Here is a 144179-nt window from a genome sequence, read left to right on the forward strand (position 1 = left end):
TCACATTTTAATTATAATATACCCAATAACCATCACCAATTAAAAATATGCACTCACTGGCATAGTGTATAGTTGCAGTGATTATATCCACCAAGCATATACTATTTGTGGATCAGAAAGGGATGTAAACAGTAAATCACTAACCACTATAAAGGGGCAATAGTCTTACCTGGGACCCTCCTTTTTACCATAGCCTTAAGCCAATCTGATATTTTAGCAATCTAGCTATCAATGCCACTTCTGAAAGTGTTCAAGTAGTTATTCACGTCACACACGTGACTGAACTGTAGCTTCACATTACATGTATTTAACAATCACATATCAAATAAACGAGGAAAATGTCAATTTCAAATTCAAGACCGATATTTATATACCGTATTTGCTCGATTATAAGACGAGGTTTTTTCCAGAGCAAATGCTCGTCTTATAATCGGGGTCGTCTTATAAATCAGACCTCAAATAGGTCTGACTATGAGAAGACTAAGATCCAGATCCCCCGCAGCTGCAGGGGACCTGGATCCTCCTGTCTCCCCCCTCCCCACTTACCGGTACTTCCGAGTCCCCGGTGTGTAGCTGAGGCAGCGTGTAGATGTCTACGCGATTCGCACCGGTGCGGGGAACTCTGATCTCTGACAGTTGGGGAAGGTCTGCGCGATAGACGCAGACAACCCCCGCTGCTAGCCACGCCTCCTTCCGGCTGCAGCGTAAGTGCGTGGGATCTACACGCTGCCCTGGCTACATGACAGGGAATTCAGAAGCACCGGTAAGTTGGGGGGGGGGTTTGAGTGTTAAATGGGGGGCATAAGGCATTTCTGGAGGCAGTGCTCTGTGAAATGCCTTTTAACCCCCTTAATGCCACTCTGCCTCCAGAAATGCCTTTTTAACCCTCTATACGCCACTCTGCCTCTTGAATGCCTTAAACCTCCCTATATGCCACTCTTCCCCATAATATGCCTTTTAACCCTCTAAATGCCAGAGTGGCATATAGGGGTATAAGGCATTTCTGGAGGCAGAGTGGCACATAGGGGGTCAAAAGGCATATCATGGGGCACAGTGGCATATAGGGTTAAAAGGCATATCATGGGGCACAGTGGCATTTAGAGGGTTAAAAGGCATATCATGGGGCACAGTGGCATATAGGGGTATAAGGCATTTCTGGGGCAGATGTGCATAACTGAGGGGCAGGTTGGAAAATAGAAGGAAATAAAACCAAAATATTTTTCTCAGTCATAGCTTTTATTAAAAAAAAGTTTAGATGAATTAACATTTACTGGTAAAACTTTTTTCCTATAGGGTCGTCTTATATTCAGGCTTTTTCTTTTTTTTCTAAATTAATATTCAAAATGGGGGGTCGTCTTATAATCAGGGTCGTCTTATAATCGAGCAAATATGGTAATTAATCTGTTAGATGTTTTGCTCCTTCAACTCTGCTGCTGAATAACTATGCCCCTACATGCACTGTCACCACTACCATCACTAATTCTCTCATGGAAGTCTGCGGATCCTGCAGACTTCTAGCCTCCTGGAAATGCCCCACCGAACGGGGGAACAGCCCATTTACTGGTAAAACTTTTTTCCTATAGGGTCGTCTTATATTCAGGCTTTTTCTTTTTTCCTAAATTAATATTCAAAATCAGGGTCGTCTTATAATCGAGCAAATACGGTAATTAATCTGTTAGATGTTTTGGTATGGTTGCAGTATAAATATTACCAGTTTATTAAAGATTACATCAAAAGCACCAGGTTATGCCACCTTCATATGTGGTTGTGACATTCAGGATAACAATATTGACAAGTGAAGTGCTATAAACTTAGTGAAACACACCTGCACATAGAAGCATATTCACAAGGACAATCTTGTGATAGCCTTGGAGCCGGTGTTGACAAGTACAGTGGGCATGAACCAAAAGTCATGACAAGTGCAGCAAAAACAGACAGGTAGAGAGCAGATTTGGAAAATTATTTATTGTTTTATAAAGGTCTATCATATTTCTTTAGCACTGTATAATGGGTAAACAGGACATAACAAGTAGTTTACAACCTAACCATTTGACTTACAGAAACAAAAGGTAAGGAGGACCCTGCTCAAACAAGTTTACAATCTAGAGGAAAGTATCAGTATGCCCTTAAAGCTGTGCACCCATATTTTGAAGCACTTGCAGATTTCTAGTTATAAGTAAGTGTGTGTGTGCACGAGGCAAAGGATTGCTGCATGAGGGTGACAGATCAGATACATAAAATCATGTAGAGCAGGCACAGCACACTATCATTAACCTAATTTCTATAATTACTCCCTTACAATAAAAATGAAGTTTTGAACTTTTACGCCATTATATTACCTTGGAATTTTCTACAACTTCTCCTCAATATTACCATGCTCATACATGGAGGGACATTCCCACAAAATCAAATGAATCAGAGAGAACCTCCAGACATAGTTAGAGTCACATGCAGGGTTTCTGTGTCCAGTGTAAATTGTGCCTTTCCGCTGTCTGCATTCACTGGCTGGGGAAGATGTAATCCCAATTTGCTGTGTAGAGGGTAAACAAACGATTAACTACTTTTGAAGCAAAGTAACTTTTTTCTGTATATATATATATATATGTGTGTGTGTATATATACACACACACACACACAGAGTCGTGGCAAAAAGGTTTGAGAATGACACAAGTATTGATCTTCACAATGTTTGCTGCTTCAGTGTTTAGATATTTCTGTCAGATGCTACTATAGTATACTGAAGTGTAATTACAAGCATTTCATAAGTGTCAAAGGCTTTTATTGACAATGACATTAAGTTTATGCAAAGAGTTAATATTTGCAGTATTGACCCTTCTTTTTCAAGACCTCTGCAATCCACCGTGGCATGCTGTCAATTTAACTTCTGGGCCACATCCTAAATGATAGCAACCCATTCTTGCATAATCAATGCTTGGAGTTTGTCAGTATTTGTGGGTTTTTGTTTGTCCACCCACCTCTTGAGGATTGAACACAAGTTCTCAAAGGGATTAAGGTCCAGGGAGTTTCCTGGCCACGGAAACAATATTTCGATGTTTTGTTCCCCAAGTCACTTTTGCCTTTATGGCATCATGCTGGAAAAGGCATTGTTCCTCACCAAACTATTCTTGGATGGTTGGGAGTTCTTTATTCTTGGCTATGTTCTTACGCACAATTGTGAGTGAGCCCACTGAGAAGCTGAGAAGCAAACCCACACATGAATGGACCTCAGGATGCCTTACTGTTGTCATGACACAGGACTGATGGTAGAGCTCACCTTGTCTTCTCCAGATAAGCTTTTTTCCAGATGCCCCAAAGAAATCGGAAAGGGCACCAATGGCACCCTGATCCCTCAGCTGGACTTTTTTGGGTGCCCTGACGCATTCTTCACAACAATTGAACCTCTCTCCTTGAAGTTCTTGGTGATCTGATAAATGGTTGATTTAGTTGCAGTCTTCCTAGTGGCAATATCCTTGCCTGTGAAGCCCTTTTTGTGCAAAGCAATGATGACAGCACGTGTTTCATTGCAGGCAACCATGGTTAACAGAGGAAGAACAATGATTTCAAGTACCATCCTCCTTTCAAAGCTTCCAGTCTGTTATTCTAACTCAATCAGCATAACAGAGTGATCTCCAGCCTTGTCCATGCCAACACGCTCACCTCTGTTAAGAATAGAATCACTGACATGATGTCAGCTGGTCCTTTTGGGGCAGGGCTGAAATGCAGTAGAAATGTTTTTTTGGGATTAAGTTAATTTTCATTGCAAAGCGGGACTTTGCAATTGATTGCAATTCATCTGATCACCCTTCATAACTTTCTGGAGTATATGCAAATTGCCATCATCTAAACTGAGGCAGCAAACTTTGTGAAGACCAATACTTGTGTAATTCTCAAAATTTTTGGTCACGACTGTACACAGATACTGTTCAAAACTTTGGTGTCACTTAGAAATGTCCTTGTTTTTGGAATAGTGCAGATTTGGTCCATTAAAATAACATCAAATGGTAGTGTAGACATTGTTAATGTTGTAAATGACTATTGTAGCTGGAGATGGCTGAACAGTATATATTTGTGGGCATACAGAGCCCATTTATCAGCAACCAAGTTTATAAATGTAAAAGTCTAATTGTTCATTAGAGAAACATATTCCAATTATTTTAGCACAGATAGCTGTCTTCATGGAAAACAAGGACATTTCTAAGAGACCTTAAACGTTTGCAATTTTTGTATGTCAACTTGCATTGGGTTTGGTGTGCAAATTAAAATAATTAAATTTGCCTTCTACATAGATCTTTAAAAGGGACACCCTAGCAAGTATTTACTTTAACCCTGGGGGTTTTCATAACCAAAAGGACCAAAATATTTTTTTGACTATATTTGGTGAAACCTGCACAAAATCATACACAATTTTGAAGTAGGGCCGTACTTAAATATATATATAATATACAATTATTATCAGTGATGACAGATTAAAATAGAGATAAAAAAATCTAATTTTTGCAATCTTACACATATATATATATATATATATATACACACACACACACACACACACACACACACATTACACATTACTTCCTTAAGAAGTTTTTTTATTTCCTTATTTTTTTTAGACTGTTCCCAGTAAAGTATACCTTAAGATTCCTTTAGGGAATTTTCATACATTTTGTATGACATCACCAGGCTCTCAATATATATATATTTTCACTTATATCACTTTTTTTTTTTTTTAAACAAACAAACAAACCAAAAAAACGGTTTATGCCGATTGCAATGTGATCAGGAAGCAGGGCTTCATATGACAGAGTCAGGGGCGGGCTGGGCCGGGGGGCAATTGCCCCCCAGGCCGCCCTAAATCCGGGCCGGTGGGCCGGACGGACGAGCATTCAATGCGGCTGCGGCCGCAAAGTTAAAAACTAAGCGGCCGCGAGCAGGATTGAATGCGGCCGTCATGCGTACCTGGCGGGGGGGGGGTGGTCCTCATCTGAGGGGTGCCGCTCATCTGAGGGGTGCCACCATGCCGGCACGCCTTCAGAAATGATGCGCGCGGCTGTGCGCCGGGACTTGATGTCAAATCCCGGCGCACAACACTGAAGCCACGCCCACCGTCTTCAGTGCACCGGAAGGACAGGAAGAAGAAGAAGAGGAGGAGGAGGAGGAGGAGGAAAAGTGAGAGTGAAAGAAGAAAAGGTAGGAGAGAGTGGATTAGTAAGTGTGTGAGAGTGATGGGTGTTATGCTGAATGTAAGTGTGTGAGAGTGATGGGTGTTATGCTGAATGTTTGTGAATGAGGGTTTCAGATAGCATGGATGTGTAAGTGTTGGGGGATAACTTGGCATAGGGAGTCCGTAATCACATTCCTTTCATGCCCAGATTCCAGCATGTAGTGGCTGCCTAGGCATGATAGGAGTGTGATTGCTGTTATAAATTATTTTTTGGTCCAACTTCGGTGTGTTAACACTTTTATTGGACAGAATAATTCAATGACAGTATTAATATATATATATATATATATATATATATATATATATATATATATATATATATATAATTGCAAACAGCAATCACACTCCTATCATGCTAAGTCAACCAGCACATGCTAGAACCTGGGCATGATAGGATTGTGATTGTTGTTATATATATGTGTGTATATATATATATATATATGTTAATATTGTTGTTGATTTTTTTGTCTAATTTTGGTGTTACTTTTAATAAAGTATTTTAAAGTTTTGGGTTTTTTTTTGTTTTTTTCAGTTTTGGCCAAGTGAATGCTGAATTTTTAGTTTCAGTCCAGAATTTTCATTTCGGTGCATCCCTACTATATACTATGCCAGTCACTAAAGTGGTAAGCCTACACCACATCAATGTTTGGCTTAGTATATAGTGATAGGGGTTGTCAGTGTCTGGCTCAAGGTATAGGCACACATTGACGGTGGTACCGCGTAATCCCTAAGTATATAATGATAACAGTTATGCTGTACCCCTGTCAATGTTTGCCTAACCATAGAAACTATGCAGTTTTAAAGTGTGTGTATGTGTGGGGGGGTGCCACATACAGGGTCTGCCACAGGTGCCAAATGCTCTAGGTACGCCCCTGCATCATGCGGCAGTCAGACCCAACGGCCATGCCTCAGCTCCTCTTCCCACGTCTTAAAAGGGGTGTAATGAAGAGCTGAGGCATGCAGTGCGTGCACACCGGCTACTTTAATTTCATTAGGCGCTGGTGGAGTGACTGCCGCACGACGGCCGCTTTAAATGTCGCTCGCAGACGCTTTGATGGTGCAATGGGCCAGTTGACTAGACTTGCCCCCCAGGCCTTAGGCTGCCAGCCCTCCCCTGGACAGAGTGGATGGATTATTTGGAGGGGCTGGGGAAGACCCGGTTGTCATGGTCCATATTGGTACCAATGACAGTCAGTGGAAAATGGAAGGTCCTAAAGAATGATTTCAAGGAATTAGGAAGTAAACTGAAGAAAAGGACCTCCAAGGTAGTATTCTCAGAAATATTACCTGTGCCGCGCGCAACAGTAGAAAGGCAAAGTTAGATTAGGGAGGTTAATGCGTGGCTAAAGTCATGGTGTAGGAAGGAGGGTTTTGGATTTTTATAGCACTGGGCTGATTTTGCGCTTGGGTAAATCTTTATAGCTGTGATGGATTGCACCTAAATGGGAGAAGCTCTGCTGTGCTGGGGGACAGGATGGCTAGAAGGTTGGAGAGGATTTTAAAATAGTGGTTTGGGGGAGGGGCACAGAAAGGAGAGGGGCTTTACATCAGAACAAGTGGGGCAGAGATGGGCAAGATCAGAACAGAGGAGGTATGTAATAATAAAAATTTACATAAAATACAAGAGACTCATGATAATATTAAATGTATGATTACTAACGCAAGGAGACTAAATAACATGGGGGAACTAGAGGCAATAGCATACACTAAGCAATATGACATAATAGGCATAACGGAAACATGGTGGGATGAGACGCATGACTTAAAATGTTAACGTAGATAACTAAAATGGTTACACATTATTTGGGAAGGGAGGTGGAGTATGCTTGTATGTCAACAATGAGCTAAAGTCTAATATTAAGCAAGTAGAATGTGACTAGGGAAAGGTGGAAGCTTTATGGGTAGATTTCAGGTTGGGACAAAAAAAAGGAAATCAACTATGTAATAAACAGTAAAAAGTATTTTAAAATAACATAAAAAGTACTGATGTAAATAAAAGTGCTGATACAATTAAATTATATCATAAAAAGTCCTTAAAATACTTTTTATAGCTGCAGCTGATATGGATCCAGCTGGCTGCTAATTAAGAATAAATATTTCTTTTAATATACCTTCCATGTGGATAGTGGTTGTTTTTAGACACCACACACACATTGGTATCCTACCATTGGACTCTTCAAACCAGAAGGATATACGGATGTGACCAGATCATCACCAGAAATTATGGGCATCTTGACACTTATTTAAGTGTAAGTATATTTCCACTTGTTGCGTATCTAGCGCTGTATACATAACACACTATTGGATTCTTTTCTGGTTTGTTTCCTCGGTATATATTCCTGTATATGGACCCCAAGGCCATCTCTATGACGCACTGAACCCCATCAACACATTGTGAGTGGGAAATCTGCGATACGCAGGGCATAACACACTGTTTTACTCCTACACTATATATTTTTTTCTCTGTCTTATTTTTCATTGAATGGAACACACGAGCGCCCCCTAGTGGACTTTTTGCTGTAGTTGTAACAGCACCCAGTTAATTTTTTCCTGTTCTTTAGTTACAATTTCTTGGAGCGTGGAAAGATCGCTATTATTTCTATTAATTCTCTCTAATTTAGCAAATTTTATATGTAGTTCTGTCAATGTAGAGCCCCACCCGTTTCTTCTCTCTAGTGCCCATTTTTATCAATAATTGGTGCGCAATAGAGTTTTTAAACATGTTATTTTGACAGATCAGTTTGTTGGCTCCAGGTCTCATTTGAGACACAGTAGAAGGCCCATATTTCGTTTTAAGCCCCTAAAACTATATATTTTCAAACACTAGACAGCTCAGGCAACCAAGTTAGGGGCATATTGGCCTATCCCATGCAGCCCATTCCGTACCAGCGCCTTCCAAAATTAGTCTAACAAAAAAAAAAAAACATTTTTCACATCCACTATGCAGTTTCACTATGTTTATTTAGATACGTGAAAGAACAAAATAGGTCTTGATTTCTGTTCAGTAACACCCCCCAAGTACAGCAATACCCCACATGCAAAGATAACTCATGTTTTTCAGTGGAGTCAAAACTGGGACATGTGCATTTTAATTGTAAACTTTTTTAAAATATTTTTTTTTAAATCAAATTACTTGTAAGTGACAAGTTTAGGCCACTGATATTGATCAGGGAGACCGATCAATAATCAGTGACTTAAAATGTCACTGACAAGTGATGATGTAATAATTATGTATTTTTTATTAATAATTTGTTTTTTTTTTCTTTTCATTTTTACCATAGATGACCCCTCTCTCTTTCTAGGGCTGGGCCATCCAGGGGCTGCCATAATGATTAGATCCCTCCTATTGGCCAGGAGTGATCTGATCATTAGCCCTCAAATGAACTGCTGCAGCAACTAAACTCACAACAATTGACCTAGAAGCACCCTGGACTTTCAGGTCAGTGCTGTTATTTTTTATTTTTTTATTTTTTATCTCTTTTAATGCTGATGCTCCATTGGAGCACAGCATGGACTGATATTTAGTCCTCACAAGCTTGAGGGGACAAATATTAACCCCCCTGCAATGCCGCGATGGTGTCATACCGTGGCAGTAAAGGGGAGGGTGGGGAAGAACCCCTCCTCCCTGTCACCTGGGACACAATTTCAGGGATAAGTCTGTTTGATCACTCCTGTAGGAGTGATCAAAAGGCTTGTGGGGGCTCTTTTTGGTGTTGCAGCAGCAGAGCCCCGTACAAAACGGGTATTAACCCCTGAAATGCCGCTCTTATGGAGCGATCAGGGAGCAGGGGAATGTTGTGGCAATCAACAAACAACCCCTTTCCCTGAAGCTGCCTGCGGCAGCTGAAAACACGGTCATCGGTTTACCGGCAATTGCGTTTTGAGCCTACAGAATCCTTCCGTGGGAATGATCGAAGGCTCGGGGTGGTTGTGCTGGTCTGCCCAGTGTTATTAGCAAAAATCTGCTTGGTTTTCTTAAACATAGGTCATATCAAACGAACTCAATTGCATTCCACGAAGAAGTTAGTAGAAGTGTAGATCAAGGTGCTGCAGTGGATGTAATCTACTTGGATTTTGCCAAGGTGTTTTGACACGGTTCCACACAATAGATTAGTATTCAAAATGAAATAATTGGTCTAGATGCAAATTCTTGTTCTTGGCTAGAACATTGGCTTAGAGATAGAGAACAGAGAGTTGTTATAAATGGTAAATTTTCAAGCTGGTCAAAAGTGGTAAGTGGTATCCCTCAGGTTTCTGTTCTGGGACCAATTTTATTCAACATATTTATAAATGACCTGGCAATAGGCATTGAAAGTCATGTTTCCGTGTTTTCAGATGACACTAAACTCTGTAAAGTAATACAATGTGAGGGATTTGCATAGACTGGGGGACTAGACACACAAATTGCAGATGACATTTAATGTTGATTAATGCAAAGTTATTCACTTTGGGGTAAGGAATGCACAAGTAATTTACACCCTAAATGGTAGTGAATTCGAGATAACAAATGAGAAGGATTTGGGAATTGTTCTAGACAACAAACTAGGCAACAATGTGCAATGTCAGTCAGCAGTTGCTAAGGCCAGTAAGGTATTGTCCTGTATAAAAAGGGGCATCAATTTGGGGGATAAAAAATATAATTTTGCCTCTTTATAAATCAATGGTAATACCACACCTTGAATAAGCTGTGCAATTTTGGGCACCTATTCTAAAGAAGGATATTATAGCACTGGAAAAGGTGCGGAGGTGGGCTACAAAATTGAATAAAAGGAATGAAACACTTTAGTTATGAAGAAAGGTTAACTAATTTAAATCTGTTTAGTTTAGAAAAACGGTGCCTCTGAGGGGATATGATAGCATTACATAAGTATATTCAGGGCCAATACAAACACTGTCTGGAAAACTATTCATAAAGAGCACTATGCATAGGACACGAGGTCATGCAAAAACATAGTTCTCAGGGATATAATTTTGTAATTATGGGGAAACAGCTTGATCCAAGGAGAGATCTGACTGCCATAGTGGGGTCAAGAAGGAATTTTGTTCCCTAGTTGATTGCAAAATCGGAAAAAGCCACAAACCTGTGTTTTGCCTTCTTTTGGATCAACAGCAATTAACAGATAAGGGAAAGGCTGAACTTGATGGACCCATGTCTTTTTTCAGCCTATATAACTATGTATAACTTAGTTGTTTTCACAAAAAAAGGACGTTTCTAGCTATTCTATCATAATTGCAAAAGGGTTTTCTAATGATCAATTAGCTTTTAAAACCTACACTTGGATTAGCTATATTGGAACACAAGAGTGATGGTGGCTGATAAAGGGCCTCTGTACGCCTATTATTATTATTATCTTTTATTTATATAGCGCCAACAGTTTATGCAGCGCTTAATACAATACATAAATTCAAGGGATATGACAAGGCAAGAATTGACAGACTAAGACAAACTGATACATTCGATGGAGAGAGCCCTGCTCGCAAGCTTATAGCCTATGATGATATTCCATTATTCCCCATTATTCCATTATTCCCCAAAAAAAAAAATTGTGTGTATTTTTGTGTATTTTTTTGTGTGTATTTTTTATAGCGGTACAGTGGGCTTACCATGAGGTAAAGAGAGGAGCAATTATCCATTGTAATAACTTACTATTTGGGTGTGTGAAGATCAAGGAAGTTATTTTTGACTTGTAGTAGCACATCGGAAGATTTTGTACCAGGCAGGTTAATTCGAATCTGTGTTGAGATGATTAATATACATGTTAAAAAAACAAAACACTTTTTTGTTACTGTTAATACGCAGCATACACATAGCTGATTTTGGACAACCAGAAAACGAATATATTGCAGAGGTGGTTTGAATAATTTGGTTATATAGAGGCAGGATGCAACACCATACTAATCCACCCACCAATCATCATTTCTCATTTCCATCTAAATTGCTAAAGTGAGCATTCTCCAAATGTACCCCTTTATGCCTCTCCCTATTTGCATGTTCTTATGTTTTTCATATGGTTGCCTACAGCCCTTGCTCTCTCTACAGTGAAAAATAAGGTGTGGGTATCCTTTTCACTTATTTCCTCTGGTGTTTTATAAATAGGCAAGTCATTCATACATAAAGGAGGTTTGCAAAACACAGTTCTTTACCATCATATCCTCACAACAGGTCGTTGATGAGTTCTTCTGAGTAAAGCCTAAAAAGACATCTTCCGGACGCACACTTTGCTTGAAAATAATCTGATACCTGGGGATATTTTGAAGTGCTATTGTTAGTAGAACATCGTAAGGATCTGCATCTAGCTCTATACTGCTTTTGTGAGAAAGACTTACTCAGGTTGCTGTCTTGTGTCAAATTTGTCTTCAACCTCTGCCACTGTGGTGGACTCCCTTTCATTCCAGATTTCCTTCTTGTTCTGTATACCTGGATAAGATACAAAAAGAATGTGTGTCATGAAATGTGTTTGTGCAATGCAGGCCTTTGGAGTGGTGTAAACTGAACCACCATTGGACTCTGAAGCAGTGGAAATGCATACACTGGAGTGCTAAAACACATTTATACAGACATTTTAGAGAATTGCATGCTTTCAACTTAGTGGCGCCAGTTGGGGAAGGCCTTTACCTGTTCCAACATGACTGTGTCACTATGCACAAAGCAAGGCCCATAAAGACATGGTTTGAAGAACTTGCTGTGGGGCACAAAGCCCTGATGTTAGCTCCATTGAACACCTTTGGGATGAATTGGAATGCTGATTGTGAACCAGGCCTTCTCTTACAACATCACAGCAAGGGCTTGCATTTCTCTAAGCGACTTGCTTTCTGTAAGTGGCTACTTTGTGCACCACATAGTAACATAGTTTATAAGGTTGGAAAAAGACCAAAGTCCATCAAGTTCAACCTATATACATATTGTATCCCTACTGTGTTGATCCAGAGGAAGGCAAAAAACCCTTATGAAGCAGATGCCAATTGCCCCATACCAGGGGGAAAATTCCTTCCTGACTCCAAATATGGCAATCAGAATAAATCCCTGGATCAACGTTCTGTCCCTAATATCCATAACTTGTAATATTATTGCTTTCAAGAAACACGTCCAGGCGCCTTTTGAACTCTTTTATTGAGTTTACCATTACCACTTCCTCTGGCAGAGAGTTCCATAATCTCACTGCCCTTACTGTAAAGAACCCCCGTCTGTGCTGGTGTAGAAACCTTCTTTCCTCCAGCCGTAGAGGATGTCCCTTTGTTATAGATACAGTCCTGGGTATAAATAGGTCCTGGGAGTGATCTCTGTACTGCCCCCTTATATATTTATACATAGTTATTAAGTCCCCCCCCGGCTTTTTTCCAAACTAAATAACCCTAATTCTGATAATCTTTCTGGGTACTGTAGTCCTCCCATTCCCCTTATTACTCTGGTTGCCCGTCTTTGAACCCTCTCCAGCTCCACTATATCTTTCTTGTACACTGGTGCCCAGTACTGTACACAGTATTCCATGTGTGGTCTGACTAGTGACTTGTACAGTGGTAGAATTATTTCCTTGTCGTGGGCATCTATGCCCCTTTTGATGCACCCCATGATTTTATTTGCCTTAGCAACAGCTGCCTGACACTGGTCGCTACAGGTAAATTTACTGTTAACTAAAACTCCTAAATCCTTTTCCATGTCAGTCGTCCCCAGTGTTTTCCCATTTAATACATATTCCCAGCCTGGATTTTTCTTCCCCATGTGCTTCCTCACTGCCTTCCTGTTTTAGTAGCTTAAATGCCTTTTTTGCCATTTATTGCCCCTTTTACATTTTTATTTATCCACATTGGTTTTCTCTTGTTCCCGACTCTTTTATTCCCATACGGTATGTACCTTTCACAGTGAGAATTTAAGATATTCTTAAAAATCTTCCATTGAGTGTCTGTACTCTTGTTTTTGAGGACATTTTCCCAATTTACAGTGTTAAGGGCTTCTCTTAGTTGATCAAACTTTGCCTTCCTAAAGTTCATAGTTCTTGTGGCTCCTCTAAGAGTTCCCTTATTGAACGACAAGTTATAATGTATTATATTGTGATCACTATTTCCTAGATGCCCCCTGACCTGCACATTAGTTACTCTGTCAGGTCTGTTGGTTAATATTAAGTCCAGTAGGGCACCCCCTCTGGTTGGGTCCTGTACCATTTGGGACAAATAATTAACCTTACTTATAGTCAGAAACCGGTTTCCTTTATGAGATTCACAGGTCTCGGTTTCCCAGTTTATGTAGGGATAGTTAAAGTCCCCCATAATAACCACCTCATTGTGGTTATTACAAGAGGTGTAAGAGAAACCAAGGTAAGCTAGAAATTGCTTCAATCTTGTAAGGACACACATCCCTCCATAAAGTATGAACAAGCTTGGAGATCTCACTCAGTGCACATCATACCATGTGTATGCATGCTTGGAAAAGCAGTTCCTGGGTCCATATTGCTGAGGCAAGTGTGAGCAATTAGTTTTACCCACTTAATAGTCAAACAAGTCAAAACAAACTAAAGTAGCTCAGGGTGAGTAGGTTAAACACAGACACGGTCCAACAGTGTTTATCAGGGCTAATCTCAGTAGGTAAGCTCCTTTAACCCCTTCGTGACCTTTGCCGGTTCAGGACTGTCATGACAAGAAGGTCACTAAACGACCTTTGACGGTCCTGAACCGTCAAAAAATTAAATAAGCTTAGAAAGTGATCAAGGATCACTTTCTTCGCTTAAACGGCCTTGCTGCAATGCCTCGATGTCGAGGCATTCAGCAAGGCCGAGATCGGCATTGGGGGCCATGTCTGGCCCCTCCCCGGGGCGTCAACAGCGTATGTATGGCGGCGGACGCCCGTTTTAAAAGCGTTTAGGAGGCGACAACTTAAATGGTGTCGCTGGAATGCCTCGATCAGGAGGCATCCAGCGATACCAAACACTTACCTCTGGGTGGGCTGTGACCGCTCCGGAGAGCGGTCACAGCCGCAGCTGCCGGTGATCTTCGCCATCTGCAAGATGGCGGCGGCCCGGGAAATAAAACAATAAAGGTGAAAAGTTTGCTAGATGGTCTCCAGACCCTCTAGAGAACTGGCTCCACTTGCTGGTTGAATACAGGTACTGCATTCAACCATGCAAGTCAATGGAGCCCAGCTTTCTAATCACTATGTGATTAGTAAAATATTTAAAAAAAAATAATAAAAAATGGAAAAAAAAAAAATGTGCTAACATTTAAAAATAATTATGCAGTGATGTCACTAGATGAACCATCCAGTACCAGCAAAATGTGTAAAAAAAAATATAAAAAAAGTATTAAAAAAATAAAATTAAAAAATAAAGTTTATTATTTTGAGCAAGTGCTAAAATTTCTCAAAAATCTCAACAAAGAGTTAAAATAAAAGCACTTCAAATACCCAAGGGGTGTCTAATATGAAAAAAAAATGGCGGATGGGGTAAATTGGAGTGGCCTAGCTCAAAGATAGGGCATAGGTACAGACTGACCAAAATGGAGAAAAAAAGCGCACTTCCCAAATGTGGCATTTTAAATCTGAAACAACCTGACAAACCCATGCATGTCAGGTATCACTGCACTCAGGAGATGTTCCTGAACACACATTGGGGTGTTGTTTGACACGGACATATACCAGGACCTGTATATCTATAACTAAAGTACAATTTGTGTGGAAAAAAAATAAAAAAAATTACTATTACAAAGTTTGACAAAGTGTAGTTCTATAATTGGTGCATGGAAAGGGTTAAAATAACAGCATTTGGAATACCCTGGGGTGTCTAGTTTTCAAAAATATATGGTTTGAATGGGTTAAATTGAGTTAACCGGCTTCAAAGATGTTCCAAAGAGGAGATGAAGGCAGAATGACCAAATGACCACCTGAATTACGCATGCCCCAAAAGTAGCCTTTTACCAGCCAAACAATCTGACAAACCCATGCATGTGGGGTATCGCTGTACTCCGGAGATGTTCCTGAACACACATTGGGGTGTTGTTTGCCAGTGACATATACCAGAACCTGTATATCTATAACTAAAGTACAATTTGTGTGGGGAAAAAAATAAAAAAAAATTACTATTACAAAGTGTAGTTCTATAATTGGTGCATGGAAAGGGTTAAAATAACAGCATTTGGAATACCCTGGGGTGTCTAGTTTTCAAAAATATATGGTTTGAATGGGTTAAATTGAGTTAACCGGCTTCAAAGATGTTCCAAAGAGGAGATGGAGGCAGACTGACCAGATTTGTTAAAAAAGATTTGGAAATCATAAAACGCTGCTTGTACTTATTGCCCTATAACTTACAAAAAACATTGGGTATTTCTAAACTCAGGGCAAGTAGTAGAATCTATTTAGCTAGTTTTTTTACTTGCTTTTTTAGGTGAGTAAAAGATTTTTCAAATAAAAGTCATAAAATGGTTTTTTCTTTCAATTTTTCACCATGTTTTTTTAATTTTTTTTTATAGTAAATAAGATGATACGATCAAAATAATGGTATCTGAAGAAAGCCCATCTTGTCCTGAAAAAAACAATATATAACTTATGTGGGTTCACTAAATGGGTGAGGAGAAAATTACAGCTGAACACAAGCACCACAAAAGTGTCAAAACAGCCTCGGTCCCACAGGGTACAAAATGAAAAATGAGCCCGGTCCTTAAGGGGTTAAGCTGTTTGTGACTATCAGTGCAGACTGTACATTACGTACAGTGCTGGTACAGTACAAGAGACAGGACTTGTTCTCCTCCCACTGGACAACTAGGGATCTGTCTCCCTTCTTCCTAAAGCAAGGAGAGAAACCTGAAAAATGCTTGTACCGTAACTGGGGATTTTAAATAAATAAATACAAAAAGTGTGTGCTACAAACTGCAGCATCATGGGAACCAGTCAGAGCGCACTCCAGGTATGAGATTGCTGCTATGAATAACAATAGTAGCGATGGTCAGCAGCACCTAAGATTTACAGGTACACGGGCCGGGCTCCACCAAGACCCTTAATGATAAAAAAACAAACGAAGGCTCAGCATTTCAAATTGTGTGGTATTTTAATGTCCACGAGTGTGCAACATGAAAAGTCCATCAAAAATTGCTATGGAACAGCGCAGGAGAGTTAAATCAACTGGGGGTAAGCAAAAGGTGAGAAAGTAAAGATCTCAGGTATAAATAGGCAGTCCTGGCGAGAAAAGGAGGTCACCAAAGGGTGACAGTGACATCACATGCGTGCCGCCATGCGCAAGAACTGTTAGAGACTTAGTCACGTGGTTGCATGCATCAGTGCTGGCTGAGACATGGTCTGTCACGATGTTGGAGGAGAAATCAAGGTAGCGGGGAAGCAGAACGTGGACTTGCTACATCGGAGAAGATCTCCTCCTTGCCCCGGAAGTGGATGGACGATAGGGTCAGTGCAGGGAATCCCTGCAATGTCACAGGTAAATCCTAACAGAATTAGTCACGTGGACCTTCCATTCTGTTGCTGGGCAAAAATTGCAAAATAATTTAGGCCTCGCTAAATAAAAGGGCATCATCTATACAAAGTTGATACATAAAGACAATATTTTTGTTGTAGTTTAAATTTCTAATATTCTTTTGATCAACCTTTTGCCCTGCAAATTATGAATCTGAAAATATCCTGAGACATTTTTTAAAAAGGATTCTTCCTAAACAATAATATAAAAACAAACTCAAAAGTGCAGAGAGACTTTTAGAAAGGGTGTTAGGAGAAACAAGGTATAGCTACCATTCACTAATACCTACATCAATAATTTAAGGATTATAAATCTGCAAATAGCAAAATGGCTGCATACAAATTGTCCAAATGGCTTCCCTTACTATTAAAATTACAAACTCAGCATACTTAAAAGGTTTTAAAAAAAAAAACTTGCAGCTTTGAAATAAGGTATATCCTCTAATTATTCCCATGTAATTTTCAAGAGTACATAAAGGAGGTATTTGCAAAATTAGGACAGTACAATTAATACATGTGGTTAACTAGTTTACTAGCAATTTACATAGGAAAAACTTTAAGGCCCCCCTCCCCAATTATAAACTTCATGTGAGCTGCTGCCATTCTACCATGAGGTAGCGCACATAATGCACATTACTTAATCCCACTGGATACCTGTTACTGTGCACCCATTTTAGCACCCTGAATCTTTTAAATAAACATGCTACCTCAAACTTTGGATGTATGGCCTTGGGAGATTGGTACATCTTTGTCCTTTTGTTCATCTTTTAATATTCTTTAGTATGTAGATTTAGCTTTCTTGATTGTTTGCTATTGCCTTATTTATGGTGATAAAATGTATATCTTTGTTTGATAAGACTAGCCCTTTCTGTGTGTTGTCTCCCTGCAAAGGACTTTATAAATTACTTTATGCCCCTCTTAAAGAATCTACCATTCTCTGTCAAAACTGAAAATGACAGTAACAATGTGATGTGTGCATCGTACTCATGGCACATATACAATAATTATTCTGTGGCTTTCAATTTCTACCTTCTGGATGCAGCTTTCTTGCAGGTCCAATGTCTCCAGGGCCAGATATTCCAAATGAGAAGGAACTCTGAAAAGACACAAATAGTAAAAAAAAGAAACATATTAACTTCCTCCTTTTATAATACTATGTATTTCCAAAAAGTAATTTTTTGCAAAACACAGAGCATTCAGTGTGTCTCATCCAACAAAGACATCCAGGTCTAATGTATCCTTTACTTATGTTTTTGTAGATCATGCTTTATACACAGAATGGAAATGGCATGTAAGAATTCATACACACACATTAGATAAATGCAATGGTACCCAATATAAATCATGTTGGTTCCTGTGCAGAAACAAGAAGCAGTTTGTTTGAGAGTAGGGCTCAACTGTTGACATCCGCAGAAATGTTATTCTGAAGCATGCACTCAGCCAGAGGTTTAACACAGGTCCCAAGCATGGTCCACTGCAGATGTGTATGACTGTGCATTGTTTCAATCAATAACATGTTCCACGATACGCAACACACTATATGGACACAAGTATTGGGTCACCTGACCATTCCACCAACAGAGACTTTTATAGCATCACATTCTAAATGCATTGACATTAATATTGCATTGGTCCCCCTTTTCTGCTATAACAGCTTCCACTCTTCTAAGAAGGCTTTTCACAAGATTTTGTAGTGTTTCTGTGGGAATTTTGCCCTTTTATCATGAAGAAAATTTGTGTGGTTAGGCACTGATGTTGTATGAGAAGGCCTGGCTCACAATCTCTGTTCTAGTTCATCCCAAAGGTGTTCCGTGGCGTTGAGGTCAGGGCTCTGTGCGGGCCAATCAAGTTCTTTCACATCCAATTCATCCAACCAAATGTCCTTATGGACCTTGCTTTGTGCACTGGGGCACAGTCATGCTGGAATAGAAACGGGGCCTTCTGTTCCCACCAAGTTGGAAGCATAGAATTGTCCAAAATGCGCCCTTCAGCAAACCAAGTTAGCTTATCCATACAAATTATGTAATTTTTTCAGGATACATCCCTGTTTTCTCCTCCATCCACAGAATCTATCATTTAGTATGACATATATATATATATATACACACACACACACACACACACACACACACAAAAAAGTTCCTTTAATTAAGTAAATGAACCCTTTGGATCTGGTTTTCTGTGTTAATTGTTCATAGAATGTGATCTGATCTACATCCAAGGTGCAAAAATATAGACAAGCACAATGTGCTTAAGCTAATAGCACACAAACTATGATAATCTTTCATGTCGTTACCGAACACACCCATTAAACATTCACAGTGCTGGTGGAAAAAGTAAGTGAACCCTTGGATTTAATAAACTGGTTGATCCTCATGTGCCAACAATAACCTCAATCAAATGCTTCCATTAGCTATGGATCAGACCCGCACAGCCTTCAGTGCATTCTTCTAGACCATTCTTCTGTACAGAGCTGTTAAAGCTCAGGCATATTTTTAGGATGTCTGGTGTGAACAGTTCTTCTGATGTCCTTCCAGAGCATCTTTAGTGGGCTCTGACTGGGACGATCTAAAAGGAGTATTATCATCATACAAATTATGTTTTCTTGTTGGTATGCAGTGCCCTTTGAAGCCAAACAATTTAACTGTAGTTTCATTAGTCCACAAAGCATTGTGGAGTGTCAAACTACAGGCGCACAGCAATGTTTTTTTGGCTTCCATGTCCTGCCATGGACTCCTGCCTATTCCATGTTCTGCACATGACAGATTCATAAACAGAGATGTTAACCAGTTCCAGTGATTCTTTGAAGCCTTTAGTGGTTACTTAAAAAAATAAAATTAAACTGACGTAAATTCACGTGTCAGCTGGGTTCCTGCTTCCCTTGGGCGGTACAAAAGATGCTGCTTGTACAGTGTGTGCTAGAAATGCACAGGTAAGCAGCAGGGCCCTTGCAATCCTGAGACTGTGCTACGGCCCAGCCAGGGGCATAAAAGACGGCCCTGGCAGTCATGCGTCCGCGTTGGCCACTGGTGGGCCAGCTCGCCCCTGGCTGGGGCTATTTTCAAGAAGGTGCCTGGTGCTGCAGCTCCAACAGCCCCAACAGCCCCTACGTTAATTCAGCCCTGGGGGGGCCTAACTTCAATATCGCAGAGTATCAAAATGACTGCATAAAAGTAGTGTTTTACGAAAGTGTTTCTGAAAAGTAGACAACCCACGGTATTGCACCATGGTTATTTTGACATAGTTAGTGTATTCATTTTACTACCAATCTAAATTATGACTAAAAAATAAAAAATCTACTTGTCATGCTCCTTTGGATTTCTTGCCCAGGGTATTTCCACCTACATTCAAACAGGCCAATTTTAAAACAGGTGTACTAGATCGTTGATTATTTTTGTGTTGTATTTTCTTTTTTCAATTTTATTTATAGAATAATCGGCTGACCACAATAGTTTTTCACTCACCATACAGTCATTTGGGTCTTCTTTTGCGGTATTGGAGAGCAGTGAACACAGAGCCTCCATTGCCCAGGTGGATGAGGAATCACTTGGCAGCAGCTCCATTTTAATATATAGTTCTGAGGAGAAAGGATGAAGTAGAGAATATGGTTCTTTATGTATTTCAAATGTATGAAATCACAAACCTTTCATTCTCTTGAAGAGTACAAACAATATAATGCAGAGATCTTTCTTGTTAAGAAAATATAAAAAATTAGGTATTGCAATACACAGAAGCGGAAATGATCTCCATTCACTGGCCCAATAAATAGGAGGGTCTCTATGGTGCACTAAAAAAATACCCAGTTTTTGAAGGCATCCATTGTATCTGATAACACCACATCACTTGGCAGTGAATTACATACCTTTATTGGCCTTATTGTACAGAAGCCTTCATTTGTTGTGTATGCTCTTCCAATCTCAGAGAATGACTCTCTCATTTTACAAATGGTTCTTTGTAAATTTTTGTTAATAAACAGGTCACTGGAGAACTCTTTATATTGGCCCTGCTGTGCCCCGCAGGGCGTCCCTACCTTCTGGACCCTTCCCCACATGCTCCAGGTCCTGGCACCACCACGTGCTAGGCCACATCCCCGGCCTTGCATACTGCGGGGTGCAACCAGCAGGGGGGGCGTGTCCGGGCGTCTACTAAACAATCCTCATTGGTGGGGGCTGGGGAGGTGGTGCTATGGCCGTCTATGGTGGGAGGTGGAGCCTGCTGGTGTCGAGGGGCGGGTTTGGGTTTCGCAACCCATAAAACCCATGCACCTACTGTGTATTAAGCTCCTACGGATATACATTACCTAGTGTAGAACCCCATCTAGTGTTCGTTTTCTAGTACTACAGGCGCTTCTGGTTTTTCACTTCGACTTGTCTCCAAGATTATCTTGCTCTCGGCTTGCTTATTTGACTCTGCTTTTTGCCTGACCCTTTTGTTGTGCCTGCCACCCTGCCATTGGTCTCCAGCTCATCCGCACCAGGACCTGACAATATAGATGCAACTTTCTTAGTATTTCTTCCACTACCCTTATTAATTTTGCGGCCATCCTAGTTTAATAATTTTCTTTTTAAAGGACCAGTGCCCAGAATTATACCGCATATCCAAGGTGAGGTCTTACCATTGACTTGTAAAAAGACAAGATAATATCCTGCTCCTGTGAAGCAACATATTTTCACTAACCCCTTGATGACAATTGACGCTCCGGGCACCTCATGCACTAACATCCAGTTAGCGACAATTGACGTGCCAGGACTGTCATGGCTTTAAGCAGGTGCAGAAAGCAATCTACATTCGGTTTCTGCACTAGGGCTGCAACAACTAATCGATAAAAATCAATAATGAAATGATAATGAAAATCGTTGCCAACGAATTTCATTATTGATTAGCTGAATCGATTTCTATCGATTATAAAATGAGGGTTTTTTCAGAGCAAATGCTCTGAAAAATACCCCTCGTTTTATAATCTGTTTCAGTGTGACTCACAGCAGCAGTTCCTACTTACAGTCCCTTCCTGCAGTCACTGCAGGTTATAGTTAATGGGGTGTTTAGGGGCAGTTGTGGTTATTGGGGTCTTCAGGGTTAATTTAGGGGCAGTTGTGGTTGATGGGGTGTTTAGGGTTAATTTAGGGGCAGTTATAGTTGTGATGGAGTGTGTGACGGAACAGTCCATCACTGGGGCCCCTGGAGAGGACTGAAAGCAGGCCCTGCCACAGATTATTGACCCTGCCTCCCTGCCCTGGCGAGTGGGACTGTTGTCCTCGTCTGGGACCAAGAATAAACTGTTCATTCCTGCTGTACTCAATTCAAGGTAGTTGTGTCTACTTATTGGGTAAACATAGCAGGGTTCCAAGGTGTGCATGCTGACTGGTGCTGAAAGTGATTTGGGGGACAACAGGAGGATACATGTGGGTGATCTCTGGGAGTTACTACAGCTCTCTTGGTGAACCCATTGCAATAGTTAATGGGTCTTTGGGGTTAATTTAGGGGCAGTTGTGGTTGATGGGGTCTTTAGAGTTAATTTAGGGGCAGTTGTGGTTGATGGGGTCTTCAGGGTTAATTTAGGGTCAGTTATGGTTAATGGGGTCTTCTATTCAGGGTTAATTTAATGCTGAGGACTGAGGGTTAATTTAACAAGGTTAATTTAAGGTGCAGTTAGAGGTAAAGGGGGGCAAACTGAGGGTAATCTAAGTCCTGGGGGCAGTGAAGATTAACCCTGTATTTAATTTATAAAAGCATTGTGTCTGTGAACGAGTCTGCAAATCTATGAGTGCACTATGGCATATCAGGGGGGTTTACGGCATACCTGGGGAGGACAGAGTGACATATCTGGGGGTATAAGGCATATACGGTATAAGGCATATGTGGGGAGGAAGTAAAAGTCAGAAATTTTTTCTCAATTTTTCACAGTATTTTATACTTTTTTATAGTAAATGATATGATACAATCAAAATAACGACATCTAAAGAAAGCCCTTCTTGTCCTGAGGAAAGAAATGTATAACTTGTGTGGGTTCAGTAAACGGGAAAGAAGAAAATCACAGCTAAACACGAGCACTGCAGAAAAAAAATCAGCCATTGTCACTAAGGGTACAAAAATATCAGCCATTGTCACGAAGGGTGCAAAAAAAAAAATCAGTCATTGTCACGAAGGGTACAAAAATATCAGCCATTGTCACTAAGGGTACAAAAAAAAATCAGCCATTGTCACTAAGGGTACAAAAAAAATCAGCCATTGTCATGAAGGGGTTAATATATCCTTTTCAGGGGTACTTTTGAGATTTTTATTTTACTTTTTTTAGTGGACATTGTTGATATGGTTATCACATAATTCCGATGCTTGTTTATTTGCGCAACACTTTATATATTTTTAATTGAGATACGCGACCACTACTGAAGTAAGAGTCTCGCCATGCTATAACGCCCAAAATTGAAGAAAAGCCTGGTCATGATGTCTAGTTTCTAAATAAGGTTAAGCTAATTAATATATTTTCGGTATTTTCCTCTCCATTTGCTCCTGCTATATGCACATGTAAAACTAAAAAACAGAAAATCATAAAAAAGTCTTACATTTATGAATATGATTTCAAAAGAAAGCTTTATGTGTGCTGGAAAAAATATATAAATTTGTGTGGGTACACTAACGGAAAAAGAGGGTTATCAGTGTCGAACATAGTAAAACCACAAACATTTAAGCGGTACTTCATAAAAAAATAAAAATAAAAAAAAAAAGACTTGGTCCTTAAGGTATTAATAATATACAACACCCTTCCTACATATGTCTTTGCATGTACACATACTATGCACAACGACTACATATTACATTACCTTGAGCACAACAACGCGTTTGTAATCAACTGTCCAACTCTAAGTCCGCGGTACATTACTGAATACAAAACGCATTTCTATGGAAACGGCCTACCCATCTCTAAGGGGTCTCCATAGACCTGATTTACAAACAAATGGGATTGACCAATAGATCAATACAGACACCACGAACTCTATGAAAACAATACAAGAAAACAAAATAACCCAAACAGGAAAAAAACGCAGCAGGCTTTACCAAAGACACCTAAAAAAGGCTTTGGCACGTCAAGCTACTCACCGGAGACATGTCGTAAAAAGGATTTGTTATATACACAAGAGAAGCTATCACAATTTACAGTTTAACTGCTCCAGCGGCAGCAATCTGTTTTACGGACAGTACGCAGTGAAAACGATCGTAAGTGTATACTGATCTTATGTTTAGAATTTAGTTATTCTAAATTACCGTAATGTAGTGCGCTGGTCGGTTGTGTGGTACATGGGTAATTGTTTCAGTTCTTTGTTTATTTGCATGGTAGAGCCGTTTCTGGTGTGAAAACAGACACGTATAAAATCATGTAGTTATGCCTTATATATTGTCGGTTTATATAATCAGTTATAAAGACACGTATAATTTTTTTTTTAGTGCGTTGTTCATATATTTTCTGGTATTCATTCTACTAGTGTGTAAACATGCCGCCGTTTTTTTTTGTTGTGTTTTACTGTATTGTTAGAAAGGGGCAGTTTTATCCTTACCCCCATGAGGAAGAGTGACTTGAATATTTTTACACTTTGAACCGTAATTTCCCTCTTTCGTTATGTTTATCTACCTCTTTTTTTTGCGGGAAAACCAGGTCTTTCAAGTTGGAAACACACGCACGTGTATTACTACTGTGAAAACTTTATAAAACAACTAAGAAACAGGGTGTTCAAGTAGTTGGCCTAATTTTGGAAACACATGTTATGCTGTGATGCTGAAGTTTTTTTTCTTTTTTTAATCTGCTGGCCTCTTATTCAGACTAGCAATGACTACTTTTTTTTATATTTTCTAATATATAATTTCGTTTTAGCCATGCAACATGTGACTGGATATTGAATGAATGATGCTCCCCACAATAAAAATAACTGAATTTGACAGCAGATAGGCCATAAGGTTCTTATCTAGTATGCAGATTTTTTTTCTGACGTAAAGATTCAGAATAAGGAAAATTTAAGCATGCATGGGATAAACATCAAGCTAGGTGAGCCACAGATCATACATGTGAATCTGGATGAGTTTCCAGGGCAATTGCTAATAGGGGAGAGAGTTTAACTGGGAGAGTGAATGAAAACGAAAAGTGTTGTCCAATGTGTATAGAATAGTGATGTCCGGATCATGATAGTGATGTCCGGATCATGAACGAATCGTTCATTTGATCCGGTTCTTTTTAGTGATACGGATGAATCGGTTCACTAGACTGAACGATTCATTTGTAGCGGTTCAGTCTGTGAATCATGCAGCTGTAACCTGATCCTAGAGCTGTGAGTCATCTGCAGAGCACTCAGACACAGACTCTGGGGTCAGGTTACAGCTCATTAATTCACACAGGAACGATGACTCATAGAGTCGGAGAGTCGTTCAAAGAGTCGAATGATCCGAAGAGTCGAATGATTCGGATCTTACAAGGATCCGAATCTTACAGAGATTCGAATCATTCAGAGAATATTACTGATACCATACTTTTATAAATAAATACATTAATAATGTTCACACTGCCCCCAGGATTTAGATTCCCCTGAGTTTGCCCCCCTTTACCTATAACTGCACCTACAGTTAACTTTATTAAATTAATTAAATTAACCCTCAGTCATCAGCATAAAATTAACCCTTATACCTCATCAACCATAACTGCCCCTGAAATTAACCGTAAAGATCCCATTAACCATAATGGCCCCTGAAATTAACCCTAAAGACCCCATTAACCATAACGGCCAACCCTAAAGACCCCATTAACCATAACGGCCCCTGAAATTAACCCTAAATACTCCATTAACCATAACTGCCCCTAAATTAATTGCATGTACTCCAGATAAATTACCTAATAAATTGGTATGGTTGATGGGGTCTTTAGTGTTGCAGTTATGCTTAATGAGGTGTTTAGGGTTAATTTGGGGCAGTTATGCTTAATGGGGTCTTTAGTGTTAATTTAGGGGCAGTTATGCTTAATGAGGTGTTTAGGGTTAATTTGGGGGTAGTTATGCTTAATGGGATCTTTAGTGTTAATTTAGGGGCGGTTATGCTTAATGAGGTGTTTAGGGTTAATTTGGGGCAGTTATGCTTAATGGGGTCTTTAGTGTTAATTTAGGGGCAGTTATGCTTAATGAGGTGTTTAGGGTTAATTTGGGGGTAGTTATGCTTAATGGGATCTTTAGTGTTAATTTAGGGGCAGTTATGCTTAATGAGGTGTTTAGGGTTAATTTGGGGGTAGTTATGCTTAATGGGGTCTTTAGTGTTAATTTAGGGGCATTTATGCTTAATGAGGTGTTTAGGGTTAATTTGGGGGCAGTTATGCTTAATGGGGTCTTTAGTGTTAATTTGGGGGCAGTTATGCTTAATGGGGTGTTTAGGGTTAATTTGGGGGCAGTTATGCTTAATGGGGTCTTTAGTGTTAATTTGGGGGCAGTTATGCTTAATGGGGTGTTTAGGGTTAATTTGGGGGCAGTTATGGTTAATGGGGTGTTAAGAGTTAATTTTAGGGGCAGTCATGGTTGATGGGGTGTTAAGGGTTAATTTTAGGGGCAGTCATGGTTGATGGGGTGTTTAGGGTTAATTTAATGGTGAGGGTTAATTTAATTAATTTAATAAAGTTAGCTTAAGGCAGGGCTCGACAAATCCCAGGTCGCCATGGCGACAGAGAATTTTGTCCTGGCGCCTAGGTTTTGTCAGCCTCTTACATCCAGAAAAGATTGTGGATGTAAGAGGCTGAGTCACCACACGGGGGGCGCTGCTGCTGCTGTCTGCCCAGGAGTCTGGGCAGACAGCACATCCACTCAGAGCCCGCCCCCGAGCCTGAGATCACTCCCACGGAGTGAGCCTGTAGGCTGAAAACACGGTTGCTGCAAAACCAGCAATTGTGTTTTCAGCTGCCACAGGCAGCTTCAGGGAAGGGGGTTGTGTGTTGATTGGGTCCCCACACAAGTGTGGGGACCGGACCCAACACCCCCCAGCTGCCTGATCGCTCCATGAGAGCGACAGTGCAGCGTTAACCCCTTCAGTGCTGCGATTTAGGGGTTAATTCCCGTTTTGTACGGGCTCTGCTGCTGGTGGTCTGCCTGGAAGCCCAGGCAGACCAGCAACAGCAAAAACGAGCCCCCACAAGCCCTTTGATGATTCCTGTAGGCATGGAAGCCTACAGCAGTCATCAAAGACTCCCCTCCCTGCAATGGCTGGTTCTATAGACCAGCAATTGAGTCCCAGCTGCCAGAGGCAGCTTCAGGGACAGGGGGGAGGGTTCTTCGCTCTCCACATGAGTGTGGAGAGCAGCCCCAACACCCCCCTGCTGCCTGATAGCTCCATGAGAGCGACAGTGCAGCGTTAACCCCTTCAATGCCACAATTGTGTATGACACATTCGTGGCATTGCAGGGGTTAACATTTGTCTCCACAAGCTTGTGGGGACTAAATATCAATCAATGCTGTGCTCCAATGGAACATCAGCATCGAAAGAGTTAAAAAAAAAATTAAATAAAAAAATTAATAAAAAAAAAACAGCACTGACCTGAAAGTTCAGGGTGCTTCCAGGTCAAGCGCTGTGAGTTTAGTAAGTGGGCTGATGACGATCAGATCACTCCTGACCAAGTGTTAGTTTAAAAAAATCCTGGCTCCTAACTTTTTTACCTGGCGCCTAGATTCACAACAAATTTGTCAAGCCCTGGCTTAAGGTGCAGTTGCAGGTAAAGGGGAATGTAAATCCTGGGGGCAGTGATTATTAATGTATTATTTATAACAGTATGGTGATATTCTCTGAATGATTGGAATGCCAATGAAGGCAGAGAGTCGTTCAATGATCCGGATCTTACAGTGATCCGGATCACTGTAAGATTCGGATCCCTGTAAGATTCGACTCTTTGAACGACTCTCTGCCTTCATTGACATCACTGGAGGCAGGGGGGAGGATTCATAATGAAAGGGGCGGGGCCAATCCTTAGTGTGCCTGCACGGAGTTACTGGAAAACAGTAAGGCACACAGTACAGGCACACTGAGTGATCCGAAGATCCGGATCATGAATCGGATCATTTCAGTGAACGAATCGAAATGATTCGATTCACTTTAATGATCCGAACTTCCCATCACTAGTATAGAATAGTGGTGTTTACCCCCCTTTACCTCTAACTGCACCTACAGTTAACTTTATTAAATTAATTAAATTAACCCTCAGTCATCAGCATAAAATTAACCCTTATACCCCACCAACCATAACTGCCCCTGAAATTAACCGTAAAGATCCCATTGGCTCACTTGAGTTGCTTCTGCATTGAGATAGTCTCTTTTTCAAGTAGGCTATTTTAAGTAGGAGTTAAAAAGAAACAGGAGTTCCCTTGGAGGAGTACAGCTGGTGGAAAAAGCTTTATTTGGTTGCATTCAATTACTCAGTCATCTGTTTTGGGTGCTTTATTTTTGGTGTTTTTTTCTTCTGTGTGCTGCAGCTCAGTTAATCGAGGGGAGTGGTTACCTAGCTTCACCTGTGTGCGGTTATCTATATAAAGCCCCAAGTAACTCACAGAGCTTGCTCACTTGAGTTGCTTCTGCATTTAGTCTGTTTTTCAAGTAGGCTATTTTAAGTAGGAGTTAAAAAGAAAGAGGAGTTGGAAAGAGAAACAGGGGTTCCACAAGGTACTGTATTTATACTGCTTTATATTTTTACTTTTAACTGTTTATTTTGACGGGTGTTCTTGTTTAACTGTTATTTTGTAGGGTCTCATTTATTTTATTTTTTTTCTTATACTTGGTTATGAGTATGGTTATGGGAGTTAGCAAGATTGATGATCTGACTCAATGCACATCTTGTTTCATGTATGCATTCCTGGATGAATCTGTCCAGGGTCCATGCCTCTGTGGCAGGTGTGAGCAAGTGGCTTCTCTGGAAGCTCATATTAGAGATCTGGAGAAGCAAATTGCAACTTTGAGAGAGATAGACAATCTTGAAAGGAGTCTGCTGCTCACTGAGCAGAGTTTAGTGGGTGCAGGTAGTGAAGAGGGAGGAGATAAGGCAGCTGGGGAACAGGCATGTAGCTGGGTCACAGTTACACGTGGTGGTAGAGGGGGAGGAAAGAGGAAAGGTTTAGCTAGTCCTGACCTTGTGCAGCCTAACAGATTTGCCCGCTTGAGTGAAGATGTTGGGTGCATCAGCTCTGGAGTAGCTATACTGGAGGAAGCTGTTCCTTCTAACAGCCGAGGGAACAGCCCCTCTAGTATGAGTGGGGTTGAGAGCGTAGGAAAGGCTAGACAGGTTGTGGTGGTAGGGGACTATATTATTAAGAGAGTAGATAGGGTAATCTGCCGCTCTGATAAGCTCAACCGGACAGTTTGCTGTCTCCCGGGTGCTCGGGTCCGGCATGTTGCTGACAGAGTGGATGGATTATTGGGAGGGGCTGGGGAAGACCCGGGTGTCATGGTCCATATTGGTACCAATGACAAAGTCAGTGGAAAATGGAAGGTCCTAAAGAATGATTTCAGGGAATTAGGAGATAAATTGAAGAAAAGGACCTCCAAGGTAGTATTTTCAGAAATATTACCTGTGCCACGCGCAACAGTAGAAAGGCAGCGGGAGATCAGGGAGGTAAATGCGTGGCTAAAGTCATGGTGTAGGAAGGAGGGTTTTGGCTTTCTAGAGCACTGGGCTGATTTCGCGCTTGGGTACAATCTTTATAGCGGTGATGGATTGCACCTAAACGGAAGAGGGTCTGATGTGCTAGGGGAGAGGATGGCTAGAAGGCTGCAGGAGTTTTTAAACTAGTGGTGGGGGGGGGAGGGACACAGAGATCTTGAAAATGGAGATAGTGCAGAAAGGAGTGGGGCTTCAGATCAGAACAAGGGGGGTGGAGATGGGGGAGGGGCAAGATCAGAACAGAGGAGGTATGTATTAATAAAAAATTCTCATAAAATTCAAGAGACTCAGGGTAATATTAAATGTATGCTTGCTAATGCAAGGAGCCTAAATAACAAAATGGGAGAACTAGAGGCAATAGCATACACTAACCAATATGATATAATAGGCATAGCAGAAACATGGTGGGATGAGACCCATGACTGGGCAGTTAACTTAAAAGGTTATACATTATATAGGAAGGACAGAAAAAGCAGGAAGGGAGGAGGAGTATGCTTGTATGTTAGCAACTAGCTAAAGTCAAATATTAAGCATCTTGAAGGCGACAAGGGATTTGTGGAAGCTTTATGGGTAGATATCAACTTGGGGCAAAAAAAAGGAAAAGAACTACTGGTTGGGATATGTTATAAACCACCTAATGTTAATAATGATGAGGAAGAGCAGCTGTTAGAACAAATTGAGAAAGCTGCACATCTGGGTAACGCGTTAATTATTGGAGATTTCAATTACCCGGACATAAATTGGGATAGAGAGACTAGTAGTTCTGCAAGGGGATCCAGGTTTTTGAACCTGTTAAATGACACCTTCATGTCACAACTGGTACAAGCACCAACTAGAAAGGATACTTGTTTGGATCTGGTGATAACAAACAATGTTGATCTTGTGTCTAACATTCAAGTGGGGGAGCACTTGGGTAATAGTGATCACAATATGGCCTCTTTTGAAATAAACTCAAAAAAGAAATTGCCCATGGGGAATACTAAAACGTATAATTTTAAGAAGGCCAATTTCAATAAGATAAGAGCAGCTTTACAACTTATTGACTGGCAAAAACTCTTCAGGGATAAAAATACTGAGGAAAAATGGAGTATTTTCAAACAAATATTAGCAGGGTACACTTCTCAGTATGTACCACTAGGAAACAAATATAAAAGAAACAAATTGAAACCGATGTGGCTTAGTGGGGTCGTTAAGCAGGAAATTAAAAATAAGAAAATGGCTTTTACAGCATTTAAATCGGAGGCATCCTATATAAGATATAAGGAAGCCAATAAAGCATGCAAAAGTGATTAGATGGGCTAAACTAGAAAATGAGAGGGTGATTGCCAAAGAGAGCAAAACTAACCCCAAAAAATTCTTTAAGTACATAAATTCTAAAAAAAACGAAGAATGAAAACGTAGGTTCATTAATAACAGAGAGGGGAGTGTTGGTTAAGGAGGACCAGGAAAAAGCAGAAACTTTAAATAATTATATTTCCTCAGTATATGTTATGGAGGAACCTATGGCAATGGATATACATAGGGCCACTGAGAAAAAATTTCAGTCAAACTGTGAGTGGATGGCCCAGGACAAGGTGCTGCAGCAACTAAAGAAAATTAATGTTAACAAGGCTCCGGGGCCTGACGGTATTCACCCACGAGTACTTAAGGAGCTGTGTCAGGAAATAAGTGAACCTCTGTTTCTAATCTTTCGGGATTCTTTTCTTTCAGGAATTGTACCAGAGGATTGGAGGAAGGCATATGTGGTTCCTATTTTCAAAAAGGGTTCCAACTCTGTGCCCGGAAATTATAGACCTGTGAGCCTAACTTCCGTTGCTGGGAAAGTATTTGAAGGGCTGATAAGGGATAATATTCAAGAATTCCTTGGGAAGAATAGTATTATTAGCATAAATCAGCATGGTTTTATGAAACATAGGTCCTGGCAAACTAATTTAATTGCATTCTACGAAGAAGTGTCGATCAGGGTGTTGCAGTGGATGTAATCTAGTTGGATTTTGCCAAGGCGTTTGACACGGTTCCACACAATAGGTTAGTATTCAAACTGAAAGAAATTGGCCTAGATGCAAATTCTTGTTCTTGGGTAGAACATGGGCTTAGAGGTAGAGAACAGAGAGTTGTTATTAATGGTAAATTTTCAAGCTGGTCAAAAGTGGTAAGTGGTGTCCCTCAGGGTTCTGTTCTGGGACCAATTTTATTCAACATATTTATAAATGACCTGGCAGTAGGCATTGAAAGTCATGTTTCTGTGTTTGCAGATGACACAAAACTAGGTAAAGTTATACAGGGCGAGCAGGATATTACAGTGCTGCAGAGGGATCTAGATAGACTGGGGGACTGGGCACTCAAATGGCAGATGAAATTCAATGTAGATAAATGTAAAGTTATGCACTTCGGGGTAGCGAATGCACAAGCAACCTACACCCTAAACGGTAGTGAATTAGGGGTAATGACAAATGAGAAGGATTTGGGAATTGTTATAGACAACAAACTAGGCAACAATGTGCAGTGTCAGTCTGCGGTTGCTAAGGCCAGTAAGGTATTGTCGTGTATAAAAAGGGGCATCAAGTCGCGGAATAATGATATAATTTTGCCTCTGTATAAATCAATGGTAAGGCCGCACCTTGAGTATGCTGTGCAATTTTGGGCACCTTTTCTAAAGAAGGATATCATAGCACTAGAAAGAGTGCAGAGGCGGGCTACAAAATTAATAAAAGGAATGGAGCAATATAGTTATGAAGAAAGGTTAACTAATTTAAATCTGTTTAGTTTAGAAAAACGTCGCCTCAGAGGGGATATGATAACGTTATATAAATATATTCGGGGCCAATACAAACCATTGTGTGGAAATCTGTTCATGAACAGGACTATGCATAGGACACGTGGTCATGCATTTAGACTGGAAGAAAGGAGATTTAGACTAAAGCAGAGGAAAGGGTTTTTTACAGTAAGGACAATAAGGATGTGGAATTCTCTGCCTGCAGAGGTAGTTTTATCAGAGTCCGTACAGACGTTTAAACTGCAACTGGATGGATACCTGGAAAAACATAATGTTCGGGGATATAATCTTTAATTATGGGGAAACAGCTTATTGATCCAAGGAGAAATCTGACTGCCATTTTGGGGTCAAGAAGGAATTTTTTTCCCTGGTTAGTGCAAAATTGGAAAGCGCGAAGCTGGGGTTTTTTGCCTTCTTTTGGATCAACAGCAACAAATTAACAGATATAGGAAAGGCTGAACTTGATGGACGCATGTCTTTTTTCAGCCTATGTAACTATGTAATCATAACAGCCCCTGAAATTAACCCTAAAGACCCCATTAACCATAACTGCCCCTAAATTAATTGCATGTACTCCAGATAAATTACCTAATAGATTGGTATGGTTGATGGGGTCTTTAGTGTTAATTTGGGGGCAGTTATGCTTAATGGGGTATTTAGGGTTAATTTTAGGGGCAGACCTGGTTGATGGGGTGTTTAGGGTTAATTTAATGGTGAGGGTTAATTTAATTAATTTAATAAAGTTAGCTTAAGGTGCAGTTGCAGGTAAAGGGGAATGTAAATCCTGGGGGCAGTGATTATTAATGTATTTATTTATAACAGTATGATAATATTATCTGACTGATTCGAATCCCAATGAAGGCAGAGAGTCGTTCAAAGATCCGGATCTTACTGTGATCCGGATCACTGTAAGATTCGGATCCCTGTAAGATCCGAATCTTTGAACGACTCTCTGCCTTCATTGACATCACTGGAGGCAGGGGGGAGGATTCATAATGAAAGGGGCGGGGCCAATCGTTAGTGTGCCTGCACGGAGTTACTGGAAAACAGTAACTCCTGTGAGTCACACTGAGTGATCCGAAGATTCGGATCATGAATCGGATCATTTCAGTGAACGAATCGAAATGATCCGATTCACTTTAATGATCCGAACTTCCCATCACTAGTATAGAAAAGTAAGAGGAGGATCAATATCTCAATTATGGTATGAGGGCTGTACTGTTTTAGATAAAGACGCACCTCATAAAGAGATTGAGGTACAGCATATCCATCCTTCAGACAGACTAGAATAGGGCTGCAACAACTAATCAATAAAGTTGATAATAAAAATAAGGGCAGCAACAACAAATCGATAATGAAAATCATTGGCAACAAATTTCATGATCGATTTTTTTATTGAATATACAATGAGGAGTTTTTCAGAGCAAATGCTCTGAAAAATACCCCTCGTCTTGTAATCCGACCTCAAATAGAGGTCAGACTATAATAAGATCCAGATCCCCCACGGCGCTGCAGAGGACCTGTATCCTCCTGTCTGACAGCCGGCGGGGCTTCTACCATACCATACCATACCGGTGGAAGGTGCGGCCGCCAGCAGCGGAGGTTGTCTGCGCACAACGTTCGCCGTTTGCATGAGGCCTGGATCCTCTGTGGCAGCCTGTGGGCGTCTGTGCGATGTGTGCAGACAACCTCCCCTACTTCCGGGGCTTCTATGATGGAGCACCAGCGTCACATGACCTTCCGGTGCTCAGTCATAGCAGTTCCAGTGAAAGTGCCGGCCAGCAGCAGAGGTTGTCTATGCGAATTGTGCAGATGGTCTCTGGCTGCCCCTACTAGACACCTAGGAGTCTGGAGCACAGGGGTAAGTCTACATGGTTTACATGTGAATTCATATTTACTAGAAAAACTTTTTTAGATATTAAAACCTAGTTTCAGAAGTATTGTGTTTAGGTTCTTGTTCCTTTTTAAATATAGCTTTTATTATGTCAGTAAAATAAGGCGATTAGAGAAATACCATTTATGATAGAGATAAAAGTGTGTGCATACGTTAATGTAAATTTTAAATTATTTATTCTGCTGTTTTTCGTTAAATCATTTTAAATTAGGGCTGCAACTAACAATTATTTTAATAATCGATTAGTTGGCCGATTTATTTTTTCGATTAATCGGATAAAAAAATGCAATTTTTTTTAATTTAAAATAATGTAATAAAAAACGTACAATTTACACTTTCATCTCTTTATTGCAATGGCCTCTCTATTCACCTTATTTTACTGACATAATAATAAAAGCTACACGAACCCAAACACAGTGTTTCTCAAACTAGGTTTTAATAAAGTTATTAGTAAATATTAATTCATATGTTAACTATTTTTCATATTTAATAAAAAAGTTGAGAAAAAGCCTTGCTTAAATTTTTTTTATTTACCAAAACTGCCCCAGTTATGCAAATCAGACCCCCAGCTTGCCACTCTGCCCCTTATATGCCTTATACCTCTTATATGCCAGATTCCACTGTGCCCCCTGATATGCCACTGTGCCCCCTGATATGCCACTGTGCCCCCTGATATGCCACTGTGCCCCAATATGCCTTATACTCCTTATATGCCAGTGATATGCAACTGAGCCCCCTGATATACCTTTTACCCCCAGATGTTTTATGACCCCCTGATATGCCTAATATCGAAATGCCTTATACCCCCTATATGCCCTGAAATTCATTATACCCCCCATACACCACTATAACTCACCCATACACCGCTTTGGCTCCTCCCCATCCCATACACCACTTTGGCTCCTCCCCCTCACATACACCACTCTGGCTCCTCCCCCCTCACATACACCACTTTGGCTCCTCCCCCATGCACCAATCTGGCTCCTCCCCCTCCCATACACCACTCTGGCCCCTCCCATACACCACTCTGGCCCCGCCCATACTCCACTCTGGCTCCTCCCCCTCCCATACTCCACTCTGCCCACTCCCCCTCCCATACTCCACTCTGCCTCCTGTCAGCAATGGATCTTCACTAGACACCAGGGAGCCGGGTAGAGAGGCAGAGTGGTGTTATGGGAGGGGGAGGGGCCACAGTGGTGTATGGGAGGGTGGCTCCCATACACCCCTCTGACTCCTCCCCCCTCCCATACACCGCTCTGCCTCTCTACCCGGCTGATGATTCTCTGTCAGCCTGTGAGTGTCTGCATCGCAGAGACAGCCTCCGTTACTGCACTTCACTTACACTGTGGCTTCTATGAAGCTGCAGTGAAAGTCCTTGTCAGTAATGGAGCCGGGTAGAGAGGCAGAGTGACGTATGGGAGGGGAGAGAGAGACCGAAGTGAGAGACCGGCCGACAGTGAGGGGAATCCAGGTCTCCTGCAGCGTTGCGGGGGATCTGGATTCCGGTGTTATAATCCGATCTCTGAGGTCGGATTATATAAAGAGAGGAGTTTTTCAGAGCATTTGCTCTGAAAAAAACCTCTTTTTATAATCGATAAAAATCGATTCGATTAATCGATGATGAAATTCGTTGCCAACGATTTTCATAATCGATTATTATCGATTTTATCGATTAGTTGTTTCAGCCCTATTTTAAATAAATAAAAAAAATGCGCGTATTGTTTTTCATCAGATTAATCGAAAAAATAATGAGCCAACTAATCGATTATGGAAATAATTGTTAGTTGCAGCCCTAGACTAGAGTCAAACTTTATCATTATCTTTTATATAGCACCAACAATTTACGCAGCTCTTCTTACAACAGACACAGTCAAAGGGTGTGACAAAACTAGAACTACTAGATTGACAAGACAATACACTAGAAAGAGAGATAGTTTTAGATAGATTTAGTTTTAGGTAGAGTTGTGATATCCAAATAGAAATGGCAGACAATAGGTAATATTGGACATGGGAGAAGGAGAGCGATCTTGGAAAGAAAGATAGATTTGAGGATCACCTGCATATGAAATGCACGATACTCGAAGCCCATTGAGTTGATTACAATTGTAAGAGGTGAAGTGTCGAGAGAAGAGCAGTGGACTAGGGCTGCAACTAACGATTATTTTCATAATCGATTAGTTGGCCAAGTTATTTTTTCGATTAATCGGATAAAAAAAAAACAATATCTACAAGAACCCAAAACACATTATTTCTCAAATTAAGTTTTACCAAAATACCAAAAAAAGTTTTACTAATAAATATTAATTCATGTAAACTATTTTTAATATTTAATAAAAACTGATTGAGAAAAATGCCTCTTTTATTTTTCTTTTATTTGCCAACCAGCCCCGAGTTATGCACATCTCACCCCAGCTTGCCACTCTGCCCCAGAAATGCCTTATACCCTCCTATATGCCACCCTGATATGCCACCGTGACCCCTGATATACCACCGTGACCCCTGATATGCCTTATACACCCCTGATATAAGAAAAACTGACAGCGCTAAAATAGGTATACAAAAATATGCTTTAATACATATAGATCATACACAATACTATATAAATATATGGACGATGCAAACAATCAAGTATTACAGCAATCAAAAAATAAAACACTAATTAAAGAATGCACATAATTAATAAATCCCGAAAAAATTCTACCTGCCCCACCAGGGGTTAATATATCAACAGAAGAAACACAGGGCAAATAAGCATAAAGATAGGACTCCAGGCTAAGCTTGGAGTATTATCTTTATTTTTAAGCTTATTTGCCCCGTTTTTCTTCTGTTGCTATATTAACCCCTGGTAGGGCAAGTGGAAGTGAAGTAGCGGAGGTTGCGCACATCGCGCACTAAAATCCAAATCTGCTGCGGGGACCTGGATCCTCTCTGGCAGCCGGTGGGGCAGCCGGTGGGGGTCTGTGCGATGCGCGCATACAGCCTCTGCTTCTCGCTTCCATGATGGTGCGCCGGTCCGGAAAGTCACGTGATGCTGGCGTTCAGTAATAGAGAAGCCCCTGCAGAAGTGGAGGGGAGAAGAGGAAGCGGAGGATGTCTGCGCGTTTTGCACAGACCCCCACCGGCTGACAGAGGATAATTCAGGTCTCCTGCAGCTCTGCGAGGGATCTAGATTCTAGTTTTATAATCCAATCTCTATTTGAGGTCTGATTATAGAAGGAGGGGAGTTTTTTTCTGAAAAAGCTAATTTTCTAATTATCTATTATTATCGATTCGTTGTTGCAGCCCTACAGTGGACCAAGGGCTGATCCTTGAGGGATGCAAACAGAAAGTGGAAGAGGTAAGGATGTATTGCCAAAAAAGTCACATAGCTCTCTTGGATCTCGTCATGCCTGTAGAAGGAGGTAATGATTCAAGTGTCAAAAGCAGCACAGAGATCCATGAGTATCAGCAGGGTAAAGTGGCCTTTAGCAGAGAGCATGCCATTGAATATGTTTATTAATCCTTCTTCAGTAGTGCAACGGCATCTAAAACATGACTGAAGAGGGTCAAGGAGAGAGCTAGAGGATGTTTTTAAGCGATTGTACACAATTTGCTCTAGCAACTTAGAGACAAAAGGGAGGAGGGAGCTAGGGTGCTAGTTAATAAGAGAAGAATGTAAAGAATTGGTGTAATTAGAGCATAACAAAGGTTATTGGCAGGGCCGGCCCTATAATGGAGCAGACTGGGGCAATTGCCCCAGGCGGCACTTTTGAAGGGGCGGCATTTTGCCGCCCCAAGTGCCGCTTTTTTGTCATCCGATGCGGCTTCCGCCGCCGTTTAATTATGGAAACGCTTTCCTCCGTGCCGATCGGTTCGGCTCTTCGTTCCACCCCCTTGAAGATGCGCCGTGACGCTCGAGGGGGCGGGCTCACGCAGAGCAGTTGCCCGTCACCGCGTGACAAGGAGAAGATCTCGAGGGAGAAGAGCATTCATGCCCCTGCTGAAAGGTAAGTACAAGGGACGGGGTTAAGGGTAGATAATAGGGAGGGAGAGGAAGGGTAGAAAATGGGGGGCGGCAGGGACGGAGGGAGAGGAAGGGTAGATAAGGGGAGGGGGGGCGGCATTTTAAAATTCGCCCCAGGCGGCATTTTGCCTTGGGCCGGCCCTGGTTATTGGTACAGTTCCAGAGGCTAGGGGAATGTTGAATAGGTGAGTGAGTGGACAAGGAGAGACATAGTAAGGCAGGGCTCGGCAAATCCCAGGCGCCAGGTCGCCATGGCGACTCAGAATTTTGTCCTGGCGCCTAGGAGTTTGTCAGCCTCTTACATTCACAAAAAAATGCCCCCGTGTCACCACGCGGGGGCGCTGCTGTTGCTGTCTGCCCAGGAGTCTGGGCAGACAGCACAGCCACTCCGAGCCCGCCCCCGAGCCTGTGATCACTCCCACGGAGTGATCCTGTAGGCTGAAACCGCGATTGCAGAGAAACCTGCAATAGCGTTTTCAGCTGCCACAGGCAGCTTCAGGAAAGGGGGTTCAGTGTTGATTGGGTCCCCACACAAGTGTGGGGACCTGACACAACATCCCAAGGGGCTCTGCTGCTGGTGGTCTGCCAGAGGCAGCTTCAGGGACCGGGGAGAGGGTTCTTTGGTCTCCCCATGAGTGTGGAGACCAGCCCCAACACCCCCCTGCTGCCTGATCGCTCCATGAGAGCGACAGTGCAGCGTTAACCCCTTCAATGCCACAATTGTGTATGACACATTCGTGGCATTGCAGGGGTTAACATTTGTCCCCATAAGCTTGTGGGGACTAAATATCAGTCAATGCTGTGCTCCAATGGAACATCAGCATCGAAAGAGTTAAAAAAATAATAATAATAATTAAAAAAAAACAGCACCGACCTGAAAGTCCAGGGTGCTTCCAGGTCAAACACTGTGAGTTTAGTAAGTGGGCTGATGATGATCACATCACTCCTGACCAACTGTTAGTTTCAAAAAAAAAAATCCTGGCTCCTAACCTTTTTACCTGGCGCCTAGATTCACAACACATTTGTCAAGCCCTGGTATAAGGCATATATGGGGGAAGAGTGGCAAGCTGGGGGTCAGATCTGCATAACTGGGGGCAGTTTGGTAAATAAAAGAAAATATAAACAAGGCTTTTTTCTCATAGTTTTTATTAAATATGAAAAATAGTTAACATATGAATTAATATTTACTAATAACTTTGTATTAAAACCTAGTTTGAGAAACCCTGTGTTTGGGTTCTTGTAGCTTTTATTATTATTTCAGTAAAATAAGGTGAATAGAGAGAGGCCATTGCAATAAAGAGATGAAAGTGTAAATTGTACGTTTTTTATTACATTATTTTAAAAAATTGCATTTTTTTTTTTTATCCGATTCATCGAAAAAATAATCGGCCAACTAATCGATTATTATAATAATCGTTAGTTGCAGCCCTAGAAAATATATAATAAAATATTTACAAAAAATGTGAGGGGTGTACTCACTTTTGTGAGATCCTGTATGTGTATAGTGCTAGTGTATGGCAAGGTTGTGATGCTTATGTTTAGCTGTAATGTTTAGCTGTAATTTTCTTCGTTCTCATTAACTGTACCCACACAAGCTATGTATCTTTTTTTTTTTTTTTTCTTTCTTCAGGACAAGAAGGGCTTTCTGTAGATATAAAAAATAAACAGTCATATAATTCCATCATAAAAGCCCCAGTGAAGTGAAGGGCAATAGCGGAGGTTGTCTGTGCGCATCGCAGCGCTGAAGGGGACCTGGATCCTCCTCCCTGGCAGCTGGTGGGCGTCTGCGCGATGCGCACCACTTCTGCCAGTACTTCTATGATGGATCACCGGCAGGTCGTGTGATGCCGGCGCTCAGTCATAGAAGTCCTGGCGGAAGTGGAGGGCAGAAGCGGAAGATGTCTGTGCGCATCGCCCACCGGCTGCCAGAGAGGAGGATCCAGGTCCCCTGCAGCGCTGCGGTGGATCTGGATCTTAGTCTTATTATCCGATTTATCTATTTGAGGTCAGATTATAAAACTGGGCGTATTTTCAGATCATTTGCTCTGAAAAACTCTCATCTTGTAGTTGATTAAATCGATTCAACTAATCGATAATGAAATTTGTTGAAAACGATTTTCATTATCGATTTTATCGATTAGTTGTTTCAGTCCCCGGAGTGTCCCAAACTTACCTGTCCAGCCGTGTGCCCTGCCACTCTGGTTTCCCCTCTCCTCGCTACAGTTCTCTTGTTTCTTTGATTCCAGTCCTGCTTTTCTGTCTGTACCTACACATCCTGATGCATCAAGGAGTACATACAGAGCCTAGTATCCCCTGCAACTGGGCTCCTACCCAATCTGCTTTCCCAGGTCCTGACTGGACTTTTATTTGAAAAATCTTTTACTCAACTTCTTGGCTAATGGGGGGAAAACTAAGTATTCTAATATTTGTCCTTATTTTAAAAATACCCAATGTTGTCAGCACCTTAGTGCTGTCTTTGAGTCAAGCCCTGGCTACCCTCTGATGTCAGCCACCTCAGCTGTTTGTCAGTAGTAAATACCATGCAATGTCTTGGCTTGCCGTGTTACTTCCTCTATTTGATTTTCCTTCCGTGTCTGTTGCTGGCTCAGGCATTCTCTCAGTAGCTCATCTTTGAGTGCCACCTTAGTGATGTACTCCCAGATGTGCTGATCTTCATACAGGAGGGTAGCTTACCTGACCTGCCCACCTTCTTTCCGGCTGTTGTACAGTCTCTGGGCGTTGGACTTGAGGTGGTAACCTCCGTACACCATGAGGACCTTCCAGGTCTTCACATCGGCAGCCTCCATGTCCTTCTTTGTCCAGCTCATTATGCTGGCAGGTTATCTGATGACTGGCAGGGCTACAATCTACCTGTAGCTGGTCTGTATGTCTGCTATGTGCCTGGCTGGTAGTTCCATCCAATCGGTATCTTCCCTCTCAGTTTAAAAAAAAAAATCCAGCTGCAGACAGCAGTGCCCCCGCGACCACAGGCTGACAAACACCTAGGCACCAGGACAAAATTCTGAGTCGCCATGGCGATCTGGCGTCTGGGATTTGTCGAGCCCTGACTTATAGGAAGTCTCCATTTGCACGTGATTGTGCAAGGCTTCTGATGTGGCGGGGGGGTCCAATGATGGTCCACTGCACTGAGTACCATTATGTGTAGGGCTGCAACTAACTATTATTTTCATAATCGATTAGTTAGCCGATTTCGATTAATCGGATAAAAAAAATGAATTTACATTTTTCATTTATTTAAAATAATTTAATAAACGATGTTAAATACAAACGCAGAATAAAAAAAAAACTGATAAAAAGCATTTCTTGTCTTTATTTCCCAACCAGCACCCCCAATTTATGCACATTTGAGCCCAGGCTTGCCACGCTGCCTCCCAGACATGCCATGCTGCCTCCCACATATACCACTCCACGCTGCCTGCCACAAATGCCACTCCACGCTGCCTGCCACAAATGCCACTCCACGCTGCCTCCCACATATGCCACTGTGCCTGATATGCCTTATACCCCCTGATACACCACTCCATCCTCCCCAGACATGCCACGCTGGCCTCCCCACATATGCCTTATATACCGTATATGTCTTATACCCCTACCCCCAGATATGTCACTCCATCCTCCCCAGATATGCCTTATACCCCCCAGATATCTCATAGTCCCCTCAGAGTCACAGACCTGTTCACAGCACACTGACACCATACTTTTATTAATAAGTACTGGGTTAATCTTCACTGCCCCCAGGGTTTAGATTCCCCTTAGTCTGGCCCCCTTTACCTCTAACTGCGCCTTAAGTTAACTTTATTAAATTAACCCTCAGTCCTCATCATTAAATTAACACTAAACACCCCATTAACCATAACTACCCCTAAATTAACTCTAAATACCCCATCAAACACAACTACCCTAAATTAACCCTAAACACCCCATTAACCACAACTGCCTGAAATGAACCCCAAACACCCCATTAACCATAGCTGCTCCTATATTAACCCTAAACATCCCATTAACCATAGCTGCCCCTAAATTAACCCTAAACACCCCATTAACCATAACTGCCCCTAAATTAACCCCCACCTCCCCTAACTTTCAGCAGCCCAAATATTAATTTTATTAGGGCTGAAACAACTAATCGATAAAATAATAATCGATAATGAAAATCGTTGTCAACGATTTTCATTATCGGTTAATCGGATCGATTTTTATCGATAAAATCGATTTTTATCGATTTTATCCTTATATAATCCGACCTCAAACAGAGATCGGATTATAACACCGGAATCCAGATCCCCCGCAACGCTGCAGGGGGATGTGCATAACTGGGGGCAGTTTGGTAAATAAAAAAATTTAAACAAGGCTTTTTTCTCAGTTTTTATTAAATATGAAAAATAGTTAACATATGAATTAATATTTACTAATAACTTTGTATTAAAACCTAGTTTGAGAAGCACTGTGTTTGGGTTCTTGTAGCTTTTATTATTATGTCAGTAAAATAAGAAGGTGAATAGAGAGAGGCCATTGCAATAAAGAGATGAAAGTGTAAATTGTACGTTTTTTATTGCAATTTTTCTTCAGTTTAAAATAATGTATTTTTTTATCCGATTAATCGGCCAACTAATCGATTATTAAAATAATCGTTAGTTGCAGCCCTAAATTTTATACTTACAGTTAGATGAGTGTCACAGCGAGCCATGTGGTTCTGGCCTTCTGGGAGAAGGAAGGGGGCGGGGCCAGTTGTCACAGTGATTATAGGGAGGGGCTGGTAAGTAGGAGCTGCTGCTGTGAGTCAGACTAAACGGATTCTATAACGAGGGGTATTTTTCACAGCGTTTGCTCTGAAAAAAACCCTCATTTTATAATCGATTCAACTAATCGATAATGAAATTCGTTGTCAACGATTTTTATTATCGATTTTATCGATTAGTTGTTGCAGCCCTAATTATGTGTAGTGTGCATGAACAAGCACACTGCTGTTGTGCACGGACGATGTTGCATGCTGTTGTTATAGTTATTGTTTTAATTGTACGAAGGCTTCATGTTTTTCTTAGGCTGCTCAGTTGTCTGGCAAGAGCTCTTGGAAGCAGTGTAATTGCATAGAAGGTAACTAACCTAAAACTAAACCTTTATGCATTTGCATGGTGTCAATTATAATTTTTTTCCCCCAATTCTCCGTTTATTGAAAAGCAAATCTCACAAAAGAGGTAACAATGGTACAGTAACTATTTGGTGAGATCATTCTAGTTATTCAAGTCAGTAGATATACAGAGCACAAAATCTTGTGACAACAAGAAAGGTGTACATCATGGTAAGTATCGAATAACCGTTGAGTAGATCCAGAGATGTACATAATGTACAGTAAAGACTCAGAGATGCAGTCATGGTAAACAATAACAGGAACAATGTAAAAAAAATTTAGGTGATGCTAAAAAGGAAGCCCGCGAAAAACCACTTAAGGCCGTTTTTGTAAACCTGACCCGCCGCCGAGGCTACAGTTTTTTTTGTATACATTGTACAGCCAATACACTGTTTTTGCAGCATGCTTACACCTGTTTGGTAGGCCTCGTATTATACATTTGTATTATTTGAGCCTGTGACTAGCTTAGCGCACCGACATTTTTTCTTTTCCCTGCCCGCCGCCGAGGCTACCAGATCCTCCATACAGGAGATCATATTAATTACGGAGAACAAGGCCTCAATGGGTAGGGGGCCTGGAGATTTCCAAAAGCGAGGAATCGCAGCCTTCACCGCATTAATCAAACGGATTCTCAAAGAGCGTTTGTATGCACCAAAAGGGAGACCGGAATGGTGTAGCAAAAGTGAGGCAGGAGAACGGACAAAATCAGGGTCATCCACTTCTCTGATTAATTGAACCACCAGATCCCAAAACGGACGTACGTCTGGGCAAGTAAATAGGAGCCATTCCCTAACCCGTACCTCCAACATAGCGGATAAATCCCCGGCAAGTAGTAATGCAGCTCTGCAGGGACCCGATACCACCTAGACAGTAACTTAAAGGAACATTCTTGGGTTTTGCTAGAAACCACTCCCTTGTATATTGCTAGAAACACCGTATTCCACTCAGCAGCTGAAAAAGTTAGCTGTAAGTCCCTTTCCCATAACCCTACAAAGTAAGGACGTGCATCTCCCACCCCAGAAACCAGCAGAGCATATAACCGAGATAGCAAATGTGTAGGGCTGCAACTAATGATTATTTTTATAATCGATTAGTTGGCAGATTATTTTTTCGATTAATCGGGTTAAAAAATAAATACGCAAACTTAATTTATTTAAAATAAAAACTTATAATTTACATTAAGATGTGTCATTAACACTTTTATCTCTTTATCACAATGGCATTTCATAATTTGCCTTCTTAATTTACTGACATAATAATTAAAGCTATATTTTAACAAGAACCCCAAAAATACCAAAAAAAGCTTTACTAGTAAATATTCATGTAAACTATTTTTGCCCAGTTATGCACATCTCACCCCCAGCTTGCCTCTCTGCCCCAGAAATGCCTTATACCCCCTATATCAGGGGTGTCCAAGTTTTTTCTGCAGTGGGCCACTTCATCAGAAATGTATGTGTGCGTGGCCGCACTCATTTTTCACTGAGAGAAAATGTGGCCTTTTAGCTTTTGTGACAAACCCTGTAGCACGAGGGCCATAAACATCACAGTTTATGGCCCTCTTAAGCACAGTCCTCTAGGGCAATCAGAGTCAGGAACACCAGTTTGTAGCAAAACAGTGCTTTATTTTTAATCGCTCAAACTCCAAAACTAAATCATAAAAACAAAACCTAGCTCCCAATTGGAGCCCTCTCTAACTAAACTATGCCGGTCCAGACTGGTTTTTAATGCCCAGCACCTGTGCCTGACGCCGGCCCCATAGGAATCCAGGACCGGGTCCTGCGGGCTTCTTGCCTCCTGGAAAACCCGGCATGGAATTTCCACAAAATGGGGAAACAGAGCATTGGCCCACCCTGCTCTCCAATTGCTCCACCCCAGGGATCCATATTTATGATCTGGTTAGCACCTGTACCCAAATGCCACACCAAGCATCTCCCTGGGGTTTACACTGTCACACTTTAGAATGCATACTAATACAGAGTTAATTTGGCAAAATGCGAAACAAAAAAAAAAACCCCACCGAAAATAATCATCCGCAGGGGCCCTGCTACTTCCCTCTGTGTTGCTCCGCAGCATCTTTTGCTCCGCCGAGGGGGAAGCAATAACCCAGCGGAGTCACATGAATGCGCGTCACCTCACGTGACTCCGCTCCGTTCCTGTTCCCCTGGGCAGGTCAAGAGAAGTTCAAACAGACTGCGTGCAATGCAGATGGAGACGGCACCCCTGCGTAAGTCTGCGAGCGGCACCGGAAGATCTCTGGTTCAGGGAAGGGTGTATGAATGAGCATACGTGAATGAGGGAATGAATGTTTGTGATGAATGAATATGCATGTGATAGCATGGATGTGTAAGTAGGGGGGGCAGGGCACAGGGAGGCTGTAGGTTATGTTCATGTATGGCTGCTCGTGCATGATCGGAGTCTCACTGCTATGTTAAATATATATGATTACTAACAGCAGTCACACTCCTATCATGCCCAGGCAAACCCAGATTACGGCATGAACTAGCTGACTTGGCATGATAGGAGTGTGATTGCTAACAGCAATCACACTTCTATGATGCCCAGGATCCGGCATTTACTGGCTGCCTATGCATGATACGAGTGTGATTGCTGTTAGTAATCATATATATTTAATATAGCAATGACACTCCTATCATGCACAAGCAGCCACAGTAGCAAAAGCAAGCAGAAATTACACTTTTATCATGTACATTGGTAATACTTACATTTTTGTTTTTTTTACTTTTTTCTGCTCTCCTCCGGTGTGATGACACTGTCCTTGCCGCGAGGAACACCTTCTGCGGGCCTCCTCGAACGTCACGTGTTCAAAGCCGCACAACGGCTGCTTTGAACTTCACAGCCGCTTTGAATGTGGTCTGCCGGCCCATGGACTGGCAGACCACCGCGTGAGTGAGCAGGACCGACCAGAAGTAGCGGGGGCTGCGCACTAAAATCCAAATCCCCTGCAGCGCTGCGGGGGATCTGGATTCTAGTGTTATAATCCAATCTCTATTTGAGGTCGGATTATAGGAGGGGAGTTTTTCAGAGGATTTGCTCTGAAAAAACTCATTTTATAAATCTATTCAACTAATCTATTATGAAAACAATTTTCATAATCGATTATCGATTCGTTGTTGCAGCCCTACAAATGTGATGGCTCGGATTGTCCCAAACAAAGTCGTTCAAGCTCAGACGGAGGTCTAGAAATCTGAGAGAGGGAAAGTTTAGATAAAACAAAGCCTTTCAACTGATGATACTGAAAAGGCGGCGTATTAGCCCGGAAGAACTCAAAGGCCTGAATTTTCCACCTGATACAATATGATGGACCCATAGAGTACGAGCAGGAGCAAATTTTAACAATCAAGAGTTGGAAATGCTCTGAGGTAAGTCAGGGTGAAGTGTTAACTGATACAGTGGACCAGGATAAGTCTCTAAGCTTTGATGGGTAGAAATCTTGGTCAACATACGTAACGTAGGTTGAATCAGTGGGTGAGAGGAGACTATTACCCTCCTATATTTTTCTGGCATCCAGGGGACAATTGAAATGTGATGTTCAAAAAAGGAATTTTCAATAGATACCCACTGCTTAGGTACAAATAAAGACCATTCAATTCACCGACGTAGGTGGGAAGCCTGCCAATAAAGCTCTGTGTTCGGCAGACCTAGACCGCCATGCAGTTTGTTTCATCAAGTGAGAAAAGGCCCTCAAATTTGGTAAAAACTCTTGACAAGCTTTAAAAAAGGACTTTGGGAGAAAAATTGGAAGCGCTTGTAGCAAAAACGGGGAAGGATATTCATTATGTAAAAATTATAATTTAAAGGTGTAATGCCTGCTGTTTTGTGTGTTTTCCTAGTTAGTGATGGGTGAAGCTTTGTTTGAAAACTGATGTTTTCAGTGTGTGTCTTTGTTTTCTGCTTTCAGAAAGCTCCTGTTTTGGGGGGTTTTCCCGGTCTCACACCAGTATTGTATTTGTCATTTGGCCTAATATTAACAAACTGCATTTTGTTCTATATTTTAAAATTAAAATGTATCAACGACTATGGTAAATTCTGTGTTCTGAATGCATATTGTATGGTCTTGCTTTACAGATCATTTTAATATGAGTGGCTTTAATTTTGGATCAACTGCCCCCACTGGAGGTTTTTCTTTTGGAACACCAAAAACCGCTGCTTCAACAGCAACCCCTGGGTTTTCGTTTGGAGGAGGAGGAACAGCTCCCTCTGGGGGCTTCAGTTTTGGTGGTACAACACAGAACCCTGTCTCATCATCAGGACAACAAACTGGACTATTCTCTTTCTCCACGACAGCTTCTCCGGCAGGCTCTACAGCTGGATTCAGTTTTGGGACACAGCCTACATCAACCACAGCTGCAGGTGGACAGACATTTGGGTGAGAATTACCTGTTAACTATTAAACACTCAAGCCTTTATTTATTTCATCACTGAGTGGAGTCATACTGTTAATATATGAAATTCTATAGGTTACTTTAATCCTACTTTGCAATATACTTTCTGGTTTTTGGCTGCTGTCCCTAGCCTTGTAAATGTGAAGTTCACAGGCATTTTTATTTGAAATCTGGACATATAGGTTAAACCCCATTCTGTCGGTGTATTTTACTAGAGGCTTGTCAACGCATATACTTTTTGTCTGGGGTACACTTTTATTTTTTATTTTTTTTTTTTTAAATATCTTGAAAATAAATTAGGGTATGGATACTATATAACTTTTCAAAATGTGGGTAATGGGCTCGCAAGCACTTTGTAATAGTTAAAGTGCACACATTTGAGCAATGTTACATATTTAAAATTAGCTTAATTAGGGTTTTTTTTTGTTTTCCTTTGGATCAAGAATAGGAAGGTTAGGTAGAATGGTTGAACTTGATGAACTTGGGTCTTTTTCAACCTTATGAACTATGTAACTATGTAATTTGATCATGCTAATGCAAAAAAAAATAAAAAAAAATCATGTGAATTGATGTTAGGCTTTTACCATGTCCATAAGCATAGTTGGTGCCTAGGATGTTTTGTGCTGCACTGTTTCATGAGTTTGCTACCAAGAACAGGGTTAAAACTTCTCTCCAACAAGATAATCTCCTATAAACAACTGCATAGAGTAACAGTTACTGTGATTCCAGGGTTGGCAGTAAAAGTGCAGATTTCACCCTTGATCACAGTTTAAGATTTACTGTCGGCGCCACATCTAACTAATCGTACCTGATTAATTGAACAAAAAAGTAAGACCAAGGGTTTAGGGCTGCAACTAACGATTATTTTCGTAATCAATTAGTTGGCCGATTATTTCTTCGATTAATCAGATAAAAAATGTAAAATTTTCATTTATTTAAAATAACGTAGGATGTTAAAAAATAATGGCAGAATAAAAAAAACTTTGATAAAAATGCATTTCTTGTTTTTATTTCCCAACCTGCCCCCCCGTTATGCACTACATACCCTATATGCCTTAAACCCCCCCAGATATGTTACTCCGTCTTCACCAGGTATGCCGTAGTGCACTCAGATTTGCAGACTCGTTCATAGACACAATACTTTTATAAATACAAGATTAATCTTCACTGCCCCCAGGATTTAAAGATTCCTCTCGGTTTGCCCCCCTTTACCTCTAACTGCACCTTAAGTAAACCTTTTTAAATGATTTAAATTAATCCTCAGTATTAAATTAATCCTAAAGAGAAAAACCCCCATCAACCACAACTGCCCCGTGTAAGGAACTGGGTCCATACAGAAGCCTAAAGATGGAGTTCAGGAGGTATTGCGCTGTAGTGGAGTTGGACAGGGCCTGATATAGGGCAACTGCACTCTCCCAGGTGGGCATCTAGGGTTGTGCAGCCACATACCAGCACCCTGACATAGCAGCGGATGTTGTCCAGAACAGAGCAGAACGAAACTTGGCTGGATGTGGAAATCTGAAACAAAACTTGGAGATATCCTGCAGGCACCCTGGCTGGCATGAGACATAGCATTAGAATCATGTGCAGGATGCTGCAGGCTGGAAGTAGGAAAGCTAAGCAGAGTATCAGGAGAAACATAGCAAGGAGGACAGAGCAAGGAACAGGGAGACCGAGCAAGGAACATAACCAGACAAGACATACATGATACAGGGCACAACAAAGGGCAGGGAACACAGGGGAAGGAGAGAGGAACCGAAATCCTCAGATGATTCAGGGAAGGAGGGCAAAGGTACATAAGAGACAAACATGAATACAGGAACTAGCCTAGGACTATGTGATAACAATTGGAGATTCCATCACATAATATGGCCATAGTATGCTTATCCCACCACTATGCCAAACTACTCCAATGTCGGTGGGTCCTAACACTAAAGCCTGCTTACCGAATTACTAATAAACTAAACATTGAATCCAAACACAGAACAGAGAAGGACATACCTTTAGACTGCAGACTGAGACAAACAGACACACCTTATAAAGGAAACAGGAGCTGAAGCAAAGAGAGCAGTACTAGAATCCAAGAATCAGAGGTACGGAACAGAGCATACGGAAATCCAGAAATGGATCATAGCAAAACATGGGAACTGAGGCAAGGCAGAAAAAAACAGAGATATGCAGCTCCGCAGCCTGGATGGACCCTGACACGCCCTAAATTAACCCTAAACACCCCATCAACCACAACTGCCCCTAAATTAAGTTTCAGCAGCCCAAATGTTAATGTTCTACTCACAGTTAGATGAGTTCCTGGGCCATGTGGATGCTATAGGAAATGGGTGGGGCCAATTGGCCCTGTCCCTGTCCCTTTTCTCCCTGCAGTCACTGCCGGTTGGCCCCGCCCCTTTCTTTCTTCCTGTCCTTCCTTGCAGTCAACGGGCAGTGACTGCAGTGAGGGACTGGTAAGCAGGAACTGCTGTGAGTCACACAAACTGATTATAAAACGAGGGGTATTTTTCAGAGCTCTGAAAAAACTCTCATTTTATAATTGATAAAAATCGATTCAACTAAACGATTTTCATTATCGATTAGTTGTTGCAGCCCTACAAAGGTTTAGCAAAAATAAAGTGCAGACACATAAAGGCTGCTAAACAAACAATTATTGTGTTTGTGTGTGTGTGTGTGTGTGTACACTCACTGACCACTTTATTAGGTACACCTGTTTAATTGCTTGTTAACACAAATAGCTAACCAGCCAATCACATGGCAGCAACTCTGCATTTAGGCATGTAGACTAGGGCTGCAATAACTAATCGATATAATCGATAATGAAATTTGCTGGCAACGATTTTCATTATCGATTAGTTGAATCGATTTTTATAAATTATAAAATGAGGGTTTTTTCAGAGCAAACTGAAAAAGCTCTGAAAAACACCCCTCATTATATAATCCGTTTCAGTGACTCACAGCAGCAGTTCCTACTTACCAGTCCCTCCCTGTAATCACTGTGACAACTGGCCCTGCCCCTTCCTTCTGCCAGAACCACATGGCTGTGACACTCATCTAACTGTATAAATATAAGTATAAAATTAATATTTGGGCTGCTGAAAGTTGGAGGAGGTGGGGGTTAATTTAGGGGCAGTTATGGCTAATGAGGTGTTTAGGGGCAGCTATGGTTAATGGGGTGTTTAGGATTAATTTAGGGGTAGCTGTGGTTAATGGAGTGTTTGGGGTTAATTTGAGGCAGTTGTGGTTAATGGTGTGTTTAGGGTTAATTTAGGGGCTGCTGTGGTTGATGGAGTCTTTAGGGTTAATTTAGGGTAGTTGTGTTTGGGGTATTTAGAGTTAATTTAGGGGTAGCTATGGTTAATGGGGTGTTTAGGGTTAATTTAATGATGAGGATTGAGGGTTAATTTAATTAATTTAATAAAGTTAACTTAAGGTGCAGTTAGAGATAAAGGGGGGGCAAACTAAGGGGAATCTAAATCCTGGGGATGTCTGAATGTCTGGGGAGGATGGAGTGGTGTATCAGGGGGTATAAGGCGTATCAGGCACAGTGGCATATGTGGGAGGCAATGTGGAGTGGCATATGTGGGAGGCAGTGTGGAGTTGGTATATGTGGGAGGTGGCGTGGCATATGTGGGAGGCAGCGTGGCGTGGCATATGTGGGAGGCAGCGTGGAGTGGTATATGTGGGAGGCAGCGTGGCATGTCTGGGCTCAAATGTGCATAAATTGGGGGGGCTGGTTGGGAAATAAAGACAAGAAATGCATTTTATCAAAGTTTTTTTTATTCTGCTGTTTGTATTTAACATCATTTGTTAAATTATTTTAAATAAATGAAAAATGTACATTCTTTTTTTTATCTGATTAATCGAAAAAATAATCGGCCAACTAATCGATTATGAAAATAGTTGCAGCCCTAATGTAGACGTGGTAAAGACAACTTGCTGAAGTTCAAACCGACCATCAGAATGGGGGAGAGAGGGGATTTAAGTGACTTTGAACATGGTGTGGTTTTTGGTGCCAGACGGGCTGGTCTGTGTATTTCAGAAATTGGTGATTTACTGGGATTTTCATGCACAACCATCTCTAAGGTTTGCAGAGACTGGTCGGAAAAAGAGAAAATATCCGGTGAATGGCAGTTGTGTGGACGAAAATACCTAGTTGATGTCAGGAGAATGGGCAGACTGGTTCGGGATGACAAAAAGGCATCAGTAACTTAAATGACCACTCGTTACAACCAAGGTTGCAGCACTCGGGGTTTATACATATATATTTGTGTGTGTTTATATATAATGTGTGTGTACTATAAATACTATTTATGGGTATTTATACCACTTGAATAACATGTTCATTCTTAACAACACAGTTTTTTTTATTATTGTTATTATTATTTTACCCACAGAAACAATGCTCCCAAGATAAGCATTGGATCAGGAGTTCAACCAGCTGCAGGGAGTAATATAAGCAGCATCACCCAACAGTCAGTGCTCCCTTCAGGTGGTTTTTCATTTGGACTAAACTCTGGAAACACTGCACCTCCTGCTTCTGGTAGTGGTAGTTTTTCACTAAGTGGAGGAGTAATAAACACTACTGCTAGTAGTGCCTTTGGACAACAACAAGCACCTGCTGGGCTCACGTTTGGGACTTCTGTTTCCACAGCTGTAATACCAACATCCACTAATAGCCAAACTGCTACAACTTTCAACCTAGGTGTACCAACAGCAGGTAATAATAATGTATATTATCCCTTTTCTTTTTTTATGATTTTCTGTGACATTCCAAAAGCTTTCACTCCCCAAAGCTTTTTTTCGTCTGTTTCCATCTTTCATTCATGTCCTTTTCATACGTGTTTATGCCCATATTAATCTTTTTACCATTACTTCGGACAGCTTCCAGTTCTGGGTTTGGCTTGCCTTCTACTGTTCTTTCATCCATTACGTCAGCCCCTACCTCATCAACATCTTCCCAGGCTGTTGGATCCACTCCAAGTTCTGGCCTGAGCTTTGGGATTAAACCATCAGACACTGCTTCAGGTAATGTCACCACTAGATATTTAAAATATGCCACTAATATTTGACACTGGACATTTTACTCAATGTTTACAAATTATCAGCAAGGTAGGCCTTTTACATAATAGAAACATAGAATTTTACAGCAGGTAAGAACCATCTATTCAGCCCATTTTTACGATGTAAAGGGTTTAAACCCCTATCAGGTTTTTGGTCCGGTCCTACAATGAGGATAGCTTTATGTCTATCCCATGCCTGTTTAAATTCCCTTACTGTATTAGCCTCCACCGCTTCTGCTCGGAGACTGTTCTATTTATCTACTACCCTCTGAGTAAAGTAGAACTTCCTTATGTTACATCTAAGCCTCTTACCCTCTAGTTGTAGATCATGACCTCTTGTTCTAAAATTGCTCTTCCTTTCAAATAAGCTTGCTTTCCTCCAAGTTATTAAGAACCTTTTACTGTTCTACAAACCACTTACCATTTTGTTGCTCTCTGAACTCTTTTCAATATCCATACCCGTATCCTTCTTGAGATGGGCTTTCCAGAACTTTATGCAATACTCTAGATGAGGCTTGACCAAAGATCTGTAAAGTGGCGTAATCGCCTCCCTCTTCCTGCTACGAATGCCTCTCCCTGCTACGAATGCCTCTCCCTATGCAACCCAACATCCTGCTTGCTTTTTCATGTGCTTTATTACATTGTCTGCTTACCTTCAATTCATCAGAAATAATTACTCATACGCCCCTCTCTTCCGTTGTTCCTGACAGAGCAATGTCCCCAATGCTATATTCTTCCCTGTGTTTATGTCCCAAGTGCAATATTTTACATTTATCAACTTTAAATTGTACCTGTCATCCTCTTGACCATTTTTCTTAAATCATTTGAGTAGGGCTAATCAATAATGAAAATCGTTGTCACCGATTTTCATTATCGATTAGTTGAATCGATTTTATCAAACCTAAAATGAGGGCTTTTCCAGAGCGAATGCTCTGAAAAATACCCCTAGTTGTTTAATCCGACCTCAAATAGAGGTCAGATTATAACACTAAAATCCGGATCCCCTTCTGCTCTGCAGGGGAGCTGGATCATCCTTTCTAGAAGCCGGTGGGTGTCTGTCAGACAGCCTCTGCTTCTGCCCTCCACTTCCGCTGGGCTTCTATGACCTGAGTGCTGGCATCACATGTATTTCCGGTGCTTCCTCATCGCTGCGGAGTAAACTCCTCTCTGGCAGCCGGTGAACATTTGCGCGCAGACAGCCTCCGCTACTGCCCTTCACTTCCGCCGGGCCCTCTAAGCTTTATACCCCTCCTGATATGCCACTCTGCCCTCTGATATGCCTTATACCCCAAATATGCCACTGTGCCCCCAGATATGCCTTATAACCTCTATTTGCCACTGTGCCCCTGATATGTGACTGTGTCTCCCTTACCCCCTGTGCTTCAGACTCCTAGGTGTCTAGTGGGGGCAGCTGGTGAACGTCTGCGTGATGCGCGTAGACAACCTCTGCTGCTGGCCGGAACTTTCGCTGGAGCTTCTATGACTGAGCACCGGAAGATCATGTGACACCAGTGCTCCATCATAGAAGCCCCAGCGGAAGTGGAGGGCAGTAACGGAGGTTGTCTGTGCACATTGCACAGATGTCCACCGGCTGCCGGAGAGGAGGATCCAGGTCCCCTGCAGCGCTGCGGCGTATCCTTCTCTTTGGCAGATGGCGAACGTTGCGCAATGCGCGCAGACAACCTCTGCTGCTGCTGGCCGGTACTTTCGCCGGGGCTTCTATGGTGGAGCACCATAAGGTCATGTCACGCTGGTGCTCCATCATAGAAGCCACAGTGGAGGGCAGTAGCAGGGGATGTCTGTGCGCATCACATAGACGTTCGCCGGCTGCCAGAGAGGAGATCCAGGTCCCCTGCAGCGCTGCAGGGGATCTGGATCTTAGTGTTTTATAGTCCAACCTCTATTTGAGGTCGGATTGTAACACGAGGGGTATTTTTCAGAGCATTGGCAACGATTTTCATTATGGATTATTATCGATTAGTTGGCAGATTATTTTTTCGATTAATTGATTTAGGGCTGCAACAACTAATCGATTATGAAAATAATTGTTAGTTGCAGCAGTACGTTTGATTTGTTCCACCTGGAAGGTCTACCCTGTTGTAGACCTTTTTGTCATCTGCAAAAAGACATACCATACCATTGAGACCGTCTGTAATATTACTGATAAAAATATTAGTACTGATCCCTGAGGTACCCTGCTAGTACCAAGTCCTCCCTCGGAATATATACACAATTAACTACAACCTTCAGCCTTCAACTATTCTGGGATCCAGATCCAAAGACTGCAATTTACTTATAAGTTTTCTATGGGCGACAGTGTTGAATGCCTTACTGAAATGTAGATAGGCCAAGGGGGAGCTGTTGATATAGCCTATTAACAGGATCTTTCTGTAGAAAACCCGTGCTGTTTCATGCAAGTTATGGACTGTCTGCTGGAGCTTAATCATTGCAAATTGTCGCAGTAACAACATCATTTTTCTTTAATGTCATTGGTAACATCTGAAGCAGATAAAGCAATTTCGGGAAGATAATCATTTAATATAAGTGACAGCGCCCCAAAAAGGAAAGATGGAATTTAGACCAAGTTGTAAAGGAGCGCTGCATTTGACATAGCAAAGGAGTGAAATTTAATTGATAAAGGTGTGATAAAATAGCCAAGATATTGAGTCCCAAATATCTCAGGATCAGGAGTGATCCTGTAGGCTGAAACCGCAATTGCAGGAAAACCTGCAATAGCGTTTTCAGCTGCCACGGGCAGCTTCAGGAAAGGGGGTTGAGTGTTGATTGGGTCCCCACACAAGTGTGGGGACCTGACACAACATCCCCCTGCTGCCTGATCGCTCCATGAGAGCGACAGGGCAGCGTTAACCCCTTTAATGCCGCAATCGCATTACGCATTATTGCAATCGCATTGTACGGGGCTCTGCTGCTGGTGGTCTGCCTAGAAGCCCAGGCAGGCCAGCAACAGCAAAAACGAGCCCCCCCCACAAGCCCTTTGATGACTCCTGTAGGCATGGAAGCCTACAGCAGTCATCAGAGAGACTCCCCCCTGCAATGGCTGGTCTATAGACCAGCAATTGCGTCCCAGCTGCCAGAGGCAGCTTCAGGGACAGGGGTAGAGGGTTCTTTGGTCTCCACATAAGTGTGGTAACCATAGATCAAAGCACCTACACAGAACACATTGCATAGGAAAATGACACTTTTCACATTTTGTTTTCTTGAACCAAAACATGGTGTTTAGAACTCTACGCCAGAGAACAAAACAAAACATATAAACATTAAAAAAAAAAAGAGAGAGGCGAGAAAACGGCAAAAGAGCCCTGTTTGCGAGGAAAAGGAAGATCTGAGCCCAGATCTTGATATGACCATTGCTACTACAGAACAGCAACTCCACGCAAGAAATCCGAGGCCTCCATTGGAATGTCAAAGAAACGGGGCTTGCCGTCATGGAAAACCTTAAGTCTCGCTGGATAGAGAAGAGCAAACTTCACTCTTTTGTCGTAAAGCTCAGTGCAGATTTTAGAGAACTGGCGCCTCTTGGTCGATACTGCGGCCGAAAAATCTTGGAAAAGAAGGAGTTTATGGTTGTTATATTGAAAGGATGAGATCTTTTGGTACGCCTCCAATATCTTCACCTTGTCAGTATAATTCAATACACGAAAAATCACTGGATGCACTGTGGGAGAGACTGGTTCACGCCCAACACGATGGGCTCGCTCAGTTGTCGACTGGCCCTGTGAGCAATAAACCCCCAAGGTCTTGGGAAGCCAATGTGTAACCAAATCATGCAGCGCTGGGGTGTTCACCTCCTCCGGTAGCCCTATAAGCCTAATGTCGTCATCCAGACGATCCTGAAGACTTGTGACCAAGGCCTCTTGAGATCGAATTGTGGCGGTTATTGACAGTGACTCTTTGACCCTGAGAAACAAGTTCCGCCAAAAAATCCGACTTGGAGTCCAGCAGTGGAGAGATGATGGTGATGAGATTCTGAGCTGTTAAAGGATCTTTGGATGGAAGTTCAGAAGCCGGGCTGGGATCTGACACTACTGGCGGAGCTGTAGTCTTTGTACTCGTAGTGGATTTATCTCTAACCTTGCCCTGTCTCGTGGATGACTTGGCAGGGGGATCCATGAATTTATCCATGAATGAGAGAATAGCGGATGAGGGGACCCCTCCCCAGCCAGTTAGAGAATAAAGCACTGAGAAAAAGTGGAGAGGAGGAGGAACACAGAATGTGTGATAGCAAAGTATAGCCTAAACAATGCCTCAGTTTAGGTAAACTGAACACGGTAAATTGGTTAAACAGCACAGCAAGCTGGATAGTCAATGCTTCAAGCTAATGCAGCAAGTTGGATAACTAAAGCCACAGGCAAATACAGTAAATTGGATAAACAATGCTTCAGGCTAGTACAGTAAGTAGGATAAACAGTGCCGCTGGTTAATACAGTGACATGGATAAACAGTGTTGCAAGCAATACGTCTAGTCGGAAAAAGAATGCCCCGTGTTGGTTCTGGAGATTAGAGAAGCAGCACCAAAGGCAGGTACCTTAATTGGATACACAATGCCTCAGGCAATATAGCTAAGTGAATAAACAACTCTACAAACAGATATAATAAAGGCAGATAAACAATACTGCAGGCAAATATAGTAAAGTGGGTAGAATACACCTCAGGCAAAAACAACACATTAGATGAACAATGCCCCAGGCAGTTACATCAAGTTGGATAAACAGAGCCTTAGATAGATGCACCAATGTAATTAGAAAATGCCGTAGGTAAACGGCAAATTCGCGAGTAAATATGCCAAATAATAAAAAATAACGAAGTCCCAATCCTAGCCCCACCACCCAACCTAACTATATCCCACCCTCAACCCCAAGCTAACTAATGACAAGGTCTAGTAAAGGACGGGTGGTACAGAGTCCGAAAAAGAAAACTATGAAAAAGTGCGTGAGCAAGTAAATATGTGATGCTGAGATAATCCTGTGGTATATAGCGCACAAAACCCAACATAGCTAAAACCTACCCGTATCCTTTAACTAACTAATACCAGCTGTCCAAAATTGTGTGTGAAATAAAAAGTAGCTGATGGTTAGGGATGAATTAAAAGAAAAGAAGCCTGCCGATCACGTAGGTGGGCCTACCTCACCGCCCCCTCAGGCCATCAAGCACTGGAGTGAGATTGAAGATCACAGCGGCTCCTGATGGGATAGCCTGTTGTATTCCTGGGCGGTTACATTCACGCGGCACCACACAGATAGGCCTGGCCACGGCCCAACTGCAGCAAATGCGGATGATTCTTCCACAGAGTCTAGCCCCAGTGATCCCCGTCCGCTGTGTAGCCCTGGACGCCACATCCAGAGGAGGAAGCAAGGACAGGCATCAATCCCGTAGCCTCCAACCAGGACCGTTGCTCTGGCTACGCAACCCCTTAGCGGGGGAGGGTAAGTTGATTTTCAGCGGAGAACAGGAATTCAGAGAAGGTAAGTAATGGATCACGGCTGAGCGACAACACTACCGTGGCAGCCGGGATGTATCGGCAAGGTGGTGTGGGCCCCACCTCAAGGCTTGCGGCTTCAACTGAGGGTGCGGCTTCCAAGCCACACCACGCGGTGTGGAAAATGCAGCTCCAAAGAAAAAAAGAACAAAATTAAGCCCAGTCGTACTGGTATGATAAAAATGTGATGTATGGCGTCCAGAAATATATTCTAGTACAGCCAGATGGAGATGGATTTATATCAGAGATGAGGAGTGCAGTTAAAAAGCAGCCATCTCAAGGGCCCGCCTCCCGCCTACCCTATTTTACCTTGATGCAGCCTTTCAGTGTGTAAAGTGTTACATACTGTTTTTAGCCCATTAATATAATACTAAAAAAGTGGCTCACAATAAAGTTTTATACCCAAGATCAAATTTTTTGCCACCTAAGGTATTGTCTTTACAAGATTCCTAAGTATTGTGCATTATGCAAAATTCATCCCCTGATTATTTTTCAGATACGTTATCAATTTACACTCCCAAAAAAGAATTCTGTTTTTTGAAACATAAGGGGATACTTGGGTTCAAGCAATACATCCTCTCAAAGCACTCCTGGTCTGACGTAAAGCTGTGAAAACATCACCAGTTACTATGTAGCCTTTCTCATCTATAAGGGCAAGGACAGCATCCTTGAACCACCTGGTTGCCTTCGTTGATGTGGGGACTAATCCTGATTTACCCATACTTTTGGACAGTTTTTACACCAATGTCCTGTGATTTGAATTATTATATTGCCTGATCACTGTGACTTGTGTAACTATATACCAGCATAGGGTAGGTTACAAAAAGAACTTGCAGAGGCCAGGCTTACAAGGGTTGAATGCCCTTCAGCAACAGTAAAAATATAAAACAAATATAAAATACAAGGAGACAACATGGCCGTTCCATGTATCTGTCTGTCCCAGAAGGATTTTTATGAAAGCTTATGATAAGTGTGATGGGACAAAAATAAGTCATAGCGGTCCACTGCAAGAATCACAAAACTATTTATACACCCAAAATAAAATCAGGAGTATTATCTCATCAACTACCAGACAGCCCCGTGCCTCCATACAGTTCTTTGGCCAGCAATGCCCACCCGACAGAGTCACTATTTTAGGGTTACCGTTGGAGAGCTCAGGATCCAAGGATGTTATGGCGGTAGCCAGACCAGTTTCATAGCTGCAGCAGGGTAAATCCTGGTTCTAAAGATGGGTAATAAAACCAGGTTTCCCAAATGAGCTCCCTCCCCATAACCACCACTGATTGTGGCCCACAACGAGCTTTCTGGTTCAGAAATTGAAGAAGCAGAGGGCACCTACTGGAAGAACAGTGGGTGAAATTAAGAGATGCTTCAGGACCTAACAGAAACAAAGCAACATGGCAATTTAGTTTGAGAATAAGTCCCAAATCAAGCAAGTTAAACCCTTTTACATATTTTTCCTGCTTTTTGACATTTAACTCCATCCTAAATGTGCCTCCCATGCCATATGTTTACAGTTACCTACATGTGCTGTGTGTGCAGGCTTTTCATAGAAATATTTAATGTATTATTTGGTTTGCTATTTATTTGGGTATAAAATGCCCCCCCCCTTTTTTTCACACGTTTGTAGCATTATGTAATGGTATTTGTTTCAGATGCTTGAGTAAACAGTCCAGAATTGTTGTGCCTCGATAAAGGCTCACTTAGGGTTGAAATGTTGGGCTTTGACTGTAAATCCTTTATGAATATATATTCTGTTTTCTAACAGCTGTGGCAAATGTAAACTCTACATCTACCACACATTCCCTGTCTTCCCTCATTGGATCCTCTGGGACTTCTCTCTTCTCTCCTGTAGTTAGCTCCACTGCTTCAACTCCTGTAACAACCACCACTACTACTGGATTAACATGTAAGTGCATCACTTCAGTTTGGATATAGACAATCTTTCAAATAATAACAACATTGGCAAAGTTTGAAAGATGTTGAACTTGGTACTGATGTTAAAATGCCATTTTTTGTATTAGACAGTTGTTCTGTAGGATTCTACATTTATCAATGATTAAATTAGAATGTGACCACAGAGTTAAAATAATGCATTTAGACTTTAGCAAAAACCAAGGCGATATGAGCAGACATGGCTTTAAAATATATGCATCTTAGAGTCTTCCTGCGATTGAAGACAGCCATCCCTTGCTGATCCCTATAATTGTAACCCTTGATCACTTGACAAGAGAGCTATAAAAGTGTACCAGGCAAGGCAGATTGCATAGCCTCCCAATATTCTGCTTCTCTTCATTTGCCTCAATCCATAGCACACATGGACATGAACATCTGTTTATATGTACTAACCTGTTTTGTTGAGGATCCAAACCAAATGTATTTGTAAATATATATACCCATTATATGACAGCGCTATATAAAACAATAATAATGCTAGTAGCTATGAAAACAGATGTGTGACCAGCATTTGAAGACCCTTTCTAACAAACCTCTTTGTATGTTTAAATGTGATTAACATGTGATTCTGTTTTAGTGGGCTCTTCTGCTGCATCCCTGAATTTTGGACTGAAGATTCCAGCAAGCAGCGCTGCCCAAGGAAATGCCCTGACCACCAGCAGTAAGAAAATAATAACAAAAAAGGGGGAGTCCATTAGCAGCAGATTCCTCATTGCAGAATTATGCTCTCCGCTGCACTCCTTGTGCAAGGCGATCTGTAATCTCTCTAATCAACCAGACCATTTTTACAGTCTGTGCCCTGGTGCTGGGATATATTCTTGCTCACAGGGCCGGACTGGGACTGAAAAGCAGCCCTGGAAAAATTTGGAGAGCAGCCCCATATAGTTTATCTCACGGTGAAGCTCTTATACCCACACGCACTCCTTATACACACCCGAGTCACACTATGTGCCATTCTTTTTATCTCATTATTTGTATTAAAATGCCAGAAAGCAAAAGTGTTAAAAGGCCCTAATAAATGAAATACATTACACATAATGGGATCAAAACATTTACTACTGCAAACATTTTTAGATGAAAAAGTTCCATTTTATTCAGTGGAACTAAACACTGATCACATTATTCTTCACGATATTCAGGTAAGAAACTTTTATTTCTCTATTAATTCATGTAGACTATTTTTTTCCATATTTAATAAAAGCTATGATTGAGACATGTTTGGTTTTTATTTCCTTTCATTTGACAACCTACCCCCGAGTTATGCACCTCTGCCCCCAGGCTTGCCACTCTGCCCCCCTGATATGCCTTCTAACCCCCTATATGCCACTCTGCCTCCAGAAATGCCTTATACCCCCTATATGCCACTCTCTCCCATTATATGCCTTTTAACCCCCTTTTTGCCACTCCACCTCCAGATATGCCTTTTGACCCCCTATATGTCACTCTGCATCCAGAAATGCCTTATACCCCCTATATGCCACTCTGTCCCATGATATGCCTTCTAACCCCCTATATGCCACTCTGCCATATAGGGGGTTAAAAGGCATATCATGGGACAGAGTGGCATATAGTGGGTATAAGGCATTCCTGGAGGCAGAGTGGCATGAAGGGGGTTAAAAGGCATATCATGGGGCACTCTGCCTCCAGAAATGCCTTATACCCCCCATATGCCACTCTGCCTCCCTGATATGCCTCAACCCTCCTATATGCCCCTCTGCCCCGTGATATGCCTTTTAACCCCCTTTTTGCCACTCCACCTCCAGATATGCCTTTTGACCCCCTATATGTCACTCTGCATCCAGAAATGCCTTATACCCCCTATATGCCACTCTGTCCCATGATATGCCTTCTAACCCCCTATATGCCACTCTGCCATATAGGGGGTTAAAAGGCATATCATGGGACAGAGTGGCATATAGGGGGTATAAGGCATTTCTGGAGGCAGAGTGGCATAAAGGGGGTTAAAAGGCATATCATGGGGCACTCTGCCTACAGAAAAGCCTTATGCCCCCTATATGCCACTCTGCCTCCCCAATATACTTTATACCCTCCTATATGCCCCTCTGCCCCATGACATCCCTTTTAACTCCCTTTATGCCACTCTGCCTCCAGATATGCCGTTGACCCCCTATATGTCACTCTGCATCCAGAAAGGCCTTATACCCCTATATGCCACTCTGGCATATAGGGGGTTAAAATGCATATCATGGGACAGAGTGGCATATAGGGGGGTATAAGGCATTTCTGGAGGCAGAGTGGCATAAAGGGGGTGAAAAGGCATATCATGGGGCACTCTGCCTCCAGAAAAGCCTTATACCCCCCTATATGCCACTCTGCCTCCCTGATATGCCTCAACCCTCCTATATGCCACTCTGTCCCATGATATGCCTTCTAACCCCCTATATGCCACTCTGCCATATAGGGGGTTAAAAGGCATATCATGGGACAGAGTGGCATATAGGGGGTATAAGGCATTTCTGGAGGCAAAGTGGCATGAAGGGGGTTAAAAGGCATATCATGGGGCACTCTGCCTCCAGAAAAGCCTTATGCCCCCTATATGCCACTCTGCCTCCCCGATATGCTTTATACCCTCCTATATGCTCCTCTGCCCCATGATATACCTTTTAACCCCCTTTATGCCACTCTGCCTCCAGATATGCTTTTTGACCCCCTATATGTCACTCTGCATCCAGAAATGCCTTATACCCCTATATGCCACTCTGGCATATAGGGGGTTAAAAGGCATATCATGGGACAGAGTGGCATATAGGGGGTATAAGGCATTTCTGGAGGCAGAGTGGCATATAGTGGGACACACTTACATATACACACACATGCCGATACACACACATGCACAAATACAAAAAAACATTATACAGTACAAAAAATAAATTTTTTTACTCACCTTCTACTTCTCTTGACTTCCTGGTAGCTGCACACTGTTCTCTTGACATCCGGTGGTGCAGCAGTCTGAGTGCGAGGGGGCGGAGCTTCCACCTCACGCTGCTCCCATCACTATGCAGCCATCAGGCTGCTGGGAATGTAATCTAAACGGCCGGTGCGTGCTGATGCCGCCGGCCGAAGCTACTTTAACACTTTTTTTTTATTTATATGGTAAGCTGGATCGGCTTGCCATATAAAACTAAAAAAAAAAGTATTAAAGCAGAGCCGGCCGGCGGCATCAGCTCGCGCCGGCCGTTTAGATTACATTCCCAGCGATCTGACGGCCGCATAGTGATGGGAGCAGCGTGAGGGGTGAAAGGTCAGTGTGAGGGGGCGGAGCTTTCACCCCTCACACTGCTCCCATCACTAAACGGCCATCGCACACGGCTGCTGGGTGCTGATGCCGGCCGGCCGCATCAGCACACGGCGGCCGCTTTGATTAGAATTCGGGCAGCCTGGGGGGCAGCTCAGCCGCTGTCTTCATGGCCGCCCAGCCCACGGACCTTCCGGCCCACCGGGAAATTTCCCGGTATCCCGGTGGGCCAGTCTGGCCCTGCTTGCTCAGCATAGAGCATGGTGACATGGGAATTGGCTCTATGGCAGATGTCTTGCCCAGGGTTGTACCCATCCTAAATACATTGCTAGGAAATAATGTTATTTTCAACACTTCACTTTTGTTTTCCTGCAGCCTCTCTTGGAGTAAAGCCCCTGGTTGGTATGGTAGGCCAAGCTGCGACTGCTAGTGCTAGTGTAAGGTAAGACCAGAAAAAACAGGGCAACTATTCGAATGCTACATTTTTGTTTGTTTCTTCATATTAGTAAACATGAGTCCCTATCTCCTTGAAACCTGTTTATCTTTTCAGTAGGGCTGCAACCAACGATTATTTTCATAATCGATTAGTTGGCCGATTATTTTTTCGATTAATCGGATAAAAAAAATGAATGTAAATTTTTCATTTATTTAAAATAATTTAATAAACAAATGATGTTAAATACAAACAGCAGAATAAAAAAAACTTTGATAAAAAGCATTTCTTGTCTTTATTTCCCAACCAGCCCCCCCAATTTATGCACATTTGAGCCCAGACATGCCACGCTGCCTCCCAGACATGCCACTCCACGCTGCCTCCCACATATGCCACTCCACGCTGCCTCCCACATATGCCACTCCACGCTGCCTCCCACATATGTCACTGTGCCTGATACGCCTTATACCCCCTGATACACCACTCCATCCTCCCCAGACATGCCACGCTGCCCTCCCTGCATATGCCACTCTACCCCTAGATATGCCACTCTACCCCCAGATATGCCACTCTACCCCCAGATATGCCACTCCACTCTACCCCCAGATATGCCACTGTGGCCCCAGATATGCCTTATACACCACTCCGTCCTTTCTGCAGTGGGCCACTTCATCAGAATTGTATACGTGCGAGGGCCGCACTCATTTTTCACTGTGAGAAAATATGGCCTTTAATAAAACATGCAGATTAAAATAAAGTAAATGACACAAAACCTTTTCCTCTTTTCCTCTTTCCACTTTTCCTCTCACTGATTTCTTGGCCTAGACAGTTTTGTGACTACACATTCAGGATAATTAAAAATGAAATAGTTCTATTTATTCTAGGGATGCACCAAATGAAAATTCTGGACCAAAGCATTCACGGTTCACTTAGCCAAAACCGAAAATGACCCCCCACCTTTAAAAATAATAAAAGTAGGTAACACACCAAAATTGGACAAAAGAAATTAGCAATAAGACTTCGCATTATAGGAGTATGATTGCTAACAGCAATCACACTCCTATCATACCCAGGCAACCAGTAAATGCTGGTACCTAGGCATGATGGGACTGTGCTTGCTGTTAGCAATCACATTCCTATCACGCCGAGTCAGCCAGTACATGCTGGTACAGGGTGGCTGTAAGTGATGTGTAGACCCCATACTGCTGGCACCATCAATACACAAGGGGGGCAGCTAGCTAGGTTTCAGCATGTACTGGCTGACTTGGCATGATAGGAGTGAGACTGCTAACAGCAATCACAGTCCCATCATGCCTAGGTTCCAGCACTTACACATCCATGCTATCACACACACTCATTCATTCATATACTCATTCATTCACAGATTCATTCCCTCAATCACGCATACTCATTCAAACACCCTCCCCACCCCCTTACCTGAACTGCAGCTCCTCGATGCCGCTCACAGACTTCAGCAGAGGGCGCGGCCTCCCTCTGCATTCTCTAGTATTGTACAGAGGGAGCAGGACCGGAGCAGAGTCATGTGATGTCACGTGAACTCTGCTGGTTTCCGCTTCCTCTGTGCAGTACAGAAGACCCTCCCACAGGTAAGTAGCAGGGCTCGAGGTGCGGCCCGCGTAAGATCGGTTGCCCTGGCTGCCGATCTTACGCGGGCCGCACCTCGAGGTCTCGCGGGCCGCATGTTGGACGCCCCTGGTATATGCCTTATACGCCCAGATACGTCTTCCCCAGATATGCCTTATACCCCCCGATATCTCATAGTGCCCTCATAGAGTCACAGACCCGTTCGCATCACACTGACACCATACTTTTATAAATAAGTACTGGGTTAATCTTCACTACCCCCAGGATTTAGATTCCCCTTAGTTTGCCCCCCCCCCTTTATCTCTAACTGCAACTTAATTTAACTTTATTAAATTAATTAAATTAACCCTCAGTCCTCATTAAATTAACCATAACTACCCCTAAATTAACTCTAAATACCCCATCAAACACAACTACCCTAAAATAACCCTAAACACCCCATTAACCATAACTGCCTCTAAATTAACCCTAAACACCCCATCAACCACAACATCCTCTAAATTAACCCTAAAGACCCCATCAACCACAACAGCCCTTAAATTAACCCTAAACACCACATTAACCATAACTGCCTCAAAATTAACCCTAAACACCCCATCAACCACAACATCCCCTAAATTAACCCTAAAGACCCCATCAACCACAACAGCCCCTAAATTAACCCTAAACACCCCATTAACCATAACTGCCTCTAAATTAACCCTAAACACCCCATCAACCACAGCATCCCCTAAATTAACCCTAAAGACCCCATCAACCACAGCATCCCCTAAATTAACCCTAAACACGCCATTAACCACAGCTGCTCCTAAATTAACCCTAAACACCCATTAACCATAGCTGCCCCTAAATTAACCCTAAACACCCCAGTAACCATAACTGCCCCTAAATTAACCCTAAACACCCCAGTAACCATAACTGCCCCTAAATTAACCCTAAACACCCCATTAACCATAGCTGCCCCTAAATTAACCCCCACCTCCCCTAACTTTCAGCAGCCCAAATATTTATTTTATACTTAGTTAGGTGAGTGTCACAGCCATGTGGTTCTGGCAGAAGGAAGGGACGGGGCCAGTTGTCACAGTGATTACAGGGAGGGACTGGTAAGTAGGAACTGCTGCTGTGAGTCACTGATACAGATTATATAAAAATCGATTTTCATTATCGATTGTTATCGATTTTATCGATTAGTTGTTGCAGCCCTACTTTTCAGTTAGAAGTACTGCCCATTACTGACCTGAAGGCAAACTCTATGAAACATTAGTCTTTGTAGGTGTGTGTGCCCAGGTGACTGGGAGCCCCCATTTAATCTCTCTCAGTGCTATACAACTTGTTGCTGAATTTGCCACACCGTACCATTGGGCCTAGCTTAAGAGATGTTGTGTAGGTTACAGAATAGTTTGTGTGGGTTCTGTTTATTTGCATTTTTATTTATAAGTTCAAATTATTAAACATAAATCTTTACTTTCATGTTGTTACGATAATAATATCAGACATATTCTTGCATACCATCAGCCAACCAGTTATGACCTATGCCCAACTTGAAAACCTAATCAATAAGTGGAGTTTGGAATTAGAGGATCAGGAGAAACACTTTTTGCAGCAAGCCACACAAGTCAATGCCTGGGACAGAACACTTATCCTTAATGGAGAGAAAGTAAGTTTTTAAACTGTTGTGCTACAGCTGGTTTTTGTGTTTTACATTTATTTTTTACAATTTTCCCTGTTATTACCTAGATCACTGCATTACACAGAGAGATGGAAAAAGTGAAACTGGATCAGAAAAGGTAGGTTGCGGAAGATTCTAGCTAAGCAATGAGGGGTCACTTGTATATGGGAGGGGGCACTTAGTGAAAAACTTGGTGTAAAGGTGTATTTATGGAGTATATTTTCTGCTAGATAAAAATTTTGTCAAGTTTTTTTTTTTTTTTTTTTCCCAGCAGTTGCTTGCTTTTTGACAATTTGCCTTAAACTTGTTCACTGTTTCTAGGTTGGACCAGGAGTTGGACTTCATTCTGTCACAGCAGAAAGAACTGGAGGATCTTTTGATCCCACTTGAGGAATCTGTTAAGGAGCAAAGTGGAACTATCTATTTGCAACATGCAGATGAAGAGAGAGAAAAGACGTAAGTTGGAATAAAGTACAATAAATGTGTATTCCTGTGGATAAATGAAGTACTGTAGATGTAATAAGGACCATTTACCTCTTTATTCACGTTATGTTGAAGGTTGTTTAGGGGATAGGAGACGTTTAGATGAGCCAAAAGACAAATTCCTCACTTCTTGTACACTTAGTTGTGCATGAATAAGACTGGAGCCTGCGAGTAACATATTACTTCCAACGCTATAGAAAAGTTAAAAGGTCCAACACTTTAGGGCATGTTAATGCAGTGTAACCTCAGTACTCAGTGTTGCATTGGTATTGTGTCGAAACAGAAAATAGTCTTAATGCTTAAAGATACATTTTTATTGTTGGTTATTTATCAAGAATAGGCCCTGGCAGCTTATGCAACATTAGACTTCACTTGTGTGGATAAAACAGCAAACACTTAGAATACATCAGGTACTTGAAACAGCAGCCAGCACAGGAAAACAAAGGAAAGTGAATAAAGGAGGGACTGGACTTCCTTACTGTAAGTGTACCAAAGACTTCACAGGCATATACAAACAGTAATCAGAACCACACATCTACATCTACAGAACTATCTACAGCTCAAGTGCTATTATACAGTATATTGCTGTTGTATTTCCCAAAATGTATATGTCAAAACAAATAGACTTCACATGATAACGATGCAAGTCCCAGCCAGAGGGAATTGTTTTTGTTATTCAAAAGTCACCTAATCGCCTAATCGTTTTCCTGGAATGAAACATCCAGAGACTAGGCTTTTCAATTTAGTTTACTTTATGTTAAAGGGGCGGTCTAATGTACCCCTACTATAGAAAAATGCATATTTTAATGTACTCTGTAAGTAGTTTAACTCACTAAAGACAATTGATGTACCGGTTGGGCCATGTGGTAAATGAGCTTAGAAAGCGATCAACCATCACTTCCTTTTAGGGACTACGCACCTATGTTATGCATTAAAGTACATGTGATGGCTAAAGTATCCTCACAATTTGGTACACAAGTTGTCACGGTCAGGACTACTTGCGAAGCCGTGACTGTGTGGAGGGCGTGGGCATGAATTTTGATACCGGATTCGTGAGAAATCCGAATTAGAACATTTATCTCTCTCTCTCTCTCATATATAGATAGATAGATAGATATATCTATATAGATATATATATCTATATATATATATATATATATATATATATATATATCTATATATATATATCTATATATATATCTCAAACCACCCGGGCAAATAAATTAGGGCTGCAACTAACGATTATTTTAATAATCGATTAGTTGGACGATCATTTTTTCGATTAATCGGATAAAAAAATACATTATTTTAAATTGAAGAAAAATTGCAATAAAAAAACGTACAATTTACACTTTCATCTCTTTATTGCAATGGCCTCTCTCTATTCACCTTCTTATTTTACTCAAAAAGAGAGGTTGGAATGCAGCACTCAGCAGTGAAATGGTGCACGAGCCAGGGTACCACCAAGTCCCTCAATAAATCCAAAATAAAGAAGCAGAGGCTCAGCACTTCAAATGATAAGGTGAGTTTATTTCACACAGGCAACGTTTCGACGCACAGGTCTTTCTCAAGCCTTAGGGTTGAGAAAGACCTGTGCGTCGAAACGTTGCCTGTGTGAAATAAACTCACCTTATCATTTGAAGTGCTGAGCCTCTGCTTCTTTATTTTGGACTTCTTATTTTACTGACATAATAATAAAAGCTACAAGAACCCAAACACAGTGTTTCTCAAACTAGGTTTTAATACAAAGTTATTAGTAAATATTAATTCATATGTTAACTATTTTTCATATTTAATAAAAACTGAGAAAAAAGCCTTGTTTACATTTTTTTATTTACCAAACTGCCCCCAGTTATGCACATCTGACCCCCAGCTTGCCACTCTGCCCCCATATATGCCTTATACCTCTTATATGCCAGATTCCACTGTGCCCCCTTCACTTTGGCTCCTCCCCTCCCATACATCACTTTGCCTCCTCCCCCTCCCATACTCCACTCTGCCTCCTCCCCCTCCCATACATCACTTTGGCTCCTCCCCTCCCATACTCCACTTTGCCTCCTCCCCCCTCCCATACTCCACTCTGCCTCCTCCTCCTCCCATACTCCACTCTGCCTCTCCCATACACCACTCTGGCTCCTCCCCCTCCCATACACCATTCTGGCTCCTCCCATACTCCACTCTGCCTCCTCCCCCTCCCATACATCACTTTGGCTCCTCCCCCTCCCATACATCACTTTGCCTCCTCCCCCCTCCCATACTCCACTCTGCCTCCTCCCCCCTCCCATACTCTACTCTACCTCATTTGCTCTGAAAAAAACCTCTTTTTATAATCGATAAAAATCTATTCGATTAATCGATAATGAAAATCGTTGACAACGATTTTCATTATCGATTAGTTGTTTCAGCCCTAAAATAAATATATATATATACACACACACCGTATTGGCTCGGATATAGGCTGCCCCCGTATATAGGCCGCACACTAAAAGTTTGGTGCTTTTTTAAAGAAAATTTTTTTCTTTAAAAAAAGCACCAAATAAACATGCTGCCACTCTGTCCCTCCCCCCCGAGATATGCTGCCACTCTGTCCCCCCCCAACCTATGCTGCCACTCTGTCCCCCCCCAACCTATGCTGCCACTCTGTCCTCCCCCCCGAGATATGCTGCCACTCTGTTCCCCCCCCCGACTTACCAGAGCAGACTCCCGGGTGTCTTGCGGGGCCGGAGGGGGACATCTATGCACATCGTGTATACAACTCCCGGTGCCAGCACTCAGCGGAAGTGCCAGCACCGGAAGTTGTATACGCGTATTGCGTAGATGTCTTCTGCCGGCCCTGCAAGACACCCGGGAGTCTGCTCTGGTAAGTCGGGGGGGGGGATGTAAAATGCATCATGCGGACGTTCACCGGCAGCGACGCATCGCCGCTGCCGGTGAACGTCCACGCGATGCGCTTAGACAACCTCCCGTGCCGGCACCCCCCCCCCGTGGGAAGTGCTGACACGGGAGGCTGTCTGAGCGTATCAGACAGTAGGATACAGGTCCCCTGCACCGCTGCGGGGGATCTGTATCCTGACCCCGTTGCCTGCCCGGCGCCCGGGACATGCAGTCGGGCGCTAGACCCCGAATATAGGCCGCACCCCCACTTTAAAGACTTAAAGTGGGGGGAAAAAGTGCGGCCTATATTCGGGCCAATACGATATATATATATCTCCTCTAGAAATTAGTAAATAACAATTTGGTAACGTGATCCTCTCTTAGGGTTTGTGGATATCGATACAAGAGCCCAAAGACAGATTTAGATTATGAATATTTTATTAACAGACAAAGATTACACAGTGCCACAATTACAAAAAACAAGACATACAAAAAAAAAATAAAACAGGCAAACAGTTCTTAAAAACAATGGGACTTAAACACAGGACCCTCACTCACGGGGTTTCTTTAATAAGATGGTTTCTTATGATGTTGTTCCGATCAGAGTATATCATGGAGTTCCCATACACCACTCTGGCTCCTCCCCCTCCCATACGCCTCTCTGCCCGGCTCCCTGGTGTCTTGTGAACCTCCGTTGCTGACAGGAGGCAGAGTGGGAGGAGGCAGAGTGGAGTATGGGAGGGGGGGGAGGAGGCAAAGTGGTGTATGGGAGGGGGGGAGGAGGCAAAGTGGTGTATGGGAGGGGGGGAGGAGGCAAAGTGGTGTATGGGAGGGGGGGAGGAGGCAAAGTGGTGTATGGGAGGGGGGAGGAGGCAGAGTGGTGTATGGGAGGGGGGAGGAGGCAGAGTGGTGTATGGGAGGGGGGAGGAGGCAGAGTGGTGTATGGGAGGGGGAGGAGCCATAGTGGTGTATGGGAGGGGGGGGAGCCATAGTGGTGTATGGGAGGGGGAGGAGCCAAAGTGGTATATGGGGAGGAGGCAGAGTGCTGTATGGCGAGGGGGAGGAGGCAGAGTGGAGTATTGAGCATTTTTTTTTTATCCGATTAATCGAAAAAATAATTGTCCAACGAATCGATTATTAAAATAATCGTTAGTTGCAGCCCTAGTATGTTCTTGGATAGGTACTTGATCTTCAGGATCGCTGAGGGGGGGGCGGCGGAAATATAAGGGCTCTAAAAATAAGGCTTTGGACACTGTTATGTATGTGAACTTTTCCATATCACAGACTTCATGGAACATTTCTACTGATGTTTGGGGTAAGATCCCGCTACGAGGGGGGATCTAACCGAGATATTGTGTATTATATTTGTCTTATGTCTAAAACAACTGTTGTGTGATTTGTAACGTGCAGAATGTATGGCTCTTGGTCTTAATAAAAAATGTTATGGGGGAAAAGTGACTTCTTCATAATGTTTTATGTTCACAGGTACAAGCTGGCAGAAAACATTGATGCACAGCTTAAGCGTATGGCCCAAGATCTCAAGGATGTTATAGAACACCTTAATACCTCTGCAACTCCAGGAGACACCAGTAACCCGGTCAGGACCCAATTTGTCTCTTTCTACAGTGATTACTCTCTTAAAATAGTTCCGATCAGCATCCCCTCCTTGTGCCACATGGACAGAAGACAGGAGAGAGAGAAAAAATAAGAATGAAACTACATTTCTTAATGGTTCTTTCTCTGTAGGTTTTACTTATTCTAAACCCTAAGGCAGGGGTGTCCAAGTTTTTTCTGCAGCGGGCCACAAAAATGTATATGTGAGTGGGCCACACTAATTTTTCACTGAGAGAAAATATGGCCTTTACTACAGGGCTTGACAAATCTCAGGCGCCAGGTCGCCATGGCGACTGAGAATTTTGTCCTTGCGCCTAGGTGTTTGTCAGCCTGTCAAAAAAATTTAGCACCGTGGTGCAACAAGAAACGCTGCTGGGATGCACCGGCTGAAAATATTATTTTCGGCAAAATGCAGAAATAATAATAAAAAAAAAAACTGCCGAAAATAATCCCCCGCAGGGGCCGGACTGCTTAACTGTGTGTTGCTCTTAATGTGTGAGCAGCGTCTCTTGTACTGGCCACAGAAAGCAGGAAACCAGAGGAGTCACGTGAATTAATCTCACGTCAGATGACTGCTCCATTCCTCCTCCCAGTGGGCGGGACAAGAGAAGTTTGTGCAGAGAGAGAAGCAGCAGGGCCCCTACGGAAGTCTGCGAGTGAGAGATTCCAGGTTTCAGCATGCCTGGGCATGATATGAGTGTGATTGCCGTTAATTATATATATATATATATATATATATATATATATATATATATATATATATATATATATATATATATATATAATTATGATTAACAGCAATCACACTCATATCATGCCTAGATTTCAGCATGTACTATTATATATACACACACACATTTTTTCAATAAATACAGATTCCTTTGTCAACCATTTTCATTATCGATTAGTCGAATGATCGATTCGTTGTTAAGCTGTCGGCTCGCTTCACCTCCTCCACGATACTTGTCTGCTACTTGGTGTGAGTGTAATGTGCAGTGCTGGGTCAAAATGTGAGTGTAGGGCAAAAAAAAATCCTGACTCTTAGATTCAAAACAAATTTGTCAAGCCCTGCTTTAATAAGATATGCAGATTGAAATAATTTTCAACAACATTGAACGCAAAACCTTTACTTTTCCTCTCACTGATTTCTGGGCCTAGAAAGTTTTGTCCTCTGAAGTGACTACAAATTCAGGAGGGCGTTTTATGTCTGGATTAGTAAAATTAAATAGTTCTATTTATTCCTACAGTAAGTAAAGTGCCAGGACAGGCGCTGCCACACCCAAACACACACACACCAGGACACGTTCTGCCACACTGACACCCACAGCACATATATATATAAACGTATTGGCTCGATTATAGGCCGCACCCTAAAAGTTAGGTGCTTTTGTAAAGAAAAAACTTTCTAAGTGAAAAAAACACTCAGTGGAACAGATATGCTGCCACTCTGTCCCCAAGATGTGCCCCCCCCCCTAGACTGACCGCTGCAAACTCCCCGGGGTCTTACAGGGTCGACGGGGACATCTATGCAGTACGCGTATTCAACTTCCGGTGCCGGCACTTCCCACGGAAGATTGTTAGCGTACATCGTGCAGACGTTCACCGGCTGCGGCGATGCGAGCATAAACAACCTCTGCTGCCGGCACGTTTTCGCGATGTACGCTAACAATTTTCCTTGCCGGGACTCCCCCGTTGGAATTCCCGGCAAGGGAGATTGTTAAAGCACATTGTGCAGACGTGCCGGCAGTGGAGGTTGTTTACACGCATCGCCGCTGCCGGTGAACGTCTGCACAATGTGCTTAGACAACCTCGTGTGCCAGCACCCCCCCCCCGTGGAAAGTGCAGCAGGGAAGTTTGAGCGTATCGGAGTGTAGGATGCAGGTCCCCTGCACCGCTGCGGGGGATCTGTATCCTAACCCTGCGGCGGGGCAATATAATACAGGGCGTCGGGCGATATGAATTGTGCATTCCTGCGTTAGACCCTGGATATAGGCCGCACCCCCACTTTAAAGACTTAAAATACGACTATATATATATCTGACTAATTGGTTTCCTTCGATGAGTCCATTCACACCCCCCCAATACTGCAGGGCAGCATTTAGCTGGGCTGGTCAGCAATATGTAAAAGTTGTGTGTCCTGGAAAACATGGCCGATGTGGTCACCCTAATGCCCCCGCACCCTTGTGTATTGCCCCTCTCAGCCAGCACCTCTCACGCCCTTTAGTATCATGTCAGCCCTGGCACCCAGATTGCATCCACAGAACCTACCCAAGTATAGGACGTGTTCTGTTTGCGCCAAAACAGCCTGCCTGTGGCATCCTACCTTCAAACAGCCTCCCTTTGCCAGGCTCCCAACCACTTACACATCTATGCTATCACACACACATTTATTTACTTATTCACAAACATTCATTGACTCATTTACAAATACTCATTCAGTCACACATTCACAGATACTCATCCATTCACAAATATTCATTCCCTCAATCACGTAAACGTGTTTATACAACCTCCCCCACCACCTTACCTGCACTGCAGCTCTCTTGGTGCCGCTCGCAGACTTCCACAGGGGCCTCTGCTTCCCCCTGCATTCGCACCTTGTGCAAGCAACCTCTCTTGTACCGCACAGGGGAAGCAGCAATGGAGCAGAGTCATGTGACGTGATGTAAATTCACGTGACTCTGCTGGATTCCTGCTTCCCCTGGGTGGTACAGAAGACACTGCTCACACTATGTGTGCAAGCAACGCATAGGTGAGCAGCAGGGCCCTTGCGATCCTACGTTTTCCCTGGCTGCAGATCTCATGCGGGCTGCACCCCAAGGCCCGGCGGGCTGCATGTTGGACGCCCCTGCCCTAAGGGAATGTGTGCCCTGGGTGTTGAATCACTGACTAATTTGTAACAATTTAGTACTTTTTCCCCTGCAATAGAATAGGTGCTAGATGGGCCCAAAGGATCTGAAAAAATATATATTTATATTACTGAAACATCATATTCAGCAGTTTAACAATCCAAAAATACATACAATGTGTAATACATGCAATTATATTTATCATTTTTTTATATGATTCAGCTTCAACAGATATGCAAGATCCTGAATGCTCATATGGATTCTCTACAGTGGATTGATCAAAATACAGGTGAATTTTGAAGACCAATTTGGGCAAGGGTTGCTTAGGTGCTATTGTTGTGTCTATTATCAGATGGTGATGACTTACAGCCTTTTGACTACAGCATCTCTTCTTTTCAGCTCTTCTACAGAGGAAGGTGGAGCAGGTAACAAAGGAATGTGAGAGCCGGAAGAAGGAACAGGATCGGGGATTTTCTATCACATTTGATTAATTTATGGAGAAAGGGGTGGTACCAAAGCAAAAGTGACATGTACATAAAGTTCTTCTCTGTGGATTAAGTGTCTTTAATGGCAATTTAGTAATACTTTTCAAGTATGTTTTGTACACTGGTAAAACCCCCCAGAAAACTGCTTACGGTGCAGTGTAATAATTTTTGAAAATAAAAGTCAAATATGCTTGCTTGAAAATATTAATTGGCATTAAAAACCTTATATTTGAGAGCAGATTCAACTATACGGACCATTTATTATGTACTGTTATGATACTGATATGCTATTAAAGATTTTGGACAAAAATCTTGACTTTGAAAGCTCTAAATGGGGGGGGGGAAAGGGAAAGTAGCTGTAAATTCAGAAAGCGAGTAAACTTTCTGTAGCCGTTGAGAAACAAGGGGCACAAAAAATGTTTTTAGATTTATTGGGTATAACAAGAACCATCACATTGTGTAACAGAAAAAAATAATAAACCCTTTGGCACATAATAGGAAATCGCAATTTGGCGTTCATGGAAGGGAGTGAAGCCAAAATTTTTCATACCTTTTTATTAGATAAAAAAAAAAAACAATAGAATATGTAAGCAGATACAGGTAGTCAAAGAGCTGCCTGATGTTTAGTCCAAGTAGAACTTAATCATAGGCATACCGCCTTCCCATGAGCCCTAGGTTTTTAAAGCCAACCTGCTGAAGTTAGTCAGCAATTAAGTAAACCACATGCTAAACCCAGTGCAAAACATAAGATTGTACATAAAAACCACACACATGCAAACAAAGGATTAAATAACAACCCAACTTGCCTGATTAGTTTTTCCCTCCCTCTCACACATAAGCAGTATAATATTAGCAGAACACAAAGATGGAAATATATACTTAACCCCTTCGTGACAAAGGCTGATTTTACTTTTTGTACCCTTCGTGACAATGGCCTTTTTAACATTTCTGCGCTGCTCGTGTTTAGCTGTAATTTTCTTCTTTCCCGTTTACTGAACCCACACGCATTAGATATTGTTTTTTTCAGGACAAGAAGGGCTTTCTTTAGATGACATTGTTTTGATTGTATCATATTATTTACTACTAAAAAAAAGTATAAAATATGGTGAAAAATTTAGAAAAAAAATTACTGTTTCTAACTTTTAGTTGAAAAATCTTTTACTCATCTATAAAAGGTAACGAAAAAACCTGCTAAATAGATTCTACTATTTGTCCTGAGTTTAGAAATACCCAATGTTTTTATGTTTTTTTGCTTTTTTCTACCCATTATGGGGCAATAAGTACAGGTAGCGTTTTGCTATTTCAAAGCCATTTTTTCCAAATCTGGTAATTCTTCCCCCCATGTGCCATTTCAGGTATCTTTGAAGCCGGCCAATGTAATTTACCCCATCAAGTCATATATTTTTGAAAACTAGACAGCCCAGGGTATTCCAAATGCTAGTATTTTAACTCTTTCCATGCACCATATCTACCACCAGTCTTTGTCAAACTTTGTGGTAGTCATTTTTTTGCATTTGTTTTGTCACACACATTTTACTTCAGGTATGAATTAAAATGTTCTCGTTTATGTCACTATTACAACGCACCCTAATATGTGTTCAGCAACATCTCCTGAGCGCAGCGATACCTCACATGAATGATTTTGCCTGGCTGTTTGGGGGCAAAAGGGCCACATTTGGGGCATGTGCATTTTTCAATGTTGAACTTTGGCATTTGGGGATCCACTGCCCATGCCCTATTTGGTACATCTTTGAGCCGGGCCATTTCAGTGTGCCCAACAAAACCATATATTTTTCAAAACTGGACACCACAGGGTATTTTAAATGCTGGTATTTTAACTCGTTGCGTGCACACATTTTACCACCAGCATTTTTTCAAAGTTTGCAGTAGTGTTTTTGTGTGTGTATTTTTCCCACACACACCTACTTTATGTATGAATTTACAGCTCCTGGTTTATGCCGCTGTCACACGACACACCATAATGTGTTCAGCAACATCTCCTGAGTGCACTGATACCCCACATGCATGGGTTTGTCATTTTTGTGGGAACTAAAAGGCCACATTTGGTACGTGTGCATTTTTCTAATTGGAAATTAGATGTGTGGCCATCCTTCCCCCGGTGTTAATTGGGACGTTGTTGAACCCGGCCAATTCAATTTACCCCATCAAATCATACCTTTTTTAAAAGTAGACACCCCATGGGCATTTAATATGCCAGTATTTTAACTCTTTCCATGCGAGAATTGTTTTAAGCTAATATGCTAATTTTAGGACCTGCTCACAAAAATATATTTTTTATATATATATATATATATATTATTTTTTTGTCTTTTTTAAAAAAAAATTTAACATTTTTTTTCAACTTGGAGGTTCCCCTGATAGTGACATCAGTGGGAAATGATTTTTACATTTTACTAGTTTTTTACAATTTTTTTCTAATTATTATTAATTTTATTTTATTTTTTAATTTATTTTTTACTAATCACACTGTGATTAGAAAGCTGGGCTCCATTGACTTGCATGGTGAATGCAGTACCTGTATTCAACCTGCAAGTGGAGCCAAAGTTCTCTAGATGGTCTGGACCATCTAGCGTACTTTTAAAATTTGTTGGTTCCTGTTACAGGGCAGCGGCCATCTTGCTTGATGGCGAAGATCATCGGCAGCTGCGGCTGTGACCGCTCTCCGGAGCGTTCACAGCCCATCGAAAGGTAAGTGTTTGGTGTCGCTGGATGCCTCCTGATCGAGGCATTCCAGCGACACCATTTAAGTTTAGGAGGCGATCGTCAATCACCTCCTAAACGCTTTTAAAACGGGCATCCGCCGCCATACAAAGTATGGCGGATGTTGACGCCCCGTGGAGGGGCCAGAGATGGCCCCTTTGTTCCGATCGCGGCGTTGCTGAATGCCTCGAGGTCGAGGCATTCAGCAACGTTTTTTGGGTGCAGAAAGCGAAAACAGATCGCTTTCTGCACCCGTTTAAAGACGTGCTGGTCCTGGCACGTCAATTGTCGTAAAGCACATGCTTTTCCGTGTCGTGCCAGGACCGGCAATTGTCGTTAAGGGGTGGATGTAGCATCTTTACTGCAGCAAGAAATACAAAAGGTTAATAATTTCCAGCCAATAATAAGCAATAAAACCAATCCTGTCACTACTGCTATGGGTTTCAGCAGACTAGAAAGTATATTGTTAAACCACACTCCGATAGACCCCATCCAGGTGAAAGGATTCTATCCCTCATTAGATATATCTTGTTTTTTTGCTATAATTCTTTTACCTTATTAAAGTGTGCTTCAACGGGGTCATGGGAGTTTTTGATCCAGGTATAACACTCCTCTTCCAAAATTGCACAAGTCCGTCCCTCTATTGCTAATAAGTAATCGAGGGCCATTCCATTTTTGAGGGCAACTTTTCTAATCTGGGCCATCTCTTCATCGAGAGCATGAATAGAATTGTGGCCTCATTTATTATCCCAACCCATAATACTAGCTTATTTATTCAGCTTATTTGCTAATTCAATTCCCCAGCCCGTCCAGGCTTTATCTGCCTGCGTAATTCTCGTCTATGTCTGGTCCCTCTGAAGCACCTCCCTAAAACATCAGCAGCTGTAATGTTAGCACGTGGTCTGATGGCTGGAACAACTCTCCCATGTGCCCATAGGAAGCCATGAGTAGGCCCTGTTACCACATAGATAGTATTACCCTTGCTACAGGACTCTAGCCATTATCCTACCATGATTTTCCCAGCTAGCTTTGGAACCATCACATATCATACAATTTAGTCACACAATCCCACGTGTTATCTTCTGCTCTGTCGAGACAGGCACACTTGGGGGCACAATGTGCTTCCATTGCTGCACACCGGCACAGGTGTCATTACATTTATTATTTTTATTACAAGTATTCTTAGCATGTTTCATGTTGAATATGTAAGGACTTACCTGCCTCTCCGGTCCCGCTCCATGGCTGCTCCCGCGACGCTTCCTCCTCAGGCGGCTTCCAGGGCAGCGAGTACCGTCGCTACCCGGTCGGCGTCTTCACCGCATGGCCAACCACACGGCAAACAGGTAACAGTGCCACCGTGTGGTCAAAACTTAATATTGCACGTTACATTTGTAACATGCCTTTATAACCTCGAGTGACCTCTTCATGCAGGACACGCCTCCTCCTCTCCCTATTTAAACCCGGAATTCCTCTTCTGGATCACCCTTGGTTGGTGTATTTTTGCTATTTGCTTGCGCATTAGATTGTTACTGACTGCTCCGGTTTGACTTGGCTTGTTGACCTTGTTCCTGTCTCCTGATTCGGCTCCTGATTCCTGCTCGTCTGGTATTGATTCGGCTTGTTGACCTCGTCTCTGGATTCTGATTTGGCTTATCCTGATTACCTGTCTGACCCGGTTGGTTCTCTGACTTTCTGGTTCCTGTTTGGTCTGGCCCACTCCGCTATCTGGGGTCCTACCTCACCATACCATTACAGAATATCAGTGTAGCTTTTCTACAATCTCTCTCTCTGACATACAATGGGGCAAAAAAGTATTTAGTCAGCCACCAATTGTGCAAGTTATCCCACTTAAAAAGATGAAAGAGGCCTGTAATTGTCACCATAGGTACACTTCAACTATGAGAGACAGAATGGGGGGAAAGAATACAGGAAATCACATTGTAGGATTTCTAATGAATTCATTGGTAAACTCCTCGGTAAAATAAGTATTTGGTCACCTACAAACAAGCAAAATATCTGGCTCTCACAGACCTGTTGCATCTTCTTTAAGAGTCTCCTCTGTCCTCCACTCGTTACCTGTATTAATGGCACCTGTTTGAACTTGTTATCAGTATAAACACTGTATAGACACCTGTCCACAACCTCAAACAGTCACACTCCAAACCTCACTATGGCCAAGACCAAAGAGCTGTCGAAGGATGCCAGAAACAAAATTGTAGACCTGCACCAGGCTGGGAAGACTGAATCTGCTGGGACCAAAGTAACAAAGGCTACCATCAGTAACACACTACGCTGCCAGGGACTCAAATCATGCAGTGCCAGACGTGTCCCCCTGCTTAAGCCAGTACATGTCCGGGCCCATCTGAAGTTTGCTAGAGAGCACTTTGTCTAGTAGTTTCTAGTTGTCTAGTAGTTTTTGTGTATGAGCTCTCTGTGTTTTACAACCTTTCCACTGGAGGTTAGGAACCCCCCTGTGTGCCCACAAAAAGCCAAAGTCATGCAGGACTCCATAAGCATAACGGGAGTATGTGTATATGTGTACAACCTTTCCCTCTGCCAGCTCACAGGCTTAAGTCAAAGTCTTCGCTTTGGGCAGAATACACGCTAGGGTCAAGGGTTTCAGAATACACGACAGAGGTGTCTTCTGCTACGGAAAAGCAAGCGGCAAACCCCCCTCTGGTTTTTGTTTTCTTGACCCATCCACATAGAGGGTCATTTTAGCATTAAGGATGGGCTCATCCAGCACAAACCTCTACGTCATGCTCACAATCATGCTCTATGTCTCCCCCATCCTCATCTGCTTAGAGCGGCAAGAGGGTAGCTGGATTTAACACACTACAAGTATAGTGATGTTGACCTGGCAGCAGAGAGATGCCTGGTAGTCAGACTATGGAGAACTGCTTGTACAGCACGTGTACAGCTCCAAGAATGATATCAGCTGTCTCTTCTAACAACAAGGCTGCTGCGGCTACTGATTTTATACACGCGGGATAACAGTCCAGCTTGGCACTAAAGTAAGAACTCCTGGAGCCTGTCCTTCCTGTTCATGGTGGATGTTTCTCCTTGCAAACAGATTTACTGCAAACAGATTTACTGTTCTTGCCCATGTTTACAAGGTAGGGTAAAAAAGCAATTTTTCAGGCCAGGTGCACAAGAGTTCAGGACCTAAGCGTCCATCTTAGTTGCAGGTTAGCCTTGCCCCCCTTCTTTCCCATTAACTGAACCCACACAAGTTTTTTTTTCTTTCAAGACACAAAGGGCGTTTTTTTAATTATTTGTTTTGACTGTAAAATATAATTTACTAAAAGAAAAAGTATACATTATGGTGAAAATTGAGAAAAAATACTTTTTTCTGACTTTTACTTGAAACATCTTTTACTCATCTACATAAGACTACCTGTCACGGCTACCTCCCCTGGGTTAGCCCCCATATTAAGAATTTTTACAAAAGATGATTGCATTTGTTAGATCTTTGTTAGATCAGGTTTGATGAACTGTTTTTTTCGTTAGATCTACTCTAAAATAGGCAATATTAACAATCTTTTTCGAGGGGGCTAACCCATAGCCAGGCCCCCCTCAACAAAAATTTCAACAAAATGTTACTGATTATGATAGCTCTGCGTTAGATCAGGTTTGATCAGACAAAATTTTTGTTAGATCTAGTCTAATTACTGAGATATTGCATATTTAATGAGGGGGGGATGGCCCCCCCCAACTGAAATTTGGAAAAAAAATTATGGATTTTGGTAGATATTCGTTAGATCTGGTTAGATCAACAGTTTTTTCCGTTAGATCTATCATGCAGGAGGTGGTATTCACAATCCTATTTTGTGTGCCGGGGGTGGGTATACATATGGGCTGGCCCCCCCTCAACTGAAATTTGGAAAAAACTTTATGGATTTTGGTAGATATTCGTTAGATCCGGTTAAATCAACTGTTTTTTTTGTTAGATCTATCACGCAGGAGGCGGTATTCACAATCCTATTTTGTGTGCGGGGGATGGGTATACATACGAGTTGGCCCCCCCTCAACTGAAATTTGGATTTTTTTTAATGGATTTTGGTAGATATTCGTTACATCCGGTTAGATCAACTGTTTTTTTCTTTAGATCTATCACGCAGGAGGCGGTATTCACAATCCTATTTTGTGTGCGGGGGATGGTTATATATACGAGTTGGCCCCCCTCAACTGAAATTTGGATTTTTTTTAATGGATTTTGGTAGATATTCGTTAGATCCGGTTAGATCAACTGTTTTTTTCGTTAGATCTATCGGGTGGCGGTATTCACAATCCTATTTTGTGTGCCTGGGGTGGGTATACATATGGGCTGGTCCCCCCTCAACTGAAATTTGGAAAAAATCCGATTAGATCAACTGTTGTGTGACTTGTGTGATAGATCTAACAAAAAAAAACAATTGATCTAACCAGATCTAACGAATATCTACCAAAATCCATTGAAAAATGTCCAAATTTCAGTTGAGGGGGGCCAGCCCGTATGTATTCCAATCCCCCGCACACAAAAAAGGATTGTGAATACCGCCTCCTGCGTGATAGATCTAACGAAAAAAACAGTTGATCTAACCGGATCTAACGAATATCTACCAAAATCCATGAAAAAAATCAAAATTTCAGTTGAGGGGGGGCCAACTCGTATGTATACCCATCCCCCACACACAAAATAGGATTGTGAATACCGCCTCCTGCATGATAGATCTAACGAAAAAAACAGTTGATCTAACTGATCTAACGAATATCTACCAAAATCCATATTTTTTTTCCCAAATTTCAGTTGAGGGGGGCAGCCCCCCTCATTAAATATGCAATATCTCAGTAATTAGACTAGATCTAACAAAAATTTTGTCTGATCAAACCTGATCTAAAGCAGAGCTATCATAATCAGTAAAATTTTGTTGAAATTTTTGTTGGGGGGGCTGGCTGCGGGTTAATATTGTTGTTAATATTGCCTATTTTAGAGTAGATCAAACCTGATCTAACAAAAATCTAATAAATGCAATGATCTTTTGTAAAAATTCTCAATATGGGGGTCTAACCCGGAGGAGATGTCACGGCTAGCTATTGGATAACCGGATGCATATCGTGTGGGTGTGCAATGGTTAACGATACCAGCCCTCTGGTCACTCACTTAACGTTTAAACACACCACAAAAACCCACACTGCTGCCACTACCAAGTTACATTTTAAGATGACTACAGCTTATGGGCGCTTCGGTAACGCCCGGTACCACACCGAACTGATCAAAAATGTAGAAAACTCAATTTAAGTAAAACAATTAAGTAATGTGGTGAATTCCAGCTTTCTCGGAAGGTAGAGTTCGGTTAGAGCACAGAGAGGGAAACTGGAGTAATATGTAGTTTAATCTGACAAATGTCACAGTGCTTATGTACTAAAATAATATGAACAAAGGTCATAATTTAGACACAGAGTAAACGATACAGTTGGTAAAAATAAAACAAGGAGAAACACAGAAAAACCTAATTATACAAAACCCATATAGGTCATCTGCGGGAACCTCAATGTCCTTGTTGAGTTTGAGGGTTTTCGGTAATGTTCTAAATCCATAGAAAGTTCTAGGAGAGGTTCTCTGATTTTCGAAAAAACAGTAAGTTTTATCCCCTGGTGAGACGTTCCGCCCCTCCAGTGTCACAGAGAGATATCCCAGGCCTAGCCCTTAATCCTAATATATTTAAAGCATTTTCCCGGAGGCAGAGAGTATTGTAGTTGTAGCATGGAAAAGCTTTTAATGCCCTTCTCTTCATATAAGTCCGCAATCTTATCAATGCCTACTTTCTTCCATAATGATAACTTTAAGTCTTCGTTTAAATTTTCGATTATATTTAATGATAGGGTAGAATAATTTTGTCTTCAAGTCCTATTTTTTTCTTTAACTGCTCCCAAGTTTTGAGTAGATGTACAAGAACTAAATTATTACAGGTCTTCATAATTTCTCTACATTTAATTTTGGGAAACCAGAAGAGTGTCTAAAGATCTCTAATTGGGATATTATTTTTGAGTATACGACACAGTTTGTTAAAATAAAGCAATGAGAAACACAGAAAAACCATATAGGTGATCTGCCGGAACCTCAATGTCCTTGTTGAGTATGTTGATTTCCTGTGATGTTCCAAATCCGTACAAGTTCCAGGAGAGGTTCTCAGAGAGGTTCACTGATTTTCCATAAAATGTTCCACCCCTCCAGTGTCACAGAGAGATGTCTCAGGCTTAGCCCTTAGTATCACACACACACATTCTCTCTGTTAAGATAGACAGATCTCATTGTGTCCTCAAGATAACCCAAACCCAGCATAGAAAGCCATCACACTAAATTCCATATCATAGGGGAGGCGCCACTAATGGCACTGAGCCCTGCCATGAATTTATGGTATGTAAAAGGTGTCCATCAGTACGAGTGGCTTAAGAGGGCAAGTTGTTGGCTGTAAAACACATCTGGCTAGGTTAACCCTTCCAATGCCAAACCCCTGCGTTAGCCAAGCATGACACTACCCACTACTAATAAAAAACGTTGTATTTGCTCGATTATAAGACGACCCTGATTATAAGACGACCCCCCAAAATCTGAATATTAACTTAGGAAAAAAAGAAAAAGCCTGAATATAAGACGACCCCAAAGGAAAAAAGTTTTACCAGTAAATGTTAATTCATGTAAACTATTTTTTTTTTTTTTTTAAAAATATTTTTTTTGTTTTTATTTCTTGTATTTTCCAACCTGTCCCCCAGTTACGCACATCTGCCCCCAGGCTTGCCACTCCAATATGGCACTGTGGCCCATGATATGCCTTTTAACCCTCTATATGCCACTGTGCCCCATGGTATGCCTTTTGACCCCCTATGCACCCTCCAGAAATGCCTTATACCCCTATATCCCATTCTGGCATTTAGGGGGTTAAAATGCATATTATGGGGCAGAGTGGCATATAGAGAGGTATAAGGCATTTCAGGAGGCAGAGTGGCATTAAGGGAGTTAAACGGCATTGTATAGAGCACTCTGCCTCCAGAAATGCCTTATACCCCTATATGCCACTCTGGCATTTAGGGGGTTAAAAGGCATACTATGGGGCAGAGTGGCATATAGGGAGGTATAAGGCATTTCAGGAGGCAGAGTGCTCTATTAAATGCCCCCTTAACGCCACTCCAGAAATGCCCTATGCCCCCATTTAACACACACACACCCTATACCCCCATTTAACTAACACACACACACACACACACACACACACACACACACACACACACACACACACACACTCACTCACTCTCTCCCCTCTCTCCCCTCTCAGCCCTCTCTTACCGGTGCTTCCAGCCGGGGCAGCGGGTTGACGCCGCCTTCCGCGGCAGCCGGAAGGAGGTGGAGTTGGCAGCGGGGGGTTGTATGCGTCCGTCGCGTATACTTTCCCCGGCTGTCAGAGCTCTGATCTCTGATCTCTGACAGTCGGGGAAGGTCTACGCGACGGACGCAGACAACCCCCGCTGCTAGCCACACCTCCTTCCGGCTGCAGCGGACGTTGTCTACGCGAATCGCGTAGACGTCAACCCGCTGCCCTGGCAACACAGCAGGAAGCACCGGTAAGTGTGTGTATGATGGGGGGGGGATGGAGACAGGAGGATCCAGGTGCCCTGCAGCGGTGCGGGGGATCTGGATCTTAGTATCCTAATCAGACCTCTATTTGAGGTCTGATTAGAAGACGACCCCGATTAGAAGACGAGGGGTATTTTTCAGAGCATTTGCTCTGAAAAAAACCTCGTCTTATAATCGAGCAAATACGGTAATTCACATGTAAACTATTTTTTAATATTTAATAAGAATGCAAAAAAACAGAATGTTGCAGAATCTTGTAATACCTTTTTTATTGGACTAACAGTATTTAAAATAATACTATGGAGTTAATATTTACCGTATATTCCGGCGTATAAGACGACTTTTTAACCCCAGAAAATCTTCCCAAAAGTCGGGGGTCGTCTTATACGCTGGGTACTAACCGAGTACCGGGTACTTACCGAGCCGGAGAGTCCCACGAAGCCACGAATCTCTAGGGGAGGGGCGAGTGAAGAAGCCGCCTCCCCTGGGCCGGTCTTCAGGGCCGCGCCGAGGTAGGTGCAAGATGGTGATCTCCCCAACTAACCCTGATCAGCAGGGCTGGTTGGGGAGATCACGACCTCCCTCTAACTAGCCCAACATTACGGAGCTTGAGGTCTGGCACTTCAGACCTCGGCTTCCGTGCTCCCTTATCACTACGCGACGGCTATTGATGCCGAGCGCGGTGATGACGTCATGTCCCGACGCTCGGCATCAATTGCCGGCGCGTAGTGATGAGGGAGCAGTAAAGCTGAGGTCTGAAATGACAGACCTCGCGCTCCCACAACTGGATGGAAGAAAGAAGATAGAAGATGAAAAAGGTAAGAGATGGGGAGAAAGGGGTGTAAGTGCAGTGTATGTGTATATATGTTGGTGTGAGATGGTCAGTGTATGTGTATGGTCAGGTGTGTGTAAGAGCAGTGTAGGTATTTCTGTGTTTGTAAGCTGGCATGTGTATATAAGTACACATATGCCCCCCCCGACTTACAGATGCATCTCCGGACTTGTACACACCAGACTCTCTGGTGTCAAGTGGGGGCAGCCGGGGGACATCTGCGCAACGCTCACAGACAACCTCCATTCTTACCCGGGACTTCTGCCGGAGCTTCTATGACTGAGCACCTGAAGGTCATGTGACGCCAGTGCTCTGTCTTAGAAGCCCCTGCGGAAGTGTTGAGTAGCAGCGGAGGTTGTCTGCACGGACCTTGAATTATGATTCAATAACTCAACAGGATGCAAAGCTCTATCATCAATATATTGAAGGATTGTATGCTTGCACATGCTTGAGGCAGATGTGCAGACACTACGGGAAAAAATCTCATCTCTACAAGACAATCTTCTGCACTGGTGACTAAGCTGAAGGATCTTAACCCCTTAAGGACAATGGGAATTCCCTAATTCTATTGAAAACAATGCATTTTGAGCCCGTACATGTACGAGCTTTGTCATTAAGGGGTTAAACACAGAAGCAGATGGAACAATCTAAGACTAATCAGTTTGCATGGAATGACAGCCAGCAAAGCTCTTTGAGACTTTGTGCAAAATACTCTTTAAGCTCTTCTGGTTCCAGATAAGTCATATTTGCACCCTGGTATTGAGAGAGTTCATATAATGGGGTCTCCACTTATTCTGCCAAACCTAGACCTTTGATTTTGTTTACTTTTGAACTTTCAGGATAAGAAAAAGAATGCTAACTGCCTACCAAGTTATGATAGAGATCCAATATGAAAATCAGCCACTCCTGTTATGCCAACATTTCTCATCTTTGGTTATTGTGAATAGAGCAATTTGGTTTGAGCTTTTCGCAAAAAAGATGTGGTTTGCATCCTGGCTCAGATGAAAATTCAACATAGGGATCATACTGACTGATTCAACTCTCCGGAAGAGGCAACAATCCTCAATAAGTAATTGGAGTACACAGCGAGGAACACCTGAAGGTTCACCTCTATGTGAAGCTGGAACTTTCCCTTTGGTTTCAATATTAATATAGTCATGACATTGGTGTCTGCAGGTGTGGGTGTCTGAGGTGTGTCTGGTGTGTCCTGTATTGCCCGGGACAGTCCCAGAATTGAAACACCGTTTTTTTGGCCGCGGAGGAGAGTGAGGGGCGCCTAGTAGTCGCTCAAGAATAAGTTTTCAGCAACCACTCGGCACCCCTCACTCTACTCGGTGAGGCTTCTATACCGGCGCTCAGCGATGAAGCAACGCGTGCCGCAGCAGAGAAGTGAGACAGAGGCCTTCAAAGGGCCTCTGTCCTATGGGGACAGAGGCCCCACTATGGGGGAGGGGAGAGATAGTGAGAAGGGGGAGAGGGGGTAGATAGTGAGAAGGGAGAGAGAGGGGGTAGATAGTGAGAAGGGAGGGAGAGGGGGTAGACAGGGGGTGATAACAATATTTAAATAGAGGGAGAATTAATGAATGAATGTGTGGATGCATTGTGTGAATGCGTGAGAGTATGAATTAATGTGTGGATGAATTGTCTAAATGACAGTATGCATTCATGAATTTGTGAGAATGCATGAATGAATATATGTAAATAATTTGTATGAATGAGTAAGAGAATAAATTATTGTGTGAATGAATTATGTGAATGAAAGTGTGAATTAGTGAGTGACTGTAAAAGCGTGTGTGTGTATCATAGATGTATAATTGAGACGGCAAAGACGGCAAGTCCTATGCGTGTAATTTGGGTGCTGGTCAGGATCTATGTGGGCAATGTGGATGCCAGGGCTGGCTTTGGGGTGTGTGACCTGTGATCTATGCCTGTACTTTAGGGTGTTTTATCTATACTTTTAATGCTGAGTTTTTATGTGAATTCCAACTGATCTATACCTGCAAAGCTGGGTTTGTATGGCATGACAGTGTGTTATTCTGTTGATACATATCTGCTATGCTATGTTTCCATACATTATTTATGTATACCTGCATGTATGTAGGTAGTGTGTACCGTGCACCGGCAACCAACCACCACCTAACCCACCAAGTAATGACACAGAGACATAATTTGGGTAAAACAGGCCACAGCATATTTTTATTTAAAAATAACCACAAACCACACTGTGTTGGCCTAAAACACCATATACCAATAATCATAACTTCACAATATACAATTAACACATAAATATAAATACAAATATACATAATTAACATATCTTCATACATCACCAACACAGGAAACAAATTAACCCTGTCCTTGCCAGCCGCTCACCACTGTACACTCCAACACAGATGCTCACCTCCAATGTTCCCTCTAATTTTTCTTAGGTGGTGTGCGCAGAAAATTTCTCTTGTGCAAAAATGTTCCCAGAGCCAACATTTTGTGCGCACAATATGCTTCTGCAAACGTTAAATTTAAATTGTTATTCTATATTTTTGGTACAGCTCGCTCATGGTTAATAACACTACATTATAGTGTGATAATGTAGTATTAGTTACACAACAGTATTACCGTATTTGCTCGATTATAAGACAAGGTTTTTTTCAAATGCTCTGAAAAATACCCCTCGTCTTCTAATCGGGGTCGTCTTCTAATCAGACCTCAAATAGAGGTCTGATTATGAGACTAAGATCCAGATCCCCCGCATCGCTGCAGGGGACCTGGATCCTCCTGATCCCCCACCATTTAACACCCCCCCCCACACACACACACTTACCGGTGCTTCCTGCTGTATTGCCGGGGCAGCAGGTTGACGTCTACTCGATCCGCGTAGACAACGTCCGCTGCAGCCGGAAGGAGGTGTGGCTAGCAGCGGGGGTTGTCTGCCACCGGTGCGGGGAACTCTGATCTCTGACAGCCGGGGAAGGTATGCACGACGGATGTAGACAAACCCCCGCTGCCCCGGCAATACAGCAGGAAATTGGGAGCACCGGTAAGTAAGTGTGTGTGTGTGTGTGTTAAATGGGGGCATAGGGCATTTCTGGAATGCCTTATACCCCTATATGCCACTCTGGCACTTAGGGGGTTAAAAGGCATATTATGGGGCAGAGTGGCATATAGGGAGGTATAAGGCATTTCAGGAGTAGCGTTAAGGGGGCATTTAATAGAGCACTCTGCCTCCTGAAATGCCTTATACCTCCCTATATGCCACTCTGCCCCATAATATGCCTTTTAACCCCCTAAATGCCAGAGTGGCATATAGGGGTATAAGGCATTTCTGGAGGCAGAGTGCTCTATACAATGCCTTTAACTCCCTTAATGCCACTCTGCCTCCTGGAATGCCTTATACCTCCCTATATGCCACTCTGCCCCATAATATGCATTTTAACCCCCTAAATGCCAGAATGGGATATAGGGGTATAAGGCATTTCTGGAGGCAGAGTGGCACATAGGGGGTCAAAAGGCATACCATGGGGCACAGTGGCATATAGGGTTAAAAGGCATATCATGGGGCAATTGCTGTTATATAATTGCTACCAGCAATCTCACTCCTATCATGACCAGGCAGCAAGTACATGCCATGCTATCCCCCTCCACACACACACTTACACATCCATGCTATCACACACACACTCTTTCACAAACATTCAGTTTAAACTACAGCATAACACCCATCACTCTCACACACTTACTAATTCACTCTCACAGAATGTTTTCCTACCTTTTCTCTGTCACTTTTCCTCCTCTTCGTTCTTCCTCTTCTGTCCTCTCCTTCCGGTGCAGTAAAGACGGTGGGCTGTTGCCGCGCGCATCGCAAGGGAGCAGGATCGGAGGTCTGTATTAACAGACCTCCCGCTCCCTTGATTGATTTTAAGCCGGTTGGAGGGAGATCCTTGATCTCCCTCTAACCGAGCCTGCACCTCTAGCGGCGGACATTACTGTCCGTCTCTGGAGGGGTGCTGTGCACACAACCGGTAGCGGACCGCCCCCTTTCGGTACGCTACTGGTTGTGCGCACAATTTTTGTCCGTGTGCGCTCCCTCTGAAAGCTATGTGCGCGCGCACAAGCGCACAGCTTAGGGGGAACACTGCTCACCTCCCCCCTCTTCCAAATAAAACTGACAGCTACCTTCCTCTGTCCCAAAACCAATGCTAACCACCAGCCGTCCATAAGCTCGGTGGTCCAATAAACACCAGATGCCAGGGGAGGATTGAGCCTTCCTTCACACCATCATCCAACTCCACAACTTAACAAACCAGACCGGCAAGGACACACAAACCGCCTGCTGTGACAAAAGAAAAGAAAGTTAGTACACATAAAATTAGGGAGGGTGGTAAGCAGGTAAACTGTTAGCCATTTGAGATAAAAGTGACCGGGGTCACCCAGAGGGCACCTTTTATCCCCTAGGGAATCCCGCCCCTACATTTACATACCCCAATCAAAAACACACATGCCCCAAGCATGCACTCACCCACACACATACATGCTCCCTGTCCATTTAGCTATGCTGATTCTCAGGGGCCTAATACAGAGTTTGTATGTCTTATTTAGTTGATCAATACCTGCAATGCTGTTTCCATGTGTTTATTTGATCTATACCCTCAGTGCTAAGTTTACATGTGATTTCCAGTTGATCTATATCTGCAATGCTGGGTTTGTGTGTTCTGTTGATCTATACTTGCAATGCTATGTTTCCATGCATTATTATTGTATACCTGCAAATACTGGATTTTTATGTCTGATTCTGATTCAGTGTGGCAAATATTTTTTTTGGGTGTGGGATCGAAGGGAGTGATTGCATGCTTAGGAGCGTGGAGCAGGGCCCAATTTTTTCTTTATAAAATTAATTGGCAACAGGATCTAATATTTATATATATATATATTGGCAGCATGATCTAATAGCAGCAGGGGCTAATATATATATATATATATATATATATATATTGGCAGCAGGGTCTAATATTAATAATTCGGCATCGGCAGTAGGGTCTAATATTTATATATATCGGCAGCAGGGTCTAATATTTAAATATATTGGCGGCAGGGTTTAATATTAAAGAATGAAAACTGCTAGTTCAGCTTTTATCTTGAAATCATATTTCAATCACAGTCTTTACTTCAAAGAGATAAGTACATATTATGTAGTTAAAACGCATGTCTAACGCATATATACATATATACCGTATTTGCTCGATTATAAGACGAGGTTTTTTCCAGAGCAAATGCTCTGAAAAATAACCCTCGTCTTATAATCGAGGTCGTCTTCTAATCAGACCTCATTCTGCTTTGGCCGTGCTGCTTACCGGGCTTTGATCGCGAGCAGCGTCTCTGCTATTAGCAGCAGGAAACAGGAAGCTAGCACAGTCCTCACAGTCCTCTGGGGGCGGGGCCAGAGAAGTTGCTCGCACAGCCGGGCCCCTGCAGAAGTCTGCGAGTGGGAGATCATTACTAATTCAAGTTTTAAATTAGTAATGGTTAATTGATACTGGAAGGATCTGATTTAAAGAGTGCATTACAAGTGTTTTCATGGGTATTTTCTATAATTTGTCATATATGGTGGGTGGAATTTCCTATTGTTCCTGTTTTAATTTCACAGTTTTTGGCTCTAATGAGTCCCATTGAGGAGTTTGTGGCCAAATTTTTCTATCACAATACAGTTGGTGGTTTTGTTATATGTTTTTATTAAGTTATTGTTTCTCAATGAGCAGATACTTTTAAATATGTATAAATTACTAACCATATATAATAATCTGCAAAACATTTTACATATTTCAAAATATATATTAGGTGTAAATATATTCTTGAAAATAAAATACTGACAATACAGTAAATAAAAAATATAATCTCTCTTCCCAGTGCCAACCTTGTTGCAAAAAGCAGCGTCCCATTGCCAACCTTGTCCCAAAAAACAGCTTCACAGTACTTTGAAAACAGTTTCCCAGGGCCATCCCTGTCCCCTAACAGCTTCCCACTGCTAACCTTATCCAAAAAATCAACTTCACATTGCCAACCTTGTCCCAAAAACAGCTTCCCAGTGCAAACTTTGTCCCTTAACCGTTTATCAGTGCCAACTTTGTCCCGGAAAAGTTTCACAATGCCAACATTGCCCCCAACAGCTTCCCAGTGCCAATCTGGTCCCCAAACAGCTTCCCATTGCAGCTTCTCAGTGCCAACCCTGTCCCCACACCAGTTTGGCATCCCAAAAAAAGAAACAGTTTTGCAGTGACAACCTATCACAGCTGGACGTGAGCTGGGGAACCGGTTGGTTCCTATTAGCAGGACCAAAAATCCGGGCGAAGTACAAAAGGGATGATCCGTAAGTGAAGTCAAGTCACAATGCAAAAGGTCGAGGAAGGCTGCAAGAATCACTGGTCGGAATAACAAAATAGGGTCTGGTACACGACTAAACGAATGGCAAAACGCTTTGGTATAGGGAAAGTCCAGCTGATATCTGAGCAAAGGCTTCGGGGAGGTCAGGGCTTCTATTCATTTGAATTTGGTGCCAAAATGACATTATCAGAGAAGACGTCGGCAGCGGAGAGGAGACGCGTCTCCATGACAACCTGTAAACACGCCCTCCTCCTTGCTGGCCTCCGCCGGCAGTGTAGGGGGCGGCAGTGGAGGGGGCGTGTCGCCACCCGAGACCTCTCATTCTTGGACAATGCATTGAGGCTGCCATTGCGGGACTGTCCTGGGCAATCCGGGGCATGTGGTCACCCTAACTTGGCCTTTTGTTTAGGGTCATTGTCGTGCTGAAAAGTCCAAGAGCCTCCCATGAGCAGATTTCGCAGCCATTTTCACACGATTATCTGTGTCTTTAGCGCTCACACACTCCCAAACATAGCATTTATGGTTGTGACCATAAAGCTCTATTTTGTTCTCATCACAGAAGCTGTGAGGCATTACAACGTGTTGTCGAGCATATTGTAAACAGGCTTTTTTTTTTTTTTTTTTTTTATAAATCCATGTTTATTGTTTTAAAACATGTATACAACACAAAAGGGAAAAATGAGGGAACAGAAAAGAGAAGGGGAAGGGGGTACATTTCTGATGAGAGCGACAAGAAATCACAAAAAAATCTCTACACATCAGGGTAATGCATAATACAATGCGCGGTGCAATGACAGGAAATCTGAAAGCGCAGCACTCAACGACGACGGAAGAGAGAGCCGCTTGGAGAACAAGAAAGATAACATCAGCCAAACAGCAGCCGAGAGGAGGGGTCCGCCAGGAACTGGGACCAGTAAAACCAAGTACGACAGTGCCGTTCACTAAGACTATCGGACCTGGCCACCAGCTCTTCCATCTCACGAACCTGTTCAACCCGCATCACCCACTCTCGTATAGAAGGTGGAGACGATTCACCCCAATGAAGGGGAACCAGAGCTTTAGCTTCATTCAGCAGGTGTCTAACCACCGAACGCCGATACACAGACACAGGTTGAGAAGTAAAATGTAGCAAATAGTTAGCAGGGGCGAAAGGAGGCGGGGAATCCGTGAAACGGGGAAGGAGACCACGGACCGTCTCCCAAAAAGGGACAAGTAGAGGACACTCCCACCAGATATGAAGCACCGTCCCCAACGATCGCCCACACCTCCAACACATATTAGAGCTTTCTGGGAACATAGCATGCAACCGTACCGGTGTACGATACCAGCGTGATAAAAATTTTAAGGACATTTCCTGAGCCCTAGAGCTGAGGGAACAGCCATGCGTCAAGGCAAATATCTTACCCCACTGGCCCGCAGTAAGCGAGATAGCGAGTTCCGATTCCCATTTTCCCACATACGCTGGCAGAGAGGAATCATCGACACATAACAGTAGCTGATACATCAAAGAAATGCCGTGGGGAGGCAGAACATCCCTAGAGTGCAAAGCCTCAAAGGGGGTAAGGTCCCTGACAAGGTGGTGCTTCTGCGGGATGGACGCGACATAATCTCTCAGCTGCAGGTGCTGGAGAACTTGAAGAGTCATAGGAGCAATCCCAGGGAGAAGTTCAGATAGGGGCCGAAGGTTATGCCCCTGCAGAAAGGAGCCCAACGCGGGAGATTCGTGCGACGGGTACCCCAAAAAAGCACCCCCCGAAACACCCGGGGGAAAATCCGGATTACCACGAAGAGGAGTCTTGGGGGAAGGGTAAGTCAGCATCCGACCCCCGCGAGACACAGCGTGTAACACTCGTAAGGTGGCCAACACAAAGGGATTGCCCTCCACCTTCATATTTCAATCACAGTCTTTATTTCAAAGAGATAAGTACATATTATGTAGTTAAAACGCATGTCTAACACATATATACATATATACCGTATTTGCTCGATTATAAGACGAGGTTTTTTCCAGAGCAAATGCTCTGAAAAATACCCCTCGTCTTATAATCGAGGTCGTCTTCTAATCAGACCTCATTCTGCTTTGGCCGTGCTGCTTACCGGGCTTTGATCGCGAGCAGCGTCTCTGCTATTAGCAGCAGGAAACAGGAAGCTAGCACAGTCCTCACAGTCCTCTGGGGGCGGGGCCAGAGAAGTTGCTCGCACAGCCGGGCCCCTGCAGAAGTCTGCGAGTGGGAGATCATTACTAATTCAAGTTTTAAATTAGTAATGGTTAATTGATACTGGAAGGATCTGATTTAAAGAGTGCATTACAAGTGTTTTCATGGGTATTTTCTATAATTTGTCATATATGGTGGGTGGAATTTCCTATTGTTCCTGTTTTAATTTCACAGTTTTTGGCTCTAATGAGTCCCATTGAGGAGTTTGTGGCCAAATTTTTCTATCACAATACAGTTGGTGGTTTTGTTATATGTTTTTATTAAGTTATTGTTTCTCAATGAGCAGATACTTTTAAATATGTATAAATTACTAACCATATATAATAATCTGCAAAACATTTTACATATTTCAAAATATATATTAGGTGTAAATATATTCTTGAAAATAAAATACTGACAATACAGTAAATAAAAAATATAATCTCTCTTCCCAGTGCCAACCTTGTTGCAAAAAGCAGCGTCCCATTGCCAACCTTGTCCCAAAAAACAGCTTCACAGTACTTTGAAAACAGTTTCCCAGGGCCATCCCTGTCCCCTAACAGCTTCCCACTGCTAACCTTATCCAAAAAATCAACTTCACATTGCCAACCTTGTCCCAAAAACAGCTTCCCAGTGCAGACTTTGTCCCTTAACCGTTTATCAGTGCCAACTTTGTCCCGGAAAAGTTTCACAATGCCAACATTGCCCCCAACAGCTTCCCAGTGCCAATCTGGTCCCCAAACAGCTTCCCATTGCAGCTTCTCAGTGCCAACCCTGTCCCCACACCAGTTTGGCATCCCAAAAAAAGAAACAGTTTTGCAGTGACAACCTATCACAGCTGGACGTGAGCTGGAGAACCGGTTGGTTCCTATTAGCAGGACCAAAAATCCGGGCGAAGTACAAAAGGGATGATCCGTAAGTGAAGTCAAGTCACAATGCAAAAGGTCGAGGAAGGCTGCAAGAATCACTGGTCGGAATAACAAAATAGGGTCTGGTACACGACTAAACGAATGGCAAAACGCTTTGGTATAGGGAAAGTCCAGCTGATATCTGAGCAAAGGCTTCGGGGAGGTCAGGGCTTCTATTCATTTGAATTTGGTGCCAAAATGACATTATCAGAGAAGACGTCGGCAGCGGAGAGGAGACGCGTCTCCATGACAACCTGTAAACACGCCCTCCTCCTTGCTGGCCTCCGCCGGCAGTGTAGGGGGCGGCAGTGGAGGGGGCGTGTCGCCACCCGAGACCTCTCATTCTTGGACAATGCATTGAGGCTGCCATTGCGGGACTGTCCTGGGCAATCCGGGGCATGTGGTCACCCTAACTTGGCCTTTTGTTTAGGGTCATTGTCGTGCTGAAAAGTCCAAGAGCCTCCCATGAGCAGATTTCGCAGCCATTTTCACACGATTATCTGTGTCTTTAGCGCTCACACACTCCCAAACATAGCATTTATGGTTGTGACCATAAAGCTCTATTTTGTTCTCATCACAGAAGCTGTGAGGTATTACAACGTGTTGTCGAGCATATTGTAAACAGGCTTTTTTTTTTTTTTTTTTTTATAAATCCATGTTTATTGTTTTAAAACATGTATACAACACAAAAGGGAAAAATGAGGGAACAGAAAAGAGAAGGGGAAGGGGGTACATTTCTGATGAGAGCGACAAGAAATCACAAAAAAATCTCTACACATCAGGGTAATGCATAATACAATGCGCGGTGCAATGACAGGAAATCTGAAAGCGCAGCACTCAAGGACGACGGAAGAGAGAGCCGCTTGGAGAACAAGAAAGATAACATCAGCCAAACAGCAGCCGAGAGGAGGGGTCCGCCAGGAACTGGGACCAGTAAAACCAAGTACGACAGTGCCGTTCACTAAGACTATCGGACCTGGCCACCAGCTCTTCCATCTCACGAACCTGTTCAACCCGCATCACCCACTCTCGTATAGAAGGTGGAGACGATTCACCCCAATGAAGGGGAACCAGAGCTTTAGCTTCATTCAGCAGGTGTCTAACCACCGAACGCCGATACACAGACACAGGTTGAGAAGTAAAATGTAGCAAATAGTTAGCAGGGGCGAAAGGAGGCGGGGAATCCGTGAAACGGGGAAGGAGACCACGGACCGTCTCCCAAAAAGGGACAAGTAGAGGACACTCCCACCAGATATGAAGCACCGTCCCCAACGATCGCCCACACCTCCAACACATATTAGAGCTTTCTGGGAACATAGCATGCAACCGTACCGGTGTACGATACCAGCGCGATAAAAATTTTAAGGACATTTCCTGAGCCCTAGAGCTGAGGGAACAGCCATGCGTCAAGGCAAATATCTTACCCCACTGGCCCGCAGTAAGCGAGATAGCGAGTTCCGATTCCCATTTTCCCACATACGCTGGCAGAGAGGAATCATCGACACATAACAGTAGCTGATACATCAAAGAAATGCCGTGGGGAGGCAGAACATCCCTAGAGTGCAAAGCCTCAAAGGGGGTAAGGTCCCTGACAAGGTGGTGCTTCTGCGGGATGGACGCGACATAATCTCTCAGCTGCAGGTGCTGGAGAACTTGAAGAGTCATAGGAGCAATCCCAGGGAGAAGTTCAGATAGGGGCCGAAGGTTATGCCCCTGCAGAAAGGAGCCCAACGCGGGAGATTCGTGCGACGGGTACCCCAAAAAAGCACCCCCCGAAACACCCGGGGGAAAATCCGGATTACCACGAAGAGGAGTCTTGGGGGAAGGGTAAGTCAGCATCCGACCCCCGCGAGACACAGCGTGTAACACTCGTAAGGTGGCCAACACAAAGGGATTGCCCTCCACCTGCCGCCGAGCTACCCATGAAGGCAGCCAGGTAAGTACTTGGATCGGCACTAGACAAGCGCTCGCCTCCAAAGGTACCAACAACTTATGGGAAGGGCGGTATGTCCATTCTAAGGACCGCAAGAGATGGCAAGCAAAATAATAAGTACGGACACAAGGCAACCCCAGACCACACTTTAGGCCGCTGTAATAACGCCATGGCCAATCTAGGAGATTTTCTAGCCCAAATAAAGGACAGGAACAACGAGCGCACCGTCGAGAAAAAGGTCCTCGGTAGAACTATAGGTAAAGCCTGCAAAAGATATAATATGCGGGGAAGAACGTTCATCTTAAGGGCATTAACTCTACCAACCCAAGAAATAACCAAAGATCCCCACGAACGAAGGTCCTTGTGAATCGCATCAAGCAGTGGAGGAAAATTAAACCTATACAAAAGAGAGAGGTCCGCAGTCAGCCAGACCCCCAGGTGTCGCAGAGCCTGAGCGCACCACCGGAATGGGAAGGAGGAGGTCAAAGAGTCCACCTCCGCCCTAGGTAAGGAAATGTTCAATATCTCAGATTTAGCAAAATTAATTTTCAAATTAGAGAGACTACCATAAAGCCGAAATTCCTCGAGGAGCACGGGAAGCGAAACGCGGGGAGTCGTAAGTGCAAATAACATGTCGTCCGCAAAAGCCACCGTCTTATGCTGTGTATACCACAGAGACAACCCCTGAAATATCCGGGTTAAGGCGCACCGCCTCTAAAAAGGGTTCCAGGGAGAGGACAAAAAGCAGCGGGGAAAGCGGGCAACCCTGCCTAGTGCCATTGGAGATAGGGAACGAGGGGGAGAGAGCCCCATTGATACGAACCCTGGCCGAAGGCCGAGAGTACAGAGCCGAGACCCAACCCAACATGTGAGGACCAAGACCGACCTCCCGAAGCACAGCGAGCATGAACGTCCAGTCGAGCCGGTCAAATGCCTTCTTAGCATCTGTAGAAAGCAAAATAGACCGAACCCCCGAACGCCGAACCAGGTGGATAAGATTCATCGCACGGATAGTCCCATCCCTGCATTCCCTACCAGGCACAAAGCCCGATTGATCAGGATGGATCAAAGCCGGAAGAAATCTACCCAGTCGCAAGGCCAGTATTTTGGAGAACAGTTTCACATCCACATTCAACAGGGAGATAGGCCTATAGCTACCGCACAGATCAGCATCCCTCCCCTCCTTTGGGATCACAGCTACCATGGCCGCCAAAGTATGGGGATGAAAGCACTCCCCCTTCAAGATAGAGTTAAACACAGAGACCAAATGGGAACCCAGAATATCAAAAAACTTTTTATAATAGGCCAATGAAAGACCATCTGGACCCGGGCATTTCCCCGGTTTAGAAAGCTTAATCGCCCTAGACAATTTGTCCAGAGAGATCGGCACCTCCAACTGTTCAGAGTCCAATTTGGACAGACGACGGGGTAAATAACGGGATAGATAGTGAGCAATAGCCAATCGACGAGCCTCCAAATCACCAGAGGATTGTGTGTAGGGGAGCGGTTGTAGAGGTGAGAATAGAAGGTTACAAATTCGTGCGCAATTTCGGATGGGAGGTAGCGCAATCCTGGAGATATAGGAGAGTTGCCTCCTCTTACGTAAAGCGCGGGCTAAGTATTTCCCCGGCTTGTTCCCATGTTCAAAGAAGAGGGCCCTAAGACGAACAAAAGATCTCTGAGCTTGGGCATTAAGAATAGCAGCGAGCTCTGCACGAAGCGCAAGCAGACGTGCAAAATCCGCAGCTAACATTGTGTCCTTATGCACCCTCTCCAACCTCTCTATCTGCAAATATAGATCACTAAGCTTGTGAGCATGGGCTCTTTTCCTAGCAGCCCCCAACTTAATAAGCTGACCGCGGACAACACACTTATGAGCTTCCCAGATCGGGAGTCACATTGGTCGAAAAATAATTGCGTAAAGTCTCGGCAGTGCCCTCCGAGGCAAGGGTATCAGCGAGCAGAGACTCATTCAGTCTCCAAGAGCTCTGGGTAGGTCGTGACAGGGGAGATTTCAGCGTCAAGGACAGGGGAGCATGGTCAGACCACGTAATGGGACCATAGGCGGCAGCAAGCAGGAGAGGAAGAGAATAGTGAGTAACAAACAAACAGTCAATGCGAGAATACCTGTCGTGCGGAACAGAGTAAAAACTGAAATCCTTATCAGAAGGGTGAAGAGCCCTCCAGCAATCCACCAATTGCTCAGATGTGAGCAAAGAATGGATACGCTTCAAGACATGAGAGGGGGTCTGAGACACCCCCGCGGACGTATCCAAGCGGGGAGATAGAGCAACATTGAGATCCCCACCAAAAAATAACATCCCCTCCTGAAAGCGGCGTAAGGCTCGAAACGTCTTAGAAAGCCACAAGTGCTGTCCAGTGTTAGGAACATAGACATTAGCAAACGTGTACCAGGTATCAGCTAATCTCCCCTTTACAAAGAGGAATCTACCGTCCGAATCCGCTAAATGGGTGACATCAGCAAGCGGGACATGAGTAGAAAACAAAATAGCGACCCCTTTCGATTTGGATTGTGGATTGTTACTGAAATAGGCAATGGGGTAATCTCGCGACCGCAGAGTAGGATGAGACCCGCCCCTAAAATGAGTCTCTTGAATGAATGCAATAGAGGCACGCCGATGCTTTAAATCCCTAAGCAGAATGGAACGTTTCTCAGGGACATTAAGCCCCTTAGCATTGATCGAGAGCACAACAAGATCAGCAGGTCGAGAAGCCATAATATAGGACGAAGGCACTGGGAGGGAGATTATCTCCTGAAGCACAATTCCGGACCCCCAAGGGAAAGAGAGAAGGGAACAGGGAGAGGAAGAGGAAAAAGAAACACAAAAAAGGTAAGGAGAATGGGGGGGGAGAAAGAGAGACAAACACAAGGAATGAGGACAAACACAAGAGAAACAGGGGGGAAGGGACACAGCAAACAGACAACTAGACAGAGAAAGAAACCAACAGGGAAGGGGAAGGGAAGGAGAGACAGACACCAAGAGAGGGAGACGAAGACAAGGAAAGGGAAGAAGCACAACTAAACAAACAAAGAAACAAAGAAACAGGAAGGAGGGGGAAAACAATCCCCACCCTCCAGAAAAACACCCAGGGCGTCAGCTGGAAGAGAATACACTGGAGGTTCCAGAACAGCAGAACCACAGTGTTCCACCAGCACAGAACGGCGCCTACGGTAAGAGGCGGAAGGACGGCCGAGAAAGAATCCGCCAAAACTCAGCTCTCAAGCAGCCATCTTCTCCAACGGTCGGCCACGCCCCCCCATACATGATAATATGAAGTATCACTTTGGATAAACCACTCCCCTACCTGTGGCATAAATTACTATGCCTGTTTTTTCTATGAAGGATTGTTTAAGAAATGCATTACCTCTTCCACCAGGTAACACTAGGGAGTGATGACGTGTACATCTGCTGTTTATCTAAAACAACAGATAATTATTGCCATATGGGCTACAACAGGGACCATGGAATACCAGGAACTCCAGGGAAAGGAGGAGAAGCAGGAAGAAGGGGGAAGAAGCAGCATGACAGAGGCTAAGGGAGCTGTGAAAGTTTTTCAAAGAAAGGGCTTAAAGTCTTCTTTATCAATCTGGAATCAAGAGCCATTTTGGACCCTGACCATCAAATGAGCCATTTGGTATGATGATCCTCTTTGAAGTTAAGCATGCGCTTAATATGGCTCTTGATTCCAGATTGATAAAGAAGACTTTAAGCCCTTTCTTTGAAAAACTTTCTGCACCAAGGCTAGATTAATACCCAATTAGATAACATATGCATGTTATCTAATTGGGTATTAATCTAGCCTTGGTGCAGAATTACCGTATTTGCTCGATTATAAAACGACCCTGATTATAAGATGACCCCCCAAATCTTAATATTAATTTAGGAGAAAAAAAAAGCCTGAATATAAGACGACCCCATAGGAAAAAAGTTTTACCAGTAAATGTTAATTCATTTAAACTTTTTTTTTAATAAAAGCTATGATTGAGAAAAATATTTTGGTTTTATTTCCTTCTGTTTTCCAACCTGCCCCCCAGTTATGCACATCTGCCCCAGAAATGCCTTATACCCCCTATATGCCACTGTGCCCCATGATATGCCTTTTAACCCTCTAAATGCCACTGTGCCCCATGATATGCCTTTTAACCCTATATGCCACTGTGCCCCATGATATGCCTTTTAACCCTATATGCCACTCTGGCACTTAGAGGGTTAAAAGGCATATTATGGGGAAGAGTGGCATATAGGGAGGTTTAAGGCATTTCAGGAGGTAGAGTGGCATATAGAGGGTTAAAAAGGCATTTCTGGAGGCAGAGTGGCATTAAGGGGGTTAAAAGGCATTTCACAGAGCCCCCTGCCTCCAGAAATGCCTTATGCCCCCCATTTAACACCCCCCCCGCCCCACTTACCGGTACTTCTGAGTTCCCATGTAGCTGGGGCAGTGTGTAGACTCACGCTGCAGCCGGAAGGAGGCGTGGCTAGCAGCGGGGGTTGTCTGCGTGCATCGTGCAGACATTCCCCGGCTGTCAGAGATCTGAGTTCCCCGCGCCGGTGCCACACCTGAAATAACAATGACAACATGACAGTACCAGGCGAGAAATATAAACACCTGGCAACAATAAACAGCTTATCATAAGAAATAGCAACATGACGAAACAGTCAACTAGAATGACAGATGAAGAGCGAGAAAACCGGGAAGGGAGATGCAAGGGAGGGAAAATACTCGCCTCCTGACTTTAATAAAATTTTGATTAATTCTGCACCAAGGCTAGATTAATCCCCAATTTTATAGCAAGACAGGAGGCTTCATATTTTGCAATTTTAACGCCTCAGAAGCGCAAAAAAAGCTTGCGGCTTAGGATGAAAATAAAAAGTCCGAATTCGCAGCTGACATAATATCCGAGAGAGAGCTTCCCGAGGAAAAAGCTGCCAAAGCAGCGGCGCCGCGCACCAAATGAGCCCCGAAAGACTTGATCCACCTGGCCAAGGTAGGGGTGGAGACTGGTCGATACGGAAGAACATAGGAAATAAATAGGGGACCCGACGAAGAAACGCAAAACTGACATGAAACCACAAGATAGGCATTGACGCACTGTGCAACACAGAGCTTCGGCCGATCCAGAAAATAAGGATAGGACACCAAGACCAAGTGAGACTTGGTTCTATGGGAGATAGAAACCGACACCCCCTCGGGGGAAAATGAAAAGGAACCCACGTCGAAAGCTCTGACGTCTGAGACATGCCGAAAGGAGATCAGGCACAGCAGAAGCGAAGTCTTCGCGGAAAGCTGGCGAAAAGACAGGTGGGCGCTATCTGACCACGCTTCCACCAAATCCAGCACCCTAGAAACATCCCAGAAGGATGAATAGCGAGCTGAAGGAGGACACGAATAACGGATGCCTCGAAGAAGATGGCATACAGATCCGTCCCAGGATCCGCTGAAACCATCCAGGCCACCAGCTACAGCCAATCCTGAAGAATGAGGGGATGAGGATTCCCTTCTGTATCCAGAAGCAAATCCGGCGACGAGAGAATGAGCAAGAGATCTGTGCATGACATTTCCAGAAGAAGTGGAAACCACGGCTGAGTCCTCCACAGGGGGGTTATCAGAAGAACCGAAACGCCCTGTCTGCCGAGGCAGTGGAGCATCCGGAGGATCATGGAGAAAGAAGGGAAAGCATAGGCGCCCCTGAAGGCCAAGCCTGCAGGAGAGCTTCTACCGCCAGGATTAGCAGGTCCGGCAGCCAGCTGAAGAAAGCATCGGTCTGGCGATTTGCCCTGGATGCGAAGAGATCTAGATGAAGAGGACCTCGACAACGATCGAATGGGAGAAAAAAACGCTGCAAAAACGCCTGTCACTCGCATTCCTTCAGTGACAGGAGAACCAGTCCGCCACCAGATTGTCCTTCCCAGGCAGATATTCCGCCCGAATGGAGAGATGATTGTCCAGACAGTACTGGTAAAGGTCTTTGGTGAGCTCCGTTAAGAGTCTCAACCGCGTCCATGTGCGCGAGCCACCAGCGAGGTTCTAAACAGAGGGATAAAATGGTCATAAGAACCGGACACCCGGAGATGATGGGTCTTCAATCTCTGAAGAGCCCTGTAGTGCAGGGGTCCCGGAAAAATAGCCTGAATGGAGGCTGAGAGAAGACCAATAACCCAGACGAGATTCCTGAGGGAAACCACCTGGCGACGGAGTAATCTCCGGATCTCCTTCTTGGACTGAGGTAGCCAGAGTACTGCCGCCACCTAGTCCACTGTGAAACCCAGAAACTGGACAGACGAAGATCCTGAAAAAGATGGATCACGAGGGACGTATCCCGGAGTAGAGTCGCCTCGTCGTGTGCCATAAGGACCACATCGTCAAGATGTTGCACGGAACGATGCGGGCACGAAGGAACTTCATGACCGGTTTCAGCAGTTTTGTGAAGCATCAGGGTGCGGCGCTGAGGCCGAACGGGAGACACGTGAATTGTCATAGACGCCCTGTCCAGCGAAACTGAAGGTATTTCCTGACGGACCGTAAGATAGGCGTCCTTTAAATCTAGTCGCGTGAACCAATCCTTCTTGTGGAAAATATTGTGCAGGAGATGGATGCTCTCCATCTTGAAGTGTCAGTAGACCACCTGGGAGTTAAGCGAGCGGAGGTTGATAACGGGACGGAATTTCCTGAGCACCAGGAAAATGTTGCTCATGATACGAGGAGGGCCGACGGCCCGTTCTATAGCACCCTTGTTGCGCAGAGAAGACATTTCCGAATGGACGAGGGCCCTGGAGTGCTAGACGAGGGGAAAATGGAGGGGGAGACTGAAAAGGAGGGAAAACTAACTCTATACGGAAACCCGAGACAGTCTGGATCGGAGCTGAGGATGGACCAAGCACATGCAAAACGGGCTAGTCTGCCCGCCACAGGTATAAGAGGAAATATAGGATATACCGCCACAGGTATAAGAGGAAATATAGTCTTACCTGCAGGTGTCTTCCCTCGAGAGGCTGAATATCCTCTCCCTCTGGTGGAGTCTCGGGAAAATGGGGTGCGGTAATGGGACCGGTAGGTCATCAAAGGCGCTGGGAAGCGGGGTCTAGAGCCGATGAAGGCTGCTCTGCTGGTGGAGCGACCCCCTCTGCGGCCAGCCCTGAAGGAAAAACGATCTCCAGCTCGAAACACACGCCTCCTAGAAGTTTGGGCCTTATCCAGTGAGGTAAAAACATTAATGTGCTGATTTAGGTTTTTCAGAAATTTCTTCCTTAGGGCCCAGCTCTGCCAGTTTCACGTCAAGCTTGAAAAGGGCAGCCTTGCGCCGTTCTGCCAAGATGGCATAATTGGCGTTTCCCAGCAGGCAAAACGCCCTCTGAGTCCACTCATCAGGTGAGCATCCAACGGGGTGCCCTCCACAGCCTAGGCTGTCGGTGACATCAAACGCCTGGTTTGGTCCCGAGGTAGAAGCTTTGACATTCTCCGAGCGCGACTCACGTCCAAATTCCGGAAGAGGTGGAGAGACAAGCCCATAGCAGCCAGCACGATACTAACCCAGGACCTCGTATTATGCTGCCAATTCTGCAGACTGATAAGCGGCAGGGTACGGAACGGCGGGAAGGGAGACAGCCTGAGGTCTCTTGAGAGACGGAAGGGGCTTCACCCAGGGACGCTTGCGAGGATTGTCCAGCTCTGCTGAGGAGAAGGAGCATCCTGCCTCCGAATCCTCGCCGCTAGCTGGAGAGGCACTAGCTTACATGGTGCGAGTAAGTTGGGCCTCTGCTAGTGCGGCTGGAAGAGAGGCCACCAGGGCGGAACGCAGCCAGGCCTGGAATGCGGCCACCATAACTCAAATGTGTTTCTGGAAAACACAAGGAGGGAGCACTAACGTAGATCAGCGAGCCAGAGAAAGGGGGGTCACCCCTAGAGCCCAGATCAAGGGTACAGATAGTGGAGAGGGGGTCACCCTCAGGGTACACACAGTCAGGGGGGTCACCCCTGGGGTCCAGATAGAGAGTATGGAAAATCGAGAGGGGGTCACCCTCAGGGACCATGCAATAACCCCTGGGGCCCGTATACAGGACACAGAGAGTGGAGAGGGGGTCACCCTCAGGATCACAACGGAAAGGGGGGTCACCCCTGGGACCCAGTAGAGGGCACAGTAAATGGAGAGGGGGTCACCCTCAGGGTCCACACAGTAAGGGGGGTCACCCCTGGGGCCCACTAGAGGGCACAGTAAATGGAGAGGGGGTCACCCTCAGGGTCCGCAAAGCAAGCCTAAAAAAGGAGGGCAACAAATGGAGAGGGGGTCACCCACAGGGCCACTGCCACAAGAATTTTTTTTTATTATTATACACCCAAATACCAAATCAAAGATAACCTGAACAAAAAAGCAATAATGGAACAAAACCTAAATGGAAAGGAGAAAAAGATCGGGTAGCGCAGCTTTGAGTGGATCCACCACGCCACCGGAGATTCGAGGCAAGAGGCTCACGCGGCTGGTCTTCGTATTTGAAGGAAAACCACTGCGTTGCCGGAGAAAAACTACCATGCTGTGCGCAAGAGTAAAAAACACTAGAGGCTCTGCGCAGATGGCTGGGACACAGGCAGCCGCGAGGAAAGAAGAGGAAAAAATGGATCACGCCACGTGGAGGTGAGCGTAGATCCAGAACCCAGAGCAGGAGGCTGAAACACCAAGGACCATCCAAACAACTAGATAAAACTAGACTAAACGGATAAAAGAACAATAAGGGGGCGATCTAAAACCAGCTGAGACCCCTAACACAGAGAGGCAATAAAACAGAAAAAGTAACATAAAAGAATACCAAATACAAACTCTGCCTCCAGAAATGCCTTATACCCCCCCTATATGGCAGAGTGGCGTATAGGGGTATAAGGCATTTCTGGAGGCAGAGTGGCAAGCCTGGGGCAGATGTGCATAAGTGGGGGGGGGCAGGTTGGCAAATAAAAGGAAATAAAAACAAAAACCAAAAATGTAGCCTGAAAAGGGGGGGAGAGCGGGTAGATGGTGTGAGAGGAGGGTAGATTGGGTTGGGGGGGCCCTTAACAGATTCCCACACCGGGGCCCTGAGGCTTCTAGTTACGCCCCTGACAATACCATTTGAAATTCTTTGGGGTGCCTAGTTTTTAAAAATATATGGTTTGATGGGGTAAATTGAATTAGCCAGCTTCACTTAGGACATGGGGCAGTAGGACCAGATGTTAAAGTTCCAAGTCGAAAAATGTGCACTTCCCAAATGTGGCATTTTGCCTCCTAAGCAACTCGACAAACCCATGCATGTGGTGTATCACTGTAATCGGGAGATATTGTTGAACACATATTGGTGTCTTGTTTGAAAGTGACATACTCCAGAAGCTGTTCATCCATACCTGATGTGCAATTTTTGTGATAGAAAACACAAAATAAATTACTCCCACAAAGTTTGACAAAGGGTGGTAGTAGAATTATTGCATGGAAAGGGTTAAAATACCAGCATTTGAAGTAGTTTCAGGTGTCTAGTTTTCAGAAATATATAGTTTTATGAGATAAATTGCATTGTCTGGCTTTAAAAATACCCAGAATAGCACATGGAGCAGAAAGAAATAGCTACTTGTACCTAATGCCTAATAACTTGCAGAAAAAAGCAAAACAAAATTGGTACCGTATATTCCGGCGTATAAGACGACTTTTTAACCCCAAAAAATCTTCTTAAAAGTGGGGGGTCGTCTTATACGCCGGGTACTTACCAAGCCGGAGGTTCCCACGAAGCCACCAATCTCTCTAATCACTACGCGCCGGCTATTGATGCCGAGCGCAGGGATGCCGTCATGTCCCGGCGCCCGGCATCAATTGCCGGCGCGTAGTGATGAGGGAGCAGGGAAGCCCGAGGTCTGGCACTTGAGACCTCGGCTTCCCTGCTCTCTAATCACTAGGCGCCGGCTATTGATGCCGAGCGCAGGGATGACGTCATGTCCTGGCGCCCGGCATCAATAGCCGGCGCATAGTGATTAGAGAGCAGGGAAGCCGAGGTCTCAAGTGCCAGACATCGAGCTCCCACAACTGGATGGAAGAAAGAAGACAGAAGATAAGGTAAGAGATGGGGAGAAAGGGACAAAGGGGGGAGAAATATATATATATATATATATATATATATATATATATATACACACACACACACACACACACACTGGTGTGTAAATATATATATATATATACTGGTGTATGTATATATATATATATATATATATATATATACATACATACGTGTGTGTGTGTGTGTATATATATATATATATATATACATATACATATACATGTGTGTGTAAAGGCAGGGGTGTGTGGTGAGGGCAGTGTATAAATGTGTATGTATGGACAGGCATATGTGTAGATATATATATAGATATATATATTATATATATGTGTGTGTGTGTGTAAGGGCAGTGCATGTATGTATATGTCAGCAAATCAACCAGCAAATCACCGGTAAGGTACATCGCTTGCCGTGATTGGCTGGTTGTTGTACGCTGGGTAGAGGGGTAGTCTTATACGGCGAGTATAGTCCAAACTCTATATTTGGACTGTAAAAGTTGGGGGTCGTCTTATACGCCCAGTCGTCTTATACGCCGGAATATACGGTATTTTTTTGGATGAGTAAAATATTTTTCAAATACAAGTGAGAAAAAGTGTTTTTTTTAAAAAAATTCATCATATTTTATTTTTTATAGGAAATTAGATGATATGTTAAAAAATGTTATCTGAAGAAACCGGAAAAAATACAATGTATAACTTGTGCGGGTACACTAAACGGGTGAGTAGAAAATTACAGCTAACCACGAGCACCGCAAAAGTGTTGCCTTGGTCCCAAAGGGTACAAAAAATAAAAAACAGCCTGGCCCTTAGGGGGTTAAATGTTATCATAATTTTGCATAAAACAGACAAAAACCTCAACATTAGACATTATACAAAAACTACACTACATGACTTGTTATCTAAAACTCGGTATGCAACAAACTTGCTTGTATACATGACCTTTTTCTATCCCATGCTTTTAACCTCCTAGCTCTTACTGAAACCTGGATCCCCTCCCATGACACTACCGCTTCCTTCGGAGGACTACACTTCAGCCACACTCCTAGGCCTGATGGCAGAAAGGGTGGTGGTGTAGGCATCCTTCTCTCACCTCACTGCACCTTCCAGAATATACCAAGCCCTCCCTCCCTCTCATTCTGTTCCTTTGAAGCTCACACAATCCGTCTTTTCTCTCCACTCTCTCTTCAAATTGCTGTCATATATCGCCCTCCAGGTCCTACCACGCAGTTCTTTGACCACCTTTCTGCCTGGCTCCCTTTCTTCCTCTCTCCTAATATCCCCAGTCTCATTCTGGGTGACTTTAACATTCCTCTAGATATATCTAACAACTCTGCTAGCTCCAAACTCCTCTCCCTGACATCCTCCTCTGGTCTCTCTCAATGGACTAATTCCCCTACACACACTGAGGGACACTCACTTGATCTGGTTTTCTCCAGATCATGCTCCCTTTCAGACTTCTCCATCTACCCGTTCCCTCTGTCTGACCACCACCTTCTATCCTTTTCTCCAGTGCTAACCCCTAACAAGACAAACTTACAGCGCTCACCTCATACTTGTAGGCCATTACCAGACAATACCATTACCCAACTGTCAGCCTCACTTGAAACTCTCTTACCTTCCATGTTAACCCTTTCCTGCCCAGACACAGCAGCCTCTTTTTATAACAACACACTTGCTTCATCCCTCGACACCATAGCTCCAATTATTACAAGTTACCCCCGACAATTTAAACGCCAACCATGGCATACCAAAACCACACGGTTTCTTCAGAAGTGCCGCCGCACGGCTGAGCGTTACTTCAGAAAATCCAAATCCAGCGAAGACTTTACTCACTATAAATTCATGCTCCACACCTACAACTCTGCCCTCTCTCTCACCAAACAGCTCTACTTCTCCACTCTCATATCCTCTCTTTCTTCCAACCCACGATGCCTTTTTTCTACTTTCAACTCCCTTCTCTGTCCCTCCACACCCACACCACAAACCTCTCTCACTGCCCAAGATCTTGCTACCCACTTCAAAGAGAAGATCGAGACTATTAGAAAAGACCTCTCTTCCTTACAACTCCCTCCTACACCACTCAACACCACACTCTCCACTCCTACTATACTAACTGCCTTTTCCCCTACAACCGAAGAAGAGATAGCCACTCTTCTTTCTTCCTCGCACCCAACAACCTGTCCCCTCGACCCCATCCCTTCACACCTCACAAAGTCTCTATGTCCATCCCTTGGTCCATCACTTACCCACCTATTTAATCTTTCTCTATCATCTGGAACTGTACCATCTGCCTTCAAGCATGCGCTAATCACACCCATTCTAAAGAATCCTTCCTCAGATCCCGTCTGTTTGACTAACTACCGCCCTATCTCTCTGCTTCCTTTCACCTCTAAGCTGCTTGAACGGATTGTGTACAATCGCCTCACTAACTTCCTCTCCTCTAACTCCCTCCTTGACCCTCTACAGTCTGGTTTCAAACCCCTTCACTCTACTGAAACAGCTCTAACAAAAGTCTCCAATGACTTGCTCTCTGCCAAAGCAAAAGGTCACTACTCTATTCTAATTCTACTGGATCTCTCTGCTGCTTTCGATACTGTTGATCACCACCTTCTTCTAGACTCACTTGCTTCTATAGGCATTCGAGATACAGCTCTCTCCTGGATCTCCTCATATCTGTCTAACCGTTCCTTCTCTGTCAACTTCTCTGGCAAGACATCATCACCCCTTCCACTTTCGGTTGGTGTCCCTCAAGGTTCAGTCCTTGGCCCTCTGCTGTTCTCTCTTTATACTTCCTCTCTTGGCAAACTAATCAACTCATTTGGCCTCCAGTATCACCTATATGCAGATGATACCCAAATCTACCTGTCTTCTCCTGATCTCTCTCCATCTCTCCTGTACCGTATTACCAATTGCTTGTCTGCTATTTCTTCATGGATGTCACAACACTACCTGAAACTTAATCTTTCTAAAACTGAACTCATTATCTTCCCTCCCTCCATCTCCACTCCACTACCTATCTCTCCTACTAACCAGGCCCGATGCCTTGGGGTCATCCTTGACTCAAACCTCTCCTTCATCCCTCACATTCAGTCCCTCGCCAGATCCTGCCGCTTGCACCTAAAAAACATCTCTCGTATCCGCCCATTCCTCACCCAAGAATCCACAAAAACCCTGGTTCATTCCCTTATCATTTCCCGTCTTGACTACTGCAACACTCTTCTGGTTGGCACTCCACTGTCTCGACTCTCTCCTCTACAGTCTATCCTAAATGCCGCTGCTAGGCTCATCTTCCTTGCACGTCGCTCCTCTTCTGCTTCCCCCCTCTGTGAATCCCTCCACTGGCTCCCAATTACCTTTAGAATTAAATTTAAGATCCTGGTACTGACATATAAGGCCATCCATAATACTGCTCCTCCGTACATTTCTGACCTCATTAGCAAATACTCTCCTACTCGCTCCCTACGTTCCTCCCATGGGCTAAGGCTCTCCTCCTCACTCATCACCTCTTCCTTTTCCCGTCTACAAGATTACACTCGAGCTGCCCCATATCTCTGGAATCTACTCCCAAGGAACCTTCAGCATTCACCCTCCCTCCCGACATTCAAGAAACATCTAAAAACCCACTTCTTCAGAGAAGCATACCATCTTAGCTGCTAGAACTTCCTTGTCATCGATACAACCACCACACTACCTCTCACCCTTTCTCTGTGCCTTATGTTTGTCACCCCATTTCCCTCTAGATTGTACGCTTGCGAGCAGGGCTCTCTCCACCAAATGTATCGGTTTGTCTTAGTCTGTCAATTCTTGTCATATCCCTTGAATTTATGTATTGTATTAAGCGCTGCGTAAACTGTTGGCGCTATATAAATAAAGGATAATAAAAATAATAAAAACCATGAATACATCTTTTACAAACCTCTAAATCTTATTTGAACACTGGGAGTCAAAACAAAAACCAAACAGTTATTTATTCCTTTAAATAAATATCCTTTTTTTATTTTATTTTGATGTTTAGGGAAAATGCAAATGAGAAAAACATTTAGAACCGATTTACAGCCTTCAAATACATTAATACCAGAACACACAGCATAAAAATAATATTAAAAAAGAAATCCATACCACCAGCAGTAACCCACCCACCCATTTCCCCATCCCTTAGATACAGTTCACTCCATTCCATCTTCAAATAAACATGACATTTAAGAATAAAAATCTTAAAAATACAACAGAAAATAAATGTGTGTCCCACAATAAGAACAAGTTTGGTGCTGGCATGAAACAAAGTCTTTTTTTGTTGCATTTTTATTTAATTTTTCTTTAAATATCCAGGATGGTTTGTACAAAACTGTAAATTGTTTTCATTTTTTTTTCACTTTTTTATAAATTTTTTTATATGTGTTCATGGTTATTTTGTAGTCTCAGAATGAGGGAAAATGCTGTTTGGTGCATGATAAAAAGGCATCTGTTGGAAAATTAGCGCAAGTTTTTTTTTTACTTAGATGGCTTATATGAAAAAAACGTTGACAAGTTTATGCGGAGAAGTAAAACCTAATGCCTTCTTCATAGGTAAAGTGTGGTTGCAATTATAAACTTACTTGGAGGCATTCTATATTTCTCTGATAAAGTTTTCTGATTTTAATGGTTTGGCTTAAAAGGCTGCTGGTCATTGCAAGCATTAGGATAGTGTTGTACCCATTCTGTCCCTTTAGTTGTGCAAGCCTATAGCCGAATAATCACGTTGTAAAAGTATTCTTTTTAATTAAGTGAATACTAAGTGGATATGTAATATAGATAATTAAAGTCTCTAGCCAGTCCCGGAAGCCTCAGTTATATGAGAATAAAAATGTCCCTGTGTGTCTGGACTGATGTATTAATATGAACAGAAATAAATTGTGGTTTTCCCTTATACAGGACCACTAAACCACATGTTCTCAATTTTAGATTTTTTGGCAATAATACAAAGTAGGAATGTTCCACGTATAGTTTGAACATCTTAGGTGATTTTACTAGATAGTGTATAGGTAAAATTGCTGCATATTATGAAGAAATATAATTTATTTCTAATCACCTGAATAGTAGCTTATGGTGCTAAACTTATTTTAATAAATGTCTCCTAGGTGTTTATTGTATATAGGAAGCAAAGTATTCAGTCAGTAATTTCAGAAATATCCTAATATGATAATCAATGGAAAGTTAAACCCCAGATGTTGCTAGGACCTTTATAGTTTTAAAATGCTTAATTACAAATTATCCCCTTGACTGTGAAAGTTACTTTATTTTTCCTGGTCATCATGTATAACATAGCATCGGGTTATTGCCATATTTTAGTGCTAAATAATGGGCTTTAAACTTTCAGGTGGGTGTGGGGGGGGCAAATTCAGCCAAAATGGATCAAAAATATATGTTTCAACCAAGATCAGTGCATCCAAACTAGTCCTGTTCTAAAATAGACCAAATTAAAGTCCATAAAGATTAGGAATGATTTCATGAAAGCCGGACAGTAATTCTGTTTAACAATGGTGTCCATGTTTACAACTGATCATTTGAAGAAAATGTTCGTAGTGACCCAAAATTGTCAAATTAGCATATTGGTTTTAAATGAACACTTAATTGTTCACCAACTCTGTAACAAAAGCAAATTTAATTTTATATAGCAGCCCCACCTCTTTTATAGTAATGATTAAGGACTTCAGAAAAGAACACTTCATATTTAACCCCTTAAGGACAATGGGCGATTCCTAAACCCATTGAAAACAATGCATTTTGAGCCGTACATGTACAGGCTTTGTCATTAAGGGGTTAAAATGGCTGTTCACTTTATAAAAATATGAAAACCATTTCCAGGTGATGGGTAGCACAATTGCGAGGGATTCCTGAAAAATGAAAACCTAAGCCATTCAACTATATTCCTTATATACAGTAATCTGATGAGGCAGATTCAGAGATATATAAATTAATCATGTTGCATGTATACATCTGGACGCTACTCAGACTCACACAACATTCTTTAGTGATAATAGATTAATACATTTATCAAGGACTCCAAAACACACATAAGGATTTTTTTATAGGAATTCACCTGTTCTTGACCAGGAGCACAAGACATCAAGGTTTATGGAACTGGACATTATGGGTTTAGTTGATGTTTTTAAGGATAGTTAGATGCTCTGTTTCTAGGTATAAGAGAACTGTATTAAGCCATCAGAATATTTGTCTAATAATGGAAGGACACATAACTCATTGTGTTTATGATCATTGTGGCAATCACATTAGTTTAGTTTTAACCTGTAGTCCAGTAAACAGCCATAACACATGGCTGCCCACTTGAGATGAACAAAATACATGTTATTAGGTAAGCCAGCTAAATAATTTAAATGGGTACTAAATCTGATCTCTTAAGTAAATAGCTCACTAAATACCCTGCTTGTTAACAACAGTGGTTTGGTCCATTTCAGTTAAACTAATCAAAAAGAATGTTGGTTCTGAAAGACATTTAAGGGGAAAAGCAATACAAGAGTGATTCTTCTGATCATTATATGACCACTGCATAAGTCCTGACAAATAAGTTCCTTAAGTTATTTTTAAAGATAGAAAAAAATAGTATAACTGCTCACTCATCCCTAGCCATGATTGAGAATGACTAGAACTGGGAAAATGTGTGATCAGTGCCATCATTGCCGATAGGGGCTGCAGGGTCCAGAGCTTCATACTGTGTTCACCTGTGTTCCTCTATAGCCACTTCGAGAAAAAAGTTGTAAATCACGACTATGTATGTGACACAATGTAATAAGTTCTATACTCTTGAATTTTATAAGCAAATAGCAGTACGGCTGGAAAACTATAACAATGTTATATTTATAAGATTTTCAGTATCTTTGGTTGAATTTGATGAAATTTCCATCTAAGAAAGAGATATGTGAGGTCCCAAAAGGTTATGTGACCTTATACATTTCTCTATGTTGGTGTTTTCAAAACTTTGACTAAAGACTCCATCTTGTCCTAGATTAATCCAGCTATATTAACAGGTATACAAACTCTTTTGTACATAGGAATTGCAAATTCTTTAGAAATGTTACAACTAAGATCTGGTTAAGGATTTTCTGTATATAATGTTTGTTGGACTGTTTGACTGTAACCCATTTTGATTTTGCGATCATTCTTCTTTAAGGAAATTTGGATGTGCATACATGGTACAATTCTTCCACTCATTCTGAACTAAAACAGTTTGATCCCCTGCAATTTTTTATCAATATTCTTTATACCTCAGAATATTGAACCATTATTACCACAGCTTCATTGTTCTTTACTGTTGAATGACGTTCCCTAGTGTTACATTTTTAGCAGTGAGCAGAAAAGCTTGTAATTTTGGTGGTAGTTCAGCACCTTTGCTGGCCTCTATGCCAGAATAATTATGTCCTGAGTAGTGAAATGTTTCACTAGTATTGGCATCATGAGCAATTAAAAAGATACAATTTTCTGTTCTAAAAACGAAATTCTAAAACTAAACATAACAAAATATCTCTGCATTAAGGCAAGGAAAGATGAACTGTAATTTTGTACTTTTACCAATGTGTATGTAGCATCAAAATAAAAGTAAAATAGATATCAAAAGTAAGGACCAACTATTTTACCAGTGCTTTTAATTTCTAAATACCTGGTGCTCTTCATTATAATTATATAGAGAGCATGTAGGGTTTATAAGTAACAAAAAGGACAAATCTCTAGATATCATACAATTCTGATGGTTCCATACAATTTTTGTACTAAACTGTGATCTCCTAGACTAAACCTATGTATCACAATTTAGGTATAGATAAATATGCAATTAGCAAAGGCAATTAAAATGACTTAGGCACTGACTGGCTCGTTTGAACTTCTTGGGTTTGTTAAAATGTGTTCTGTTTGTTAAAAAGTGTCACATTTCAAAAAAAAATTAACCAAAAATATCCATGGTGCTAATCAAACATTTATAAGGATCATGTTATGCAAAAAAGGCTGACACCACTATATAAAATCTGAACTTCAGAATGTGTGTAGCTATAATGTAATATAATAAGAGTTCAACAAAATGCATAACTGGAAATAGATTTACATTTATCAGCAACTAATGGAGGCCAACTAATGGAGGTCAATGAAGACCAAAACAGAAGATTTTAATGCTACAAACCTCCAAACAGCAACCAGGATATGTAAAAACTGAAAAAGCTGCAGAACAGTGTAATGTTCTAGTCATGGGGGATTTTAATTACCCTGACATTGACTGGTATATTGGGGCTAGTAATTTAGTGAAAGGGAGGGGATTGTTGAACTTGTTGCATGACAACTACATGTATCAGTTAGTAGAGGCACCTAGATCTTTAGATCTTCTAATAACGAACAATGTGGAGCTGTTTTAATGATTGGGAAGTTCTAGGGCTCTTACTTGAAATTAACATGTAAGGTCCATAAATCAGGATGGGGTCCTTCCTTTAATAGAGGTTGTTACCCAGTGACAATAGAGACTTGTTACCCAGTGACTGAAACAAAAAACGGATGTTAATTTATATTATTGCATCTGTTACGAATAATTCGATATTGCTTCAAATTTGGTTGCTCTGCAAGAATTTGAACTAATTGGACTGTCTATAAGCAATACCATGAGGTAAAACTGCTAGATTAGAAATGACAAACAGCACAAATAAGTTATAAAGAAGAAAAAATTCACAGAACAAATATAGCTCTTACAAAAGCTAATTTAAAAAAAGTAAACTTATAATAATTAATTTTAACCTATTTAAAAGAAAAAAAGAGCAATACTTAAACTTAAGTCAAGTTCATATAAAAGATAATGTAATGTATGTAATTGTTATGGAGTACAATATGTTTAGATTTATTGTTGCATTTTAGAACAAGTGGGGCATTTAATATATACCGTATTTGCTCGATTATAAGACGACCCTGATTATAAGACGACCCCCCAAAATCTGAATATTAACTTAGGAAAAAAAGAAAAAGCCTGAATATAAGACGACCCCAAAGGAAAAAAGTTTTACCAGTAAGTGTTAATTCATGTAAACTATTTTTTTAATAAAAGCTATGATTGAGAAAAAGATTTTTTTTGTTTTTATTTCTTGTATTTTCCAACCTGCCCCCCAGTTACGCACATCTGCCCCCAGGCTTGCCACTCCAATATGGCACTGTGGCCCATGATATGCCTTTTAACCCTCTATATGCCACTGTGCCCCATGGTATGCCTTTTGACCCCCTATGTGCCACTCTGCCTCCAGAAATGCCTTATACCCCTATATCCCATTCTGGCATTTAGGGGGTTAAAATGCATATTATGGGGCAGAGTGGCATATAGGGAGGTATAAGGCATTTTTTTAGGAGGCAGAGTGGCATTAAGCGAGTTAAAAGGCATTGTATAGAGCACTCTGCCTCCAGAAATGCCTTATACCCCTATATGCCACTCTGCCATTTAGGGGGTTAAAAGTCATATTATGGGGCAGAGTGGCATATAGGGAGGTATAAGGCATTTCAGGAGGCAGAGTGCTCTATTAAATGCCCCCTTAACGCCACTCCAGAAATGCCCTATGCCCCCATTTAACACACACACCCTATACCCCCATTTAACTAACACACTCACACACACACACACACACTCTCTCTCTCTCTCTCTCCCCCCCTCTCTCACCCCCCTTCCCCCGCTCTCCCCCCTCTCTTACCGGTGCTTCCAGCCGGGGCAGCGGGTTGACGTCGCCTTCTGCTGCAGCCGGAAGGAGGTGTGGCTAGCAGCAGGGGTTTGTATGCGTCCGTCGCGTATACTTTCCCCGGCTGTCAGAGATCAGCTCTCTGATCTCTGACAGTCGGGGAAGGTCTATGCGACGGACGCAGACAACCCCCGCTGCTAGCCACACCTCCTTACGGCTGCAGCGGACGTTGTCTACGCGGACCGCGTAGACGTCAACCCGCTGCCCCGGCAACACAGCAGGAAGCACCGGTAAGTGTGTGTATGATGGGGGGGGCGGTCGGGTGAGACAGGAGGATCCAGGTCCCCTGCAGCGGTGCGGGGGATCTGGATCTCAGTCTCCTAATCAGACCTCTATTTGAGGTCTGATTAGAAGACGACCCCGATTAGAAGACGAGGGGTATTTTTCAGAGCATTTGCTCTGAAAAAAACCTTGTCTTATAATCGAGCAAATACGGTACTCATGTATGCTTCTCATCTGGTTACTGATCTTAATTTGTGTTCTAACCATCATCTGACTGGTTAAAATGGTCCAACCAGCAGGAACCTTCAAGTGGTCACTTTTATACATGAGCCTAATTAGTCATTACCTATTACAAAACAAAAGTTATTTTGCAATATTTCTACACACAAATAATTTCCACTTAAGTGTGCCCTACATCAGCATGTTGGGTATAATGGGACTAGTACAATATCTTACACAGTTAAGACACTATAGTCTTATCAACATTTTCATATTAATGCCTGTCTGCTACATTCTATAAGATAATGTATGCCCTTTTTTGTTTCATTGCTTAAGAAAAAATCTCCAATATGCAGTTACTAGCTCATCATATAATACAGTTAGTAGAACTCTGAGCTTTTTTTATCCTAAATAATATATATATAAACCACCGCAATGTGATTCTTCTACAAACGTATATTAACATTTTCCTTACAATTTAAATCAAGATTTGACAATCTGTGTTGTATTTGTTGTCATTCATCATATGGTAGCTACATGCTTTCTACATAATTCTGACTCAATCATATAAACCTACGCTATTTCTTCACTCAACACAGCACTCACATTATAAAATGCATCCGCTGAGTGAGCTTTTTGTTTTTCATATCAGTGTAATTGTTTTGAAGATATTTTGTTTAAAAGTAAGATACTGGCATATTTTAGCGTAAGTGAGCTCAGCGACAAAACTACCAACAATTACTTACATGTTCTCAAGCCCTTCTTTATTTCACACATTACTTGCCAAAACCAAAGTTTTAAGTAAAAGGGGGCTTATGAATTAATAACGACGTGAGGCTGATTAGTCGTACAAATCCTGAGAACTAGATGTGAAGATGCCTGCATTGATGATAAGCACAAAGCATGTTTCTAATATCCATATATAACACAATGGCCTTTTTCTACCTTACAAACTACCCATAAGGATCATTCCACAGGAAAAGTTAGTGAAACTGGACAGTGAAATACAAGATATAGGAAAGTGACAGAATTGCTGACATAAATGCACATGAGTGATAATGATATCTAAAAGTTAAATTAAAATATTATGAATCTAGACTTAACTCTATTATAAATAATGACTTAGTGGTGATTTATGTCCTAGGTGCCTCTTCCAATTCTGCTTTTGGAATATACATGTACAGCAGATGTTAGCACCTTGAATCCAAAACTCTTAAAATAGTAGCTAAATGTTCACACCTTTATTTTGAGATGGTCCACCTTTTTTGGAAAGGACTCAATCATATGACTGAATATAGAACGCATGTTACAAGATATAGTCCTCACTGGTGTTGATTGATCTCACTTGGAAACATTTTAAAATTTTTATTGTGTTTTTCTTACATTGCAAAGCCAAAACATGGAATAGGGGAAACCTAATATTTTACACGCTTGCTTGTTGGTCGACACATAAGGGCAGTATTACCTTGTAAAGCTGTATTATGAACAATATACTGAATAGAACAAGTCCCTACAAAATATATAATTTTTATTCTATAGCTAATTTGCATAATTAAAATGATCAAGTTATTTTTACATATTAATCTCTACATCTATATTTTATGTAATTGGTTAATCAAAATGTGTCATTTTCCTGAGTGTTTCAATGTAAATAAGTACTCCTATTTGTTACAGCTTGCTCCAAAGTTAACTATGTAATTGCAACATAAATGTTTTAAATAGAAGATAAGATGTTTAGACAGAAGCTTTAGATAGTAATTGAGTTTGAACATATGTATGGCCTGACAGCATTTGTACTTTACTTCTACTCAATGTGTTGAGATGAATGGGCTCATTGTTAAGGTCTGGTGGTTGATTCATTCATATTCCACTCTATTATTTATCTGACATATTAGCTGAACACCCACATTGTATACAGGACCATAATTGAATGTTTACCTTTAGAAAGAGTCTGGCAGCTAGCTCACTAATAATGGTCCTTGGTATGTTTTTTGTGTATTCCATAAAATTAAATTTTAGTAACATTTAAAAACATTCTTTTGAAATGTTGTTTTTGAATTGTAGCACTTATGATAACTATGCCTCATAGTTGATCAAGTTCATCTATGTAACCAGTCTAAAAGACAATTTAAGGAAATAAAAAACCGTAAATCTTATAATTATATTTTAACAAAGTTATTCATTATGATAAAGTGATTTGGACAGTTATATACCTAAAGGTCATGTTTAAATTATCACTAGATAATACCACAATAACAACATAATGAGTGTGTTCACAATAACATGTTTTCTACAAGGACTAACAATGGAAACATCACATGGTATGTATTTTAAACACTATGGTTTAATAACAAAGATACTATAAAGGTGTTGCCTGTCATATTGTTTTAGTCTCTGATTTGTATAAATGTGTTCTTGAATTATGTATATTGGGATTTAATATACCGTATTGGCTCGAATATAGGCCGCACTTTTTTCCCCCACTTTAAGTTTTTAAAGTGGGGGTGCGGCCTATATTCGGGGTCTAGCGCCCGACGCCCGGGACATGCAGTCCCGGGCGCCGGGCAGGCAGCGGGGTTAAGATACAGATCCCCCGCAGCGGTGCAGGGGACCTGCATCCTTCTCCCCGATACGCTCAGACAGCCTCCCCTGCCAGCACTTCCCACGGGGGGGGGTGTGCCGGCACGGGAGGTTGTCTAAGCGTTTTACCTCTGCCCACCCCCGACTTACCGGAGCAGACTCCCGGGTGTCTTGCGGGGCCGGCGGGAGACATTTACGCAATACGCAAATGCAACTTCCGGTAACGGTACCGGAAGTTGCATACGCGTATTGCGTAGATGTCCCTCGCCGGCCCTGAAGACACCCGGGAGTCTGCTCCGGTAAGTCGAGGAGGGGGGGCAGAGGAGGACAGCGGCAGCGTATCGCGGGGAGGGAGGACAGCGGCAGCGTATCGCGGGGAGGGAGGACAGCGGCAGCGTATCGCGGGGAGGGAGGACAGCGGCAGCGTATCGCGGGGAGGGAGGGCAGCGGATCTCGGGGAGGGAGGGCAGCGGATCTCGGGGAGGGAGCGCAGCGGATCGCGGGGAGGGAGGACAGTGGCAGCGTATCGCGGGGAGGGAGGACAGTGGCAGCGTATCTCGGGGAGGGAGGACAGTGGCAGCATATCTCGGGGAGGGAGGACAGTGGCAGCATATCTCGGGGAGGGAGGACAGTGGCAGCATATCTCGGGGAGGGAGGACAGTGGCAGCATATCTCGGGGGGGGGGGACAGAGTGGCAGCATGTTTTTTTTGGTGCTTTTTTAAAGAAAAAAAACTTTTTCTTTAAAAAAGCACCAAACTTTTAGGGTGCGGCCTATATACGGGGGCGGCCTATATCCGAGCCAATACGGTATTTAGTTTTTTCCCCTATGATTGCTGCCATCCAATTTTAAATCAGATTTCTGCAATTCCTATTGTTGTAGATATGGCACCGCTCATGTCCCTGAGGCAGTTTTTTCCTGTAACTTGGCACTTTGTTTAATGACAAACAATGAATAAGCTAGTTTTTGATCTAATTATTTGTTTGCTTCAGCTCCAGTTTTGCTGTAGAATTTGTAAAGAAATATTTTCAATAAGTCCTCTATATTTTATGTTCTATAATCTGAATTATATTTGGTTGTGTATTTTGATGCTGCCAGTATCAATCAAGCTTAAGTTTAGTATTATTAGCTATAATCATGTATTGTTAATATTTTTTTACAATATAACCATAAGCGAATGTGTTTATTTGCTGAATTTTTCAGTTTCTCAATATAGTGTCAAGCCTTTAAACACATTAAATCCATTGTAACAAGCATCATTTATATGGCATTTGGCACATGGTTTGTTCTAAAGCAGAATACATTCTAATTCACATTTTTATTTTGGTTTCAGAAAACCTTTGTTTTTTTAATGTTGTACTTGGTTTAGGTTGCATTTAAGACATGGCATCTTATATTTGTTTACAGTTTGGCAACTTGTGTGTTCCTGAATCTGCCTATATTCAAGCTTTGTTTATATTTGGCACTTATTTCTGTTTGAAACTGTAGATGTAGTTGGACACGGTTTTTAAACAAATCCAGTTTTCTTAAGCGTTTGTGGTTAACCTTTTTGTCAAATACCCAAGTTCTTCCAAAGTAATTAAATACTCATACATTATGTTGAAGAGATGTTCTGCTATATAGGTCTTTGATCTGGACAGAATACTTGACATTGATACAAATAGCTCTGAAGTCCTTTTAGCACAAAGTGTAAAGTTTGAAACTGTATTTATAAAAACTTCCTCTGCTTGCTTTTTTATTCCCCAACCTAACTTTGTACATCTACCTATATATTTTTCTTAAAAAAATGATTTGTTACATGGACTTGAGTTTATCATCCTAATCATGAAGTCTTTATAAAGATGTATTTTCAATTCAGCATCTAGATTGTCCCATAACATCCAAACAGTAGCATGAGAAAAAGGAAGTTGGTGAAAAAAATGACAAAAAAGTGCAGTTGCCCTGCCCCATATTTTTACTACAGAGAGAATGCTTCTCCCTCCTGCCCAAAATTGAAATGATGTAGCAGGAGGGATTGGGACTCCAGTGAAGCTTGTGTCCTGTGGCAAGGAAAGGAATGTGCAGCTCTGGGTAGGAGGATGGGCAATAAAATGTCTCAGTTGACATAGTACATCCAGTAAACCAGGTTAAAAAATCCAAAAGTGATGGGAAAAATTATCCTGGACCATTTGTCAATAGTGCTGACATCTGTCAGATCTGGAATTTTAAGCTTTAACTTAGAGGAACGTCGCCGCAGACGGCAGTTAGTACGTCCACGTGTGCCCGTTAGGGGCACGTGGCGCTCCAGAGGAGTGTGGCCAAAATCACCCCTGGAGGTTAGCTGCTTACGGAACTGAATCCCAGAGGTGTCGAATGACAGGACAGAGTTCCGGGAGTCACCAATACTGCTGCCCATTTCAGCTGACATCAATTCACTGCTCATATCAAGAGTGCTGAGGAGGATATTCCCATATGGATCCACCTAAGGAAAAATTAGGAAGAATGTTACAGACACATTTGACATCTATTTTTTTTTTTATCCTACAACCGAAAAATTCAAAAAAAAATTAGAACACTATACTATAGCATGGACAACAGAGTCTCCCTGTCATGGTCAAGAAGGTCAGGACGTACCCAGTGCCTGCGAGCGGGATTGAATGCTGCCGGTAGCGTACCTGGCGGGGGGCAGTCCGTCCGGGGTGCGCTCACTGAGGGGTGCCGGCACGCCTCCAAAAATGATGCACGTGGCAACTGTGGCTGTGCATCGGGACTTGATGTCAAATCCCGGCGCACAACACTGAAGCCACGCCCACCGTCTTCCACTCTCACTGCACCGGAAGGACAGGACACAGAAGAAGAAGAAGAGGAAGTACGAAGAGGAGGAGGAAAAGTGACAGTGACAGAGGAAAGGTAGGAAAATATTCAGGGAGAGTGGATTAGTAAGTGTGTGAGAGTGATGGGTGTTATGCTGAAGTTTATGCTTAATGTTTGTGAATGAGGGTTTCAAATAGCATGGATGTGTAAGTGTGGGGGATAGCATGGCATAGGGAGGCTGTAATCACATTCCTATCATGCCCAGATTCCAGAATGTACTGGCTGCCTAGGCATGATAGGAGTGTGTTTTTTTCTGTTTTGGCCAAGTGGATGCTGAATTTTCAGTTTCGGTCCAGAATTTTCCTTTCAGTGCATCCCTACTATATACTAAACCAGTCACTGAAGTGGTAGGCCTACACCACATCAATGTTTGGTTTAGTATATAGTGATAGGGGTTGTACTGCTGTATTGTCAGTGTCTGGCTCAATGTAAAGGCACACATTGAGGGTGGTACAGCATAATCCCTAAGGTTATGCACATGGGGAAGAAAAATCCAGGCTGGAGGAAAGAAGGTTTCTACACCAGCAAAGAAAGGGGTTCTTTACAGTAAGAGCGGTGAGACTATGGAACCCTCTGCCAGAGGAAGTGGTAATGGTAAACTCAATAAAAGAGTTTAAAAGGAGCCTGGACGTGTTTCTTGAAAGCAATAATATTACAAGTTATGGATATTAGATTAAAAGGGACAGAACGTTGATCCAGGGATTTATTCTTATTGCCATATTTGGAGTCGGGAAGGAATTTTCCCCCTGGTATGGGGCAATTGGCATCTGCTTCATAAGGGTTTTTTTCCTTCCCCTGGATCAACACAGTAGGGACACAATATGTATATAGGTTGAACTTGATAGACTTTGGTCTTTTTTCAACCTTATGAACTATGTTACTATGTTACTACGTTATATAACAACAGTTATGCTGCACCTCCGTCAATGTTACCTAACCATAGAAACTATGCAGTTTTAAAGTGTAGGGGGTGCCACATACAGGATCTGCCACAGGTGCCAAATAAAAGTAGGTATGCCCCTGCGTTGTGCGGCAGTCAGGCCCAATGGCCCTGCCTCAGCTCATCATCCCAAAAGGGGTGGGATGAAGAACTGAGGCACGGCCATTGGGCGGCGCGGTGCGTGCCCGCCGGCCGCTTTAATTTCATTAGGCTCCGGTGGAGTGCACGACGGCCGCTTTCAATGTCGCTCGCAGCCGCTTTGGTGGAGCAATGGGCCACATGACTAGACTTGCCCCCCAGGCCTTAGGCTGCCAGTGCTCCCCTGGATGTACTGGTACGTCCATAAGGGTTTCTTGAGATGCGTTTTATGGACGTACCGGTATGTCCATAGAGGAATGTAATGTTGTTTACTAAAGATTATTACATTACAGTATTCTGGTGTAGATTGCTATTTTGTTAGGATATATCTCTTCCAAAATACAGGGTGCATCTGTAGCTAGCTGCTCAACTGCCATCTTGGTCCAGAGCTCATAAACGGGTGCACTAAAACAAAACGGTTTGCTTTCTGGAAGTTAATTTGCTTTCAGCAGCTCCACTTGTGTGCTTTTGTATTTAGCGAGTGTTTGGTAGTGTAAGCAATACTGTAAGCATTTTTATATAGTGAGTGCTTTAAATGTAACACAAGCTTATGCATATGCATCCACGCACACATAGCCATTCATGCTCACATACTCTTATACATAGACATTTATGCTCACATAAACGTAAACATACACATTCATGCTTGCATACAGTATCTCACAAAAGTGAGTACACCCCTCACATTTTTGTAAATATTTTATTATATCTTTTCATGGGACGACACTGAAGAAATAACACTCCGCTATAACGTAAAGTAGTGAGTGTATAACAGTGTAAATGTACTGTCCCCTCAAAATAACTCAACACACAGCCATTAATGTTTAAACCTTGGCAACAAAAGTGAGTACACCCCTAAGGTGCCCAGGACAGGGGCAAGATTTCCTCGCTGCTTCGGTGACGCATCTTGGGGAGTATGCCGAACTAAGTTCGGGGCCATCCCCGATCTCCACATGGCGGACAGCTAAGTGATTGCATCTGTAAATTTGCATTTTTTTATTATTTTTCTAGGGGGACTTAGTTTTCGTGTGCTCCCACCATGTCTGCCCCCGCTATGTTTTTTGTTTACTGGGGGGTTTGGGCCACATTTCACTCTCTGAGCATACATATATTTCCCAAGTAAGCGAACAGCCAAGCCTTTTTTTTCTTTTTTTCTCACACATAACATAGTGCCATGTGCCCAATGCCTCTGACCCTTGCATGGGGTCCACGGTTCTAATGAGGTGGTTGCATGCACGTGCAGGCTCTCATGTGTCTGAGATATCTCTATGCATATGTTCATATATTTGTACCATTATTGTACCATAAATTCATTGAAGCATTTATATGATTGTGCTGCAGCCAATTTTGTTTCAATACGGGTTCACCTCATTTATTGGCTTTAGGGGGCTGTAGTTCAAACCGCACTGGCACAAACACCTTCACACACCAAAGTTTTTTTTTCTTTTCTCTAGTGCATGTAATGATATTTCTTCGCTACCCCAAGCCAGTATCACAACCTCATGCTGATGAGTCCCATGAAGGACGAAACAGGCTGTTTTGTACAGCGGGCAATTACTTTCAAGGGATCCATGTATATACTACATGTACAATATGTTTTGCACTTATTTCAGCCTATGAGGAGGTCATCTCCCTATATGGGCGTTTACCCTCACTAGAGGGCTATGCCTCCGAAATGCATTAACACACAAATGTATTTATTTATTTTTGTTCTCCACATACACTATATCTTCTCGCCCAACTCCCATTCTTGATGGGCATGTTCTTTCTCTTCTTTTTTCCTGTTCTCCCTCCCCCTTTTTTTTCCAGTCCTCCCCCTTGTCCAGTCCTCTGAAAAATGGCTGAAGATAATATCCCATAATGTGAAGGGGCTGCTTTCCCTGTAGAAACGACGAATGGCGATAAGACACTATAATAGATCAAATGCTGATATTGTTCTTCTCCAGGAGACTCACTTCTGGGAGCCACGATATCCCATGCACTTTCAGTCCGTGGCCCCAGACAAGTATAATGGTGTACCCATCCATTCTCATACATAGACGGCTCCCTTTCTGCATCCTTCAATCATGTTCGGACCCAGATGGCAGACTGCTCAACGACCAACCAGTAATGATAGTAAACGTATATGCTCCTAGCCCCCCGAACTCTACGTTCTTTGATAAGCACGCACAATCGCTCCTCACGACTCCGCAAGGAGGCCTTGTTCTTGGAGGGGATTTTAGTCAATTCTCCTTTATTGAAAATGTGCACAGCAATAAAAACATGAACGGACAGAAAAGTTACACAGGCCAAGTGCACAATAAAAATAAGCATATGTAATACGCTCCAAAGACGACCCAGAGCCGATCACAGCGGTCGATACAAAGGTGGAAAGCACCGGGTCGCATAAACGTAAAACCGGCACACCAGAGTCCAGAAACACACATGTATGAGAGTGCCGCTATACAATAGTACGGAGAAATGCGGAGAATGCTGGAGACACTGAATAAACAATAAGAAACTATAATACAAAGAAAATGTAACAAAGTAAATACAAACAAAGAGTAAGAAGTACACTGCACTGTAGTCCCGTCAAAGACGCGGCAACCCACACCGATGTGCGGGCAACACAGAAATACTACCAGTAGCTCCATCCGAGAAAGGAAGCCCAGCAAATATTAAGAACAACACACGGTTGAGAGGACCGATTTGGGTTGGGGGGAGCTAACCCAGACCCAGGACCCGCATACGAGGCGAGGAGAGAAACATCGACCACGGGAGCCACCGGAGGGAATTCCGATACTCCTCCCCATTGGCAGAAGCAACTAAATCTTCCATCTGGGAGATCATGTTCACCCTAGAAACCCAGGCCTGTACGGGAGGGGGTCCCGGGGTTTTCCAAAAACGTGGGATAATGGATTTAGCCGCCTGGATAAGGTGGAAGGCCAGGGACCGCTTGTAGGAGCCGTAGGAAGAGCGGGTGTGATGGAACAAGAAAGGGAACAAAGTCGGGATCTGCAATTTCCCTAATCGCCGCGCCCACCGTATCCCAGAACGGCCTGATGTCTCTGCAATCCCACCAAAGATGAATGTAAGAGCCAACATCCACGCCACATCTCCAACATAGAGGAGAAACCTGAGGTATGTAGCGGTGAAGGTCCTGGGGAACCCTATACCAACAGGAGAGTAACTTGTAGGAGCACTCCTGAATCTTGCTTGAAATAGAGCCTTTATGTGTCAACACTATGATCTTATCCCATTCAGAATCAGAAAAGGGGGTAGGCAGGGAAAGATCTCTCTCCCAGAGGCTAAAGAAGAACGGTTTAGTCTTACAATGTTCATCAACCAGAGTATTATAGATCTGCGAAAGGAGGTGTGAGGACTCGCGAGGAGCAACACATAGGTTCTCAAAATGGGAAAGAGGTCTGGTGAGATGTGCGTTTGGCAGTAGCGTGGAAATATAATGCTTGAGTTGGTGATGTAGGAAGACGCAGGGAAAGGAGGGCGGGGCCTGTCTCAGGAGGTCCCTAAGGGGCCGAAATTGAGAACCCTGAAGTAATTGGTAAAGGCGAACATGCTTAGTACGAAGTTGTGTGCAAAAACTCCGGAGGCCAGCCTGAATATTGCGATCGATAGCGGGATTATGCGAGAGGGGAAAGAGGGGACTGGGGCACAACGAAACGAGGTGACGGGAGGACAGCCGCTTAAAAACACGTAAGGTAGCCGAGATAGTGGGGTGAGAAGGCACCGTCAAAGCGTGATAACGGTCTGGAAGCCACGGCACCGCCGCAATGTGATGCGCCAGGAAAGAGTTCTCCAGGGGCACCCAAAGCTTCGGGACCTCCAACAAGGACCACTCCACTCCACTAACTATAAATTAATTTTGTAATTCGAAAGCGCCTGGAAGGAGTCAAGCTCCGCTACAATCTGTGGAAGGGAGGAGTGCGGCTGCGTGATCATGCAGAGCATGTCGTCCGCGTAAATAGCGAGTTTATGGACATGATTGGCGATGGAGATGCCAGTGATGTCGGCGTTTTCCCGCAGGGCACACGCAAGGGGCTCCATGGTCAGAATAAATAATAACGGGGACAAGGGGCATCCCTGCCTCGTACCGTTGCGAATATGAAGGGCATCGGAGAGGATACCGTTAACCTTGATTTGAGCTGTGGGGTTGGAATATAATGCTTTGATCAGGTTAAGAAAATTCCTGAAGGGAAGCTTATGGGCATGGGCATAAGTCATCAAGTTCAACACCCTAATGGTGTTATCCCTGGCCTCCCTCCCGGGGACAAAGCCGACCTGATCCCTATGAATCAGGCCCGGTATGTACTGTTGGAAGCGAAGCGCCATCACCTTGGCTAACAATTTCAGATCTGTATTAATCAGGGAGATGGGACGGTAGTTGGAACAACAATCCGCATCTCTACCCGGCTTGGGAAGAACGACAATATGCGCTAAATTAGTGTGAGGATCAGGGGTGCGACCGCTAGCGAGCTGATTGAAAAATTTCGTTAGGGGGGTCCCTAGAACCGGGAAAAAGCGGGTGTAATAACCTCTCGACAAACCATCGGGACCCGGACTTTTGCCTGAAGGGGAGAGTTTCAGCGCTACCTTGACTTCATCGCACGTGATCGGGGAGTTTAAGACAGCTAAGGCATCGACATCCAAACGCCGAGGCAAATATTTATGAAGATACTCCTTCATCATAGCCAAGTGGCGAGACGCAGCCAAGTCTGGCGGCGGCAGGTTGTATAGGGCACTATAGAAATCATGAAAACAACGGGCAATCTCATGAGATTCAAACCGAAGCGTGCCCTTAGAATCACGAACTTTGGGAATAAACGCAGCTGACCTCTTAGCTCTGAGAGCTCAAGCCAACAGTTTGCCCGGTTTATCGCCTAGCTCATAAAATTGCTTCCTAGTCAGTAAATAAGACCACTTCACCCTGGCATCCAGGAGGGAAGCCAGTTGTTCCCGAGCCGCCTGCAATTGCATCGATATAGACGCGTCTAACGTAACTTTATGTGATAACTCCAGGCGATGGATACGGTTAGTCAGGGCCGTAATGTCGGCTAAGCGAAGCTTCTTCAATGTGGCACCAAGATTTATAAGGTGACCCCTAATAAAGGCTTTGTGCGCCTCCCAAACCGTGGGAAAAGGAACCTCGTCCGAAACATTATCTTTAAAATAGTTGGTAAGGTGGTCCGAAAGGTCAGCTAAGGATGAGGGGTTGTCCAGCAGATTTTCGTTAAGCCTCCAACACCAGGGTCTGCGGAAGGACTGAGACAATTTAAGAGTGAGAAGGACTGGGGCATGGTCACTAAACGAGCGGATACCAATGTCAGTCGAATGTAAGTGCAGTAAATGGTGATGGGAAAGAAAAAGCATATCTATGCGAGTGTAACGGTTATGAACTGCAGAGTAAAACGTGTAGTCCTTGCCTTGGGGATGTTGCGAGCGCCAGACATCCACCAACTGACAAGCATGCAGGGCTCTCCTTACTTTCTTAATGTGTGTAAAGGGAATATGCGAGGATTGCGCTGAGGAGTCTCTCAAAGGGTCGAGGGTCATATTAAAATCCCCCCATAAATAGCTATACCCTCCTGAAAGTCCGCGAATTTAGACAACATACGACAGAGGAATAAATGTTGCCCGCGGTTGGGCGCATAAACAGTGCCAACAGTGAGTAATTTTACAGTTACCCACGAAACCCTTCAGGAATATAGCTCTACCGTTTGCATCCCTCCAGATATCCAACAGCCGAAAGGAAAGCGACTTATGAAGCACAATAGCCACTCCCTTGGTTTTAGAGTCGGGTGAGCTAGAGAAAAACACCTGAGTATAACGGTGGTCTGTTTAAACTCCCGAGAAGACCTGAAATGGGTCTCTTGTAAAAACGCGATATGCGTCTTGGATAAATGGAGACTGTGCAGCAATTTAGATCGTTGCTGGGGCTTGTTGAGGCCTCTGTCATTGAGAGAGGCAAAGTTAACTAAGTCAGGGAGCATCTATGAAGATCTGGAGAGAGCAGCGGAGGCCAGCGAGACCCATGCAGTGTACAAACTGAAAAAATAAGACAAGTAAAACCAAAATTTCCAAACAAGAACATTTAGAGTCAAATGTAGGCACAACACGAGCCACAAGAGACCCTGGATGCCGAAGCACCAAGTAATGAGCCCAACGACCAAACGGAAGGTCAGCAACCTGCACTCCGCTCCAACAGGAGAAGGAGACAGGACGGCTCCGGGGGGTGGAGAAGGAAACCATACCGGAATCACGTCGGAATGAAAGGCACACCCGGCCCTGTTATCACACGAAAGGCATGACTGCAGGAACCAAGTGTAACAGGGGAGTGTAGGGGCGAACCCATGGAGAAAAGTGTGCAAGAAACGACCACGAAGGCCAAGCGCCATAGACATCACGACCATGTATATATGAGAGAAGCAATGCCTGCTTACGTGCGTGAGTGAGTGCGAGTGAAAATGCATAGAAAAACGAACAGGTGCGCGCGGAGAAAATATATATAAAGAGATGAAATAAAAACAAAAAACGAGCCGATCCGCTACGGTAAACTAAAACAGAAAAACATAAAATCGTATCAGAGAACCTGCCCCGCCAGAAAATGAAAGCGTAAAGGGCGAAGTGGTCAGACGACCCGCGCCCCAGACGGCGCCGCAGGGAGAGCGCCACAACACCCACATACCGGGACCCCCGCCCGCAACAAGCAAACGGGCAATAGCCGGTACAGAGAACGCTCCAGACGGCGGGAGCTACAATCTGACCTGCCCCCCGCACCCGCAGTCCCACTCACGGTTTCACGAAAAGTCCCGAGAAAGTCCCAGCGAGGCCAAATGGTGGGTAACGAAAAAGACGGCCGAAATGTGGAGACGTCCAACAGGTGAGATGAACAGCGAAAATCCTCCGAGGAACAGGACGGGGAGGCGCAGACGACCACAAGAAGCTCAGCCAGGAGAAGGGAAACTGCACATCAGGGCATGGCGTCGTCCGGGCGTCGTCGGCGCTTAGGTCGCAGAGGCCTCGGGGACCACTCCCCCAAGCTGTAACCTGAACGCCCGCACAATGTCCTACTTCAAAGGGAAATCCTGCAAACAGCAGACCACATCACGAGGAGGTAACGAGACAGAAGGCCTCTGTCTGAGAGCCCTATGAACTCTGTCAAATCCAACCGGTGCTGCATCTTCTCTGTTTAGGATCTTGTTAAAGATGGCCCGCAGAGTGGTAGGGAGCTCCTCATGCGCCACCGACTCCGGCAATCCCCGAACCCGAAGGTTGTTTCTGCGGCCCCTATTGTCAAGATCCTCCAGCTTTCGAGACAGATGTCTTATGAGGTTAGACTGCTCTCGGAGGTGGAAGGTCAGGGAGTCCACTGTCGCATGCACTCGGGGTTGTTCTTCCTCAAGTGTCGCCACTCGCTCGCCAATATGGCGGATATCAGATTGCGGTAAGGCTTGAGCGGATCCCTTTGGTCGCCTGATCAACAATATCTGCGATGTCCGCTTTAGTCGGAAGTAAATCGAACCTCTCTTTCCAGGAAAGATCCGCCGGACCCGGAGAAGGCAGCCGCGGTCTCCGGGCACTCACACCAGTCGCCACACTGTCCAGGCTTGCGGAAGGAGAAGGCGGCCTGCGCTCAGAATCCCGCGAATCTCGATCCGGGGAGGCGGCAAAGTAGGAGCGAACCGAGGCAAGTGAACCCCTTTCCCTCGACCCCGAAGCCTTCGGGGTGGAATGCGGCTTATTTGTTTTGCCCATCGTGCGTGTAGAAGCAGAATAAATGCTATATTACGGGCCGGATGTACCAGAGCTCCGGACTCACACGTCCATCTTGTCCGCGAGCCGACCACGCCCCCCCTTGGAGGGGATTTTAACTCAGTTATGGATCCTTACATGGACAGAACTCTTTCGTCGGCTCCAACCTGCCCGAGACTCCTTTCTAAACCTTTGCAAGCCTTTGTTAAATCTCTTGGATTATTTGATGCCTGGAGACTTCTTCACCCCATGGCTCGGGATTATTCATTTTACTCACACCCTCATACGATGTACTCCAGACTGGACTATTTCTTTCGTAATCAGCGTCTCCTCCCCTCGCTTCTCGGCTCTAAATTCCATGAGATTTCGTGGTCAGATCACGCGATGGTGGAGATATCGCTAGCGGATCTTCGGCTTCCTAACCTGCGACCCTTCTGGCGACTCAATGACTCTCTGCTCTTCGATCCTGAAGTCAGAGGGACCATAACTCAATCTCTCACTGACTACTTCGCCGAGAATTTGACTCCAGAGGTTACCCTGGGTACCACCTGGGATGCACATAGGGCGGTCCTTCAAGGCCAATTCATAGCCCTGGCCTCTGCTAAATGGAAGCAACTTCTATCACAAATTCAAGACCTTACTACCACACTGTCCGAATTGCAAACAGACCATAAGCGGTTTGGTGATCACCGTCTTCTCCGTGAAATTGTCGCAACCCTGGGTCAACTGAATTTGTTCTTCGCACCAAGCAAAAGTTTTTTGAGGAGGCCCTGGGCCTCGATGGCTTCACCGCTAAATATTAAAAGTCTTTTGCCGCATGTCTTCGCAGTCCTTCTAAGGACTGATCTCTTTGTACCAGCTATAGACACATTTCCCTCATTAACATAGATTTAAAACTATTTGCTAAGGTTGTTGCCCTTCGTCTAAATGAGGTCTGCCTTGGTCGATCCCAGGTGGGCTTCATCCCGGGTAGGGAGGCCCCGGAAAATATCTCTGAACCAGCTCCACTCGTGTCGGAGGACCAGTATGCTGATGAAGCTTCTCTCCCTGAATGCTGAGAAGGCCTTCAACCAAGTGGATTGGGGGTATTTGTGGTCCACTATGCAGGCTTTTGGCTTTTCCGGAGCCTTTTTGAGATGCGCAAGCCCTATATACACTTCCTTAAGTTGTGGTAGATATAGGCACGTTCCGCTCCAGGCCTTTTGCAATTAAGGGTGGGACCCGCCAGGGATGTCCCCTGTCACCTTTACTGTTCGCGTTGGCCATTGAACCCTTAGCTCAGGCTGTCTGCATACTGATATCAGGGACCTTACAATTGGTGGCCATGATTATAAGCTTAGTTTGTTTGCAGACGACGTTCTGCTCTCCCTGACGTCCTCCCTCACGTCCCTACCTAACTTGTACCATTTGTTGGGGCAGTTCAGGAAGCTCACAGGCTATAAGATTAACTCAGACAAATGTGAAGCTGTGAATGTAAGCCTTCCCTATCCTATGGTAAAACTCCTCTCCCTTAACTTTGACTTTAAGTGGCAGCCTCTATTTCTACGATCTCTGGGCATTAAAATAACTCCCTCCCATCAACAGATGTATGCAGCTAACTATCCGCAATTAATCCTGAACCTAAAACGCGATTTGTTAATGTGGTCCTCCTACACCTTATCCTTTCTGGGGAGAATTTATGAGGTAAAAATGACATTATTGCCTAAACTGGTATACCTCTTCCGCTCTGTCTCCTTACCGATTCAACGGAAGGACATCACCAGCCTCCAAGGGGCAATTGAGAAGTTTGTTTCACAGGCCTAAGAGGGCCGGAGGGTTGTCTACCCCCCTCCTTTATGAATATTATGTTGCAGCTCAGTTGGCAATGCTTTTATCACTTTCTGTGAGCCCTTCCCCTGCACGTTGGGTCCAAATGGAATCAGATATCTGGTCCAAGGTGCATCTGCGGTGGCTTATGTATCACTCTAGACAAATCCAAACTCTCTGACAGTCTCACCCTCCTTCACTCGCTCACCTTATGGTACCAAGTTTGTCTTAAGTATCGACTCACAGATTACAGATCCAGGATGAGGCCAGTATTTCAGAATCGGGACTTCCCTGCTGGCCTCCGAGTTCATCCGTTCCAGTGGTTGGTCGCCAAGGGACTTGTCAAAGTGGGAGACCTACTCCTGAACAATCGACCTTACTCCTTCCAACAGTTGTTGTCCTTTCATGAGATTCCTGCTACAGAAATCTTTCGATACCATAAACTCTCCCATTTTCTCCTTCTATTTCTCAAACGCCATCCTGAACACGTATCCACATTTTACGAAGAAGCGAGCCACCAATCTCACAAATCCAGCAGCGCGATTTCCCAACTATACAACCATATTCTTGGGACTCAATTTTCAACACCGCCATCCTTTGAACGGAGATGGGAGGCCGACCTGGGTCAAACCTTTGAATCCTCTGAATGGGGGGAGACATATGAGAACATCTGGAAGGTCACTGCAGGAGAACTGCTTTAAAGTACTGTCCCGCTGGCACCTTACACCCTCGCGACTACACCATATGTTCCCGACGCACTCTCCTCTCTGCTTTAGAGGCTGCGATGAAGAAGGGACCCCATTGCACATCTGGTGGACATGTCCCAAGCTCACGCCGATCTGGTCAAATTTCTTTCATATGTTGAGTGAAGCGCTCGGGGAGCTCCTGGACGGCTCTTCTTTGCAGATGTTACCCGTTGGAAAATCTGACCCAAACCAGCTCACCGTCTCATCTTTCGAGTCTGTACATAGATCCGCCTTGCTATTTCCAGGGTCTGGAAGTCGGGTACTCCCTCAATTTCTTACATTGAAGCTAAAATATGGAAAATGCTAGAAATGGATAAAATCACGGCGTACCTACATCATACATCACATCTTTTCCTCCTCACCTGGGCACCTTGGCTAGAGAAGTTTGCAACGTCACGTGTTGCCATTTTGTGGATCTGAAGCGTCCAACCACCGGAGGATACTCCCTGTTCCGCTGGCTATGGCCTGGAGGCATTGCTACTCCTTATCCCTTTTATTTATTTATTTATTTATTTTTTCTTTTCAATTGTATCTACGTCTCATCAAATGGAAATCATCTCCTGTTTTTAATAAAATACTTTTTTACAAATGGCCCTTCCGACCTGCTCAGACGCAGGGTTCCCACAGTGCCCCTAGTTGCAGTTGTGACCCCTGTAGTTAGGCCACTGTTATCTTTGGTGTAAAATACTTTACATTTTTAGTAAGCATCTCACCTGTTCTCTTACCCTCCTTTCTTCATAACGGTGGCGCTCATTATTTGCTTTGTTTGTCCTCTCATTAAGCTTTTTCTGTTGTTGGGGGCCACGTCCAAAAAAAACATAATTAACAAAAGCATATTCCAAAAGAGCTAAGAATACAAAGACGAAGCATCCCATCAAATAAACATCAATGGCCTTAACGTATGGAATCTTGGGCAGTGTCTCTCTTAGGTGAGTATTTATTGTTGTCATAGTAAGCACTGTTGTCACACCTGAAATACATAAAAAAAATTATAACTTCTGCCCTCTCAATAGCATTATTATTTAATAAAATTTTGCTTTATATATATATATATATATATATATATATATATACACATACACACACACACACTCACTGGGCACTTTATTAGGTACACCTTACTAGTACCGGGTTGGACCCCCTTTTGCCTTCAGAACTGCCCTTATTGTTAGTGGCATACTTTCTAGAAAGTGCTGGAAACATTCCTCAGAGATTTTGTTCCATATGTACATGAAAGCATCACGCAGTTGCTGCACATCTGTTGACTGTGAACTCACTGTCATGTTCAAGAACCAGTTTGAGATGATGTGAGCTTTGTGACATGGTGCATTATGCTGCTAGAGGTAGCCATCAGAAGATGGGTACACTGTGGTCATAAAGGGATGGACATGGTCAGCAACAATACTCAGGTAGGCCCAAAGTGTGCCAAGAAAATGTCCCCCACACCATTATACCACCACCAGCCTGAACCGTCGACACAAGGCAGGGTGGATCCATGCTTTCATGTTGTTTACGCCAAAGTCTGACCCTGCCATCTGAATGTCACAACTGGAATCAAGAGTCATCAGACCAGGTAACGTTCTTCTAGTCTTTCTGTGAATTGTAGTCTCAGTTTCCAGTTCTTAGATGACAGGAATGGCACCCGGTGTGGCCTTTTGCTCCTGTAGCCCATATGCTTCAAGGTTGGATGTGTTGTGCGTTCAGAGATGGTATTCTGCACACGTTGGTTATAAATCAGTGGTTATTTGAGTTACGGTTGCCTTTCTGTCATCTCAAATTAGTATGTCGATTCTCCTCTGACCTCTGACATCAACAAGGCATTTTCGTTCACACAACTGCTGCTCACTGGATATTGGACCATTCTCTGTAAACCCTAGAGATGGTTGTGCACGAAAATCTCAGTAGATCAGCAGTTTCTGAAATACTCAGACCATCCCGTCTGGCACCAACAACCATGTCGCGTTCAAAGTCACTTAAATCCCCTTTCTTTCCCATTCTGATGGTCGGTTTGAACTTCAGCAAGTTGTCTTTACCACGTCTAAATGCATTGAGAGTTGCTGCCTTGGGTATTGGCTGGTTAGCTATTTGTGTTAACATGCAATTGAACAGGTGTACCTAATAAAGTGGCCAGTGAGTTAACATGTCCATACAACCATCGTATGTAGACCTAGAACAACACTTACCCAGTGCTACTCTTGCTGCTGATGCATCATAGTTGATCCAGAAGGAAACCCAAGATAAGATTGTGATTAAGACGGATGGCATGTACGTCTGGAGGATAAAATATCCTATGTTTCTCTTAATTCGGAAACTCAATGATAGACGAGGGTAGGATCCTGCAGAGGCAAATTCTATGTCTCATAACTTTTTTCTCATTTTCATACATAGATATAACACTAGTGCTGACCCATATTGATTAAGAATAGCTTACAATATTTAGCTAATTTTTTGCATGATATTTCTAAATTGAATTGATCTTCCCTTGGGAAGCAATATAACCTCAACTACTTGTTAGATATCTCTATTTGACTACTGTAACCTTTATCTAAGATTTTAAACTCTTCTGTATGGTTTCATATGTTTTTGCGATTTTGATACACATTGATAAGTCGAGTTTTGAACAAACTATGTAATCAGTCGTAATTTTTTTTTTAACAAAAACTTTCAATATATATGTAACAATATTCTGTAAATAGGAAATAATCAAAAAAAACAAAAAAACAAAAATCAAAAAGTTTAATTGTGCATAAACGCATGCGCTCCCATGGGGTTACACTCTTGATGTTGCTTACCAGTAGTAAATACGACTTTCTTAGTCACCAGTCTGGTCTCAATGATCGTAAACTGGGGGAGCTCCAGAGCAGACACTCCAGTAACAGCCACTTCCTCCCCTCCTTGCCAGAAAAACTCAATGTCATCTGTTGTATATCCATCTGGAAAACAAAAGCAATGCCAGCTTACCTTCACACATACTGTACATTTACTACTGTTATTACACAAAAACACAAAAACACTCAAGCACATGTTTTTTTTATGTATAACCACACAACGTTTTCAAACTGACAGACAAAATTTGCATATTGTAAGCATTCGCATGCAAGGCTAGTTAACCTCAGTCAAGTCTAGTTTAGTTAACCCTTACCTTAAAAGGAGAATGTCATTTTAGACCAGCCTTGATCAACCTGTCTGATTTCATGTTGAACTGATATCACTAATGCAGTTGGTAACACTTTACAATGTCTAGTTAAACTGAGAAATTCATTGGAAAAGTAAGTATGTTTTATACCACAGGACATGTTTCATGTTTTTACCATGTCACTGTTTAACTGTGATTTCCCTCTTTCTCAGTTAGTGTAGTGTACCCATACAAATGTAATATATATATATATATATGCTATATGAACAAAAGCATGTGGACACCTGACCATCACACCTATATTAGCTTAATAAACATGCCACTCCAAAAACCATAGGCATTAATACAAAGTTGTCTTCTTTTTGCAGCTATAACAACCTCCACTCATCTAAGGAAGGCTTGCCCATTCAGCCAAGGGAGCATTTGTGAAGTCAGGCAATAATGTTGTTTGAGAACTCCTCGCTTGCAGACAGCGTTCCAGTTCATGCCAAAGGTGTTCAATGCGGTACAGTTGAGGGCTCTGTGCAGGCCACTCAAGTTCCTCCAGACCAAACTCATCAAATCATGTCTCTATAAACCTTGTTTTGTGTATGGGGCAAAAACATGCTGGAACAAGAAATCGTCTACCCCAAACTGGTGCCACAGTTCACCGAAGCTGGAAACATACAATTGTCTAAAATGTCTTTATATGCTATAATATTAATATGACTGCATATAGATAACAGGCTCCATAGACCACCCCACACCAAAACTACTGTGGAATAAAGAACACAGCTTTATTACACTTTTGTGTATATAAACATTCCCCAGGCCAGTGGTACAACTAACATACCCACATCCTATGAACAGCCTGCCAGCTGTCAAGCCCAACAGGCACATAATTACCACAACAAACCAAGAGCCTTAGCCTTGTGGGTGCCATAAGCCCCCCACATAACATGCCTCCCCAAGCTCATTATGGGGAAATGTTCCATGTTTGCCTGAATGCTCGCTGGTGACAAGGTCACCCTCTTGCCCTCAATTCAACCCTTATAACTAAAAAAATGTTGCCGCTAGCTAACAATGGCTAGCTAACAAACTGCAGCCTCGTGCATGGGTCAACAGTCATGACCCCCATCCCTATTGGTCCAGGGGTCCCTTTACCCTTTATTGGAACTAAGGGGCCTAGCCCAAACCTGAAAAACAGCCACAGATCATTATTTCTCCTCCACCAAACTTTACAGTAGGCATTATGCAGTCCAGTAGGTAGCGTTCTCTTGGCGTCTCCCTATCCCAGATCCGACCTTCAGAAAGTGAAGTGCGATTTGTTAATCTAGGAAACATGTTTCCACTGTTCCAGAGTATAGTAGCAATGTGCTTTACACCACTCAAGCCAGTGCTTGCCATAGTGATTTTTGCTATCCTGAAACACAGATGTTGTTTCCAGCCCCGCTCTGTAAATGAGCACGGTCTACTGCTTAGTCGCTAAGCTTTTGTTACTCCTAGACACTCCCCCTTCACAATAGAAGGAACTACAGTGGGCCATGGGCAGATCTAGCATACAGCAAGTTCAGTCTCATATGTCATGTGACTGGATGTGGCTGTCTACCAGTGCCTGCCAATTGTTGGGAGAACTTCAGTCCAATATGCTATGTTTCATCCCTCCGGTATTCCCTCCATGGATCACACTGATCAGCAAGCTAGTCCCCATAGCCTTGCCTTGCATTCAACATATAAAAAAAGCAAGCAAGATAAACATAAAGCTGGGCTCTATTGACTAGCGTGGTTGAATGCAGTAGCATTCAACCACGCTAGTCAATAGAGCCCAGCTGTCTAATCACAATGTGATTAGTAAAATAAAAGTATGTGGTAACTTTTTAAAATAACTATGCAGTGATGTCACCATCAGAACCCTCCAGTTCCAACAAAATGTAAAAAAAAAAGTCATAAAATACTTAAAAAATTAAATTTAAAACCAAAATATTTATTTTTATGAGCAAGTGCTAAAAGTAGTGCTGTATCTTCCCAAAAATCCTGACATGGAAAGAGTTAAACTACTAGCATTTCAAATACCCAAGGGTGTATACAAAAAAATGAATGGTTTGATGGGGTAATGTCAGGATTTTCACCATTCCCCCGCTCCTCTTGCTTCTCACACTCAGTCACACCTCAGCTTATGAAATTTGCTCCCTGCTTACCTGCTGATCAGTCAGACCCTCTCTGCTAGAGTCTGGCTATTTAAACAGCAACACTTCAGTCTCTCATTGCCCTTGTGTTGGTCTCAGAATCTCCAAGTGCATTCTCCATTGTTCCTGCAGTTTCCTGTGTATGGCTCCTGGCTTGGCTGATTCCCTCTCCGGTTCCTGAATCCTGCTTACATCCCTGACTCTGTTTGACCTTGGCTAGTTTGACTTCCTGATTTGGCTCTCGAACCCCTGGCTTGGATTTCTCACTACGTCTTATTTTCTCTTTATTCAATAAAGGTGATTACACTGCATTTCTGTCTCCATCTGGTTTGTGGTTCCTGACAGGTAAATTGGAATGGCCGGGTCCAAAGATGTCACAAATAGAGCATAGGCACAAACTGAACAAAATAAAACGTGACCTTTTAGCCCACAAACAACCAGACATCCCATGCATGAGTGGTATCACTGTACTCAAGAGATGTTGCTGAACACATATTGGGGTGTTGTTTGACAGTGACATTTACCAGGAGCTATAAATTCATACCTGAAGTACAATTTGTGTGAAAAAGGGTGGTAGAGGAATTAGTGCATGCCCAGCATTTAAGGGACTCCACTACACATATGGTGGACATGTCCTCAGATTACGCCACTTTGGTCTTATGTTTTTTGACAAATTAAGTGAGGCCCTTGGTGAGCGCCTGCAGCCCAAACCCTAGACAGCCCTTCTCTGCAGAAATTACCCATTGGACACTTTGAACAAACCGGCTCATCGTTTAATTTTGTAATCTGTACAGCGGTCCGTTTTGCTGTTGCCAAGGTCTGGAAGTTAGGTGCTCCTATAATCTCTTCATTGAAGGTAAAATCTGGGATATAATCAAGTTGGAAAAGAACACAGCGTACTTACACGAAACATTGCACCTATTTTACCTCACGTGAGACCCTTAGCTGGAAAAATTTACACCACCTCGTGCCACTTTCTCGTGGCTATAAGAGGCATTACTCCCCCCTCCCTTTTTTTTTTTTTTTTTTTTTATTTTCCTCCTCTTCTTCTCTCTCTCTCTTTCTCTCTCTCTCTCTCTTTACACTTTCTTGGCCCCTTCCCCTCTGTGGATTTCCATTGCTCATGTCATGCTATGTGATGGTGTTTATTGCATATTGTCTCCTGTTGGCTTCTTGATGACTGCCCTGTATCATGCAATCACTGACTATGTCATTCTTACCTCTTGGCTCCACGATTGTTGCTGTGCGAGCTGCGTCTATTTCCAATGCTTGTAATAATATTGTTTACTTACCCTAGATTTTCAAATGATATATCTACGTCTCATCAAATGTGCTATACATGTGGTCACTGATGCTTTGGAAATCATTTCCTGTCTTAATAAAATACTAACTAAAATGCCAGCATTTAAAATACCTTGGGGTGTCTAGTTTTCAAAAATATATGGTTTCATGGGGTAAATTGCTTTGGCCAGCTTCAAAGATGTTCAAAATAGCACACGGGGCAGAATGACCAGATCTGGAAAAAAAAAGTTTTTGAGATAGGAAAACACTACATGTACTTATTGTCCTATAACTTGCAAAAAACATAAAAACATTGAGTATTTTTAAACTCAGGACATGGATAACGCATGTAACCAGAGACCACTTGTTAAGTATGTTCTTCACAGTAAAATGCATAAAGCAGGGGTGTTCCAACACTATATATCTCCAAAACAATTAGAAAAACTGTATGCTGTATGATGTTCAAATAAGTTTATTTATTTATCTTAAATGCTATGATGGTTACGGCTCTACTTTAAGATAAAGGTTGGTAAAATGGCATATGCTGGTTTGTACTTTGTTGAATGTCACAATCCTCTAGTTTTCTTAATTTTTATCTTGCAATTTTAGTAGTCTTTTACTGAACACTCTCTAGAATATCAATACCTCTAGATGTGGAGTCTCAAGTACTGTACACAATACAATAACTGAGGTCTGCTCAGAGATCTTTTCTATAGTTATCATAGAAAGTATTGTTACCTTGTGGCTTACTGTTTTACTGCAAATGGATCTGCATAGGTTGGAGGCTTGGGCTGGGATGTGGCAGATGAGGTGTAAGTTTACACAGATAAATGTAAGTTTATGCACATGGGGAAGAAAAATCCAGGCTGGGAATATGTATTAAATGGTTTTAATACCATTTAATACATGGGGACGACTGACATGGAAAAGGAGTCTTGGTTAGCAGTAAATTTACCTGTAGCGACCAGTGTCAGGCAGCTGCTGCTAAGGCAAATAAAATCATGGGGCGCATCAAAAGGGGCATAGATGCCCACGACAAGGAAATAATTCTACCATTGTACAAGTCACTAGTCAGACCACACATGGAATACTGTGTACAGTACTGGGCACCAGTGTACAAGAAAGATATAGTGGAGCTGGAGAGGGTTCAAAGACGGGCAACCAGAGTAATAAGGGGAATGGAAGGACTACAGTACCCAGAAAGATTATCAGAATTAGGGTTATTTAGTTTGGAAAAAAGACGGCTTGGGGGGACTTAATAACTATGTATAAATATATAAGGGGGAAGTACAGAGATCACTCCCAGGACCTATTTATACCCAGGACTGTATCTATAACAAGGGGACATCCTCTACGGCTGGAGGAAAGAAGGTTTCTACACCAGCACAGACGGGGGTTCTTTACAGTAAGAGCGGTGAGACTATGGAACTCTCTGAGGAAGTGGTAATGGTAAACTCAATAAAAGAGTTTAAAAGGAGCCTGGACGTGTTTCTTGAAAGCAATAATATTACAAGTTATGGATATTAGATTAATAGGGACAGAATGTTGATCCAGGGATTTATTCTGATTGCCATATTTGGAGTCGGGAAGGAATTTTCCCCCTGGTATGGGGCAATTGGCATCTGCTTCATAAGGGTTTTTTGCCTTCCTCTGGATCAACACAGTAGGGACACAATATGTATATAGGTTGAACTTGATGGACTTTGGTCTTTTTTCAACCTTATGAACTATGTAGAAAGCCTGTATACACTACTTTCTGTTCTACCTTTTGTCTTGATCTTGTTCTTAGTTTCCAACATGGGTCCTTACTCAAAGCTTGTAGTGTCTTCTGATACCATGTTTCATATGTAGGCATATTACCAGAATGCAACCTACTTGTGTGCAACAACAGAAACACCAGGACACGGTGACTGCATGAGCATGAGAGCTCAGTGTCTAGACAGGAGGGCCTAAGTTATGGCTACTGTCAATAGCATTCCTCTCCTTGAGGAGTTGGAAATAAGTGCGGATTGGAGCTCCATGCCTCACAGCTGTCCTGATTTTGCCACTCTATCCTGCTGTCCCACCGAGCTCTACCTCGTTCCCACTGGTGTAGAGGTTGGCAGGACAGCAGGATTTTGGACCGCAATACTGCTGCACATGTGCAGAATTGCGCACATGCACAGTAGTACTGTCAGTTTAAGTAACACTCTACCTCCCTGGTGTCACGGCTAGAGGACCAGTAGTGCAGGAACCTGGTATCATCCACCGGTACGGGAGCAGGGCAGTATACTGGTTGCAACAGGCAAAAGAGTAGTCGTTACACGGAGCCGAGGTCAGGAGTAGGCGAGGACAGGATAATCAACAACAAGCCGGGTCAAACACAGGAGATAGACAGGAACGTCAAAAACAAGCCAGGGTCAGAAGCCAAAATCACGAAGCAAGGTATTTAATAAGCACAGCCAACATGCACAAGGCACTATCCCAGGCAATGAGCTAGTGCAACAGCCAGGTTTAAATAGACATACTAATAGACTGCAGACTGAGACAAACAGAATACACGGGAGGGACACACCTTATAAAGGATACAAAGCAAAAGCAACGA

General features: G+C 43.0%; 3 protein-coding genes across 4 annotated transcripts in view; 1 reads left to right on the forward strand and 2 right to left on the reverse strand.

The window, feature by feature from the left end:
• Positions 1-1950: 1950 nt before the first annotated feature.
• Positions 1951-23644, reverse strand: DNAAF6 (dynein axonemal assembly factor 6). Its single transcript, XM_053473783.1, has 7 exons — positions 23492-23644; positions 20135-20247; positions 17700-17766; positions 11549-11639; positions 11366-11462; positions 10869-10954; positions 1951-2530 (listed from the first exon to the last, which is right to left on the reverse strand). The coding sequence occupies exons 2-7, from the start codon at positions 20231-20233 to the stop codon at positions 2416-2418; spliced, it is 555 nt and encodes a 184-aa protein (XP_053329758.1). The 5' UTR covers positions 20234-20247; positions 23492-23644; the 3' UTR covers positions 1951-2415.
• Positions 23645-23767: 123 nt separating this feature from the next.
• Positions 23768-75659, forward strand: LOC128503627 (nuclear pore glycoprotein p62-like). 2 transcript variants are annotated; one of them, XM_053473777.1, is made up of 14 exons: positions 23768-23885; positions 47243-47543; positions 51963-52057; positions 52220-52285; positions 52450-52593; positions 59894-60034; positions 60659-60742; positions 63713-63779; positions 66891-67032; positions 67113-67162; positions 67366-67500; positions 71887-71998; positions 75087-75153; positions 75264-75659. In XM_053473777.1, exons 2-14 carry the CDS (start codon positions 47254-47256, stop codon positions 75353-75355), a joined length of 1485 nt encoding a protein of 494 aa, XP_053329752.1. In that variant the 5' UTR covers positions 23768-23885; positions 47243-47253; the 3' UTR covers positions 75356-75659. The 2 variants fall into 2 exon arrangements, with proteins under 2 accessions (XP_053329752.1, XP_053329751.1); XM_053473776.1 differs by having other exon boundaries at positions 51963-52285.
• A 46588-nt stretch (positions 75660-122247) lies between these two features.
• Positions 122248-144179, reverse strand: part of LOC128503634 (gamma-aminobutyric acid receptor subunit beta-4-like) — a 215170-nt gene continuing 193238 nt past the window's right edge. The window contains exons 6-9 of the mRNA XM_053473786.1: positions 137806-137946; positions 137197-137349; positions 135727-135983; positions 122248-123242 (exon numbers count right to left, since the gene is read on the reverse strand). Coding sequence (XP_053329761.1) covers positions 122877-123242; positions 135727-135983; positions 137197-137349; positions 137806-137946 — 917 coding nt within the window. The 3' untranslated portion in view covers positions 122248-122876. The remainder of the gene's footprint in view (positions 123243-135726; positions 135984-137196; positions 137350-137805; positions 137947-144179) is intronic.

The sequence above is a fragment of the Spea bombifrons genome, chromosome 8 (genome assembly GCF_027358695.1).
Source record: "Spea bombifrons isolate aSpeBom1 chromosome 8, aSpeBom1.2.pri, whole genome shotgun sequence".
NCBI lineage: Eukaryota > Metazoa > Chordata > Amphibia > Anura > Pelobatidae > Spea > Spea bombifrons.

Excerpts from the sequence above, each read along its gene's own strand:
- DNAAF6 (XM_053473783.1), bottom strand. The coding sequence starts at position 20,233 with ATGGAGCTGCTGCCAAGTGATTCCTCATCCACCTGGGCAATGGAGGCT. Across the intron at positions 17,767-20,134 it reads AAGACCCAAATGACTGTATG|AGTTCCTTCTCATTTGGAAT; the intron begins GTGAGTGAAAAA and ends GTGTCTTTTCAG. Across the intron at positions 2,531-10,868 it reads GATCTTCACACACCCAAATA|CAAATTGGGATTACATCTTC; the intron begins GTAAGTTATTAC and ends CCCTCTACACAG.
- LOC128503627 (XM_053473776.1), top strand. The coding sequence starts at position 47,254 with ATGAGTGGCTTTAATTTTGGATCAACTGCCCCCACTGGAGGTTTTTCT. Across the intron at positions 52,286-52,449 it reads CCTAGGTGTACCAACAGCAG|CTTCCAGTTCTGGGTTTGGC; the intron begins GTAATAATAATG and ends TACTTCGGACAG. Across the intron at positions 52,594-59,893 it reads ACCATCAGACACTGCTTCAG|CTGTGGCAAATGTAAACTCT; the intron begins GTAATGTCACCA and ends GTTTTCTAACAG.